This window comes from Buteo buteo, chromosome 2 (genome assembly GCF_964188355.1).
Source record: "Buteo buteo chromosome 2, bButBut1.hap1.1, whole genome shotgun sequence".
Taxonomy (NCBI): domain Eukaryota; kingdom Metazoa; phylum Chordata; class Aves; order Accipitriformes; family Accipitridae; genus Buteo; species Buteo buteo.
The window spans coordinates 41,663,352-41,807,530 of record NC_134172.1 but is presented as its reverse complement, the minus strand read 5'-3'; the positions used below and the strand labels follow the sequence as shown (position 1 = coordinate 41,807,530).

General features: G+C 40.1%; 4 protein-coding genes across 12 annotated transcripts; 2 read left to right on the top strand and 2 right to left on the bottom strand.

The window, feature by feature from the left end:
• The first annotated feature begins 50,042 nt into the window (after positions 1–50,042).
• SGO1 (shugoshin 1) lies at positions 50,043–55,331 on the top strand. The gene is made up of 9 exons (XM_075052134.1): positions 50,043–50,231; positions 50,630–50,772; positions 50,855–51,042; positions 51,404–51,508; positions 52,000–52,064; positions 52,226–52,377; positions 52,959–53,813; positions 54,307–54,478; positions 54,710–55,331. The coding sequence occupies exons 2-9, from the start codon at positions 50,637–50,639 to the stop codon at positions 54,849–54,851; spliced, it is 1,815 nt and encodes a 604-aa protein (XP_074908235.1). The 5' UTR covers positions 50,043–50,231; positions 50,630–50,636; the 3' UTR covers positions 54,852–55,331.
• A 1,684-nt stretch (positions 55,332–57,015) lies between these two features.
• On the bottom strand, positions 57,016–102,631 carry KAT2B (lysine acetyltransferase 2B). Of its 8 annotated transcripts, none has more exons than XM_075052066.1 (18): positions 102,341–102,630; positions 93,651–93,777; positions 88,363–88,508; positions 87,760–87,849; positions 85,227–85,408; positions 82,687–82,878; positions 80,009–80,115; positions 78,191–78,316; positions 75,716–75,852; positions 74,108–74,316; positions 71,225–71,351; positions 67,932–68,042; positions 66,218–66,361; positions 63,250–63,364; positions 62,457–62,493; positions 62,064–62,127; positions 61,882–61,992; positions 57,016–59,022 (listed from the first exon to the last, which is right to left on the bottom strand). In XM_075052066.1, exons 1-17 carry the CDS (start codon positions 102,566–102,568, stop codon positions 61,930–61,932), a joined length of 2,205 nt encoding a protein of 734 aa, XP_074908167.1. In that variant the 5' UTR covers positions 102,569–102,630; the 3' UTR covers positions 57,016–59,022; positions 61,882–61,929. The 8 variants fall into 8 exon arrangements, 7 of the variants coding, with proteins under 7 accessions (XP_074908167.1, XP_074908150.1, XP_074908159.1 ...); XM_075052049.1 differs by having other exon boundaries at positions 61,882–61,966; positions 102,341–102,629; XR_012653695.1 differs by having other exon boundaries at positions 58,877–59,022; positions 61,882–61,966; positions 62,064–62,123.
• A 90-nt stretch (positions 102,632–102,721) lies between these two features.
• Positions 102,722–119,251, top strand: PP2D1 (protein phosphatase 2C like domain containing 1). 2 transcript variants are annotated; one of them, XM_075052112.1, is made up of 6 exons: positions 102,722–103,367; positions 104,295–104,477; positions 104,577–104,640; positions 104,989–105,139; positions 113,492–114,516; positions 117,972–119,251. In XM_075052112.1, the coding sequence occupies exons 4-6, from the start codon at positions 105,072–105,074 to the stop codon at positions 119,249–119,251; spliced, it is 2,373 nt and encodes a 790-aa protein (XP_074908213.1). In that variant the 5' UTR covers positions 102,722–103,367; positions 104,295–104,477; positions 104,577–104,640; positions 104,989–105,071. The 2 variants fall into 2 exon arrangements, with proteins under 2 accessions (XP_074908213.1, XP_074908219.1); XM_075052118.1 differs by lacking the exon at positions 104,295–104,477.
• Positions 119,252–120,059: 808 nt separating this feature from the next.
• On the bottom strand, positions 120,060–137,515 carry RAB5A (RAB5A, member RAS oncogene family). The gene is made up of 6 exons (XM_075052149.1): positions 137,245–137,515; positions 130,842–131,092; positions 127,013–127,164; positions 125,905–126,027; positions 123,948–124,041; positions 120,060–120,930 (listed from the first exon to the last, which is right to left on the bottom strand). Exons 2-6 carry the CDS (start codon positions 131,002–131,004, stop codon positions 120,815–120,817), a joined length of 648 nt encoding a protein of 215 aa, XP_074908250.1. The 5' UTR covers positions 131,005–131,092; positions 137,245–137,515; the 3' UTR covers positions 120,060–120,814.
• Between the last annotated feature and the right edge of the window lie 6,664 nt (positions 137,516–144,179).

The window sequence follows — 144,179 nt, the reverse complement described above, 5'->3', positions numbered from 1 at the left end:
CACAATGGGACATGTGTTTACATCTATAGAAATATTTACTCTTGTTAAACAAAGAAAGGCAGAATTTGCAAGCACAATAAATAAAGTTGTTAATTCAATAGACTGCTCTGAAAATCAAGACCTTAATTCTTTAGCACTCTTTATCAAGCACTCATCTAGTTACCTAGATGACACACATATATTAGCCCTAATTCCAAATGACGGTACCAATAAATATTGTTCCACACTAGACTCTTCCTGTGCCTTAAAACAAATAAGTTTTCTTTAATGAAAATTTAGGATCCCTTTATGGCTTGCTGTTGCATTTGTTCTCATAAAATAAGGGAGGTCTAAATTATTATTTTTTTTAAATTGAAACAAATTTCCAAATAAGTATTAAATTCAAATTTGTAAATAAATTTCCAAATTCATAATTTTACAAATAAAATTTGAGTTTGCTCTCATGGAAAGTTTTCTCAGATGTCCACAAAGGACTTAAATGTGCATTTTGGACAATCACTCTACAGAAGCACTGGAAGGAATAAAAGCTGGTTCCTCTTAATTTACAAGTTTGTTGTGTATAGAAAGACCTGCTGTAGGTCAATTCTTAAAATTAGAGAAATGTAGGTTTTTGGTTTGTTGTTCGTGAGTCCTTCTTAAATTGTTAGGAAGAAGAGACTTCTTAATTGTTAGGAAGAAGAGAATAAGATTTTCAGTGGGGTAACAAGAAGTGTTTAATTTAATTCCAATGTTTATATTACTTTGTTTTAAAAATTAAGCAAATTCCTTGTGCCTTGAGGCACCGTTTCAAAACCAAAATTCATAGAAAAAAAGTGAAAACTAAATATTTACATCATCCTTTTTTCTAGAAGATAAATCAGCAACCCCTTCACTGAAATCTTCGATAAATGCAGTTTTGTTCTTCAGTGGGAAAAAAGATTTTGGCTGAAAAATACCACCTGCATCTGCAGTTCTAGCTCTACTATATTTGTCCTCACTCCTGAGCACACAGCAGCAGTGTAAAAACCTATGTGCTGTGCATAAAGTGGCTTTATCAGGTTTGCTCAGACAAAGAGGGACCAAGGGGAAGTTCCAGAAAATCCCCATTGCACGGCTCCTTTCAGGGCACGTGCTTGCACCGAGAACTGGCTGCTGCCTTCTCCTCCTCCTGAAGCCACCAGCCGTGGTGACACAGCACAAGAACCCCACAGGATCCCCTGAGACCCAGCACCTTGGCTACATCTCTCTTACCACTTTCTGTTCCATTTAACACCACAGGCAACCAAGGAGGCCAGGGAACGGTTTTTAGTCACAGCCTAAATACAGGCAGCAGGTACTCAGAGCTAGGTGCACCTTGGAATAAGGTCACCTGAAGTCTGCCCCCACCCCCCCAAGTCACTCTGTAGAGACAAAAGGACATGCCAAACAACAGGAGAGTCTTAGTAAAAGACGATGTTCAAATAGGAAGTAAAACCAAAACTTTCTGCCCCACAAAAAAATTGGGAGGTAAAACTGTTAGGCAACCTTCTGTTGACCATTTGTTTATTACCTAAGACACAGCTCTAGCTGGTAATTGCTGCTAGATACATATTTTTTAAACAACAAAAATCTGCCTAAAAATAATAAAGCTAGCCTGGAGAGAAGTATTGATTTGATTATTTTATTCCTTTGGAAGTAACCTGGGTTTAATCTACCAATGCTCTGGTATAGATATTTTTAATGCATTTCTTTTTAGATATGTTAACACAGAACATATTGTTTTTAAGGTTATACCACTGTGGGAACTACAAGATGTCTAACAGAAAAGAAAACAACTATACAACATTCCCCTGAATAATTTTCAACCCTGTGAGGTAGAAATCTTCCTCCAAATTCAATGTCACAAGCAGACTGCAGAGGACACTAACAGTGAATTATCTCCAAGCCTAGAAGCAAAGGTCTACCCAAAGTAAGGGGTTAAATGTGAGAAGTCTGAAGAGACAGATGCTTATCTAAAAAACTCACTGAATAAATATGAGGCAAGCTGTAGCTTTCTGCTGACCTCCTAAGTGGTGGGGATTGGGAAAGAAAACAACAGGAAGAAATTCAAACAGAATTAACTCCTATAAAATAGTAAAATTATTCAGAAGGTGTGGAGGAATGCTAATGCTTTCAAAGGCATCCACCTTTCATGCTGCCCTTGAACAACTAAGGAAAGGTCATGCACCATATAGGCAAGCATCTGGAGTCTGCTTCTCTGAGCAGCCCCTGTCTGCTTGTCCCATACTAGGTGGAATCAATTCTCATGATCTTCTTGGTTGCAGTAAAGTGCTAATATCAAAAGCACCAAGTGACCTAAAAGGCACGGCAGTACCATCTCTAGTATGCCCCTGGGAATGAGACAGTCCTGGAGAGGAGACCCTCTAAAGCTACAGGCAACCCTAGAACAAAAGGGAGGGAAGCAGCCTGAAGGGTAAATTAGAAAAGCTCTGTAGATCAGAGCGCTGGGAAACTCATCTGCCTTTCTGTGCTAACCATAAGGAAAAATACCACGGAGGCTTAGCCCTCCGGAGCTGGGGAGTCAGCCCAATTTCAGTGAAGCGTCCTAATCCCAGCTTTGGAATCCTTCTTGAGAACCACCCATTGCAACTCACGTTGCTAAGCCTGGACACGCTCAGGTGTTGTGTAAAGGATGTTTTCGGTCCCACATGGATTGAATGGCAGCTCAGGGCAGCAAGCACTTAACATGGCAGGATCAGGGGAAGGTATTAGCTTGCAGAGCAACTGTACAATACATTAACAGCCTTTGTGGCAAATGCAGCTGGTCAGGTGAAAATATCCCACAGACTGGATTTGAATCACAGGGCCAGCTGAAGCACACTGTGTGGTCAGGCATACATGTATCTATAGGGACAGATAATATGAGGGGATAGGGGAAAAAAAGCTAATTTATAGCCACCTTCTCTGAATGACGTACAAAGGGCTCCACAACATCTTCCCATGAAGGGATGGGCGGAAATTTCTTTTCACAGGCAGCTCAAGAATTTCACAAATTCTCCCATAAGTGCTACAGCTAACTCACAGCTGTTCCAATATTAATTCCACATGTGGGATGAAGAAGACTAGGCTTACCTTCACCTCCCCTTTTATGTTTCTTTTTTAAAATAGGCTCTTACTGAAACATGCATTCACTATGGGAAGAGAAGCAGGGAAACCACAGCTGAATGGCAGATTGATTTATTTTCTTTGGGGGTTAGAAATTCATCATGGCCTATCATTAAAGGTGTTTTCCAGTCACGCTAACCTTCGGTTTCCAATATCATCCAAGACCCTGTCAGCATCTTAAGGGATGCTCTTAGCTAGATGTCTGATTGCTCTCTCCTTTCATCTTCCCTCAGCTTTTCTTTTAGTTGTGCAAGAAAGTGATGCCTCTATTGGCTTATGATAGAAGAAAAGCTTTTAGCTCTTTTCTTTATGAATTCCATTCTCAATTCCCTTTTAAATAAGCTAAACTAAGACAGCAAAGTGGTCAAGTGTTGCTTTAAGAAACTGTATTTTATGAGCAAGGAATACAGCTAAAAAAGACCTATGTAAGAATAGGTATGGATCTAAAATCTAGGTTCCTCTAACAGAATGGCTTACAAGAAATAGGCATGTTTCTAGCAGAAACTGAAGCAAACAGTGAGAGGGAGAAGAGCCTGGGATAGCATTAAGGTGTCCAAAGAGGCTGCACATCCTGATTTAGGCTGCAAGTGAAAAATCACCAGTGCTCTTCCATGTTAATAAATGTTTTGCAAGAGGACAAAGCCACACCATCAGGACACTGCAAGCAGAAGGTTCTGACTGACAGCCCAGCTGAGCAAGTACCAGGCTGGGCACCCGGAGCTGGCTGCTGCAACCCCCACTCCAAGGCCACCAGCGGGGTCTGCCCCCAAAGCTGCCCACCCCTCCGCCTCCGTGGGGGTACAGCCACTTGCTGCATGCCCACACTGCACCCTGGCACCCGCCCGGTACAAAGGAGAAATGCAGCAACACGTATGGGTTGGGAAAAAAAAAAAAAGTTAAAAACAAAAATCTCATGACCCTGAATATTTTGCCATTATGTCAGAACTAGTTAGTTTGTAGCTTCAAATCTTAATTTTTGCTGCATTCCACTCTGGACAGGCTGATAACAGCAGTCCCTTTCCAAAGAGTGAGCCTCTTAATAAAATTAGGAGGCAGCTCATTGTGTTCTGGCTTTTTGTAAAACTTCCCTGGTGTCTGTGTATATATATTTAAGTCCTTGACAAATTTGGACTCCACTGGAGCAGTAAGAAAGCTAAAGTCAAATTAATCAGAATAGATTCCCTAGATGAGACAGTCATTGCTGCTGAACAAACCTTTAGGGAGAAAAGTTGTCCTTGAAAAATATTTGATGAAGCTGCTGCACTAAGAAAGGGGCTAAATCTATGAATAAAACAGCCACAGAGAGCTCCAGGGGCCCCATAGGCTTAGTTTGTTAAGCAGAGAGAGGCTGGGGAGAAAAGGGAGAAAGGAAGAGGATGATATGGAGATTTTCATTATATACAGCAACTCAAAACACCTCCAAACACAGAGAAATCTAGACGTTTGTCCCACCAAGTCCAAGATTCAGAAACAATGCTTTGCCCCAAGGTATCCCCTGAGCTAGTCAAAGCACTGAGATCCCTTGGGTAGGTGACAAGGAAACAGAAGGGAAGTTTCTTCCTAATCATATTCTGAAACACTGGTTTACCTGGGGGCTCTGCCTCTACTCCACAGCCAGAAATAGCAGCAGAGGTGCTTTCCAGGTCAGGATCCAGCCTGGGGACACCCACTCCTCCCACTCTGACCATGACTTTTGCTGAAAGGCAGTTCAGTGTGGGAAGACTCTTGTGCCATCCATAATTCACATCAGATTCAGCTCACCTGTACTGAAGGCAGCACAAGGGGGCAGGATGCAGTTAGACCAGGATATCAAGAATCCCCCATCTTTCAATCTCCCTCTGTGAAGCATAGAAACAAATCATTTTTTTCCCCCCTTTACTTTTAACATTTCTGGAAAGCTCAAGCCCTGCGCTTCTTCATACAACATGCGCCTACAAATTTGACAGGCTGGAATGATTTGTCTGGGCAACCTGAAGTCCAGAAAGTGATGAACAATGCACTTGGCCACACCAAAGGTCCAGCTGGCCCGGTAACCTCTCTCCAGCTGACCAGCAGCAAAGTCAAGGGAAGAGGACAAGAACAGGGCAAGTTTGTAGTGACAGCCCTTCAGACTGCTCCCTCACCCCCCAGGTTATTTCTAGCTCAGGGACCTCATGAACCAAAGGCAGCATATCTTTGTATAGGGAGATGTATTTTTTTGTTGTCTTAATCCCATGAGCTTGCTCATTTACTTTAGGGACCCATATGAATTTTCAGTTTATGCAACAGCCTGTGGCAAGGAGTTCCACTACTTTATTCTCTATTTTTCTCTGTGCCACTTACAATTCTGTAGATGTGTATCTTCTCCCTTATCAGCCATCACTTTTCCAGAGTGAAGTCTTCCCCTTTTACACTTTCCTCATTATCAGTCATCCAGCCAAGTAACTGAAACAATCCCACACAACTCAGGGAACTAAACACACACCTCTCCTAATAAATATTTAGTTGAAGGCAGGGCTGGGGCGGGGGGGGGATGAGATTTCCAGGTGTTTCTTAAGTGAAATATGGTTTAAGTAAAGCATTGCTGAATAACTATAGATTACAGACATTTGTTTCTTCTTTGAGCAAACTAGTCATAAGAACTAAACATTTTATTACAAAGAGTTCCCTTGGTCCTAGAAGTAAAATATAAAATATTAGGAAAAAAGAAGGCACTTTATGACTGGGGAAGGGTTTGAGGTAACCTGCCATTTAAGCAGTCAGTTTGTTCTCAGCCTGTTATTACAACGTTTAGCACTTTAACAGTAACAATAATAGGCTTTATCAGGGCATTTTGTCAGCCCTCCTCTCACACAAGACAAATTATGTCCTCAGGGAAATATTATTTTTATACCATCGCTATGGGCATTAATAATTCCATTTTCTTCAGGATCAGCCCTTAAAGCTAGCTCTACCATCTACAGAATTCTTCAGCACGTAGCTCCCTGTGGAAATGTTGGTCCTTACCTTTATGAGTGCCATGACAAAGATGGCAGTGATGAATAATCACTGCTTGTGTGGCCTGTACAGCACTAAGTGTAGGTGAGGGTTAGCACCACCAAATCCTGCTGAGGCCAGTCAGACACTGTCACAGATGTCCTTGAGGACAGTGGGAGAAGAACCTCTCAGAGATGATCAGGATCTTCAAAAAGAGCTGTACTACTGCTAGTTTCACCAGGTGATGTAGGGTACGGGCCTTTTTCTGACTCAAGCCATATATTAACAATCTGCCTACTCCCTAATAAGAATTATATGTCCAGTGCTTAGGAAAAACAAACCTAATGGCATATTTGGTAGGCTACATTCACCTCCAAATTAAATTTTTCCTATGACTCAGTGAAAAAAAAAAAAAAAGTGTAACCCCACGCTCACCTTGGAAAGCACTAGGACAAGTTGAGATTGCTGAAAGCTTCCCTGTCACTGTATTCTTTGCGCTCTCACTGCTAGGCACTTCCAAAAGACAGTCTGGGGATGTATAGAACTTACTTTTCAGTAACTGAAGTGATTAATTTAGTCATGAGAACAACACATATATTTTTATCTAATTAAGTCAGTTCCACTTAACTGAATTTTCTCCATTTATTCTAAATCTTCTGGTAGATATCACTTTCATCTCATTTTGTGCTAATAAAGTACCTTCATCATTGCTCTCTAAGCAAGCAGAATGTGTAAAACTATACAAGTTTGGTTGTGGAGGTTTTTTGGAGAAGGCACTCTGTAACCAAAAAACTGAATACTAATATTGTCAGATTGAAGCAGGGACAGGTTCACCTGATATTTGGACAGGAATATTACCAGATATATTTACTACCAAGTATCTAACCCAAATATATATACTGATTCTGGATAGTGTGAACAATTAAGTATATGGATCTGTTCACCCTGAGCCAGTACAATAATGTGTTGTACTGTCAGAGGTGTCATCCTGCAGAAGCAGCAGAAAAACAAAACCCTGAGTACTAGTGATCCTGAAATTTTATTACAACTCTTTTTGTAGGGATAGTGCCCTCTCAAAGTCCATTCAAGCCACACTTTCTCCTACGCAATTTAACTCTGTTTTCCCTTCATCTACCAGCTTTGCCTGGTAAGAAACAACACCTTCCCAGTGCATTTCTCTAGGGGCTCTGTAGCAGTGCTGAACTGTATGCTGCCCCTCAGCTATCCCCCAGGCTGTGGGGTTTCAAGGGGGATTTTTCACTGTTCTTTCAGTGAAGTTATTCCCACATATGGTTTATAAAGCACTGTGAGATCCTAAGGGATGAAAGGTGCTATATAAATGTAAATTGTTGCTGTTGTTATGCATGAACCATAGCCAGGTTTTAAACTAGACTGACTATGAAAAATGTCATTCCTCCTGACCTTTCCTGATGAGAACCACTGTGAATAGAAAAATCTCTAAACTGTTTGGACAAAAAGACAAACTCCAGTTCAAATTCTCTGGAAGGTGTAGCTATACTCGAAGCGTGCAGATGAGTTAAGGGAATTAAAAAAAAAAAAAAAATACTGCCTGGCTTAAGGCAGCAGTGATAAGACACCAGCCTCCAGGCCAAGGAATTTGGGCTCTTATTTTGACCCTGTACTAGACTGTAGGACAACTGGGAGGAAATCTGTTCCCCATTCTGTGCTTCTGTTCCTAACTCTTCTCCTTCCTCACCCACCATCTGTTTTGTCTATCCATATGGTATGTGTCTATCTACATTGCAAATTGTCTCCAGCTCACTGTTTGTATAGTGCTTACCCAAACCTCATCCTCCCAGTTTCCAAGCGAACAAAGCCGGCTAAGTTGTTGCAACCCAGTCAGGTGCCCAGGCAAACACATGTAAATTGGATGGCGCTAGTGGGAGAAGAAAAGTGGAAAGTGGGGCCATGGCCTTTCATTCTACCAGCTTCTTCCTCCCAAGTAAATATTCAGAAGTTTTACAGTGCTATTTTGAGAAACGTGAGGTAGCTTAGAGTTAATTAGCTGGGGCAGAGCATTGCATTAATATAGCTGTATTGCCTCAGGTGTAAGCTAGATTGTGCAGAACCAGCCTGGGAATCATGGCATGACTGCACTGGGCTTTGAAGAGTTATCCTCAGTACTCACTAAGAAAAAAAATTATACAGAACAAAGAAGCTGAAGTAGTATCAGAAGTGATTGTCCCCCTGTACTCGACACCAGTGAGGCTGCACCTCAAATACCGTGTTCAGTTTTGGGCCCCTCACTGCAAGAAAGACACTGAGGTGCTGGAGCAGGTCCAAAGAAGAGCAACGAAGCTGGTGCAGGGTATAGAGAACAAGTTCTGTGAGGAGCGGCTGAGGGAACTGGGGTTGTTCAGCCTGGAGAAAAGGAAGGTCAGGGGAGACCTTATCACTCTCTACAACTACCTGAAAGGAGGCTGTAGTGAGGTGGGTGCTGGTCTCTTCTGCCAGGTGGCTGGAGATAGGATGAGAGGAAATGGCCTCAAGTTGTGGCAAGGGAGATTTAGGTTGGATATTAGGAAAAATTTCTTTGCTGAGAGGGTTGTCAGGCATTGGAACAGGCTGCCCAGGGAAGTGGTTCAGTCACCATACCTGTAGGTATTTAAAAGACATGTAGATGTGGTGCTTAGGGACATGGTTTAGTGGCAGACTTGACAGTGCTAGCTTAAGGGTTGGACTTGATCTTAAAGGTCTTTTCCAACCTAAATGATTCTATGATTCTAACTAAGGAAAAAGCTCAATATCTGCCTTCACTTATGATCTTGGAAGGGTCTTCTCTTCAGTCAGTCCTAAAAGTTCACAGCCTTTAACATGTCCTCTCCACTGGATGCTTATTGCTCTTCTACTCTATTACCCAGGCAAATATGGAATACCTGTGGATCTGACTGCCATTAGAGGAAGTTGAATATGGTCATCAAGAGACACCAGAGTAATTGTGTCATACCTGTTTGCCAACTATTGCCTGGTCTCTCACCATGATCAATCTTCTAACAGAAATCACAGCTTTAACCAGGTGTGATAGCTGTAAAAACCAGGGCAAAATGATGGCAGTCATAACTGGTAATAAAAGGAACGTAAATGTCTTTTATGCAGTTTTACTAGTGAAAGTACTTTTTTCCTGTATTAATGCACAAGGTATTACTAGGGGGTTTTAGTAGACATTTTATTTGAAATAAGGTGATGACTGAGCAGTTAATGCCAGGAGTTAAGAAGATGGACTTCTGCCCATTTTTTAAAATATGGGAAGATGCAAACCTTCTAAACAGAAACCCTGTAAGGGCCAGCTTCATTCCAATCTAATTTCATGGGGAGTTACACACACTGTTGTGGAAGTCAGCAAGACTACAGCAAAGCAGCTGTTGGTTCATTTTGGTCCAGAGTAAGAACAGAGTTCCTATTCAACCTAACAGCCTATTCCCACTGCATTGATTCAACCTTTTCTGGACAACTCCTCCACCAGAAATCATGAAGTGTGAAATTAATCTTGGAAAGACTGTAGAAACTAGTCACTCCATACTGGGCATAAATCCCTCTCTTTCACAGATCTGCTTTTTAGTATTGTCACAAAGTGTCTCAGTGTCCCAGACTTGCACAAAAATTGCAAGTCAGACACTGAGAAGACCAAACATATTGTGATCTTGTGATGCAACCAGTTTAAAATTAGGCTGAGATTATTTTTTTTTTAATGTTTTTTTTTTACCCAGAAAAACAGTCACTTACCTCTTTGGGCAGTCCATAAGTGCTACCTCACATACAGTGGTGATTACTCTCTGACTTACTGTAAGAACTATCAGCAAGCCTACTTCTAGCATGAAACACTGTCTGGTAAAATGATTTTCATTGGAAACTCAGAGGCATCAAGAAAAATACTGTGAGAACATGCACAGAACATTAATCAGAAACCACATCTTTTTGGAAAGTAACACAGAAAAGATACTTCTTCTGGACTCCAACCCTACAGATAGCCACCTACTCAGTCAGTCTTCCAGTGAGGTCACATTTTTACTAAAGAAAAAGTAGGAAAGAAGCAGTTAGGCCCCAGATGCTATCTGGAAAACCAGATCCACCTGACTTAAAAAGAAAGTAACTATAGAAAGTAGTTCTGGTAGAGTTCAGACTAGGATTAAAAGATTAAATTAGCTTTAATATTCAACTGGATAATGGTTAGAACTTTCTCATTTACAGAAGTGACCAACAACACAATTTCACACTGTTTTTACAAGCCTTTATCTAATTTCAAAGCAAGTCCAGTGACATTTGAAATTAACACCATTTCCAAATTAACAAGCATGTAAAAAAAAAGAAAAAAAAACAAAAATCAACCCTACTCCAAAGTGAAACATACTCAAAAATAAATTTGCTGCTTGTTTAGCTTCTGAATAACTCTCAGGTGATCAAGAAATTTTCCAATGCATTACAGATTTATGTATATTACCCATTGATACAGGCAAAAGACTACAATAAACTTTTAGGACACTTTGAGAAGAAAAAAATAGCCTTATCACCAAATCAGTTTCTTGCCTTTGTCCATCATGGGGAAAAAAAAATAAATATCAGGATTCTACCTGAAGACATGCCCTACACTTACTGGAGAGCATCTAAGATACTCTACTAACATCGCCTGAGAAAGTATACACAATTTACTCTCGTGATTTTTTTTTCCTAACATTGTCCCCTGAACGATGTCAGTCAAATTTCAGTATATACCAAGGTGATGCACTTCAACAGAATCAATGACAATATGAAACTAACTCTTAAGTTTCTTGCAATGTGTTACTACATCAACAGGTACATACCAGCATATCTCACCAGAAAACAGCAAGTTGCTTTACTCTTTTTTAAGAGGTTGAACACACACAGTTCTGTTGAGAACATAGTTCATACAGCCACAAAGTGCACACAGCTGAGCCAGAAAATTTTTTCTAGGAATTTTCAAAAATAAGCGTTTTTGATACATCATCTTTCTTTTTTCCTGTTTTTTCTCTTTCTCAATGCTATTTTATAGGATTACAAATTAAATGAAAATCTCACGTCATTAAAAGAAAAAAAAAGTATAAATCAGGAAAGTTGGAGGAAAAGATGAGCAAAACAGAGAATTGTGAGGAGACTTGCATTTCAGATGGTTAGCCCATCTGTAGGCCCTTAGTTTTCAAAGTGACAAATTAGAGTCTTGCCTTCCTGCATGTGACAGAAAAGGTGTAATAATCACAGCTTATTGCTGGCCTGATTCTGAAGACATAAGCACATTTTATATTGCCTTAAGTGGGATATGCAGAAATTATTGTCAGAAGTAAACCACTAAAGCATTATTTTTCTTTAGGCTGATATTAGAAAAAAATGTATTTGTCTAGTCTAGGTCAAAATTGCCTCTTTTATTCTTCACAGAATATGTGTTCCTTGTTTTCTTTACTGGCATAATATGGAGGACACTCTTGTTCAATGTATGAACACATAGCCAATGCTTCCACGTGCTGACTGTAGCATGCACCAAAGCTAGAGCTTAGCAAAAGCTTTCCTGATGGACAGGTTATTAATTTAAAACACAGTTTCAATTTGAGAGTCTCCAGTTCTGAATTCTAACCTAAAGAAAGGAGGATTTTTTATACTTCTTTATTGTTTCAACTTCTATTAAGTTAAATATTTCTACTTTTTTTATTGATTTGGTGGTTCAAGATCATATATAACAACTCCATTGTATTGTTAGAAAGAATCCTAAAAGCCAAATGAAGGATTTACCTCTCCAGTGCCAAAAGCCAACTGCATACATGTGACTAGCTACTGAAACTCAGCTGGTGCATGGGTACTGGTTAAGTCAAAGAATAACTCATACGTCTGTGCCCTCAAGCTCCTGCCTTCTTTATTCATTTTCCTGTATCATCTTCCTCATCTTTCACATGTAATTGCATAATTATTTTCACATCTACAAAAGAAGGCCCTCCTTTTTTATATACAGAAGCTTGACATGTGTGCCTTAAGCTAATGCCTGTCCTTTTAGCAAAGACAGATCCAGAAATAATAATGTATGATAATGGTTACTATAGCATGTATATGACCTAAGCAAAATCAGGAGCACACTGTGCTAAATCCTCTGCAAACGGCAGAAGATGGCCTCAGGTTTGAACTATATTAAGGGATGATCAAACAGCATGGCTGTAGACTTCTGAAAACAGAGAAATAAAAATGAGTTGCTGAAAGGTAAGGACTAAGTCAGGTGCAGAATCAAGGATAAAACCAGGTCTACAGAACTCTAACCCTAATACTGAAGGATGATTTATTTTCCATAGTGAAGAGACTCATGACAAATAGGGTTTGTACTTCTGTTATGTATAGGTTGCAGCTTGTGTTGTTAGCCATACAATGATATGCTGCTTCACAACTCAGAAGGTGGGGCAGGTTGGAAATACGTCATTTCTTCCTTTATGAGGAGCATTCTGACATCCTATGAAAATATTCTTCAATCCATGCTATAAAGATCACGGGAACATATTCTGCAAAAACATGTAATTATTCAACATCTGAAATGACTGAGAAATTTATTGGTATTTTTCTTCAACTGAGTATCTTTCTCTTTTACTCATGATCAGTGAACAGTTATTGCGAGTTGATGAATCTGATTGCATGAGCACTATTTAATTTCTTGAACTGTTCTAGCTGACAAACAGCTGTTTGTAATGTAGGATTTAGAGACAAGCTTATTCTATGACAGAATGTAAATTACTTAGATTTTCTTCCCCTTTCCCTAAATAACCTTTTCACTGCCACCCCCTTCACCATCGCACAATCTCTTCTAACAAAATGCCTTTAAGCAGAATGAAGATCTTGTAGCCCAGAACACTGGGTCTTTTTGCTCCAGTGCTGAGCAGATTTGTCATCTCTCTGTAAAGTTCTTAGCAGCAGCATCCATTCACATACTAAGAGAAAAATAATTTTTTTTCCCTCCCTAAATATCATAGTTTACAAGTTACTCCATACATCAGGTTGTGCAAATGTTATGTTATTGCCCTTAAAAGATTTATGTGTTTGTGGCAAGAAGTGTAAAAATTATGTATTTCTTCATTTTATTACTCATGCTGCGTAATCCTAGCTGAAAGATGCTGGCTATTACCGTGGTCTGTAACGTTATATGTGACTGATACACCCAGCTTGGTAAAGATTGATTGCAGATATTCAACTGCATGACCTGAGGACTTGCCTTACATGTTTTATTTAGGCTATGTAACACATGGAGCCACAGCTGGGTTTGCTGAAGCACCACAATACATTATGTTTTTTGACCTATAAAAAAATCCCTGCACAGAGGAAGTGGGGAAGAGCAAAAGACAAGTAAATGCTTGCTGAAAATTATAATATCCAGGAGGTAAGAGGCACAAAAAAAGAAAGGAGCTGCAAAGAGGAGAGTCAAGCTTCAAAGTCTGGTATATGAAATGGAAAGGATATCAATGTCAGTCAACAGCTGCCAGCCCAAATGAAGGAGGTAGTGGTGTTTGCATTTCCAAAATCTTCCCCCTCCCCCAAGATCTATTTTCTTTTGAGCCAGAAATAAAAATTCCTTTTACAATGCAGTTTGGATTTCACAGCTGAAACAGTTCTGCCTCCTAACTTAGACCACTGTTGGCCGCATCTTCCCTTAATTTATATTTGTCCATTTTGCCTTTGAGCGTGATGAGGCAGCCTATGCCATGCTAGTAATAACCTTTGGGATGGCAGCATGGTTAATACAATGTCTTATTTTACCAATTTTGAGAAATCTGGCTTCCGATTCTTTTTTTAAGATGAGTCCTTAGCAGGCGGAAGAAATATTAGAGGGAAAGTCAAGATCTCTAAGTATTCCCTGTAGTCAATTGGTATCTGCTGCAGGATTACCCAAAATAGTTCAACGGCCACATTACAGCCCTACTGTCAGAGATCACCTTCCATCCCATTTTGTTCCAGTTCTATGTAGCCATATCACAGCACAAAGATCTTACTATCTAGAAAGCATTCCAAAAATGAATTTTAATTAAAAAGAGATTCTTTTTGTTCTGTCATTTGGGTGTGTTTCTCATGGCTTGTCACACAAAAAAAAAAAAAAGAGAGAGAGACTGTGGAATTACAAATTGCAATTCAATTAATTTAATTGCATTTGTGTTTATAAGCACCAGGGAGGAGCAGGTGGCTTTGTTTTAAAACAGTATTTTTTTTGCACTCAGCTAACAAACAAAAGATATTTTTCAAAATTTAGGGTAAAGTCTTAATTTTATGTAGTATAAAAATTATTCACGAATTAAAATGGTAAAAAATGTTTTCACGTGAAGAGGAGTGCAAGTGCATGTGGTCTAATACACAGTAAGCATTTCTGCTGCTGCTTTGGAACTCAACAAGTGTGTTCATGAATCCATCAAAACCAGGGTTTATGGAAGAAGTTGTGTGTCTGGGCTTGATCTTAGAGCAAACTAGGACAGAACTACAGGTTGCACTAAAGAATGAATCTGCACTGCAGAGCAGGAGCAGCCATGGAGAGCTCTCTTCCAGAATATCTAAACAGAAAGCTCTCTACAGACACGCACCTCTGCCATAGTCTAGCTTCCCCAAAGTCAACAGTAAAAATCCATGACTTGTTGTTTAGCCAATACATATGTTCCAGATAATAAAAAAATTACTTGTGAATCACTTCAAATCTTTTCTTCTATTTGTATTTTGTAACAATAATTTTAACTTATTTTTATGTCATCTATTTGTTATATACCCTAAAGTCTAGGACACAATTCTTCTCCTACAGGGATAAAAGTGCACCTGACAGGACTGGGATCTGACACTGTAAACTATGACTGCAACACCATGTAAGACCCTGTGCTGTCACTTGCTGAGCATCCTTATCTCCTTACACAGCTGGAACTGGTCCAAGAGTTTGTACAGAGAATCCCAGGGTAAGGCATAGAAGCTCTGTTATGCATCATATCCAAGCGCTGGAGGCATTCCTGCTGATGGGGAGAGTGGGGATGAGAGACAAAAGTGGGAAACGAAGGCAGCTGCACAGTCCCATTGCTTTCTTGTGTCTTTCTACATTGGAATGAGGTATTGGAAAGCTGCAGACATCTGCAGTGCTGATGGAATTGGTACCTTCAGAGCAGGAAAGTGGGATTTCAGGTCTACACAGGGCAAGAAACGTGAGTGAAGGTCCCCTTACTAATTGCGTCCCCAGAACGACTGCTCCTGATCACTACTAAAAGAGCTTGTCAGTATAAATTCATAAAAATCTTTGTAACTATTTAAAGTAAATATTCCCAGGTCACCTTCAGGGAAAAAAAAAAAGAAAAAAAAAGGAAAACCAAACAAAACCCAGGCCACCATGTTTGGTTTTAAGCCACAGTTTCTTTCACTACATTTAAACAGAAAAGGTACAGTTTTTGACAAGTGTCTTACTTGACATTTTATATCACTCATGTCAGTCACTCTATATTTCCTAATGCAAAGTGACATGGGCAGCACTAAGCCAGAGTCACTTGTCACACTGTTGTGTCTGCAAGAAGAATTTATATGAACTAGAATTTGCTTAAGTTCAGAGATGGAGGTAAGGGTGCCTTACAATGAACTTTTCTTTTTCTTTCAGGAAAGCAGATGCGACAGTGGAGCACATCTTTCTGTCACCTGAGGTTTTACTCCCTGCCATAGGAAATGAATTATTCCCACAAATAGTAAAGGCAATACTGATTCTCCCCTTCATTTAATAGTTTTGGTTTTAGTAAGCATCACAATCATTAATAATCTGCTCTATTAAGATTATACTAAAATATGCCGGATGTTAAAACAAAATGTTAAAAAGCCAGCAGCTGAAATGGGACCAGAGCAGTACCAGTATAAATTAGCTTTCCAGTACCTAAGAGGTAGTTACAGAGAAGATGGAGGTACTGTCTCCAGAAGGAAGCACAGTGATAGGGCAAGAAGCAACACACAGAACCTGGGAAATTCCATAGAAGTTCTTTACTGTGAGAACAGTTAAACATTGGAAGAGGTTGTCCAGAGAAGTGGTGGAATCTCCCTTGCTGGAAACATTCAAGACTTGGCTTGACAGGGCCCTGGTTAGTCTGGTCCAATGCCCTGTGTTTTGGGTTTGTGTGGTGGGGTTTTGGTAGCAGGAGAGGGCTGCAGGGGTGGCTCCTTGTGAGAAGCTGCTGGAAGCTTCCCCGGCTCCAAGTCGGACCCACCTCTGGCCTGGGCTGAGCCCATCAGCGACAGTGGCAGCGCCTCTGGGAGAACAGGTTTAAGAAGGGGAACCTGCAGCAGAAAGGGGAGTGGGGTGCGAGAGAAACCCCTGTGCAGACAGCAAGGGCAGTGAGGAAGGAGGGGGAGGAGGGGATGCCCCTGCAGCCCGTGGTGAGACGGCAGGCTGTGTCCCCCCAGCCCATGGAGGGGAACAGGGGAGCAGATGCCCACCTGCAGCCTGGGAGGACCCCACGCCGGAGCAGGGGGGTGCCCCCCAAGATGGCCGTGGCTCCGTGGGAAAGCCTGTGCTGGAGCAGTCTGTGACTGAAGGACTGCAGCCCTTGGGAAGGACCCACACTGGAGCAGTTCATGAAGGACTGCAACCCTGTAGGAGGGACCTCATGCTGGAGCAGGGGAAGAGTGTGAGGATTCCTTCCCCTGAGGAGGAAGGAGCGGCAGAGACAAGGTGTGATGAACTGACCCCAACCCCCATTCCCCATCCCCCTGCACCACTGGCAGGATGGGGGGTAGGTAGAGAAATTGGGAGAGGAGTTGAGCTGGGAAGGAGGGAGAGGTAGGGGGAAGGTGTTCTAAGGTTTGGGTTTACTTTTCATTATCCTTGTTTTGATTTGATTGGTAGCAAATTAAATTGATTTTGTTTCTTCCCCAAGTTGAGTCTGTTTTTTGCCCGTGACCATAAGTGGTGAGTGATCCCTCCCAGTCCTTGTCTTGAGCCATGAGCTTTTCTCCTCCTCATCTCACCAGGGCCGGGGAGGGAGGAGTGAGTGAGCGGCTTCGTGGTGCTTTGTTACCAGCTGGTCTTAAACCACAACACCCTGCTTTCAACTGGAGCTTGCACCAGATGACCTTTAGAGGCCCTTTCCAACCTAAGCTTTTCCATCACTCCAAGATTCTAAATATTTAGTTATGAAAAAAATTATGTTAAAAAAAATATCACTGTATGCTACTACCTTCACCTGTTTCCTTTTCAAGCATAGCATGGCAATGTGTACTAGCATGTTTCAGACACCTTTAAAAATAAAGCTGAAGCTTAAAAGTCACACTTCTGTTGTGAGCTAGGGCAAAAACTATCACTCAGTAATGGTCTATATGGCACCTTGCACAATGCTGTCCAACTGTGCATAGCTATGGGCACAGTAACTAAACATTTTGTAAATCCTCCAAATCACTTAATGCACTTGGCAAGAGCACAACCATTTTTGCACAAATATCTTGCACACAAGTCCTTATCATTATCTACAAACAAAAACCAGTAATGAACCATATCCCAAAGGACTACTTAAAAACATAGCGGAGAAAACAGCAAGAGACCAAAGCTTCTGTTTAATTAATCCAACCTTTCCTGATGCTTTCTGATCTGCTTACTGACACTTAACTAAAAGCCCTAACATTTCGTGTTTAGTTGTAGAGCCACATCATGGGACATCAGTTGAGACTGTGGATATAAAACTGCTTAAGATTTTCTGGAAAGGCGACTTTATATATAGAATGGGACCAGTCTACTAACAGTGCTGTCAGCAAACTTGGTCTGTTTTGGATACCAGAGCAGCTGGGTTTTTTAGTAACTAATTTATTTCCCAAAAGTCCTTATTCAGTTGACCTGGCATTATTCATCGACATGCATAGGAACTGGCAAATACTTCCAGTTCAGTTAAAAAACATATTTACATAGAAAACACATCTACCCATTTCCATCCCCTTCCCCTTGCCCTTCTATTTTCTGGGAGATCCTGTAACTCAGTTTTCGGAATAGTTATTTCCTCAGAGATGAAACTAAATTCTTTTTTCCCAGCTGCCCAAATCATAGCAGGTATCCTATTCAAGACACCCATACCTACCAGTGGAGCAGCTTAATTACCAAACCATGAGAACAGTCTACCCCAGGATATCCATTCCTGTTGTAGGTGTTACACTTAATATTACTTAAAGTATGCAAATAGGACAGCAATACTTCTCTCTCCATTGAAAGAATATGCTACCCATCATCCCTATCCTCCCTGATACAGCAAATACTCAGTTCCCAAAGAAATTTAAGACTCAATCCCAAGTGTCAAACATAACAAGTTCTTTCTCTGTTTTGTGAATCTTTGATTTATTTTTGCATGTATTTCAAAAGTAAGACCATGTAAACACAAAGCAGAACAGAGCAGAAGATTCAGAGAGTGGGCATAAGATAATTTTATTCCTAAATAGAGCAGTTCAAGATCTGCATATTTTCGTATTGACCAAATTTATGTCAAATTATCTTCTGTGATTTTAACTTTGTTTCTGGTGGAAACCTGGTATTTGCTACCTCCTGACCTGTAAGAAAGACCACCAGCAGACCATACATAAATACCTAATTGTGTTTGCTCCAGGCCAAAGTCCCACCTGTCTGTTTAGCAGTTCAAGGACCTTTCTTAAGGAAACACCAAATCAGACAACAATGTTTATTTGTTTTCAGGTTTTAGGAAAACAAAACTCTTCAGGTTTGCTAAAACAGAAGGCAACGTTCAATAAAGCCAAAGGGATTCCTTCCCAGAATGGCATGTGTGTCTCCCCTAGGCTCACAAGAAAGACAGAATAATCTTAGGTATAAAGGAAGAGTTTTCTTGGAGGAATCAGTAGTTTCTATAAGGCAGAAATCAGCTGACTTCTGTTTCAACAACTTACTTTCAAGCAATTTCTTTTGAGATATTTTGTTTTAAGGATATTGAAGAAGTTATGATCCAAGCCTGCTAATGAAATCTAGCAGGTTTTCCCTAGGTCCTCTGGGACATTTTACCACATCTGGCTTCCCAAACAGTTGTTTTGCTAACTCTCAGGAAAAAAGAATATGCCCTTTGTGCATGTTACAGCTTTTCAGTTAGGAAATATGTATCTTTCATTTCCTTAGTATTCTTTTAGGTTCCTCCCCCTCACTCTTAACCATCTCTACTCAATAGATCCTCATTATTCAATGATTTTCTCTCTTTTTTTGTCAATTATTTTTGTGGTCATGTTAATATTCTAAGGACAGTTCTCAGAAAGCCTGAAACAATCGCAAGATTTCTGTAAGCAAACATTACTGCTCCAGTTAAGGTTGGGGGGGCTTGAGGGGGAGTTGTGGGGTTGTTTTTTTCAGCCATAACTCTCAGGAAATAACTAAGAATCCCATTCATGATGCTGGATTAGTCCTTGGCTATTTCCCTGGCTATAGCTCTTTCTTTGGACAATTGCACTACCAAATTAACAGGTTGAATAACCATGCTGTTGAATTAATTAACATGTTTAATTTATTAAACATATTGTTACAAATGTGTATAAATAGAGCAATTCAAGTGTTCAAGGAGGATTTAAAGGAAAGGAAATTGCAATTAGTTCCTGAAATTACAGGAGGAAAAACTGAGCTATTTGAGTATCAGGGTCACATTATTCTTTCTACAAGATGAACAGCCACATACGTTTATAAATTAAAGAACAGATGAGATTTAAGAATATCACAGTAAACATCTTCAATAGTCTTGCACAGAAGATCTTAACACTTTTGGCATTGGGATACATGGGTAGAACTGAAAACAGGTATGTCTAGAGACACATAAATTCAGGATAAGAAAGAAGGTTCAAGGTCAAGCTAGACATCAAAATTAGAATAAGGTCAAGCAGAGATTTTGTAGAATGATGGTAAAAAGGTCTTAGTCTGTTCTGGCCAGAGATCAGCTGTACTGACACGGAAACCCAAAGATAGTCCTGAGCCTGCAAACCAGCCTGTAACAACTATTTTGATATGGACAGATCCCAAACTGTACAAGATTAGCTCCAGTCCAGTCATTAATCATATTTTCTATACATTTCCAAAATGATTGCCTTGAAATGATAGATCAGGAAACCCATGATAGTTGTAAACCAGACTCCTGTGGCCACATCACAAATTCCTCATCACAAAAATACCATGGCTTGCTTTAAGTGTGCACAATACAAACACCCAACAGGTCCTTCTACAGAGATTACTGTATGTTGTCAGTAAGTGTAATGACCTTTAAATTTTACTCAGATATGTTAAACCAGAAGAGTGACTAGGCTCTCCAAACCTTTAAAGACCCCACTGGAATTATGGTCATATGTCACTCAACAAAAGCATTTGCATCACTCAGTCCTAGGCACCACATTTAATCAATGGATATCACATGTTTTCTACAAGTCAATGAGGACAGAGAAGCTCCTACAAAAGGAGCAATCCGCAACATCCAAAATGAACTCACGATTTGAATTACCCTTTGGTACAATCCTGTGGTCACCCTTTTTCACAGATGCAGAGGGTGCAGAGGAAGAGCAGCGAGGTACCTGTCCTGGCTGTCATCTTCCAGTGGCACTGGCTTCCCATCCCAGCCCTGAGCTGTGCCTTACAGGCCTAGCAGATCTAGACTTGCTTCAATTTATCATATGGTCATTTAGGACTCTGCTGCATGCCCCTAGCTTCTTATCACTGACAGGAAGAATTTTTTACAGCCCCAAAAGATATAAGAATGTCATTAAAATGAACATAGCATTAGATACTTTGTTAGAATAGCAGAGGGGAAAAATGAGCTCTTACTGTTTAATCAGCCCACTTAACAGTTTGGATTTGTTTTATTATTCTAATTTTACTACTCTAATTTTATGACCATTTACCCTAACCCTCAGCTTGTTCAGATTCCTCCTCAAGTCCCAATTCATAACTGTTTGCTTAATACTTGACGGATTAAGCCAGTGAGATTTAAACAATTTACTGCAGCTCTTTAAAAGGTTACTTTTCAGTTTTACTAATGCCTTACACGCTTGATACATCAGGAAGCACATGCTTCTAAAGCTTGCCCCAGGTCCTGACACATTACTGCAGCGGGCAAGTGAATTTATCCAAAAGAGGTCTTACTGAGCTCAAATCACAGGCTGCAGTGTTTGCAGGATCAAGGTTGAAGGTCTGCTACAATTTCAGTGTACTGACAGGTTGTCAAAGATCCTCTGTCACAGAGGACAAGAGTGGAACAGTTGGTCTGAAAGACACAAGAATGAAACTGTAAATTGAGGCTATGCAAACTGAAGAGAAATGTTTAAGTTCAGGTATCCTTTTTTAAAGTTTCCTCTGACCTGGTGGAGAATCTGGGCTGGAATAAAATGGTGATGGAGCAGACTGCACAAGGCTGCAACACACAGAGCACGCCTCTTGGGCCCAACTGTGTTAAAGTCTGCAAAGCCATTAATACCCATGAAATGGAAGTGTAAAATAAAATGGATATGATATCATGCCTTTGTGCATACTACGCTTTGATATAGGTAGCAATGCAAGATACAAATTAGTTGAGAACCAGAACTTCTGCATGATCACATACCATTCACTTACCAGAGCTCAACTAACTGAAGGTAATGGAAGTCAATCAGGTTAACTCCTACCCTGCATTCTCCTAACCTGTCAGTCATATAGACAGACAGAAATACAAACCTGTTAAATTGACTTAAACTGAAATTAAAAAAAAGTCAATGATGACACCAGAATATTTTGAACAAAACCTGAGACTTGCATTCTTTCTGTTTTCTCATTTTCCTGCATTTAAAAGTCTATGTTTTGCTTCACGTATGGGAAATGTAATAAAAGCAGTTAACAACATGTTAAGCTTCATTTGTGAACTGTTTGAGAAAAATCAGAATCTGTCCAGCCCATTAGTGAAATGAAAATTGTACAGGCAGAATTCCAGCACTTTTGAATAATTGAATCTAGATTTGTTCATTACAGTAACCTTCAGGGAACTCTAATGCAGCTCCATGACACCAGCAGTTTTAATAGGGACAAAAATGTGAATTTGACAGATATTCTCAGAATTTTTCAACGCTAAATTGCATTTTGCTTACAGACATTAAGTATACGCTCTTTATGTCTCCTTACACAGAAAGTCATTAGCTTTATCTCATGTTACATGTAAGCTGGAGAAAGTGACAAATATAAATACATCCATAAGTGGTTTTGCACGAGGGCAACAGCTGGGGTGGAAGACTCCTCTGTGCCATCTCCAGGTACAGGGTTCCGAAGAGGCAATGACCATGACAACAAAATGACTTAGTTACTCACTATACCTACCAAGTATCAGTCACACTTTGCTACTGTAGGACAGATTTCTCCTCTGCCTGAGCCTACCTTCACTTTCTGCTCAATCCTATACTAACGATATGTATGCCAAGGAAGAAAGGGAGCTCTGTTTTCCAGGCCTGTATGCTTGCAACAGACTTTTAAAATCTTGTTGTCAAGTTCTAACTCTCACCTTGCTTAAGCTGTTTCTAAAAATTTGGCACTAAGTTGGATGGAAAAAAAGTTTCCAGGTAGAAATATTTGGATCTCTCACTGTCCTACACCTTAGCCGAATGACTGCATATCTTAATCCCTCTCTATCTTGACTCCTTCCATACTTTCCTTCCAGGATGAAATCCGACCTCTTTGAAAGGGATAGTAACATTTCCTTTGATGTGGGAGGAGGGTGGCAGGGGAAGGACACAATTGACACCACATCTCCTCTATCCTCTCTTGCTTTTCTAGTCCATCATTAGGACAGAAAGAGAGATTTGAGAAATGGCTGTGGCTATGCTTTCTGTGGCCAGCCTAAAGCAGACCTTGAAAATGACAAAATAACACCCTACATTTGTAAGCAAGTGACACTACATTTGCGGGTAAATTTGGTCTTTTGGTAAATTTGGCAGATCATGCAATACTCCCCAACCAGAAAGCTGCCTGAGTTTCTGCACTTTGCAACTATTACATAATAGAAATGACAGAGCAATCAAATGCAAACATTTTTTACTGGTTACAGCTTTCCATTATTTATAGCATCGCGTCCCTTTTGGGAAATGCCATCCCAAAATTAAACTTAATTTTAGTCTCCAAAATTAGGCAAGTCCTATGACTCAGTAGAGAAGAGAATGTTACACATGCACACTTCTAAATGGGGCGGGCAGTTTAGTCTATTAGAATTCATTAGAGACTGAGTCATGATTGTGAAACTGAATTTACTTAGGACAATAACCTTGAAGTGAAAATAAGTATGACAGTGAGCCAGCTGTCATTTCAACAAGAAGTCAGGCAGCCTCCAAGCTTTCTTAACCGTGGTAATCCCTTCAAGTTCCTGCCTGGCAGGATTTAAGCTGCCTCCTCTACTTTCATATATAAGAACTTTACCACATACGATACCTGCAAAAAAATGTCACATGAAATTGGTATTTGGCCGCCTGGAGTGTTTAGTCTGTCTAACATCATCATCAAGACACTAAGAATTCATTCCCAATTTAGTTAAGGAATAAAATTAGAAAGGGACCGCATACAAAAATAACATGAATAAGTGGAAACAGCTGAAGTAATTCCCTCTACACACAGCAAACAAAGTCTAATAATAATTTATTAAAACAAAATGTTAAATGTCAGTTGAAGATCCAAGGCTAAAGTTAAATATTGGGAGTGCTATTTCAAGAATGAGAAGCCCTGAGTATATCGTTCTTGATCACAGATTATGCTGAAATGAAAAATAGCTCTTGAAGAATCAAATAGTTGCCTGTCAGCAGCTTCTCATTTTGGCAGGAGATAGCTGCACCCCACTATGCAAGGGCATGGTTGGAATACTTACTTCTCACAGGCTGAGCGCAATAGAGTTGGACTCTCTCAGTTCTGACTTTGGAAAGTACTGGGGGTAAATGATAACTTTAATGGTAGAGGATTTCCATCAATTTGGGTTCTCATATGGGGTCATAGAAGCAATGATGCTGAAGACAGGTTAGCTCAGTTTCAAACTTTGATAGTGATTGCAGAATGGCAAGCACTTGCTTTTAGTTCTTTCCTGGTTGACTGGTTGAGCAGTGTGCAGTATTCATGTACACTCAGGTGGCTCCAAATTTAATTTTGTCCCTAATGCGCATAATTAACAATTAATACTGATGCTTCACAATTCATTTAAGCATACAACAGTCCTCTGTTTTTCACAGTGGCAGTTGTGTTCCAACTCAATTGGGACCTTCCCTAAATCTATCCTTTAATAGCTTGCTTAATTTTATTTTTGTATTCCACAGTCCTTGATAACAGCAAACTAATTTCTATAACTCTGTTTGATGAAAATGTGCTGATGGAACTCATATTTCACTTCATTGACTGTAATGAGCTATTTCATCAAACTGTCCATGTGACACTATTATAGAGAAAATGATAAATTTACTAATTTATTCACTAGAAATTCCATTGGAAATTTAAAAAGGAAAAGAAAAGAGCCATGAAGTGAGTTCCATTAGACTTCCACCAAATGATATGTCAGGGTCTACATGAAACAAAAGCACTGACTACTGCTACACTTAATGGAGTGTAAACATTAAGTATGTGTTGATTAATCACTAGGTTGGCTGAAACTCAGTAGAACAAAAACACGCACCATGGTGCAGGTTTTCCCTTGTAAATATTTTCAAGCTTTACCTACTCATCACATGTGGCACTGCTACCATGAGAAATCAGAGTTTCATTCATACATTTCCTTCCCAGCTGTGAGACCTCTTACCCACGTTAGGCACACGGATTTGGATAAATTCAGCAGCTGACAACTAAGCTCTTGTGGCAAAGAAGTGACTCCTCCAAAGAGAATTTTTCTGAAGATTATTTGTATTTACCTCTTTTAAAAAGGAGGTATCTGCAACTGCACTGTTGTGTAGGATGAAACAGTATTTTGGGAGAACAGTAGGGAGTATGTAATTAGACTATTCATCTCATGTTAATATTAGGCCTGAAAATAGAGGCAGTATCACATGGCTTGCCTGACTTATTTTAATTAGATGTCCTCCACCTGCTATTACAGTTATGATCCATGTATTTGATTGCTCTGGCACGGACCATCCTGAAACCCAGGCATCAGCCTGGAGAGCATACCAAGGGGAAAACCACAAAACCAACTAGGGATAATTACTGACATTCTTCCTTGCTTCCCATTTTGTACCTAAGCAGGGGCTTTCTCCATCTGCATTTAAACCTGTAGCACACTCCACCTGCAATACTAACTTCTTGCACTTGTTTATTGTGGAAAGGGATTTTGTAGGAGGTTAAAAAATAATTTTAAAAAACACACAATTTTTATTACCTTCAAAGAAGTCTAAAAGCAATAACAAAGTTGGAAATAAAATAATACTTCATATCATGGAAGATCAATTTATTGGACCTTTCTGGTCCACATAGTTTAGGGGAAGCTATTTTACATAGGGAAGTGTGGTGGGGTTTGTTTTGGTTGGTTGGTTTGGTTTTTTAAATCTACTTAACTAAGATTGTCACTTTCAAAACCTGCTTTCTTTCCTAGTCTAGTCTGCTTGAAGGAGAAGATGTCTGGAAGACTAAAATGCAAAACAGACGATTGCATAAAGAGCCCAAACAACTATTTGCATGGCGTATCTTGTATTCACCTAAGGATGCGCCATTCACACATAAATAAAGAACTACCACAGGGAGACAGCAAGAGGCTTGCCTTTTTCCCCAGATCTTGAACATTTTAAGACACCCCACTCCCTGCTCAAAGTTGGCGACAGCCTGCTGAAGGCAGCAACTGAGGAGCAATCTCTTGCTGCTGTACGAGGGATGTATTCTTAGGGTGTGTTACAAGGTAAAACTGCTCAGTTTGCATGGTTTAAACCAAACCATGAACAAAGCAATCCAATGATTTAATAATGATGTAATTAACTGGCAATCAGTAAACTATACATTCAGGATCAGTATCAGGGATACAACACATAAACCACAATATTAGAACTGTTCCCAAAATGTTAATAAATACCTATAAATTTCTAAGCACACTATAATTAATCCCAAGAGTTACAGGCCCCCCCCCCCCATTCACAGATACACGTACACATCACCCTCTCACAGGGCTCAAAGGTAACAAGCCCTCACCACTCTCTTCTGGGAGTGCAGATTCTCCTACTCACACCCACATCTTGCTGGAGAGGTGGGTTCTCTTGCTTTGTGTGTACCCATGCTGCCTTCTACAATCCCCATGTGGCTGAGAAAACACCTCACGACTTCACATCCACAGGTCCTTACTTTTTGTACCCGGACCGCTCCGATGGGGAGGATGCTCTGTTAGGTCTGGGCAGAGGTCATCACGCCAGTGGGTGACTAGTGGCAGTATCAAAATCGGTTTTGACTGCTGCTCTGTTCCAACTTCTCTCTCCCCTCCTGTCACAAATTTACATGCTTCTTTTATACTTCAAGTTGACTTATTCATTTATTTCAAAAGTTTCTTGGTTAGAGGGAGGGCCATGTGGGTACCCCAATGAGGTTATACCAATAGGTCCAAGCAGGGAAGAAGGCAGTGAAGAAGCTCTTCCTGAGAGGAAGGATTTATCAGCTTGGACATATTTCTACCCTCATGCATCTAAACAGCACCTAGTAAGAAAGAGCTCACACTCCATCAGCGCAAAGTACAGAGCAAGCTCAGCACTGATGGTACCTGACCAAGAAGATGGTGGCTTATATTGCTACCAAACTGCCTGCTGTATTGCACTCTCCCTGCTTCGACCCAGCCCCTGGGGAAGTGTCATTTAACCTCCCACACCGGCTCCAGCTTTAAGCAGTCCTCAAATTGCCATAACATTAAGACATATGAGTGATCAGCACCTTGCTGTGCTAAGGTAGCTAGTCCTTAGGAACGTAACCTCCACAGATCCTCTAGAAGTACAAACTTTGCTTTAAAAGTAGGTAAACATTGAGGAATGGAAGCTGCTCTCTTTTTATGAGAGCAAGTATGCCACTTTCTAATTAAGATATATAATTATATAAGTCCTGAGCACATCAAGTGCCATCAGTCTTCCTAAGAGATTTCTGTGTAATAGGCCAATTAGTAGTCCCTAGATCCCTACCCTGGAATTTGAAAACAGTGAGAAGATCCAAGAAAGATCAATTTTGATGCTATTAGTAAAACAGACCACAAACTCAGCTTCATGTATGATCATCAGTAACCACTATACTGACAATACTTGTACAATATCTGTCTGAGGAGAAAAGTTCAGTTTCAGCAGGCTTTTCATAAAGTATAATTACATTAATTAAACTGTCCCTGGTAAATCTGCAGTCTCCAGAAAGCCACTGTATGGTCAATTTACATGTCTTTGTCCCAGTCCCATTTTAGTCTTTTTTCTACTATATGGATTGATGTAGCAATCATCTATAAACATGAATAGAGTCCCGGCATAATTGGGAAAGAAAAAAACAGTTCCCTCTGTCATGTAAAGGAATATCTTCAGCTCAGGCCAGATTGTCTGATAGCTCTTTGTTTGCAGAGCATGGAGGCAACTAGGAGAAGCAAGTGGCCTCTGAAAGTCACTTTTGTTCTCCACGCTGCAGCAGGGGAGCAGAAGACACAAACTAGTGGAAACATTAAAGACACTTTGGTCCTCTTCGTCAAAGATCTGAGACTGCAGGCTGTTACTATGAAATGCTACTTTAGGGGTTCTTTTGCCCTAGTGGAGCCACAGTCCTAATAATAGTAAACAGAGTGGGAACACAGCAGAAATATCATCAGCCTCCCAGCTCAATACGACCAATATTAAATATTCAACCAAGTCTATTAAAATGGGTATCAGTGCAAGTCTTCAAGGAAAACAAGATCAAAAGTCGTTTAACAGAAAAGACTTGTAAAATAGTTTTCAGAACCTGACTCTGGAAGCAGAGTAACCAATCACCGGAGACAACAGACTAGCTAAGCCTTTCCTCTTTCCCAGTCCCCCTACACATGTTCCAACCCATATTCAACCTTTCAGCAAGATGGGTATCACCTATCAATACCAATATGAAATCACCTATTTGTCACACTCTCAGGCTATGCTCTTCCCACAGTTCCTCAAGAATCAACCGTGGGCATTATCAAAATGCCTCTAATTTATGCCCTGTTTCTTACTGCAGTGAGGAGAGTGATCCCAGAATCACTTTGTGGAGCAATGGACTACCAATACAAGTAAAAATTGATCAAAGAAAAGCTCATATTAAAAAATAAACTACCCAGCTAGTCAATCAGCCATCTAAAACATATATTTACCATAATTAAAAAAGCATAAGACACTTGAAATTGAAGGACTGTATAAAGTAGAGGCATACCGAAGTGCAGAATTATTAACAAATCTCATGATGAAAACTACATGCAGATTTTGAATTGTCAAGCTGTTGCCAGTGGAACTGAAACAGCCATTCCTTGACTGAAGTGCCCTAATATCATACTGAATAAATACTGAATAAATACACTTAGGAAAGAAGTGACCAGCCAGAACAGAACGGTGTTTAAGAATCACCAGAGTACAGTTCAACCCCAGGGAAATTACCAGCATTCAATTCTACACTGAAATATCTTGCTTCACATCAGTTGGAACATAATTTACACAGCACAGAAATTATTTCAAGTTACAAGTCATCATAAAACGCATTCTTTCTATGAAGTGATGAATTCTACAAACACTAAGATCTGCCTATTTCTTGAACCATGTGATTCAGCTGGAATTTCAAACTTAAGCTCCAGTTTCTAATATGATGCCAAAAAATCTCCTGGCCAGCAATCTTGAGAATAAAACATGCTTATGCACTGATTCAATTGCACTCTTCCTTTGAGTTGGCACAAACCATTCATTGGGTAGTTCAGACAAAGTTTGCAAGCCTAACCAAACAGACTATTTCATCAGCTCAGAAGAAACTCTTGTTGACATGGCAGTCCATGTGGCAGTATAACTTAACTTCAGTCCTGTTTGCATAGACAGGATCAAAACACTCATTACAGTGCTTGGAAGCCAACTACAACTTACATGTTTGATATCTGTATGGAAAACATGAACAAATCAAGTTTTAAGAATGTTCCTAAAAATGCCAGGTTTTCTTTCAGAACAAAGAGGGAAATAGTTAAGCACTGTTTTGGACATCTAATCTGAGTCATATTAACAACTTTAACAACTTCTAGGGCTCAGAAAGAATAAAAATTAACAGCATTTAATAATAGCACAATTTCTTTGGCAATTTCTATCTTGCCAATATAACATTAACAACACGTGAGTTTCTAACCGGATTCAGGTGACACTTTACTGGTACAGAACGCAATTACTTGCACTCTACCCTTATTTGGCGATGGACACTTAACAACCTGGCTAATCTGAAGTGTATTAATGAGGCACTAAAACATTTTAAGGAATAAAGCAGGTATTAAAAATTCTTTGATACATTTTATTCATTTAAAGGCAATTCATTTAAAAGTTGCAGGTCTTCTTGATGGGCATATAAAAAGGTTTGTTATATAGAGATTTTTCTCATTATTCACTTTCTGAGTTCATTTACCTTTGATTCATTTATTAATTCAAGTAGGCTTCACTGTTCTCAGAAAAGGAAAAAACACACCATTTCATATACTTTGGCACATTTATGGTGGATTAGGAAAGAAAAAGACAGGATATAGAAGAATGATCTATAACCCAAAAAGAACAATATACTTTACCTATATTGCTCATTTCTCAGCCTCCTCTAACTTTTCTGTCTTGTAACAACGATATAGCTAAGGGCTGAATCCAGAAGGCCTCAGAAGAGACAGCTTCCACTCCATTCAGGGGCAAGGTAAACTCTCGTAGCTGGCCCTAACTATTCCAGTGATAATTATGTTTCAGTAAACACTGAACAGTTTTCAATGAATCTGTTCATTAATTGACATTTAGGGAGATTTTTTGCAATGCAAACCAACAAGAGTTTTGCTTTATTTCCTGTCCAAACAAGTAGAAGGTATGAAACTGAATTAACTGCTTTTAAAGAAGAAAGGAAAGAACTAAGCAAGGCTCTGAATATTTATCAGCTAGAAAAAGGAGGAACCAGTAGGGAATAGTAAGCAACAAAAATTGTCTGAGTTATAACTGGTTGCCTTACCTACACCTAGAGAAATACTACAAAAAGTTAGAGGTTTTCTGGACTGGATCCTTAAAGCCTACATGCTTAGACTCACAGGTAACACCACACAATTTCTTTTTTTCTGACCTAAGGAGCTCTACTTCAAGGCACCTGCAGAGTTTTGTTTACTCCACTGTCATAAGCACTCTGTTCTAAAACCTGCTTGTAACAATAGTGGAAGCCTTCCTAAAGTCTAAGCCTACTTTTCCTTGTGGTCAAGATTTTACTCATTTGCCTTTATATCGAGGTTAGCACTTAACCATTCCTTTTACTTCTTGGTTTTTTTCTCTGTCGTGTATCTGGACTCAGAAGCTTTGTCTCCACCTCTTGTCTGTTTTACTAAACTGTAACACCAGCTCATCTAAGATGCAGAAGTCATTATCTTGGCAGCAGCTGACCACAAACAATATAACTGCATCATGGTGGTATTACAGCTGAGGCAATTAGCCCTGCTGAGAAACATTGCTCATTAGCCCAGGAATTCACTTAACACACCTATGCTGCCTGAGACAGGCTCTGATCATTGGCAAAGTAGGCAGTTACTGAGAGCTGAAAAACAGGCATGATCCTCTACCTACTTTGTTTATGCCAGGCATCTGGAAAACCAAGCTGACTACTTTTTCTGAGGGAAAGGTTGGGATATGTAGACTATTGGTTGGGCCAACAAGTTAAATTAGTATGGCTGTTCCTCTGCCCTTCCCTCCCTTAGTTGGAATTTCTGTAGCAAAAGCAAGTTATCTTTATGCTCAGCCTTCCAGTGACAAAATAAATTCAGTTTACGATGATGAGAAGCCTTGAGCTAGCACTGACACTGCCTTTGGGATCAGGACTACTCTGAACACTGCTGCAATGGACCATTTTGCTCTGGCTGTTTCTGGCATCTGCCAACATGTCCCCAGTTGCCTTTTGTATGACATACTTTCCATAGAGTATGCCAAAGGTCTGATTTGGCTAACTGATCGAGCAGGAAAACCATCACATCTCTGTGAAACTGTATGAAGAACAGAACAAGAGCAGGCATTAAACCCAGATAAGCCAAAATACTTTTTAAAATTTGAGGTACTGATGTATTGGACTGTGTACTGTTTCAAGGAAGAGTTGCATAGCTGAATTCTGTCCAGAAATGAACCTCCTAAGGTCTTACTTGCTTTACTTCTACTGGTTGTAATTTTCTGTTTGTAGCTTACTACATGTTGGGACAAAAGGCAAAAGAGGACGAGCAGTGGTTAGTTTTTCATCATTACTTATTTTGGTAGGGATTGTCGGAGGGTTTTTTTCCCTAATTATAACTGTTGCTTTGAGAAGATAGTCAAATAATGATCCCCATAACCATGGCATAAATCTTTTTTGTTAGGCTATGTTTTACCATTAGCATTTTGCCTTGCTATGCAATTACAGTTCATCAAGCACAAAAAGTATTTGTCAGTCTATTAATTTTCCACTGGAATCCTCCATTATTGCTCACTTGAGTGTGCAGCCCAAGCTTCTTCAGGATCCAGCTGGTAGTGACCGCTGTCATTAAAGAGGAATTCCAACTGCTGCTCAGCTCTCCCCTTCGTCAGTGGTTCCTAACTTTCTCATGCAAAACCTATCAAGCCAAAAATGTCTGCGACTGTTCTCAGCTCAGTGCTGAATTATTTTGGAAAGCATGAGTAAAATCAATTCAGTCACTTGAGTTAAGCCAGCATGAAAAATAAACTGCGCTTTCGCCATATGTCCTGACTGAAATTTTCAAGCATGGAAATCTTAAAAATGGCTAATTCTCCACACGTCAGTCCAGGTTGTTTTATAAATCCTCACAGAGGAAGGAAAAATTATTCATGGCTAATGAAAAATGGTTCAGTAATTGTAAACTTATGAGCATTTAAAGTCACACATTTGTTTAAATTTTCCCTGAAAAAAGGGATGAGTTAATGCTGCTTGAGTTTAGAGCTAATCAATTACCAGTAATGCTCCTTGGTGAAGTCTGTTTTAGCATACAATTAAAGTATGGCTGCTTCACATATTTTAAGTACTTTTTCTTAAAAAAAGTACAATAAATAACACTGACACATTAATGAATCAAGATCTATGATTCTAAGATATCCCCAGAAATATGTTCTTCCCCCAGTATCAACTCTACCTTATTCAATACATTCAGTACTGTTTTGGGTTTGTGTGGCTGGGTTTTTGGTAGTGACTGGGCTTAAACCACGACAAGTAGTTACACTCACTTTCCTGCACTGTGTGAATCTCGATGTACTGTTTTCTCTGTTACTTAAAGTGTTATCTTGCATACAATATACAGAAAGAATACAGTGGCCAAAACAAAATTATGTTACTGATCAGGTACCAGGGGTAGGGATAGCCCCAGTCTTAATGGGGAGGGAGGAAGAAGGGCTGTGTAATCCACAGGACTGTATTACCTACAAGTCAGGGTACACCAAGCTTGTGAATAACTGATTGTGGAGAAAATGGGAGGAAGCTTTGAGCCTTTGGATCCCTCCCCAGTAAATTGGCATTTGCTCATACAACGCAGGAGCCAAAAATTCCTTGGGACTCCATAGAATCAATGGAAGGAGACAAATCCTGCTTTAAGAGCTTTCATCTTTGAAGATAATTGAGGGCAAGGGAAAGGGGAAAGAGATATCATGTAACTGGATCATTAAATGTATGACAGTGTCTGTCTTCTTGGATGTATTTTATTTGAAGGCTGAGGAGGTAAAGTCAGGAGTTATGGCAGGTATAGGGTTAAAACAGTCAAAGACATATAAAAAAGAAATTAGGGTAAAAATATTTAGATGAAAGAAATGAAAAGAGCTATGGTGCAAAGCATATGAGAAGACTGAGAGCTACAATCCTTTAAGGAAACACCACTACCTAAAATGCAAATCACTGTAGAGTATTGAGCTAAAGACCAATTTTCTCTCCCAAATTCCTAGCTGATCTCTGCTGAAAGCTTGATCCATCTAGAATCAAAATGAGCAAAAATTGCATAAAAATGAAATAAAGTTCTCATGATTTGGCCTCAAGTATTTTCACCTGATCTATTTTTCACATCATCACTAGAAAGCTACAGCTTTATGTTAGAAAGGTAAAGCATCTGTGTAGCAATACTCAATAGTGTTCTCCTTAAGAGTAACTAATGTTCTTGCAATTGTTTGGAACACTTTATTTGCCACAGCAGCAAGGTCAAAGACTTGCAGAAGTAAATTAATTGTAGCAGTGTTTGTCCTAGTTGAAAACACCTGCAACTACTCCTGAGACCCAACGGTCAATGTCACTCACCTAATCTGGGAAGCAATGATATGAAAGGCAATGATCTTGTCAGAGAAATAATCTTGTTGCTTTTAAAGATGAAGACTTAAAAAACAAGCAAACAACAAACAACACCACCCTACAATATCCTACAATAGTATTTTAGCATAATATCATTTAAACAACTATTAACTCACTGTAGAATCAGCATCATGGGATCGGTACCTCCAATGGTGCATTATCACCTACATTTATTCCTTTACATTTCCTTTGTTTACTGGAGTTGCATGTGTTCAACTGCACTAAACATCCAAATGTTTCACAGCTCCATGTTTACATTACATGCAATGCTCAATGACTTTTCCATACGGGTCTGTTCACAGGTCTATTGAATCTGACCCCAGCACAGGCTTTCTCCCCCAAACAGTGTCCAAATGCTTGTGCAACAATTCACGTAATAGTTGATCTTGGTTGTTATTTGAGTCTGTATGCTACAGAGCTAATACCTTGTTGTTAGTCAATCATGAAATGTTTCTCAATGAGAAAATGCTTGCTGCCTCAGGCTATGTTTCAGACAATTTAAAGTCAGATCAAGTATTAGGGGTTTATGATATTATATCTTTACTCTTTTCCTGAAAGTTCTTAGCACCAATATAAATAAGAGGGATTCATATTTTTAAACTTTTTGATATTTTGGCGTAATTTTGAAGTCATCATATCAAATAACTACTTCCTGTGAAAATCAATACCAAAAGAATTTTTCATCTTGTTAATACTGTGAACAGATGCCAATAATGGTGACTCCTTCTATCTCTAGCAGACCAGACATTACTGAAGATCCATCTGCTATGTGGGAAATGAGGGGCAGGACACCTGACACATAGCTTCCCCACGTGACTTGGTTTAGCAGGGATTCTCTGATTTGCACAGGATTTTGCACCAACACGCAGCAGCTGCCTCTTTTCAATTTAAGTGTTTTTGTTATGGCCCTATTCTTCTCTCAGTAATTGCTTGGTGGCTAGTATGCTCAAATAGTGTGAAAGACAGCAGAGGGAAACTTAATCACTTGGCTATAAGTTAAGGAGGAAGGAGATGCTCTGCATGCTGCTTAGTGTGGTTGTGCCACTGCGCAGCCAAGAGAACAAAGATTCCTTGAGACGCAATGTTTTAGCAAGACTCTGTTGCTAAGGGTTAAAGCTTCTCGCTTAGTTTGCCCAGTCAATTAGCCAGATTGCCAGTTCCCACACTGAGAATAAAGTAACTTTTTTTAAATTGCCTTTACTTCCCCACTGTGACTTTTACAAGCTGGCAACAAGCAGGCTTCCAGAATGGGCAAAAGCTGGCCGCACTCTGCTGCACTGGTGCATCATCCAGCAGTGTACGGATCACAACACTGGAGTAAGGACATGTTCATCATACAGCCACGTAGCACCCATGTCTGATAACCTGGTGTATCAAACCTCCTAGAATGTGACAGGGCTGTTAGCTGAAATGCAATTTGTTAATCTAAATTGGGATTTTAATTGGTGGAGCTATAAATATTGGAGGAATATTTACATCCTCAGCCAACACAAGGATAGGGTATTCTAAATATCCTCACTGAGGTGTCTTTTCACAAGTGTAAGGATGAAAATAGAAGACAAACATTGGGCCCTGAAGACCCTCAATTAAACATACAACATTTCCATCTGTTATCCTTTCAGTTAATTCAACCCTTAACTCCAACAGCTGCAACTCAGTGCCAAATCTATGAAGCAGTGCTGCCATCTTACAAATACATGTGTATGTCCTGAGAACAGAGCATATACTGTGTACCCAGATACCTTATATTTAGTAAATAACTTGTGTTTAACATTAAACCTCCTTGTGCTTCTAATCCAGTTGCCTAGTTGCAAATGCAATGTCAGGTATTTTTATCTTGCGCAAGACTATGCTTCCATGAGCAATTATAATCTAATTAAAGTCATTAATGTTTATGCCCTAGGGAAACATTCAGTTATTTGTAGGCATCTGAGTTTTTCCTGTCTTCCCATCCTTGTTGTAATTTATGCTTTATTGAGCACTTCCAAATATCCACAAGTTATTTCACTGCCACCCCAAAGCAGTGCCCCCCTGTAGCCTATGGCACTGTTTTCAGTGCTTCTACCTAGAGTTAAATTAAATAAAAATGAGTAATATATCTATCAAAGTTTCAGAACTCCACTTCAGCTACAGCTTGTGAAGCCAGATTTTTAAAGTTTTCCCTTATACCAAAGGATGTTCAAGATTTTCATATCATAAATTATACCTTAATCAGTGTTCAGAACTCTATGCCTTTTAAATGCAAGCAGATATCTAGGAGTGTCTGAAAGAATACACTGGTGATTTCAAAACCTAGAGGACTACTGTAATGCTCTATAATAGTTATTTTGAAGCTAGGAAGAGCACACAGCAAAGTATCAGTGAGGTAAAGATTTTAAGATAGTGCTGGAAATTTTCCTGTTATTTACCAATTATATAGCAAATCTTTTCATCGCTAAATGAGTAACATTTCATAAAGCACTAACATTTTCTTTTCATAGTTCTGCTAGGAGTTGATCCATAGACATTAAAGCCAGTGTAAATGATCCCACTGATTTAAGTAAGCTCTGGAGCAAACTTCTGTGTCTCTCTCAGAGCCAGGATACTCAGGCCGTGGCGCAGAAGAAGGAAGGGTGCCATCAGTACCAAAGAGTGTCTCTAATAGCTTCCTGGGTTCGGACCTTTCCTACTTGGGACTGAGAACGTTTGGGTGCAAGCTGAAACAGCCAGTGAAAGAGCACATGACTTCATTTCAAGCAATCTAATGCAATTACTGCAGAGGGTGTGGGAAGTGATCTGTGTGTATCATTGCTGTCAGCCCCAGGAAGGATCATTGCTGATGGCCTGTGACAAGTGATACATTTTCCCAGCTGTGTCTATACTAGCCTGTCACCAAAAATGTTCCCCATCACTACAAAGAGCAAGGTATTTCGACTACAGCTATGAAAGAATTATTTTCTCATCCAATGTAATTCCAGTTTTCAAGCATTTTTCATTTCCATGTTGGTGTGAACCCCAAACTTCTTGAAGGTTTTCACAAAAAGAAAGCATGCTTTGCCTGGAATTACCAGATCAAGTTCAACGTGTTGTACAACCTGGTCTAAACAACGGATGTAAGACTAAGCATTTTTCTAACATATCATGAGCACCAGGTTGTCTTGGGGTGGACTTTATTATCTACCATTGGAGCTGTTACATCTATATGCTATCTATAAACACTCAAACATTTTACTGCAGCCAGGACTTGATCCCAGTAGAGTTTATGAACTTGATTGTTGTGGTTTGGGACTATTGTCCATCTTTATCTTTCTTCAGCATGGGGTCAAGATAGCTGTCCCAAACTAAGCTAAACATACTCCAGTTTGACAACTAGTCATTTTATGATAAAAGTAATTTCAGTAAAATATTCCCAACCAGTGGCAGTAATGCTTCTTTTGGAACAGGTTCTAAATAGCAATCAGCACAGCCAGCCTGACCTTGTCTGAAATCTGCTTGGAACAGATTTAATTAACATGACTAGAAAGCTAGAATACAGCCTGATATGGCCTGTATTCTCCACAGACCATTTTTTTAGCTAAAGTGCTCTTTAGTAGGGGTCTGATGCCCACGTAGTACAGTCCCATGATCAGGGCAGCACTTAATTGTGTCATTAACATGAAATGAGTGGGACTTCAGCACATATTGTTACATACAAGTTGTCCCAAGTATGAATCAAGAAATCATTGTTCCTTGGGAATTATCCTTAACACATGCAGAATTAAGAAATGCAAGCAGACATTCTGTGGGCCTTTAGTCTCAATAGCATAAATACAACTTTATTTGCAATGTTTTTAAAGCTGACTTAAGAATATATACAGAAATAGCCTTCTTTCTACATGTTGTTCCATTCACCATCCTAGGAAAAAAAGCAAAAGCTAAAATTTTTTTTTCTATATTTTCAAACTAGGAATACATCAAGCAATTCTGAGCAGCTGAGTTGCTTGTATAACTAAGCAGAAGTGCTCATCAACATTTAAGCACACAAACCCAGTATATTTTAGGTTCCTTCAGCATACCTTGTTTAGTGTGCATGTCAGGACACCGTAAGTTTAAACGTTATTCTGAGAAAATTTAATTATCTGCTATTTCCATCACATATCTCCAGCCCACACTTCACTGTCCAAGCTATTAACTGAAAATTTGGAATACAACTACAGATGAAAATGGATTTATTTGATTAATGTGTGTATACAAGTGTGGGTTCTCTTGTGAACTATTCAAGTGTTGAGTTTAATTGAGCTACAGCTGGTGCTGACTGTGTTTTCAGAGAGTAGGGATTTACTGACTGATTGACTGTCTCTCCCTTTTAACCTGGATGAAGATGCGTTCAGTAAGAAATTTCTTGATGATACAAAACCACAGGGAGAATAGTAAAAAAGAGAAGAGCAATAAACTGAATAGAAAGAAGAGCACATAAAATCAAGTAGCTTATACAAAAGGAAGGAAACCAGGCATACCAGTTAGAAAATGCATTACATCAGGCATTTTATTTGTAAATGTCCAGTTCAACCAGGGGGGGGAAGGGGGAGGGAAAAAAAAAAAAACCAACAAGAGCTACTACTCCAATGACAATGCAAATCTCCTTTGGAGAGGCAGAATAAATTAAATTAATGGACTTTCAAAACCCTTCAGCTGAGAACTTCTCTCCCTTGTTGCCAGAGTTAGATACAGCTGTTCAAATGGTATCACAGAGGGAAAGCAGAAAATAGTAAAAAGAAAGAAACTAAAGAATTGTCTTCCCTGCTCAGGCAGGTCAAACATCCTGTGTGACCTGATGTAAGTACTGCTTAGCCTAAGAAAAAAGGGTGAAACCAAATGTGGATTGCCAGGGTGCCAACAAAAGTATTAAAAAAGCAATAAAGCTATGCAGTTCAAAACAAAACCCAACCAAAAACCCCACAAACCAAAAAAATCCCCCAAACCTTCATAGCCTTCATTATCTGGGAAAACACAGCAAAACTTAACCCTTTTTATCATTTTGGTGGAATAGAAGTTCTGGACTATCATTGAGAAAGAGGCCACTGCAAGGGCTCTTTCCAGCTACTCTGGGTTTGCAAAACCAATGCTCCATGTTCATCCTGCCCCCATGCCATCTTCCAGCATTACAGAGCCCTTCCTGCCCTTCTGTAGGTGGGAAAGTCACTTCTGTATTTCAGGTATTGTCTTCTGTTTGACCTTTGTTCTTTTTCACTAGTAATTTCCTTGCTGTCTTTCTATAAACTGTGATCTGTTCTTTACATGGAGGTTTAACATACTCTTTTTTTTTTTCTCTTGCAGGGGAATAATACTGTAGTTTTTAATTCTACATAAGACACAAGTCTTGCTGCTGCCCACAGTTATAAATTAAGATGTTCTAGAAATATGGTTTGTTTTCCTTCACTGGGAAAGAATGGTTTCTATGCAGAAATAATTGAGGAAATGTAATTATTTAGAAAATCTTAGTAGTTCTGAATAACGTCCCTAATATGATTTTGTATGTAAAATCTAGGAAGATGTAATACCAGAATTTCCTGCTCTTTCTCACTTTTTCATACTAGGATAGGAACAGTCACAAGACGACTCTGTGCCAGGTTTGCCAGTATCTCAAGGGCTTGAAAATCTCAACTGTCATCTGACTCAGTGGGTCATGGAAGAAAATGCACTTCTAAATATACATGAGAGAGCTGTGAGTGAAAACATGCAATGTGTGGGACGGGGATGCCATTATGCCACTGGGAATTTTGTCTTCTAACTTGTTTTTTAAAGCACAGACCCCTCTACCTGGCTAATCTTAAGCTCCACTCCCCCAGTGTTGTGGCTTGTCTCCTATTCTATAACCCTGGTTGCCAGATATATCTGTCAACAGCTGGCTGATTGGGACAACCGGCTTCTCCTGGCACATGGGGTCACCAACTAGGAAAAAGCCATGTGCTCAATATATTACAAAATAAAATACGAGGCTGGAGCTCAAATGATAGAGTCTATTCCCAGTAAATGAGATCTGACAAGTCTAATGAATATATTGAAAGTGTAAGACTTTATTCACACACTAGTCAGAACAACTCCTCAAGAAGTATCTATCCTTATCCATCTGTCTTGAGGGAATTCAATGCAAACAAACACTAAATAATGAGAAGAAAAAAACAAAAAAAAACCCAAACCACAAAAATGCCAGAAAATACACACGCTCCCAGTCGTAACCTCTGATCACTGAGTATCATGGTGGCAGAGTGCCCTAAATTCCACAAGTTTTGTTACAGCGTACACAGTAAATACAACGTGGAATGAGTAGGTGCTTCTACTGTTGACAGTTCTTTAGTGTCCCTTGCATATGGATAGAAAAGAAACAAATTGTGAGGAAAAGTTGCTGAGAGTTCTCTATACTCTGCTGAGTATAGAGAAGGTGTTTACAGTTTGGTATCCTCTCTTTTTTTGCCTCTAAGATTGCTCTATTCTCTACACCAGAAATAAATCAGGTGCCCTTCTGGATTTTATGAGGAATATTTAAGAGAGAGATACAAAAATGGCATAAATCTAAAATATTAGCAGTAAAATTAAAAAAATACATGTGTAAACTTTTAATAAGCTTAGCATTAACAACTTGAATTTCTTTAAATTGTACCAAGAGTGACAGCTATCGCTTCATCCTCACAGGTTTGCATGTACATTACCAAATATAGCCTTTGCTTCAGCCAGCAAGTCCTTTACTTCTCCTGTGCTAGAGTAATTAAAAGCAAAGCTATAAAACTTATAATTCCTCCAAGGATTTATTGAAATCCGACAATTTTTTTATTATCTTTCTCCAATGTACTATTTATAAATCCTCCCTTTGAGACCTTTTATGCAAGCTATTTGTAAAGCACGTTCAATTTGCAGAGTAATCTGGCTCCACCAAGTGACGATTGCTGTGATTGTTAGTCTACACCTGGACCTAAGATAACAGAAAGGGGTACTAAATATTAAACTGATTTGGTAACATTGGCATTTTGTTGGAGGTCTTTGAACTTCAGTAATTCATACATTTTAAATAGGTTATTTTGTTGTAGTGTAGATGGTAAGTGAAAACACTGAAGCATTGTAAGGAACTTATTTGTCCCACTTCTCCTGGATGATGCTGAAATTTTGTCTTACAAAAGTACCCATACTGTTAGTAACTCCAACAATAATATCTATAAGAATAATTGTAGTAGGGTAGAAGGGAGGCAGGAGAGCAAATTATTTCCCCTAAATTCATTCCACAGCTTCCAGATGCTGTGCAGGTAGATAACTAGAGAAAGTCTGCTGAAACACAAGGAATGTGTGTGAATGAACTTACTATGCAGTCTTCAATTTAAGGTCTGAAAGAACATGCTTTGGAAGGCTCAAAAAGAAGTGGATGAAAATCACAGGCGTGAGGAAGGCTATTCTGGTTTTCTGCAATATTATTTTTGAATGACAGCATATTCTGAAAGGAAAGGTTTTTAAAGCGCTCCAGAGTGAGAAGGCTGAAGGCCAGGGAGATACCATGCAAAGCCAGACAGTGAAACTGAGATTGCTTTGGGTTGCCTGCATCAGTTTTGGGAACCCACTCAAAGATCCTGGGCTTAGCTTTTGCAAGCTCGCAGGGACACGGAAAGGTATATCTGCTGAAACTTGAAACTACCATGAGGCAGTTGGCATGTTTTAGACAGCTGTAAATTTTACCATAAACTGTAGGATTTATTTTATTATCATTATTACTTGCAGTTTTGTTATTTTTGGTGAGGAAGACGGTGGAAAGGCTGAGCAAACTGTCTTTTGTTAGCTCAGAGTTCTACTTCAACTACTTATTAGCAGAGCAACCAATACAATGGGCCAGCAGCTATTGGAAAGTATCAGAAACCCATGCACACAGATATGCATGTGCGCACACACATACATGAGGCGTACAGACTATCAGAAATTGTTAATGTCTTTAGCATTATAGTTCTCTCTGCCATTGTCCCTAGCTATAGAGGAGTATATAAGCTATACAATAACACAGACAGTACTTTTTTCACTTGTGTGTTCTCAGTTACATGTTCTGTTCCTTTGAAAAGACTGGATGAGGAGGAAGCCTGCTCAAGACAATCGAGATAACTCAGTATGCTTAAGGGAGAGAAAGTCAGAGGGACCACAAGAAGAAATAGACAGGAGATTCACAACAAAGAACAGCCTGTCTCTAGAAAGACTGGAAAGAACTTCCTGAACAGGACTACACAGAAACTGTGGGCACTCGGCAGCTGAAATCCAGGATCTGTCTGCAAGGTGATGGTGGGCAAAAAGAGTACAGTGCATAAATGTTAACTTCTGTTCTGTAGCCTCAAGTTGCCTTAAGTTTTCTTCACATAAAAAAAAGTAGAAATGCAACTTTTTATTTAAATTAAGTGTGGCTTCTTTTTAGTTTATAATTTTTTTGGTCTTTTGGGGGATCTCATTATAAGATGAAAGTCTGAGGCATTTCCACATCAAAGCTGTACTCTACTCTGCATCTTGTCACAGGAGGGAACAAACAACCTTGCAGACCAATAGACGCTGCTAGTGTCCTAGATCCCTGTGTTATTCTGAGGAAGAGCGGGGGGGTGTGAATAATATAACAGGGAAAATCACCTTTGGATCTGAACTGATTCCTTTTGAAGAACATATTGAGGTGCTTCTTAAAGCCAGATTTTTGCTTAGATTCTCTGTTATCTTGTGTTAATCTGTCACTGTACATAAATTAAAAAAAAAAAAGGATGAGTCTTACTCTCCTTGCTGACTATCAGGGGCAGGGGGGAAGATCTTGGTTTTTTCCTGGATTTAGACCAGGATTCTGTCCTTTATTCTGGGACTTTATTCCTTTGGAGTTATAAACTCTCTATGATTTATGGACTTAAATATCAATTAGTGAGAAAAGCAATCCTTGGAATCTTGAACAATTAGTGTTAGTGTTATTGTCTCTAACAAACACTAGCAACACCAAATTCCACTGGCCCATAAGAAGACCCCCATTCTAGGGTTAAAATCATATTTACGTCAAACCGTAAGCTGACTGTCCAGCAAATAGCGGCTTAATCAGGGAGCAGAAAGGAAGGGAATAGGTAGGTAGAATACAACAAAAATAAAAAGAAGAAAGTGTAGATCGTGGTAAAAATCTGTGCTGAAGGCTGCACTTTAGGAAAGAAATACTCAGTTTAAATGTCTGGGCAGTAAGCTGGTAATTTTGCATTCAAGTTGTACTTTGGTGCAAGATTTCAGGACAAAAAAAAGCCAAAGTGAGTTTTCATGAGGCAACACAGAAGCTACAATAAGCCAATACCAAGGCAGACACATCAAAACATCATCTTTAGCAAAAGGATTACGGCAAATGCAGACTTCCCCACTACTTCCTCACTAGTAAGTACTTTCTGGTTGACTATAGAAGACCATGGACTAAGACATGAGCCTTTTTACCATCAAATAATGTACAGTCTGATAAATACCAGAATTAAAATGGGTTGGCAACTGGATAAGATGTGGTTGTTCAGCCTACAGGCAATCAGATATGATGGGCACATTGAGGTTCTATTTTATGTGTAGCAGTACCTTTCTCCTATTTCTAGGACTTCTGTGTTTCTACATGTATTTTACAAAAAAAAAAGCTCAGGTTAGCTATCATTTCTTAGCTGGCCTAAGCTGACCGAGAGTGTGTGTGTGTCTATTTCCTTTTCTGGTTGGGGCAGCAGCCAGCATACCTGATGGATGTGAGACAATATCTGTAGGAATGAAACTAGGAAAGCCAGAAATAAGTTGCTTTATCTGAACGTACATAACAGGAACCTAGACAGACTCTCCTGTGACAGTCTGCATCTACTCTTTCCAAAACAAAACTGGTAGGAGAGATGTGTAGGAAGGTGACTGAATGTTGAGTGGGCTCAGTGTCTGCAATTTCATTTTCTCTACATCACAGGGACAGAAAACTGTCATTTGAGCAACTTTGTTTAGATTTGTGCTAATTTCTTGGCAAATAATTACTTCAATCTAATTTATCTCATGAAATTTCTACAAAATTGCTTTGTAGTAAAGCACTGATTTTGAAAATTGTCCATTAGATCTTCTCCCAACCTGTTTATATCAGAAATTATTGGCTTAACTACAGTGAAAAACTTTCTGGGAACATATTGATTATATTAAAATTTGTGACATAATAGCTTAATTACTTTTTCAGTAATATGCAAGCATTTCACAATGATTTTATCATGACAAATGCTATGCTCTGTTTCTATTGATTTAAATATTGTTAAGATTGAAGGAAATTTGGTCACAGTATCTCATTTTTCAAATATTCTTAAATTTTAAAATACTCGAATCACACAAAATAAACTAAAAGAACCATGGAACATCCATTAAAACAGCCTTTTTCAACATACTGCTTCTGCACTTCCTCCCTCTTAATACAATCTCTAGTTCTTATCATACCTATTGTATCTGCATACATACCAATATTGGTATCTTTTTATTCTGATTTCTCCAATAAAATTGAGGGGAAATATTCTGAAAGGAGAGAAAAACAGATGAAATTGTGGGAATGAAAAGCTGTAACACTGGCCACTATAATACAGTTGCAAACTAAGATAATAGAATGATAAAAGGTAGCAAGATACAGAGAAGCAGAAGTAGAGAAAAGTTTAAAGATAACAGAGCTCGGAGAATTCTGCCACTGTTCCGCTTTTCTGTCAGTCAAAAATCTTGTCATGTTTGAAGTTCACATCAGCAGCAGTTCGGTTGCCTTTCCATATCTCTTTACCACTGCCACGTGACTTACAGCTTTCACTGGTGACAGATTTGCTTCAACTGTTCAATTAAACATCAGAATGTTAGTGGCAGGCTAAGCTATAGAAACAAAACAACCCCAACCCTTACAAGCCATCTTAATGTCAAATGTTATAATGTCATTTTGACCATACAGTTACTACTTTTTTTGATCCTCATGAGTGCTAGTCTTTCAAGTCACTCACTTCTTACAAAGAAACAGCAGCCTTAGCGTGAGCTGAGATACATTATCAACAGAGGCACTGAATGACAGTTGGGGTGTATTGCTTTGTTATAGCACTGACCACTCTTTTTTGCACCTCTATTTTCTGTCAGATATCACCCACAGCATTTCCCACAAGTGTTTAAGTAATAAAATGACCCTGCTTATTTTAATATGGGCAGTGTACCTAGAGCAGAACCAAATGGACTACTACTGGGTAACAATGTTTGCTTCTTTGTATATCCTTGGTTATAAATTATACCCTACCTTCTCTCCATTGTTCACTGTGGTGGACTGAAGTCATTAAAAAGTGCTTGCGCAGGACCTGTTGTGAGAGAACAAAGTGTCAATCTACATCTATGTCTTCTACCTATGAACAATGATTAGCTCTTTGAAAGTCATTCACCCATGACCCAAACCTCTGAGAGCTGACTGCAGCAATACAACCCCAGCACGAAAGAAAATTGCTTTTCCACACTTCATAAAAATCCCCCTTAAAAGAATATTCTGATCGAGATGCAGAGCTGGTTGGCTAGACATTTTTTTTCCTGCCCAGTGCCAGTGTGCTCTAGCCAATGTGCATGCAGAATACTGCTATTAATTTCTTCTGTCCTTCATTGTGTTTTACCAGAGGCTTTAGGAGCCAGTAAGGGTTGTACAGTACCTACTGCTATAAGGCCTCAAATAAAAACTTGTATTTAATGTGTACATACAGAGTACTTGTGTTTAAAGAGAAAGGTAAAAGAAAAGAGATCAGTTCTAATCCCAGGTTTGCCCATACAAACCAAGACCCTCTCCATTGACATCACAGTTCCTATAGAGAGAAGGTATATAAGAGTAGGAAGCTAGTGTCACTCTGCTCCATTGGGATCCGAAGTTTCTGCACATATCGTTATAAGGTTAATATTCACCTCTCAGATTGTGATAGATGTATTAGCAGTAAAAAAGCTGCATTAAGATATGATCTTTTATCCATGAATGAGTTTCTTTCCATTACATCAGATAGTATCATCATCATCAAGATCCACTATGCAGACAAGAGAGCACATTTTTGCCTTTGTCTCTTTATGCCACTATTCTACTAGTGTGTCTCTGAGCTATTTATTCATCAGGAAAAAAATAGGTTATACTTAGTGGAAAGCCACATATTTATACAAACATTATAAGGAAAAAAAACCAGTTTTGTCTGTAAATGTTTATTCAACAGTTAAACTTTAAAGCTTTAAAAAAAAATTTACTTAAAACTACGTATGTGGTTTCAGTTGTAAGTAGGACAAAGTACTTTTGAGAAAGAAAAATATAAAAATTGTAATTAGAAAGTGGTTATGGATAACTTAGAATAGAGAATGCACTACTAATAACATATTCCAAAATACAAGTGGTCTGAACTTATGGGTCTAATTGGATAAATCTTTCTGAAATGTGAAAGAAAAAGCACATATGGGCATACATAAAAAATAATGACACCTAGAGGACGCTCACAATTCTTTTTAACCTTGCTGAACGACAAATATCAATTGTCTGGTTGTCAAAATCTTTTCAGCTCATTATTTCTACAAGATTTTCAGCCAAACTTGGTCAAGTTAATACAAGACCTTTTTGCTCAGATAAGTCTGTGCCAGCTTCTTAAACAAATGTTTGCTGCTTTTCTGTTTTCAGGGAGGCAGTGGGTGCATCAGCATCTTACAGTCCCCACAGCTCTCGCGTACCAAATATTCTTAGACTCCTGATATGACACTTCCAAGCTGATGACAGCTACACACGTCCTACTCAAAACTGATTAGAACTGAACAGTTTGAAGGCAGCTCACAAACGAGCCATCTGATGACGGTCAAGGGGGAAAGCACAGCAAGGCAGCACGAGCATGCAAATCACAAGAAATGAGAACAAAGCTGACTCAGCAAGCCATAGGAGCGTAAATGATCTTCCCCAACTCCAAAGGTAACAGAAAGCCTGACAGTCCTACATACCACTAACCAGTCTCACTCCCCAGCTGAAGGAAGGAAACACTGGTAGTGCATAAGAGCCACTTCTAAGGATGTCCTGTAACAGAGAACACTTTGCAGTAGTAATTAATTTGGTATTACACATAATAGTATATTGTATATACTTTTTCTTTTGCCCTCACAGTATGCACGGCATTGCATACATTGTAGTTTCTGCCTTCTGTATCTTGTTTTGATAGAGATAGTGAAATATGAGTCATATCTACTACCCCAACCTAACTGAGCTACTCTGATGGTTAAAACCAGATGGTGTAAACATCAGCACTGTGGTTGCCTGATGTAGGGCTGGACACGGGGCAGCTAAAAAGATGGGTGGGGTATTTAAGTTGGGTATCTGGAGGTTATGCAGCTGCCTGCATCAACAAAAGCTTGCCACCGGTCACCATATCATGGCTGTTCTTCTGTCCACTACTGGTGATCACCAAAAATGAGTGAAAAAGTAGATACAGCGAGTCTAATCATCTATCCTTACAGAGCCATACAAATTTATCCTGTTATTGAAACCAATAGGATTTTTAAAAACACCTTCCACCAAAGACTGGATTATCAATACCTCTCATAAGTATCCACTAAAAAAAGTTAAAATTCCATTTATTTGAAAACTTTGATGTTGGTAGCAATAGAAGTAGCTAATTACCATTCCATAGGATATTTCATATCTGATTGCTTGCTCTAGCTGGAAAAACAACAACTTTCTAACTTTGAGCCCATCACATAGGCCACTAACAGAATGCATTGGACATCAGCATGTAACACCACACTCAGACTTGAACTCTGATGAGAAGTATCTAGAATGCCCCCAGAATCACAGCTCTGAGTCCTATAATTTGCTGTAATTATATGAAGCAACCCTCTCCTCATAATACAAATCAGTAAATCTAAGATGTGCGCAAATCTTTTAATACTCCAGCTCCAGTCACAGTAGCAGCTGTTCTGCCACAAGTACACCTGCCAGAAATAAACTAATAATCTAGAGAACCTCTGGCATCAATCACAGCCTCAATCTTCACAGAGGAAAATGCAAAACTGCTTACAGCAAAGAGTCAGTTGAGCTAGAAAAATTCACTACTAAGAATCCCACACTATAAATAAACATAATAATACAGAGGGTGTAACCTGCAAATAACCTAATAGAAATACAACTGTCTTGAGATGAGAAGAATGCAGAAATGAGCACACCTTGATAACAGTGAAAATGTGATTATCAGGATATAGAAATTCAACATTAAAAACCAAAAGATAATCTGCAGAAAGATCCCAAAGTCTTTCTGAAAGAGGTGGAACTAAATTGATGGGCAATATTAAATACAATAGAAAGAAAAAGGGGGAAGAGAGTTTTTTTAATCTTGATATAGGTATACTCAGGGGAAAAAAAAAGTAATTAAGTGTAGCACTTAAGACAGCAATGAGGAAAGCATTCTTTTTCAATCAAAGCATGGTTCATTTAATCGCAATCAGTGTATTCATGTCAAGCAAATGAATGACTAATGGCTAAAAGACCTTACCAGCATTGCTGGAAACTACCAATTGTTACTTGGCCAAATGCAAAACACCTGCTAGTTTCAAGTGAGACAGTTTGTAGAGAAAGGTATTACTTTTGGTTAGAATAGCTGGTGCTTAGCTGAAAAAAACCAAACCAAAACAAAACCAACAACCCCCCCAAGCCCCCAGAAGTTGAGTTCAATGAAATAATTTCATCTAATGTTTAGAAAGAGCTGTTTGCAAGGATGCAGATGAGACTGTTAGCTGCTGTTGAGTGGAGAAGTGTGCCCAATTAGTGCCTGTAAAACAGTGAGAGGCCTGTAGGAAGTGGATGTGAGTTTACAATATCACATAACTGGTATTTCTACTGGGTATGTGATTTTTAGTATCAAGTACTTCTTTCTTTTTCTTTTTTTTTTTTTTTTCTTTTTTTTCCCCCAGGCCTGTGGGATCTTTTGTTTGGGTTTGGGAGGGTTGTTTGGGGCCTGGTAGGATGGGTTAGTAGGTGTTTAGTAGGCTCAGCAAGCAGACAGAAAGAAGCAAAAAGATGTAAAGAGAGAACAAAATTGTGTTGCTCTGGTTTTGTGTGACACTAACCAAGTAAGAGGTTCCATTTGCTCATAACTTTTCATTCTGAATCCTAAAGAAATTGTGATTCTTTTTGACGTGATCTCACGTCTCGTCACATCACACTGCATAAGAAGCTGTGTTTGCAGGGCAACTTATTTGCTTACAGGAAATGCAACCCCCACTTTATCAGGATGTACTGACGAAGTAAAAGGATGAGTTAAATTATATTTATTTCCACTACTGTAAAAATTACATAGATGAGGCCAGCTATTCTGAGCTGGAGAAACAAAAAATACATTATCTTCCAAGGAGTGGGAAAGGATAAATGCATACATACCACAGACCACGGTTTCTCTCATGATCTATGAGAATTTTTCAAGTTTGAAATCAGCTTGCCACACCACATCCAAGCTGTAATGAATAAAATCAAGTAGGCAGGAGTAGCTGTTAGGAAAGAAAAAAATGTAGTAGCTACAAAATGCTAATTTCTCAGATACAAGAATACCATTCATTCTACTGTTAATAAGATATCGCCTAGCTGGTTTTTTTCCTTCTCCCATCATAAAGCGGTGTTTAATCAAAGTTCAGCATTCCATGCTCAAATGCATAGATATTAGCATATAGTAATCAGTTACAGTTGTTATAAGAATGACATAATCAAAGAAAACGCTTGTGGGGTGGTAGTGAGGCGGACGGCAGGCTGAAGTCCTCGCGGCCAGGCAGCGAGCCTAACCACAGCCGCGCGTCTCCTACGCTTCACGGCCTGGCCACACATAAACCTCACCGGGCGGCAGTTGCCGTCACCCTATCGATGGGATTTTGAAACAGCTTCTCTCGTAAAATAAGTGTTTGAGAACAGGCTTAACTCCGCAGCTTTTACAGTGTTTTCGTTTCACGCTACAAGGGCAGGAGTTAGGAGCGTTCCGCAAGAAGCATGGTCCAGGAAGAGCGGGAACGGCTCACCTTGCTGCGGCTGCAACGAGCAATTGCTGCCAAGTGAAATACCTAAGATTAATGATTTTTACCGCCTGGTTTTGCTGTTCCATAAACAGCTCAGCTCTTCTGCCTCCCCGCCGGCAGCTGAGGGGACGCAGGCCAACGCAAGACCCGGGGCGAGGGTCGGGCCGCGGCGGGGCCCACCCGGCCTCGGCCACAGACCCGGGGTGGGGGCGGGGGGGAGGGCACCGCGCGCGGCCCCAACCGCCTCCAGAGCCCGAGACCGGCCCAGCGCTGGAAGGTGCCGCCCCCGGGGGCGGGGCCAGCTTGGGCCGGGCTGGAGCGCCGGGGGGCGGAGCCTCCGGTGCGGCTCGGAGGGGCGGGGCCAGCCGCGAGGCCCCGGATGAGCGCGGCGCCCGCGCTGTGACGCCCGGGGCCGGACCCACCAATGCGAGGGCGCGGCGGTGGTTTTTGAACGGCGGGGAGCGGCGCTAACGGCCTGGTCGCGCGCGGGGACGCCCTGCCGCCTCCCGTGAAGGCCCAGCGCGCGGGCAGCGGTTGCCGCCGCCGCCGTCGTCGTCAGGCGTAGCCGGGGCTCTGCGGCGGGGGCCAGGCGGGAGCCCGGCTGCGGCCGCTGGTGGTGGGCTAACGGCCGCTGAGGCTTGGGCGGCCGCGGCCGTGCGTGGGAGGTGCCCGGCGGCGTATACGCCCTTCTGAGGAGGTACGGCGGGTCGGTGGGTGGATGGATGTCCTGAAGGCCTTCCTTCAGCGTTAGGGTAGCTGGGGGCCCGCTTCCGATGCCTCGGGGACACCCCACACCCCCCCACTACCCGCCGCGATGCGAGTGTTTAGAGGCCTCGGCCTAGTCTTCGCCCCGGACGCCGTGGGTTTTGCAGTTCAGATAATCGGCAACAGTGACAGTAGCTGTACTGCAAAAATTGTTTGGGAAATGGCCGCAGCTGTGTGGCTTTTCGTATTTGTGGGTCTCTCCTACGTGCGTATATGCAAGTTAAAAATACCATGAGCTTTACTCTTGTTTCTCTGTTCCTTTTCTTTCGGCGTTGGGGAGCGTTGTGCAACGCCAGCTTACTGAGTTCTTCACCCTTTGTATTTCTAAAGGTAGAAAATGGCCGAGTACTTGAAAAAATCCTTCAAAGACAGTCTGGACAGCATAAAAGAACGAATGAAAGAGAAAAGAAATCAGAAATGGACAAAGATGGGTAAAAATAGCCATATAGCCACTGTAAGGTGCAAAATAGCAAGTAAGTTGCTTAAATATCTTAATAGTTTTCAGAATTTATTTTTTTTTTAAACTGAGTTGAAGTACTCACTGTTCTGTTGCAGCCAACAGTTCCAAGCAAATGAAGAGCCTCCAAGCGAACAACAGAGACCTAGTTCAGGCTTTGCAAGAAGAAAAGCTCAAACTGAGGGATGCCCAGGCTACCATTCTTCATTTGAGGAAAGAGTATCACGATCTGAAGGTTCAGATGTTTGACTTGCAAAGGTTCAAGCAAGCACAAGGACTTATTGAGGTATTTTTAGTAATAACTTTATGATTTAGTGAAGCTGAACACCAGCATCTGCACCAATCCACTGATGTATTTATGATCTTAAATGTTTTATAAAAAATTAACTCGACATACAGAGCAAGGTTTTTCATATTTTCACCTAATCTGGCAATTAACTAATTTTTTTTTTCTGGCTACTCTTTCTTCTTTAATTAAAATTTGTCTTCTGTGATTTTATTATTTTTTTTTAAGCACAGTTGAAGGTACCTGACACAGGTACCTTCAGGATTTAGTCATCTCATAATACTGATAAGAAGTTATTACATTGGTAGTTGATATTTGAGTATGACAATAACAGTGTTACTTTACTTCTTTTGTCCATTAGAATCGACTGTCAGCCTTGAATGAGATAATTTCAAGAGTTTCTCAGAATTTACTAAACTCAATTGATCTCCTTGGCCCAGCAGAGAATTTGTGTTCCATAAGTGTAGTAAGTACCTTTTTCTCTTGAGGGGCAGGATTCCTGTTAATTATTTTCCCTTACTCCTTCCAGCATAGATGCACATAGCTTTTGAGATTTGAGCCTTAGTTGGGAGGTATGACTTGTCCCACAGTTCCCAGTATGGCATGGGAAACCAGGACAGGCCCACATGTGTGTAGCAGGTTGTCAGTGGGACTGAGGCTCTGCTATGAGGTGGTAGGGGCACCCTGATTTTCTATGGTTTTGTGTCTTGTTCCCTGTACCATCCTCACAGTTCCTTCCCCTGTCTACTATCTGTATGATTGGGCTGGTGATGAATGTGCTGACTTGCAGGAGCTGAGTATGTGATATCCCACAGCACTTTGTGTTAGCCAGCCAGAAGGAAAAAGTCAAGGGCCTCTTTGGCCCTTTTGTGGGTAACTTGGCTGTTGTCTAAAATTTGTATATGATGCAAGCTTGTTTCAGCTTTTTAGTTACCGTAAGATTTATTTTGTTGACAGAATCAGAGAGTGCTTTCTTCAGTTCCTGAAAATAGTTCCAGTGCTGTAGGACAAATACATTCAGTGTAAGTATCTTTTATTAATACCTACTTATATTTGAAAATTCTGTTGCAGTAAGCTGAATTTTCTGCCTGGAAAAAGGGAAGAAATCCAAATGCAATGAAGTAGCTCATTGTCATAAAATAGATTGCTGTTGAGTAAATACCACCTTTGGTATTTTTTCTAGAGGACCTCTGCAGTGTGCTGATGAAGATGATCGAGTACTTCCAAGTGGAATGGAGGCTGATAGTGATAGAAATGGGCTGGCTCATTCTGTGTCAGAGACCTGTGAGAAATCAGAGAATGCCATTTCCTTAATCAAAATAGTTCCAACCAAAGGTAAATAAATCTTAAGTATCAGTCATTGCTTTATTCTGAATCGGGGAAAAAAATGTGTGAGTATAAGTTTTGAATGTAATTACTGCTTTTGAAGTAACTGTCAAGTAATTTCCCACTTACTGTCAGAAAGATGAGATACTAATATTGGCAACTGGTAAACTTTTGAAGGAAGATGCCTAGCAAAAGGGGGAGGAATGTGAAAATGCTTTGTCTTCTATGTACCTGCAATCTAGTTTCATTATCTACCAAACAGTTCAACAGAGTAAAGTCATCTTTAGTCATGCATTCATTTATGAAATCAACAATTGTTAACAAAGCAAAATACTCAGAAAAATAAATGACCTGTAGATAACCTTTCCAAACAGAACAGTTTAGAAGAAAATCCTAATGTAGTAGACTTAACTGCTTTCTGTCTGGAAGGTGTATTAAACAGAGCTTATCTTGATTGCCAAATACTGGTTTAAATCTGTGAAGACAATTCTAAGAACAGTCTTAATTTTTGACAGGTTCAGAATTTGCACAAAACCTTAACAGGTCGTTACTATTTAGCTTTAATATGACTTTTTTTCTTCAATTATAAGGGCGAACATCTGATTTTCATCTGGACACCATAAGGTCAGAGCTAGAAAATGTTTCTTCAGGTGGAAAGGATGGATTTGGTGATGTGTTACCAAAAAGTGTGTCCACCAGGCGTCGCTATTCAAAGATGAGAAATCACGAAGACCTTCGCATTGGTGTCTTGAACTGTTCAGAAGCACCTGATTCAACAAAAGAGCTTTCTAAACAGGATGAAATTAGGCTTGAAGAAAGTCTAGAAAAGTATACTGTAGAAAACATAAATTCAGCTATTTCTCAGTTGAATGAAAACAAGGTAGGCTCAGAGCTGGTGTTGAGGCAGATAGATTCTGAAACTGCGCAGTTCAACTTAAACAATAATTCTGGTCTTAAACAACGTGTGTGTAAAAGCAGAGAAGACTCTCAAGTAAGGAAAGAGAAGCATCAGAAGAGAAAAACGGAATGGCCTAAAAATACTTCCAGACAAAGACCAAAAAAAAGACAGAGTGAAGTGCCTTCCAAAGAAAAGTCTGATTTCTTGGGTGGTTCCAGTGATGCTTATGACTTTCACTTTGAAGAGTGTGTCCATGTTACACCTTTTCGACAAAATAAGGTGAATGACACAGATACCGGTGTGGATGACAAAGAAGACTTATCCCAAACTAATACCATAGAGTCGAGTGATATTGAAGAAGGTTCAGATGATAGCCTCTATGAGCCTTACAAGACTAAATCGAAAAAAAGGAGAAGTTCAGTGGAGAAGAAAGATACATTGCCAGTCTATGCAAGGCCAAGGTCTAAAAGATGTTTGGCACAGCGTGAGCAGAGACTCCATAATGAAAAAGAGACTGAAAGCAATAAGTCAAGGGACAAGTCTATTAGTAAGTGTAGAAAGTGTTCTGTAATTGGTTTTGTTTCCTTGAGAGATAACATTGTTTAAGGGATTTAGGCTTTTATTTTAGGTTTTTAACAAATACAAACAGAATATTATAAAAATCATTAGATTTGTTCTGTCTGCCCTTTTTTTATCCCTCAGCAGAAATTGGAATTCAAGATATGCTTTGTTTAAAAAATTGGTCAACAGTGAATTAATACTGTATTTTAGATGTGTTTAATGATGTATTAAAGCTGAGGAAAAAAAGAGTATAAATTGAGACAGAAGTGGAATAACAAATCACACTTTGCCTGGCACTACTTAATTTATTTTTCAAAATTAAAATCCTGAATATTTGTTGATCCTCTTATGTATTCTTAAGTGGAGAGATGAAGATAATAGTTATAGCTGAAAGTTACTTCATGTCTAGGATGTTCATTGACATTCTCTTTTAAGCTAGCTTGCCTGAATGGTCTTAAGTGTGCCTAATTTCTTCCCAGGGCAGCCTTCTGAGCCATCTCGTGGTCATCTTTGTGATGTTACCAATACCACTCCATTGCTCCCCAGCACTGACAATGCAGCTATTGCCCCAGGAGGTGAAGGACCACGATCTCCAAAACGCAAGCGAAGCTGTACTCTTACTGTGAGCTATAAAGAACCAAGTATTGCAGGGTAGGTGTCTTATTTCCAGTTTGATATAAAGTTCATGATGTTCCATCAAATGGAGGACTTGAGGGGATTATTTAAATATTGGAAATAAGTTCTTACCAAAACATTCAAAGAGAGGTCTGATGTTAATAATATGAAATAGTTCACATGAAATTGAACTTACTAGCTGTAAGTTAATGTTTTAAGTGATGTGGGGAACAAAACTCAATTTTGCCTATTTTTTTTGTTTGTCAGGAAACTCAGGAGAGGAGATCCATTTACAGACATAAATTTTCTGCATTCTCCAATTTTCAAGCAGAAAAAAGATGCTAAACAGTGTTCTCTTAAGAAAGAATCTCTGTCAAAATACAATGAGAAATTTGTTGGTTGTCGTTGATATGTCCAGTCATGATAGCAAAACTATGCTTGCTCCATGAAGAAAGGAAATCTTTCGTCCAGGAAATTATTGTTGCACAATATCTTACACAAATATACAATTATTTGTGTCTTAATATTGAGGATATAAAATTGAGGTGGTTTGGTTTTAATCTAGTGACTCATTGATAAAGAAGATAGAAGACTACTTTTATAACTACAGTGATTCCATTCAAATGCTTTTGAGAGGAAGTATCCGTACATCATGCATCTGTGAGTATATCAGAAATATCTGATGCAAAAGACAGTGAATGTAATTTCATGACTTACTTATACCCTGCTTGATCTCACAGTGGTTAGCAAAGGTAAACTTTAGGCATGTAAGATCAAATGTTTTTGTGTTTTGTTTTTTTTAATAGCTGTATATATTTTTAATAGCTGATCTTGTTTATGTAATAGTTGTAGTTTCATACTGAAGCTCATAATAAATGTCTTTATGTTCGGAAACAGCTCAGAGCTGGTGGGTGTTCTTTTTGTGCATTTTCCGTATTTGCTTCAAGGGTAGCAATGTCAGCACTAGGCATACTGTACTGGCATAAGCATTGTTTAGAAGCAAGATTGCCAGTTGTAATTTATGTAGCTGGAGCCCTCAAAAGTAGCAATTTAGGGTTGGTTGGTACTGCTATGAATGCAAGTTATAACCAACCAGATAGATAGGAACAAAGCAAATTTATCTGTGAAGGTTGGTGAACAGTGCTCTGCTTTGGTGGAGGGTAAAGTAAACTGCTATTATAGGACTTTGATAATTTTGGTTCTGGTTTGCCAAGTGCCTTTACCAGAGGAAGATCTGCCACATCTGAACTGGTACCATTTGGTACCACAATAGGCAGTATGCTAAGAACAACACTTATAAACTGTCCAGCAAAATTTTGAGGTTGCAGAGCTCTCAAACTACATATTCTTTGCTGAAGAAGTATTAATAGATACATGAATACAAAGAGGAAAGCTACATTCAAAATAAATAATGGGAAAGTACAAAAATACAGGTTCTTCATTTGTCTTGCAAGATTGCCTGTCTCACCAGTCCCACTTCAACAGGTGTAAGATCTCTCCCTTTCTATAATAAAAATGTATATACGGTTTTACTGGTAACTTCTTACATAAGTCTCTCAACAGTAATAATAGTTGCAGCTATTGAGTGTTTGAAAATATTTGTTCACAACAGCCTTTGGATGTTGGAACTGAAACTTAAACTTCCATTTGTATCCTAAAATTCTAGCTCTGGGTCTTACCATCTTCATTCTGAAACTCTTTGGTACTATAGGAACTTAAGCAGAATGATTTAACTTCAGGTGTTCTCTTCTTTCAGCAAACAAATCTAACAGCTGTTTATCAGGGACAGAAAGAACAATGTGATAGAGCAGCCCAAGGTGCAGGTGTGGTGGGTCTGGGGCTTTTCTGAATAAGAAATTTGAAGAATTACTGCAGGAAGAACGGTAGTCTAGCTCACCTAATCTCAACTGATATTCCTTGAAGCGTCAAGGAAAACAGCTCAGCCTCTTTTGACTACTATTTGCTACTCTCCAAACAGTACGCTTTTACATGATGTGGCACGGGACTAAATCTTAGTGGATGGAGTGGGGGGAGAATCTCTTCATACTCTCTAATTATCTGTCAGGTATTGGACAGGTGCAAGGTTTATGGTACACAAAGTAAGTGTATCATCTGAGTAACATCATGGTGAGAGTAGGTAAGTACAAGCTCAACATGGACTGTAGTTTGCTCCCATATATATTGTGTGTTATGAATAAAGGACTTCAGTAGACACAAATGAGAAAACAGCATAAGCATGCTTTAAGGTGAAAAATCGAAACTTTTGAACAGCTAAGTCAAAGACTTGTTTAAGATGTCGAGGAGACAGGAGTAACAGCACTGTAGCTCAGTAGTTGGTATGGAGCTGGGAATGCTACTTGGAATGGTCACAGCTTTCTATACTGAATTCTCAGCTCAGCTTAGTACACTGTGCTCCCAGTGAACCTGGGAGGCTTTTTTGCATATTTTCTAGTGTACCTGGAAGATGCACTTTACTGCACTCTTGTAAGTTCACTATGCTCAGTTGCAAAATTGCTTCAGTGTGTGTATTTGTAGTGCAAGAATTAATTAATCAAAAAAGAGACCAAAATAAGTAGGGTTTTGTACATATATAATTTAAAACTAATCTGTACCAGTACAATATATTAATTTTACAAATGTAAAGTTCATCAGCTGTTAAAGCATTTGCAAAACCACATATCCTACTGTAACTTTATTGCACAGTATCTATGAAAATATTAATTCTTAAATTAGAAAACAAATGTTTCAATATAGAAGAGACAATCTGATTGAAAGACGATAAGAAAATCTACTCTGAAAATAACAAAATTTCACAGGATACCAAGCTTAACAGGTGCATCTGTAGTCCCAATCTACAAAACGGGATTATAGCATCCAGTACTGGCTATTTAAAAAAAAAATAAAAAAAAATACTCACTGTACCTTTGTTATAGATCCAAACGTAGGTCAGACTAATCTCATACAAAACACTATGCCAAGTCTAGTGTTAACATTTTGAATACTTTGTGTACCACATTTACTACTTCCAGGTAGCTCCGGACATCTACTTGCTGAATCAACTTGTGATTTAACATTGCACAGGCATTTTGCAGGAATATAGTCTTTGACACAGCACAGGATTGGGGTTTTTTTCAGTCTTACAACTACTGAATTTTACCAGTGTAACATCTGTAAATATAAAACACCAAGAATGAAAGTTAAATCTGTTTTTCACAAAAGCAATTATAATTTACAGGTACAAACTCTAATTAGAAAATGTCAAGTGATAACTTTTTGGCCTGCACTGATCTCATTAGGAAGTTAGGTGTACCTCTTAAATGTAGTGTAAGCAGCAAAATATATATATTTTATATATATAAGTGCTCAATTTGAAGATATACTAACACAAATTTTAAAATGTTAATATGTTCCTGGGTCTAAATAATCACAGTTAATAAGCATTTACAATAAAGCTTGGTAGAAAATCCAGTTTACCACAGAACCAAGTGTACAAGCTAGAAGCTGTCATATGTTGAATTCTTTTGTGTACGATAGTCTTATCTCTGCTAAATAATCTAAATAATTTCTCAGTGAAGAGTAGTAAATAGGGTGGATCATGAAGTGCATCAAAACCTTAACTCTACTAAGCCAATTGAAATTGTCTAGTATATGCGAACGAGATTCTCTGGAGTTATTTTGGGTACTTATGTCCTGCATAAGCCAAGTCACTATGACATTACACATCTAGCCAGATTTATTTTTTTTTTAATAGTGGTTATGAGATTACAATTTGCAGGTAAAATATTTATCAAAACCCAAAATGAATAGAAAAACTTGCATCTATCAAATATTACAGGCAGTTGTTTTTCAGAACTGGCTGTTCTCTCACAGCTTCTCAACCAGCTGAGTGTTTCTTTTAAAAAATAACATCTTATAAAAAGATTCTACAAAGAAACAAGTGTTTCAGACACCCCCCCCAACTGTTGTTTTCCCTTACTATTTTCTTTTTTACTGGAAAAAAAATAATAAAACTTTATCAAATAGGTACTGCATTAGGTAAGCTATAACATCTGTTGTCTGGGAATTTTCTTCATATTCCCAAACATGTGCAATTTCCCACATGTTTTGTGGGGTTTCTGAGGCTGTAGCTGATAAACTTAGTATGAACATATGGTAATGGGCACACAAAAGAAATTTTCCATAATTAAATACATTATAAAGCATTTTAATAAAATAATTTTTGTAACTTCAGTATAATACATGTTTGCAAAACTAAAAGGGTTTTTAAAAGTGCTAAGTATTAAACAGAAGTTTCTTGAAACCTTGAAGTCCCACAACTCAGGTGATACATAACGGCTTCCCCTGCCCATGAAGTAGGCACACTATTTGGTTGTAAAAAAGACAGTGTCACTTGTCAATTAATCCAGCTTCTTTAATTTTTGTGTAGAAGAATTTCTCCAGTATATTGGCACATTTGTAGTATTCACTCTCAGGGGGGTTGTACTCTCTGCAATTTGTAAAGACTCGCTGCAAGTCTGCCATGAATAATTTCTTAGACACGTAGTACCTATTCTTGAGTCGCTCACTCATTGTTTTGAGATCTGTACAGAAGAAAAATAGATTAACAGCATTTGATTTAAATACATTTTGTATGCAATATCCCTTTAGACTGATTTGCCATTTAACATGAACTGGCAAAGCTAGGATTTGGAATTCCTAATTGCCTTCATCTAAGGCGCAGTCCCTTTTTTAGCTTCAACAGCAACTGAGCCCCTGGAACTAAGCAATATTTCACTGTAAGAATGACTTTGTGTAGAGTTTATTTTTTCTTCTTTAAAAGATTAAAGCATCATTGTTTTGTTTTGTCATCCTTCTCTGAGTTTTCAGTGGGTATTAGGTGTCCCTAACTCTCCTCTAACTGTTCTGTGAGGCAAAGCTGCTGTCAGCTCTGCTGGAGGAGGCCTTAGGAGTATATAAGCAAGGAGTGCAAACATCAAAAAACATGTACATTAACCTAAAATCCTCACTTCTTTGTGAACACAGCAGAAACGAGACATCTGTCTATACCACATGCAGTACATGCAGCTTTGAAAAAAAAATTTTGTTCCACGCTCTACTTATATTTTAATAATATCTTCAAAGTTCAGTTATATGTATCCCTTTTTAAGAGTCATGTGAGAACAGATCTCTCCTGCTTTCAATGCATCATACAAAACCTTTACTTATAAAACATTCTTTAAGAAATGCTTTCCTTTATACTAAAATCAGTCATCCATTAAATAATGTAAATCATCCGTGTTCTCCACACAGTCACTGTCCCAGTAATTCTTACCAGGCATTTGAAAACTTTGTCTACATTACAAGTGTTCTAGGAGTGAGTACAAGAATAGAAGTAGTGGGAGGTGTGCTGGATGCCTTGGCTTTTCTCACCTGAGATGCTCTAACAACTATTTTTTTAGCAATGCTTGAACCAGGCTTCAGCAGCACCTTTGTGAAACCGTAACAGAAACAAACAGCTGAAACAGAGAAGACTTACTGCCAACAAGTACTGCAAGGAAAGCAGAGACCAAAGACCTCCAATGCAAAGCAATTAAACCCTAAAACTTAAGATTTAAAAATACAGTCGTGGGTATTTTTGTTTTGGTTTGGGGTTTTTTTTTTTGTTTAGTTGGTTTGGTTTTTTTAAGGGAGATTTGACTTTAGTAAAATAGAGAAAAACCCTGTTCTCCTCTAACTACAGTGAGAGTTTGGCTCCATCTGTCACTCAGCCATAGAGCTTTTGTGTTGCAGATGAAAAGGAAATAAAACAAACAGTATTTCTTGAAAATAAGCAGGGGAAAGAGCACTTAAAACAGGGGAAGAAAGTGTTTAGACATGAGAACTGACGTTAGGACGTAGTCAAAAAAATCTACAGCCATACCTCTCAAATATTGTACAATTTAGTCTGTATGCAAATGTAATGACAAATGTATCTTGTATGTGATAGCATAAGAAAAGACAATGCTGTTTGTTTCTTTTTAATTGAAATTATGTCTGAGTGACTTTTGTACAGTATCATCACACTGACAGTGAGAGCAGAAAGAAAGCAGAAGTTGATCATGAATCAAAACATGGTTTAGTTGTGCTGGGTACCTTAGCTGAAAAAACAAAGCAACACTAAACCGAAGACCTCAGTTTAATCTTAAAACAAGAGCTGCTGCCCCTACCTCCAGTGTAATACATCTGAATAAGGAAAGTACAGACAACATTCCTACTTTGGGCTTGCCAACCCAGGCAGTAAGTTCTTTGTAACCACTCTTCAGATCAAACAGCCGTCTAGATCTAGCCTCTGCTCAGGAAAGCATACGGGGAAACCTCTGCCATGGGAGGGTGTCAACATTCTTTTTCTTCATTGCTAGAAAATACATTTGTGTCAGGGAAACAGGATGCCGGCTGCTGTTTTATAAAGTACACATGTATTTGCTATTTGGAAATGATGAGTTGAATATAAAAAAATCATTAAGCCAAATTGGTATACACAGGCTAGGAGCCTATGCAAAACAGCATGAACAAACACTTTCATTCTCTGAGAAACTGATTGATAGTAGCTTGCAATGAACTTGTATTTCATTCTCTAATAACATAAAAGGTACAGAAACTGTAATCAGAAAGATGAAGGTGAGTACTGCATAAACAATGAAGGAGGAGCAGGATTCTGTTTTAAATCTGCTGCAATACAAATCAAAATAAACACCTACTTAGAACAGCACTGAATCATCATTGAAATTATACAATGCAGCAGTCAAAAGCACAGAAAAATGTTACTAGCAGTTGTGTACTTCCCTTGGCAAGTAATCCTGCATGATTTAAAAATAAAAATAAATAAACAAACAAACCACCTCGGACAACTTTGGCAGATCTAAGATATAAAGATAGTTATCTTACAGTCAGTGGCATGAAGCATTTTCCTAAACTTAAATTGTAGCAAACTGCTAAGACTTAATAGGAAAACCCAGGTACTTTTGAAAAGGTTTTCTCTATGTGATGTGGAAAGCTTAAATCTGTTTTTCAAAGCAATTCAAATGCTCAGATGTTCCTGAAAGTTTGCCTTGAGATTTTTTAACATACCAGTAGGATCTGCAATGACCAGTTACCACACATAAGAACATATTTGTACAACTCACACAAACCTGCTCAGTCCAAAAGTTTCTAGCTGACTGCACCGTTAAAAAGCTTGATAGGGCTCTCTGGGGCATACTAAGATTTCGCTAGTATACACTATAGATGCTTCACAAAGGTCACAAAGCAGTAATAGATTTCAAATAACAGCATCATACTCTTGGCACTTCAGAGCTGCGAGCTATTCAGCTGCAAGTAATATATATCTTTTAACATAAAACAACCAGATTACAATTTATCTGCCATGTCTCCAGCTATCAAGATTTTTAAACTCTATACTTAAAAAATGTTAATGGCATTACCCATGGGAAACCTTATAACTTCATAATATCCAGGAGCTTCTGTTCTCTTCACAGGTTCCATGAAGGGCCAAGCGCTTTGATGGCTCTTTGGTAAAGAAAAAAGTAAGGTATCTAATATGGAAACTCTATATTGGAAATCATTTAAAAATCTTTACAGAAGGTAAACTATAACTAGCACTCACCTTCACCTGCTGCAGGATGGTTTTTAATGTGCTGTAAAGTTGATCCGGATCCTTGGGCTCCTTACTTGAAAGAAAATATGAATACCAAAAGATTAGCTTGAATCCCTTATCTTCATTCCTATGACATGCCTCTTACCTAAATGCAACTCCAAAGTTTCAAGCATTTTATGAAAGAAATAAAATTAAAACAAAACAAAACAAAACAACCCCCCCATCCCCCAACCCTACTCCCCCCCCCCAAAACCTCAAACCCACTTAAGAACTCATCCCTTACAGATTATTTATCTATTTTCCACTGGATAGAAGGAAATAGCAAATTACATTATTTAGAGACTTTACTCAAAGGAATCTCCAAACAGCTTCATCATTTTACTTTGTGCAGCACTTACTTACCCTCTTTCTTTTCCACTTGGTTTCCAGCCAGTCTCTCCTGTACACCAACAACATGAGAGATTACATGGGAACTACAGTAGGTCAAAACATTAACTGAGTTATTGCAACTCTAAAAAGATAAGCCATTTCAGCACTGCTGCAGTAAAATGGGTTTGTTTTCATAAAAGCTACTCCTACTAACACACACAACCATCTAGCCTACAGACCCATTCGATTTCTGACATGCCTCTTCCTCCAGACTGCTGAAAAGATTCTAAAATATTCCTACATGAAACACACATTTTTTCAATAATTCAATCCATATTTTACCGCAACCTCTGTAAGGAATAATGATGTCAGTGTTATCCAATTTGATTCCCTAGGGACAGAGAATAAATTGCAGAAAAGCACAGTTGAAAAAAATCCCCCAAAAGATGATACTTAAATATTCTAATTCTGTTTTGCCCTCTAAGTCCATGTTTAGCACAGAACTCATCCTTGTACAGGAATGCAGTGTGTAACAGTGGTGCCAGAGGGAAACTGCTGACTACACTGCGATACAAATCAAAGAGGGATCATGTATAAATAAAATTACACACATACATAAAAGAAGATCAGCCTGGGATGCCTTGGGGAAGTCTCAAAGACAGCAGTTGTAATGGAAACACAACAATCTTCACAGAAATCAAATCAGCAGACAAAAACAATTACATTTTAATAAAAAAGAAATGCATAACTACATTAGTATTTCTAGTCTTAGACCTTTCTTGGGCTGTTCTGCTTCTGTTCTACATTAAAAGAGGTTGATACATACTAATGCCAGGAATGCTTTCTATAGGAATCTGCCGTACTCCATCTTTGAAGCAAGAAAGGCCAGGATAAACTTTTCGTATCTGAGCTTGCTTCCTTTCTATGAGCTTTTTAATGATCTGTAATAAAGCAGGAGAGAAAAAAAAATTTGCTGAAAGTAACCCAGAGGATTAATGCAGAACTGTGATGAACAGAAACACTCTTGCTTCCTAATCATACGGTCCTTATAGATCCCCTGAAGTTGCTAAGAGGGGTGAGCTACCTGGCCAAACACTGATTCTGCAGATGAGGCTACCAAGTCTCTCAGCTGCCCATTTAGGCACAAATCTGGAAGAAAAGGAGTCATTGCTTGCTGTATTGATCACAAGCTGCACAGCTCCTGGGACGGTGGCAGCAGAGGTAGGGAAGGAAATTTCCTGGAAGCAGGTTTTGGAACTGGCTCTAATTCTAATAGCTGTGCTTCTGAACTGCTTCAGCACAGCTGGTCAGAAATTTCAAGGCACATATTGTATGCACATATTTCAATGCATTTATACGTTCATATTCCAAAATTTTAGAAATAGCTGTTCACTTCAAAGTCTCCATATAACTGTAGGAGTGCTTAGATATCAGTCAGATATACTCTTATTGAAGATTTTTTTCTCAAGGAAGTCAGAATGATGCCACTCTTTGGAACCGAAATTCTACTCTGCTTGTAAATGCCAGGAAAGTCTTTTCCAGTTCTGGGGTACACTCTGTTCTACTTTGCAATTTCATTACCTCAATTCTAAGTAATTTGCTTTCGTGCTTTTGATACACACTTAAGACTCTTACCTAAGCTTTTTGTGTCCTGAATATGTCACTTTCAAAATGGCTTACTTCATAACTGGGAGTAAACAAATGCACAACCATTCAGACAACCACAGTTTGAGAGACTATTTTCTTTGGAAATAATAAAGATGGACATATGTTTAAGGACCTTCACTCTCCCACACGTAGTATTTTCTCTCAAAGAAGAGCAAAAGAAAAAAAATCAGACTTTCAATAGAGATTACAAATGTTAAGAAAAATACAGTATACAAGAGCACCATGGCCAGATTCCAGCGTAACGTCAAAATACTTTCAAACTAATTGTTAAATCCACCTTAAACCCTTCTTGCAATTTAGGAACTAGTGGCTCTTCCTGATTAAAACAAGCTATTCAATCAGTAACACTGATTACTCACAAGTCAGCAGGTCACAAAGCTTTGCACAAAGGGATTTTTCATATTTTTCAGAATGACTGTAAATGAGCTACAAATCAAACAGTGCAAACTCACAAATGGTGGTCTGTGACTGGTACCCAGTGTCGGGTGACGTGGTCTTAGCAGCCATAGGCATATACTCTAATTCTTTGAATAAAAGCTTAGATCCCACGAAAAGCTTCTCTTCTAAAAGGACAGGACTAGAAAACTCTGTTGTCCAGTAATGGCCAATACCAGCAGCAAACCAAATCAGTATGTAATCCATTCTGTCGACATTCAAAACTCTACTTATGTTCAGCTATCCTCTTCCTTGCTTTTGATTTGAACAGACAAGCGAACATTCTTCATAAAGCTGCAGACTGTGAGGGCTATTTCTAAATTTCCTTGGAACAGGGAGAATAAAAAGCCTGGTCTGTGTTTTGAGTGTCAAACAGGCAATCCTAAGATGCACTTCCAAAGGTGTATGTATTTATTCTCAGAGAAGATACAACAGTATAGATCAGTGTATAATAACAGCTTTATTTCTAATAATGGTAGACATGAGATGTCTGGAGGACCAAGGCACTTCATCTCCAAGTGGAGTGTCTCCAAGTGCTCTGGAACAATATGGACATCCCACCAAATGAGAGAGTGAAGAATGCAAAATAACATATGCTAATAAAGCAGTCCCAGAGCCAAAATCTTGAAAACTAACTTAAGTTTTTGGAAGTGACATGTCGATGGTTTGGGCCTAGAAGTGTATTACTGCAGTTAAACAGGCCTGAGATGTAACAGGCTACAAGAGACACGTCCACTATCGGCCCACCCTGACGACAACCCATCCCTAAGGGGAAGGTGACGTGTCCAGCAGTAGACTAGGATCTGAAAAGTAACCCAACCAAGCAGAAATGGAAGGGGAAAAAATTATCTATGTTGTATGGACATATGAGAACTTTCCCAATGAGTGAAGTTAAGAAACCTTGTAAACTAAATGTATAGCACTCAGATATTGTCTTTCTTTCTACAAGCATGGGCCAAATAGTTCTATTGGAAGGAAGAGAATTGTTCCATGAAGAAGCATTTTAACAAAATAAAAAGTCATGAGATTTGACCAAACTTGTAAGAACAACTATCCTTGTAATTTGTATTTCTTTAAAAAACAAGGAAGGTATTTAAACATTAAGATGGAAACATCTTAATTATTTGCTAATAAACTGCCTTATTGTATGGAATATTATTACGGACTAAATAAAGAACATCCCACATAAACTCCAAAGAGGGACAGCCTGGAATTTAATACAGCCCACCCTTGATTTGTATATTAAAACAGTGGCAGAAAAAATAATCCTCTTTCTTTCAAATAAAATACAGGACATGCAGTACAAACACTCCATTCAAAAGTCACTCTAATGAATGCTACTGTCATTGGGGGTAAAAAAAAAAACACAAAAACCTAGCAAAGGTGCAGAACAAATCACTCTAACAATATTTTGCTTAGTTATCATCTAAGACAAAATTTAGCTATGAAATACTTCTCAAAAAATCAGTACTTTTCAACACTTCTGTTATCCTAAATTTAGTAAGGTAGAATTTAATGCTTCAGCTGAAAAATTATGCCACTGGAACTTGAATGAAAATTCTAACTAATAAAAGTATATATTCTGATGTTTTAAGCACCAAAGCAATGAAGAGAGCTAACCTGGCACTGACTGAATTGTTTCTAAACATCTGAATAGATTATAATGTTCAGTGTTTCATTTCAGCCTTTACCTCTTTTTGTTTTTTAATGATGACAGAAAATTCTGTGTAGGGGATCCTTGGATTTAATTCACATCCCATTAATGTGGCACCCTCGTAATCCTTGATGTAGCCAACGTATTTTGCTTTTGGTACTTTAATATCTTTGGAGAAACCCTGAAGAATTAAAAAACTCAAGTTGTCATGATGCCATTTTCCTTTTACATTTGTTTTAACTGAAATGCTATGATGGTTTAGAACCAAATTCATCATAATGTTAAAATACAGACAATACAACAGAAAGAGTTACAGACAATGGTTCATAGTGTTGCAAACACCTCATGGGAGTCACTTGATACAAGAATAGTTAGTTGTTTATATGTATAGGAAATGAAGGGAGATGGAGGAGATAAAGAGATGGAGGAAAAGATTTTTACTGTGCACAAGTTTCCTGGATTTTTCAAAAAATTTGCTATTTAATATTTAAAGGATGCCAGTAGTTAGTCAAGGAAAGTTGCTGTTGAAATTGATGAGATGACAGTAATTTTATAGCCAGAAAATTGATGATTTTTTTGTCTTTTACTTTTGTATTTGAAGTGAAAAAATAAGATAACAAATGCTATTAAAAGTTCCAAAGTTATACTACAGTCTTCATACAGTTCAAAAGTTAATTGAAAAACAAACCCACAAAAGAATTAACCAAGACAATAAAAAGCAGTGTAGGACTCTCAATCTGGCTGCATTTTATTCTTCGTTACAGTGGTATCTATGAAAACTCAGTAAAAATCAGGAACCCAACCAGGACTTCTGCCTCACAATTTACCATCAAAGGCTTCAGACTCACATGGAGACTGAGCATCTTCAAATTGGGGAAGGGACATTTTAAAGGTGAAAAGGGTTGGTCTGCACAGATCTGAAAGCTGTATCACAAGCCCAGCTTTTATTAATTGTGAATGTGTGAGAGCAAATTGTATCAGTTTTATATACTGAGCCACAGAACAGCTGAGGTTGGAAGGGACTTAAGTAGCATCTAGCCCCATCCCTGCTCAGAGCAGGTCTCATCAGATCTGGTTGCTCAAGGCCACATCCAGTCTTGAAGACTGCCAAGGACAGAGATTCCACAACCTCTCTGGGCAACATTTTCCAGTGTTTCACCACCCTTAGGACTGGAAGGAAAAAAAAAAAATTCCTTCTTACTAGTTGCAATTTTCCATGATCCAACTTGTGTCCATTGCCTCTAGTCCTATTGCTGTACATCTCCAAGAACAGTCTGACTGCATCATCGCTCTGTCGTCTGACCAGACAGTTGACACCTGTTTAATCTATCAAATCTATTTGACAGATTAAACATTGCAATCCTTCCTGAACTTGAACCTCATGCTTCAAATCAGGAGGAGCTGGTCAGGTAAATTCTAGTCTGCCACAGGTTCTTCCTTACACTTCTTATAGAATCAGTGAAGGAACTGAATGAATACAGAAGCAGCCAACCCATATTTGACTGGTTTTTAGACTTGGCAAATTATAGGCTATACTGTACACCTATATTCAGATGATTCCATCAAAGTAAAACGCGTTATAAGCCAATATCATTACAGAAGATGAACACAGAGCACATTTTGTAAATAAAAAATATACACATAAAATTGCACTATGCATTTTCTCTGACTACTTTGTCACGTCTAGTTGTTTAGTACAACACTGCTAGATGTTAACTTCTTGAACCAAGTAATTTCTTACATTGACTTACTTGTTTTTTGAAGTAGCCGATAGCATATTCATCTGCATACGTGAGAAAGTTGAGAATGTTGTGTTTGATGTGGTATTCCTTCAGATGGTTCATTAGGTGAGTCCCATAGCCCTGTGTGAAACATATGAGGAAAAAGCCGTTACAAAGCCTTTGGGGACTGCACATATGAGAAACTGTGGACCGAAGGATCTTAGAGACTGTTTTTCAAAATGCAGTCTTTCCTCTAGATCCTGTTTTAAAGAGTTTCCCGTAACTAACATGGTGAGGCGTACTCAAGATCAAACTGTTTTCAGCCTTGTAAGGGTATCTTTGTGACCCAACAGGGAACACAAAATATCACAGCTTCTAGTGTCTGATTCACTTTTAATCTAAAAGAGACCAAAAACTAGACTCTCTCTAGGGGTAGCTCTAAAGAGGTACATTGTCCTGGAAGCTGTAATTCAAGGTGCACACATCATTTTTTTTCCTTTTAAGTTAGATACCAACTATTAATAGTCACATATTTCACCCATAACAGAACTACATATATTGTAATAATAGGGCAACCTTTCTTAGCCATATCACTTCAAAACTACAAAGCAGTCAGAATACCGAAATGACTCCTTCTAGAAGAGCCCATTCTGAGACGAGATCTCTGTTTTACTGTGTTCTGTGCACCTGCAGCAGAAAAAGCCTCTGCCTCAAAGGTTTTATAAACTGAACTTATCATAGGGCATAAAAGGGAATAGTGAAACAGTTTTTACCATTATAAGCAGCAGAGAATTTTTGAGTCCACAATCAGATAAATAGCTATGCCTTCTGACTGCACAGAAGAATAATTTCCATTTTCATTCAACCCCAAAGTAAACAAAAGGTTCCATTTATTCACATTTCCAAGTAAGCTATAGCCTTCCCCTTCCACTGTGAGATGAAGAAATGTAAAATGGACAGGAAAGCCCATAATAATGTGTTGTTCCTGCATATGTTCCAATTTTAACATCATGGAGACTAACTGGACACTTACAGAAATATACATGGAATTGTCTTGGGTACTCTGTTGTTGAAAACTGGGGAAATTTTCACTTATGTACATAAGCTAGAAAAATGAATTAGAAAATATATACTTCTGGTTTAATTCACAATTTAATAGCCCCAAACATGGAAATACCCAGTTAAAAGCAAGTTAGATAAGTGCTGAAGCTCAGTACAAAAAATTTAATAGTGACACATTTTCTTTAAAATCCTACAAATCTAGGTACAAAATTTTTGCATGAATCCTTCCTTTCCAGCTAGTGTTTGGAGCATCTGGTATTCAGACCTCATATTCGAAATTAAGACCTCATACGCGTTGAAGTAAGTACCACTGAATCTGAGGAAGCTGTTAAAGCCATATGCTCACTTGTTAAAGTGGCACACATCATGCATGGCATCAAATACAAAGAAGTGGTTTGACAACTGACAACATGTTAAGTGGTACAGCATTTCTTAGAACTCAGAAGTGCTCAAGATAATGAAGAGACTTTCTAATTACAAATTTGAGTTCTCAAATTCTTTGGAGAGGACAAAAACTCTGAATGAAAATTTTTAATAAAAAATATTTTCCTTAAATGCAAGATAGCAGTACATGAGCTAGCCAAGCTCCTCACTTCCCTTCTCACCAGCAGGGTGAAAGGAACAGCGTATGAGAGGCCAACATTTTATTTACACCTGAAACACTGCAATTCATTCCAGTAATTCTAAAGCATCTAATCTCTGACAAAAAATGTCAACTTTGTGTCTCAGAGAAATTCCAGCAATTATGATGACAATTACTTCAAACATTTTCTGCTGACTTATTATTTTTATAATCTTCACAGGATTTATTTGTTCTCACAAAAACTTGCCGAAGTCTAGCAATCCTAAAAAGAAACTAAGCTGTGTGCAGTAAAATTTAAACTAATTTTGTAACATGGGATCAAACTACCTCAAAACCAATCCAACTTTTAAATATCACATATAAATGAAAACAGTACCCATATTTCTTACTCCAGCCTCAAATTGAATTAAAATAGGAATTTATTTTTCCCAAGAGTAGGCAGCTCACCCATGTGTGAACATTCAGTTTTTCTCAGTTACCTGCTGGTAGGAGTCACCTTACTCATACAGGAATGGGGGAAGGCCAATTTTCAGAAACAGTCAATGGATCTTCACATACAGCGAGGTGCCCAAAGGGTAACAGCAGATATTGTGCATTATGTGTGCATATGCAACCTAGGCAAACTCTCTGAGGGGTGAGATTTATTTGTTCTATTATATTCTGAAAGGTTATTCCTAGAGGATTGCAACACACCTTTGGCAGCTTAACTTGTGTAGTGCCGTTGGTTGTTTTAGTAGAATGAAAACACCTTTTACAAATTATCCAAACTTAGGATAGACGTACCTAAAGCATGTTGTTATTGTTTGAATTTGCTAAAACACTTGGATACTTTTATGACAGGCCTCTTTATAGGCCTCTCTGTATGACATGCTCTCTAACACCAGAGTTGAATATAATCAAATATAACCCAAGTACTAAAAACTGTCACAGGCTTTCAACCCCACTGTGTTACCCTTCCACACTCAGAGCTCTTCCCTTCAAAGCAGGGCACACAATTTCTGCATGTTTAACTGCTACAAACTCTAAATTAATCCACATCTCTGCTCTTAACAGTTTCAACTGAAAAACATAAAGCTATAGCACCATCTAACGGCAAAATCCTGAATCGAGCATTCATAGATCAACACCTGTAGCCCCTGGGAAAGCAGGAGGAATTTCCTGTGTTCATAGGGCTCCACGCTCTCTCAACATAGCAGCTAATTCTCAACACTCTGAGAACATTTTGTGAAATGAAAGACCTTATAGAACAAAAAAGACCTTATAGAACAGCGCGTGTGCTTATTTTGAGATGCAAAACTAAACCTAAATTTTGGACATACCTCATTTTCATTCAAATCATGTATCATCAGAATGTGATTGAACACAAATTACTGTCACACACAAGCAATACTTATTTCAGAGGAGTGAATAGTCCAAGAATGGGAGACAGCTGACCCCTATTTTTGTGTTGAGGAAGATTTAGTATTATTATTATTGTTGTTGTTATTAATCCTACTAGTATGCTGAAGATTCTAAATCTGCACATGAGCTTTTGTGTAGTATATTCTGAATCACTGTATCTTTCAAACTCTGTTCAGCAACTCTGCAACATATTCAACGTGACTAATAAGATTAGGAGCATATGCAGTGGTGGGGACTCAAATATATTTAATGAACACTAGTAGAGACTTATTTTTACCTTGACTTGCTCATTGGAAGTCACAGCACAGAAAACAATCTCCGTAAATCCCTGAGAGGGGAACATCCGGAAGCAGATACCACCAATAACACGACCATCTTTTATTAATGCAAGGGTCTTGTGTTTCCTGAGTAGACAAAAATAACAGTCATTTTAATTCATGTACATAGTATATAATGTGCCAATACCCTTTTTCAGAAACTTGATTCACTTCTTTCCATGATGCTAATGCAATTGTATATGCCTCTGTTAAGTTAGCTGCTTGTATCTACAGAAGAGTTGCTATTTTAACATCATGCTTTGAATTTACCATAAAATTCATCATTCATGCAGCAAGGTCCTGGCCTTGCCAAGTACTCCTAGATACTATGGTAATGCCAAATAAATAAAAAGCTGTATTGCTTTCATTGATTCTACTGCTGACAGTTATGCCATTGCACAGTTCTCAGGATGATTTTACCCTGACTAAATTAGAAATTAATGGAGTTACAGGACAGTAAGTCCTTTCTAAGGGATTCCTGTTTCCTTGCATGCACTCTATAAAGCTAGGGTATCAGTTTTAGATGCAGCTGATGAAGCAAGAAATGATATTTCATATTTAGTGGAATGAAGACCAGAATAAATATCCATTTCTGTTGCATTTACATTGACTGCCGGGAAAGATATTACAAGGGTGCAACCTGAACTCTTGTGTTAAGGATTAAGAATTTCAGTGTCATCCTCAAGGTCTGTAAAGATTTACACTGCACCTGTTCTCTAGATTATTCAATATATAGTATCACATGAATTGTATAAATAATACAGTAAATTTACAGAAGATATCTTTTAGGGGGGGGAGTTGGTGCTGAAAGTGAGCCCCTTCCAAAAAAAGGTAGTCTGCAGAGTAGTTATATTTTATGTGCTACTGTTGAAGGAGATTTTATACATTTTATATATTCTTATTTTTCTTTTACTCATTTTGGTGCTTTTTATTTGTGGAATGACAGCAGCAATGTAGTAGCTTGAGCTTTTAATTTTGTTTCTTCATGTTTGAGTTGTTTAAGCAACAAGATTCAGTAAGGATGGCCATTTCAGAAATAAGAACACCAAAGACGATAATAAGTAAGGGAACACCTGCAAGAAATTTGGGAAGTGAACTGGACTCCAGCATCTCCTACTTGATGTAGGTTTGTGTGTAGCCACTACTCAGCCGAGGTCCCCACTGTGTGTCCCGGAGATTCATGGCAGATGCTGGGGTTCTCTGAGCTGTCCAGATGACATGTTCCACCTCCTTTGGATCAACTGTTTGCCACAGGCACATAAAGGAGAGCATTTTCTTGCTGTAGCAATATCCATACCTCTTTCTCAAGCACAGACCACTCTCCAGACAAGATATCTATACCGAAGAGCACTTAAACTACCAGCAGTTCCTCTCAGCCTACTAGAAGAGTCTTTCCCAATAAGGGAGGACCTTGAGAAATATGGGAGAAGGCCATGGCTCAGCATCACTACTTCAAAATTTTGCTTTGATGTTTGGTTATGAGGGAACCTGGCTTCTTAACCAGTAGCCTCTGCTTGAGATCACAGTGCTGCTAAATTCAGACAAGATCCCAGTGCTGCTTCTCTCTCCCAACCAAGCAGTGCTTACACCAACATAGGAGAGGTGAAAGAGTCTGGACTGGTGCTGGCCCTCAAGACAACAGTGCTGTTCACCTCTGAAGAATGCAGGAGAAGGCCCCAACATCAGTCTCCTGTGCCTGGACACCTAAGTCCTGTCCAACAGTCCCCAGCAGCAGGCTGTTTGTGCGTCAGGAACCGCACGGACCCAACAGCAGCTGTGGTTGCTGGCACCGAGAGCATTGCCGAGGGGAATGCTAGTGAGCCTAAAAGCAGAGGAAATGGTTCCAGAATTGTTTTCATAACTGCTGCAGCTACAATACTGGGCACAAAGACAGAGGCTGACATCACCAGTGGTGGAGGAAGGCTCTTCCACGAACCACGCTGGGCAGTTGGCTGCAGTCAGCTCAATCGAAGCTCCTTGAGGTCTCTGCCGACGAACAGCAATGAGCCCATAGGCATCCTCCACTGTGAAGTGCTGTGGTTAGTACAGGGGACCCCTAGGCTATTCTTGGGCATGGATCATTCAGAGGCACAAGCTTTGGGAGAACATACTGGTCGAGAGGAAGCAGGCTCTGCCGGGAACACAATGGTGGAAAAGCCGACACTTCTGAGGAGAACCTCCCTTTCTGCTTGAGCAGCTGAGGCTCAATTCAGCCAGGACACTAGGTTAGGTGGAGGACCATGTGCAGCCTGCGCACGCTGCTACGCTCCTTTCAAGTGCCTGTGATGGCTGCTTTGCACCCAAAGCAAGACTTGCACTGATAAAACAAGGAAACCTGCACTGACAGAGGAAAAGCAATGTGCTTGGGTGGGTAGTGATTTCTCCCACACCGACTTAAATGCTGCTTTCTTCATAAATCCCACAAGTTCTCATTGAAAAACTTCAGTCTCTGCTGCTATTTGGTTCATGATCTCCACAGAGGATGGAGCAGCCTGCAGGTTGGTATGGGCCTGGAAACCACTAATAAGCACCACAATTACTTTCTGACTTTCAGTTCTAACATTCGAAAGTACAAGATAGGTAGGAGCCTTCCCTGCAGGCCCACGTCCCACAACAAGAAGCCGCTGGTCATTAACACAGCCACCGAGATGGTATTTAGGTACAATCCACTTAGGCTGGCCAGGATTTACAGCTGGGGGGGGCTTGAAAAGATGGGAAAAGAGTAGCACGGTCAGAGCTGCCCTCCAGGCCACCTGGGCTGGCCTCTTCCTTACACCACCGCCGGCAACCAGCGCCGGGCTTGCCCGGTCGCACCCGCCAAACCCCTCTCCAGCAGCACTCACGGGTCAAAGACCAAGCGCGTGATGTACTCCTTCGGCATTCGAGGAAGCTGGTGGGAGAACACGTTCTGCAAACCGACCAGCCACATCATGATCTTCTTGTTGGGCTTCTGGTTCAGGGAGTTGCCGACCACGTGGAATTCGATCACCCCCCTGCGCTCCTCCAGCCGCGCTGCCTCGTCCCGCGCCGAGTGCGCCGAGAGGAAGTTGGTCTGTGCCGCACAAAAAAGGAATAAAACAACATTCTGGAGATTTCACATCCTCTGATGGAGCAGCCTTAAGTAACAAACAAGTGAAACCCTCTCTTTTTTCAAAAATAGAGCCAGCAACGATTATTTTTATTTTTTTTTTAGCAGAAGTGACACTGTCAAATAAGCTGGATAGAAGTCTACACTACAGCGTACAAAGGCTTATTCAAACTTCTTTTGCTAAAGATTAGGTAACAACAGTGGTGGTTATGACTCAACAAGTTCCAACATCTCTCGGGGGGGCAGCACTCATCCAGCTGAAGCCTATGCCACTAAATCTTCGTATTTTCCTTAGTCTAGCCAGCTTGGACAAAAGTAGTGGATTCACCTACGCATACTGCAAATCACATATTTTAATGGCAGTGCAAGCAAAGTCATATTTTTTCATTTTACTAGTGCCTTCCACCAGCTACGCCGCTATCCTAACAGCCTAAAAAGAACATTTTAATTTCTACTGATTTTGCTGTTACACCTCTAGCAATGGCATCCATATATTTGAATGGAGATGAAATCAATACAGACAATTTATTTCACTTTTGTTCAAGATCATTTCACAACACCAAAACATCTCTGCATGCATGTACTGTTTACTTTTTAGAGCAAAGTTTGGCTGCTGGGTTTCTAGTCACTGCCAGCCCCAACAGCCAGACGGGCACAGCATTTGTAATATGCAGAGACATCAGTCACAGTATATAGTTTGAGTAAGAAATGTAGGTGGTTCCAAATCTTCAGCAGTCTCTAGCTAAACCTTGGCAAACAAGAGCTGCTGGCAAAACATAGCCTGGCGAAGGGAACAGAAGGAGGAAAAGCCAGCCAAAAAAAAAAAAAAGTGTGCAATTCTGTACATGGCACAATTCTGCAATTCTGTTTGTTTTTCTCTTCCAGCAGAAAAAAGAGCAACTGTGGAAGACAGAGCAAATAACTGTTTAGATCAGCCCTTCTGCACTAGGCAGAGGTTTTAACTTTGGATCGTTCATTTCGCTGCAATATTTGAACCCCATTTACCTTGTCTTATCAGATACATCTATGACTAACAATAAAAAGCATACTCTGGAACTGTTCTGTAACAAAAGTACCTTGCAAAATAACCTGGGATCTACATTTTTACTATCACTAGTTTCCAAGTCTCTTTGCAAACAGTACGCAATGTGTTAAAAAAAAAAATTAGATCTATTTTTCATGTTAATGATGCATTTCATCAATATTTTTTGCTCACCTAATCATACTCTTTGAAAGTCTCTATTTTTTTTACTGACAGCATGGTAAGTTTTGTGGACTCGTAGCTTATCATACTCTATCCATGTGGAACATTTATTGAAAACAGACCGTTTGCAAGCAGACCAGGTCTACATATATTTCTCACCTCTGGCCCAAGCATTGCTGCAGGATCTGTAATTGTTGACATTACTTCATTGATTAATTCAATAGGAATATCTCCTACAACCCTTGGTCTTTTTGAATCCTCCAGAGAATAAGGTTCATTATTTTTTCTCTTCTCCCCTATAAAACAAAACCAGAACAAATTAGAACAACCAAACTGTCAGAGACTAACACCATGAAGTCTAGCACTTCTGTTATATTCTTTAATTTGTATGCCAAGTTTGGGGACTTTTTTTTTTTTTTTAATCCCTATAGAAAGGGAGAAAGAGAAAGAAGTGCAATCCGAACAATACTTATTACTGCTGCAATTTTGTCTTTGTGCTGGAAGGACAAATATACCTCTCCTTCTCCTATACCTCTGTAAATTCACAGTGAAACTATTTGCTTTTCTTTTTCCTTCAGCATCCTCTGCAGTGAACCTCTGTGCTGCTGTCTTGGAAGGTCAGTGCTCAAAACACAAATTATAGCGCATACTTTTGGATAACATGAAATCCCCTTTTGGGATTCACTGGAATTAAGTATCCATTATAGATTTCTTTCACCCTTTTTTGTAAACCAAGTGGCACGTACAGTCTGACACATCATACATATTTGACTTAGAAAAGCCACATAAAGTTTCCAAATCAAAATATACCATGTTAATTATTAACTGCCCTACTCACTGTAGACCAACATGTAATATAGCAAAAGGAATTATTTAAATTCATGAAAGAAAAGTCCACCAAGGACTAGTAGAGGTACAATAATACTGATAGAGCCAGCTTCTAGCTCAGGATTTATCCAAGCAGCAAATTGCTAAATACTAGGAAAGCATACAAACAGGAATATCACTCCACGGTCAAATTGTTTCTGTATTTTTTCCCTAAAGATCTGCTAAAGGTCAGAGACAGGATGCAGAATTGTGCCTTGTGATCAGCACTTAGCAGTGACATAAGTTAGTTTGGTTTTGTTTGAGTTGATTTTGATTTTTTTCCCCCTAAGGAAAATCCACAATAGCTTTAAGATCTTTTTTTTTTCCTGAAACAAACAGGTAGTTTAGGACCCACTATGCCCACTATTTTACACACGTGGCACAGATTGTTTTCCCACAGTTACAGCGCTCTAAATACATAAGGATCAAACTGTTCATTCCCCTTTTCAGCCTTTCAAGCAGTACAATTGTTTTCTTAAAAACATAATTTTATTGTTAACCTCCCTTCACTGTGGAAACTTTTATTCCTATTCTTTATTTCTTACTTTTTAAACAGTTATTCATATGTGAATGGACCTTCCTTCTTCTTTTCCAAGGGATTATTTTCTTGTTTTAAAACAGAATTTTTTGAAGCAATTTGTCAAAAGCTTTCTGGAAATCCAGGTACACAAAACCCTTCCCAAATGCTCAGCAGTTCCTTCACAGATATGTACAAGTCATGAGTTCCACAAAAGGCACACTAAATATCCACACATCAGATTACTCACACATTTATTCATTCCATTTTTAATCAGTTTATTATTTTTTCTTCTAATTGTCTGAAATAGGAGACTTAAAATTGACAGTTTCCTGAATTCTCTTCAAACCCCTTTAAAAACTAGTTTTGCATCTGTGGTGTTTCAACTCTGTAGTTCCAAGAGCAATTCCAATGACAGCTCAGATGCACAACTTAATAATTAGTTTCAAACTCTCAAAAAAATATAATTTTTCTAGTGACTACTTACTACTAATTTTGCTGATCTGTAACAAAAAAGTCTTCTACTCATTCCCACTTTTAAGACCATTTCCCAACTTGTCCCTCACAGAAAGCTGCCGTTTAGGAGCCACCTTAAGTTCCTCTGTAGCAAACACCGAGGCTAAGAATTCATTTAGCTTTTTCTACTTCCTAGAGGACTTTACACGAGCTTGTGATCATCTCTCTGACCTACAAACTCTCTTGACAGGCTCATTAATCCTGAGGTGTTTGAAAAGGGATTTATTAGGAGAATTTATGCATTCAACAACTTTTTTCCCCCACAATTTATTTTTTTTAACCTGACCTCATTCAGGTTTTAAATTTAACGTGGTTGGTGTGCTTGTGCTTTTCTTTATTGCTTAAATGTATGCAATTTCAGTACCTTGAAAGAGTAAAAAAAAATAAAAATGCTATGGCCCCTTCTACTCTGTCTTTATTTAAACAAAACCTTTTTTCATGGCTCATAATACATGTACTCCAAGTAAAGTGTTTTTCAACAACCTCTGACACCAGCAGACCTTTCTCCATTTTAATTGAATTTAAACAAACCTTTTTTTTTTTTTTTTTCCCAAATACAGTAGCCATTTCTGCTAGTTAAACATTACCATAGTGGAGAAAAAAATATGTGTGTGTATGTCCTTTAGCAAAAACACCTCAAGGTCGCTATTGCAGAGTGAAGGCAATGGTCACCATATACTGCAACTACTGATAACATCGACAGAAGCCCAAAAGCAAGTCTCCCTCTTTGCTACCTAGGTTTGGGTCAAGGGCAGAAGAAACTTTGCAAGCAGGACTCATATTCCCACTGTTGGGTTGCTCCAGAGACGAAGGACTTGCACTGTATGAAACGGTTCTTGCCACAGGAGGAGGACTGATAACTGCAATGGCATAAAAGACAAACACAAAAAATATCAGGACATGGAACCCGTTAGGGTGCTAAGAGAAGGACTGCCACAACGAGGGACCCAACTTCACACCCACCACCTGCCATGTCACAGCTAATGTTGTGCAACAGAGCAATGCCACCAGTTCACAAGCAGAGACATTACAGCTTTATCTCAACATATTCTTCTAAACTTTTACCTAACGAGGGACTGTATTACTGCTGAATGACAGAGTTAGCTTTACTTCATTGCAAATATCAGGCTTTATTTTTCTGCAGTGCTGAGCACAACTAAGAAAACAAACTTCCTTCACATACCTGCCAAGCCTGCTAGCATTTAGCTTCATGAAAAGGCTTTTCGTAGGGGTCTATTGAAAAGAAAAATCTCAACATTCAGCTTCAGCTGTCCACTTTAACAGTGTTCAAAGACTGGTTGGACAAATCAAACTCAATAAAGGGAGAAGTTGTTACATCAGTTAAGAGGATGAAACTATTACTTCAAAAGGCCACAGACCATCATCTCTCTTTCTTATATTAAAAAAAAAAAAAAAAAAACCAAAAAAAACAAACCAAAAACCCCACTCATCCCAAATCATCCAGGTTTCATTTGTGTCAAGACTTTCGGCATTTGTTGAGGTGACAGCTCAGTAGTCTGGACACCTGCAGTCTTTCTCTTTGCATACATTTATCCTGGTGTCATCACCAGCAATGGCTCTTTTGTGCCATATTCATTCCAAGAATCCAGTGCTTAAGAGGTGCACATTAAAATGAAGCACTGCAGAAATGTACATGATAGAATGAACTCTGAGAGCAACATGATTTTAGAGTTGCAATGAACTTGTGCCCAAGACATAATTCACCAGTTCATGGTGCAGACCAGGAATTTCTCACAAAAAAAAAAGGCTGTATCTGTCACAGTGGAATTCCCCTACTACTCTAGGAAGTTCAATATCAGATAAAGTACTAACAAGATGGTTTTGTCAACTGATAATCAACAACTGTTTCAAAATACTGAATTGTTACAAAATATTGAATTAAATACCTGAAAATTGAAGTCAACCCCTGAGCTGCATAAATGGATTTTAAATACTTTTGAGCAGGAAGGAAGAGGAGAAGGGGAAAGTAAAAGAAAACCATTATCAGTGTCTCCTTGCAATTTTAAGGATGACTTACACCCCAGTACACTAACTGAGGAAAGGTAAATAAAGCTGCAGAATAGCCGATGAGGCATATGAATAAGAAACAAAGCAACGAAAAGCTATAAAAAAACTGAAGAAAATCAAAGGCATGTATGCAAAGGCAATGGGACATCTGATGTGGAAGGCCCCTACCTCCCTACTGCTAGGGAGTCGGAGGACTGGCATGGGTCCTCATGCGAGGACCTGACCTTTCTCACTTGCCCACATTGAGTGCACTTGTGCCGCTTGAATACTCGGACAATTTGCCTCTGCACTCAGCCTGCTCCATTGGCACCTTCAATTAGCTGAATTTCATCATCAAAATGGGATCTTTATATGAGGAAGCACCAGAAAGTCAGACATTTGTGCTTACTCAAGGCAGCCTGATTTCCGTATAGGCTCCTATTTATAAAGCTGCATATCTAAGTCTCATTCCTTAGAATTCATCACTTGTACAGGTTTATCTTTATATTCAGGTGCTCCCTAACCCATCACTAAATGCAAATTACCTGTCTGGATTCCCAGCTGGCCAGTTCGGGAACTAGACACCATGAAATCCTGATCCCAAATAGGAGAATTCTGGCTGTACACTTCTTCTTCCAGCATCGACAGAAACCTAGGCACAAAACCAGGTGAAAACTTAATAAGATCATTCAAAACAGGTCCTTTTTCAGAATAAGAATTTGCAACTTTTTTTAATTTAAAAATATTTACTGGTTCAGCAAGAAAATGCTGTTGGCCAATTCCTTTTTAAAAAAGAAAAAAAACGAAAAAAACCAAAAAAACCCACACACAAAATCACAAGCCAGAGCAGATATAAAGTATCTTAATTCAGGAGAGTGCTTTCACCTATGAAAATTTATCTTTGATTCTAAGCAGTATTTATCTAATTTGCAAATGCAGAAAGAAACAAGCTACAAACTACTTTTACGGAACAAAACTGTGCACTAATAAGAAAGCTATGAGTTGACAGATGCCAAGGAACTCAATGTTATACAATGATGACAAAATATGTCTATTTTGATAAACCAGTGTTTTGCAAATGCACTTGCTTTCCGCCTCTTACAGATTAATAAAATCCCAGTGTTACTTATTAAAAATGCTCTTAGGAAGATATTTTCATTCCTTTAAGTGTATTGTAACATTTAATTGCATGTTTGTGCTTGCATAACAGTATTTTTAATCTTACTTTGGTAGACTTACAGAAACAGCATGATTTTAAACCTCCCTTAGTATTATTATATGTGAGAGAAATTCCACAGATCAGACTATGCAGCACGCTTGCCTTCACAGGGCTAATACATCAGTTCCCTCTCAGAAGCAAGACAGCTGCTTATCCTACGTTGCACAAAAGGGGTTTTCAGACCAGAAGTTGACATGGCACATTTTTACTCTCTAGAGTCATCTACATGTATAGAAACTGTCTAGCCGAAACCAACAGGACTGTTGAGTAAGACTTTCTTGAACAGGATAATGATTTTCAGGATCAGATCCTACTCTTGTATTTCATATATAGGACGTTTATACCTAAGCACAGCAACGTGTGATGTTCCCTGCTATCTACACAGCTGATAATGGCTAAAAAGTTTGTAACAGCTACTTGACCATCCTTGATGGAGCAGAAGCACAAACTAAACTTTAGCCAAGGCTGCATTTACAGGCAGCGCAGAGGCTCCGCGTTCAGACCCCTTGGTGACTGTTTCCTAGGCACATACAGACACAACCTGTGGGTGCTCCCTTTGCCCAGGAAGGCGCAGCCGGGAGTCCCGCACTGAAGCCAGGCACCGGCACCGTGCTCTGAGCCACAGCTCCTCTGCAGGGTTCACTTGCGTAACGCCAGCAGAGAGACAAATGCTTCAGACAAGTACAGCCCATAAAAGATTTAAAATGTTATTCATATTTCCCGCAGATCATCAGCAAACAGTGCTTGCCTTTCTTTTTTTCCCCAGCAGAATATGAAAAGGAACTGCAGTGAATAATAATGCTTTTCAAACTACTTATCTGGGCTGTAAAAGGCAGTAGAAACATAGGGGCGTATGCACGCCTTTTTCCTCTGCAAATTTGCTCCTTGTGTCAATGTGGTGTTAAACCTATTTTTATACCTATTTCAGGGCCAGATCATGATCGTACTCCCAGATACACACAAACGTTCCTGTATCCATAACAGTCTACCCCAGAGACAGTTTACATTCTTCAAAGTGGTGAAAGGCACTATTCATAATAGTAGGAGCAACAAATCCTGGTTCTATCCAGCTTTGGAGAGCTCATGTATTTATCGTTCCCCTGAGCACTACCCCAGCTCTAGCCCCAGACAGTAGCTTGCCTAGCATCAGTGCCACCAGGCCTCCTGTAGGTTCAGTTCCTTTGTTGTTAGGAGGGACAGACTTTTAAAATAGGGGCTAGAGAGCCAAGCCACCCTCACAAAATAAGGATATTTTTTAAGTGACACACTATTTCAACAGGAAGCATACAATGAATGATCTTGTCACCACCACCCTTAACCACCAGTAAAATGTTTAATATTAAAGACTGTCAAAGTTGAGCATGTTTTGAGACAAGTCATTCTCCCACATAGCCCAACATGTAATTATTGTTGTTTCATTGTGAGAGATCATCGTCAATATTCCAGTACTGGAACAGGTACTCAATATGAAATTAATGAGTTTAGGATTCACTGATGCAGCTTTATACTGACTATTCTCTTCTTTGTCAAATGAACACATCTCTTCTGGGGGTGGGATGACTACTTTGTTCCCTATTACAATGTTGAATTAAACTGAAATTCTTAGGTATATATAAACTCCAGTACAACACTCCCTCTTCTACTGCTCCACCATAAAAGCAGAAGAGAGCATATGTTTTTGGAGATCTGGACCTATGTTGCTTCCACAGACTGCAGAAAAAGAAAGTAAGTGACCAACAATACCTGCTAATAGGCAATAAGTACCATCCCCCCAGCAAGATGAATAATCCTTTTTATGAAGTAAAGCCCTAGGACAAAACAAAACAAGCTGTTGTGTACATAAAATACACTAGTTCAAGCTATGGCAGAAAAGAAAGCTGCAGTATCTACTTGTTACTGAATAAAAGGAGAAATTATTTTAAGCTGCAGGTAATTTTTCCATTTCTATGCCAAAGTTGCTCACTACTAGTTAACCTTGAATGCAGGCACAATGCGACCCCTTACTTTGGAAAATGGGTGAGGATTAGTGTTCGTTTCTCTTGAGGAAGCTTGTCTTTTTCTTGCCTGGCCTGCTCCAGCAGTTGCCGTCTCATTACAGTAAAAACGGAGCGAAGCAATGTCCTACCGAAAACCTGGGTGGTTTCATACCGAGGTAGACTGTCACAGAACTGAGGGACATTGCAATAACAAAGCCACCTGTAAAGGGGAAAAAAGCCAGATAATTATCACCATCTAACATATGAATTAATGCAATAAAACCACTACCCACATCATTTATAACGCAGCTGAGAGGTATATGAACATATAAATCAGTCCCACATCAACTCTGGACAGAGTTAAACAGCGTTTATATTGCCCAGTTTTTTAAAGAAATGACAGCCAAGTACTTTTAAGTCTCCATATATTCTTTTTCTCTGCAGTCTAGCTTCAACAAAGTGCTCTTGTTCCAGACGATAATCATAGATCACATAAAATTCATGTCGATGTCAGGGATTCCCTCCACAGCTCATTCATTCAGCCACCCACATCTCCTGCCTGCGACTCCAAAGACCCTTAGCCTGGTCCATTTTCCCCTGTTTAAACTTCTACATTCCCCCACATAGACACAAAAAGGGTGACACCTTTAACTAGCTCCACCCCAATCCAACTGGACTCCCACCCTGGTTTCCCATCAGCTGGCTTCTTCCCATTACACCCTGTCTTGATACTCTTTCATTTACCAGTAACTCCCTCCGCAATGAGTTTTGCATTAAGAAATACATATGAAAATATAGCATGTCGTGTTACTCATCTTGGAAAAGGGATCATGGTACTGAAGAGGTCAATCAGGAGTACACTGACTACGTAGGTCATGAAATCTGTTAATTTTATAAACAAGATTTCAGTATCTGCTTGTAAGTGAACAGTCAATGGTATCTGTAGCTTTAGCAGAATCAGACCACAACCATTATGAAAGCTTCAACAATGAAAACAAAATGTTAAGAATTAGATGCAAACAGACTGTGCTGGATCCTGCACGTGTTTTCTCATCCAGACCCAAAGTACAGCCTGTCTAAATTCCTCCCCCAAACTCTTGTGTCTTAATCCTTGCAAACACAAGTGTTGCAAAAGGGTTGTGAGATACAGTTGTTCGCAGGCCTCCACTCCCTGTTCTTGGCTGACAAAGCACACCTCTCAAAACACAAGGATGCGCGTGGAACTGATACGGTTTCACTCAGATCACCAGGTTTTCAAACGAAGTCGGTGACTGGAAGAATTCAGGAGGTGCACCATGGCGCACAGCGGCTTCCTCAGCACCCCAAGCAGTGCCTCCAACACCGCGGAGGGGAGAAGCTCACAACAGGTTAGACCAGATGGAGAGGCGGCACTTTGGGTCGGAGGGAACCTTAGGGACTGCCGGCAGGGAGGTTTGAGAAGCCACAAGTGACAAAATGATTAATGGCAAAAGGCACCAACCAGAGCCAATGCTAGCTATCGATTCCTAATAAAAATTGACTCCAGTCAACCCTGACATCAGTATCACAAACAACTGGAGGTCAAAGAGCCACCAAACATGGTGTTAGGAGCCCCATGGATTATCAACAACTGTCCTTTACGCCAGGTGGTTCTTTGGGGTGGCAGCTCATCCGAGAGCATCCTGGTCGGACACAGGCGCACCACAGTCTGCTGCGTCACCAGCCACGGTCTCGACTCACACCAAGGTTTGCTGTTCTCCCTTCACAGAGCCGAGGTTTGCCAGGGGAAAGGTCCCCAGGAAAGCGGGCAGAAGGCGGGGATCACCCTCAGCCAGGAGGAGCGTCCCTGGCAGCTCCCGGGAACAGGGGCGCTGACGGAGAGAGACAGGCTAACCGCTGCCTGCGCTCACCAGCCGCACGTTAACTGCTGCCCGCGCCAGCAGGAACCTTAACCCTGCTAACTGACAAAGGCGTTGCACTATGTTAGAAAAGCAAAATTAAAAGGGACACGGCTTTTTATCCCAGCTCTTCTTCCCCCAGTGACTAAGTTATTCCTTTGAATTCTGACAACGTATTAAAAGGTCATAACGAAAACTATTATTTTAAGGAACCTAATAATATCTATTCACCATTTAGCATTCAAACACTTACAAAATTATTTTAATTTTTCAAACCTTCTGATTTTTTTTCAAACTGTGACGCTTTACAATGGTTAATGTTATCTTCTTTCTAAGTTAAATAACAAATTGCTTAAATTTTTAGTAGATTAAATAAGGATCTTACATGAGGCTCATATCTTAAGAAGACTGAGAGCAACTTTGCAAACACAGGACGTGCACAAGCATTGTTAGAGACAGATGTTCACAACCTCTACTCCCCGTTCTTGGCTGATAAAGCACACCTCTCAAAACACAGGGATGCATGCGAAACTCTGATATAATCTCACTAAAATCCTCAGGTTTTCATATAAACTCTATGACTGCAAAAATTCACGAGGTCCACCTACAGCGTACAGGTACTGGTGTATTCCTCAAGCGTGTACCTGCCACATTTGTAAGCAAGACTTGTAACAAGCAAAAACAGCATTACCTGGTATAATTCACTTTATACCCCGCAATATCGTCATTGGGTGATCTTAGTCTGCGCTGAGAAGGTGTCTCCAGGTGCCAGTAGTTAATGCGGTTCAGAAACATTTTAGCCAGTTCCACTATTGTTTGCCTTTCCTTTGAGGGTAAGTGGCTAAATTTGTACTGCACAAAATTATTCACACCCTTGAAACAGAAGAAAATTATGTTTAATTATTTTGCCATAATTTTTGTCAGAGTGTCCTCGAACATTCCTCATTTTATGTTTATTAACCCTGAACTTGCATTACATGGGAAAGAAAACAAAAACCAGAGACCATTAACTCCTTGCTCAGTTACTCATGTAGCTGCCATAAGCTGGTTCCCCTGTACACAGGAGCAGATACATCCAGATGTTTTTATTCTATCCACCTCCAACAGCTGACTTAAAGGGACAGATGGAAAATTCTTTATTTTTCCTTGCTTCTCAAAGTGAAAAACTTTGGCAGGGAACAGAGAAAGACCCAGTAGGCTTTATTCTATATGCTCACATACGCACAATTTTGCTGACAACCATGCTGCATGATTTATTTCCTCTGTACATCAAGTATCACCTCTCCAGCTGCTTTTCAATAGTTGTCCTGATTTCGGCTGGGATAGAGTTAATTTTCTTTCTGGTAGCTGCTATAGTGTTATGTTTTGGATTCAGTACCAGAAGAATGTTGATAACACACTCATGTTTTCAGTTGTTGCTAAGTAGTGTTTAGACTAAGTCCAGGATTTTTCAGCTTCTTATGCCCAGCCAGCGAGAAAGCTGGAGGGGCACAAGAAGTTGGGAGGGGACACAGCCAGGGCAGCTGACCCAGACTGGCCAAAGGGGTATTCCATACCGTGTGACGTCATGCCCAGTATATAAACTGGGGGGAGTTGGCCTGTGGCGCAGATCGCTGCTCGGGAACTGACTGGGCATTGGTCAGCGGGTGGTGAGCCATTGCACTGTGCATCACTTGTTTTGTATATTCCAATCCTTTTATTATTATTATTGTCATTTTATTATTGTTATTATTATCATTATCATTATTAGTTTCTTCCTTTCTGTTCTATTAAACTGTTCTTATCTCATCCCATGAGTTTTACTTATTTTTTTCCCTGATTCTCTCCCCCATCCCACTGAGTGGGAGGGAAGTGAGTGAGTGGCTGCGTGGTGCTCAGTTGCTGGCTGACGCTAAACCATGACAATAGTAGACTAGGGCTTGTGCGCTTCCAATTAAGTTTGTGTCTACACATCACATTATTTCTTCAAGAAGTGCCAATATTTCAGAAGTACATCCCCTCATTGCACTTTGTATACTGTCCACTTTAAAAAAACCTACTGAAGACAGTCAAAGTGTGTGACTAAAAGTGCTGCAATACATATCTATTTTAAATCAATTATAATACTTCTTTATTTTTACAATAATAGTTTTGTGTGATTGAGTTACTGAACTGCTAAAAACAGAATTGAAAATATCAGTCTATTTTAAGGGAAAATTATTTTAAAACAAACTGTAAGAAGAATTACTGTTTCATCTCTACGATTTAGTTTCTTCAGCAAATTGAACAGTATGAAGAATGTGACAAAAAATTATATTGTACAAAACCTTTTTAGTATGGAGGTTACATACACTTATTCTTTGTTTATACTCAAACTAAAGGAGAACTTAAGGTGAAGACTTCCCAGAAATTCAGCAAGAAAGTGTTTTGATTTTCCTAAATTGTAAGAAGTGAGAGTTGCAAGGAAATAATTACTACACATAACAGTCTTCATATTTAAAATATCCTGTTTAACAGTAGAGCATCCATTCATCCACTGATGGGAAAACATTGAGCTCCTGTTTCAGGGAGGTATGTGAGCCTCTGCATAGTCTCACTGGAGCTAATGGGCCCACTTGTGTGCCAAAAGTGCATTCTCAGGAGCTTGCTTAATCAAAATCTGAATTTGTCATATGTTCTTTATCCATTGAGGGTTACAAAAGCCTCAGTTATTCTTTGGTTTTGGCTTTGTTTTTTGTTGTGTACCCTTTGAAAGAAAAGGCTATGATCTCACTGAATTGGATTGTAACATTTTCACTGATTTACAGAAGACAAATGTCATTTTAATATTGGATTTCAAAACTTCAACAGCATTTTTCATCACTTCAAACAAAGAAAGATTAGAACTGCCACACATAAAAGTAGTATTTTAAGTTAATTCTCTAAAACCACAATAAAAGTCAGTTTCATTAAAGCCTAAGATGAATGATGAGAGAAGTCAAATAATGTAACTATTGTACCAACACTAAAGGAGAAGCAGCAGCAAAAGTCTCCTACAGTCCCCTACTTTGTCCTAAGTAATACAGAGGAACATCTGCAAACTGCCTAAAATGCCATGTTTTCAAAACCAGTGCCTATATTTACAAAATACAAAAAAAAAGAAAAAGAAAAAAAACAAAACCCAAAACAAACAAACCAAACCCCCAAAACCCTACCAAATAAAAGAAAACAAACACACCAACCAAACCCATGTGTTGACTGTTTACCTGTTCAATGCTAGGTGTCTCAAATGGGGGACTTTCCAAAGATCCTTCTACTACAGGTTTTCCCATCTGTAAAATGCACTTCCTCAAAAGCTGTTAAAAATACACAAATTTTTTTAAATTAGCATATTTGCATACATAGGGTCAATGAAAGTCACAGGTGCACAACACACTGCAGTGTTGAAAATCTCCTGGCTATATATCGGTTTGTTTAGTCATCTAAATTTATAGCTACTAAACTTCACTGTGAATTCACCTTCTTTGAAATGCATGTAAGAGGCTTCTCTGAGCAAATGCAGGCAGCTAAATTAGCATTTATGTCAACTGACTCTTCCCAATGTGTAAGTGAAGAGGTTAAGGCTTGCAAGTTGCGCAGTTTTTAGATGGGACCCGCGGTCAATTCCTCAATCAGCTGGATGACTTTTGGAGTAAGACACGGTACATTGCAAGTACCAGAACGTCTAGTCCATAGTTAGCCACTAAAGCATCACACTAGAGAAAAAAAGTCTCACCAGATGAAGCCAATACATGCATGAGGGGCAGTGGAATTGGCTTATGTGTGAGAGAGTGAAAAACCTGAGAAGATACCACACAAGTTCAGCTTACTTTGAATAGGTAGAAATAAACTTGCTTGGTGTCTGCATCTTCTTCTTTGTGGACGCAGGTGAACAGATACTCCACATCCAACACAATCCCCAGGAGCCTATTCATTTCTTCTTCAGACACATTCTCCAGGTGAGAAACATGAGCAGCTAAACGAAATAAAAACCCAAACCTGTAAAAAGCCTACTGAGAGAGCCAACAGCACTAGTATTCCCCAGGATATCTCAAACTAAGCCGTAATAGTAAAGGCACTGATCCTGTAATAACCTATTTAACAGAATATCTTATCAGAGGTAACTGAAATATGTGTCACATCAGAGCAATTTGTAAAGGTAGTCCAGGGGTAGTAATTCCCACAGCAGACAAACAACGGCTGGTTGGAATCACAGCGTCTGTTAACATTACAACAGACCACACAAGTCCTGTCTGTATTAATAAGTTGCAATATAAAACTAACTATGTACATTTTTATCAAAGACCTATGCTTTTGAGACAAGGTTTCTTGACTAAAGAAAATAAATCCGTAATTCCCATAAATTAGGTAATCCAGGTGTTGATGGAAGTACCACCTTATCCTGTGAAGAGAAAAAAAAAACTAAAAAAACCAGCGCCATAAATAGGCTTTTTGTTTTAAACTGGGCATTATTGGCTAAGTCTCTTACTTTCACATCATCTAAGGTCAAACTGTGCTTTGTGCACACTATATTAACAAAGCTTTGGCAGATTGTACATGCTTATTTGTTCAGAAGTTTACAAAAAAGCATCTTTCAACGTATCCTAATTTCCAAGTGAAAAACTCCCTTTTATCATCTCCAAAGGTAAATACAGTTCCACATCTGTAATTTTCAAAAGCTTGAGGTTTGTATGCATGAAGCGGGACATTCATTTCAAGCTGGTTTGAACAACTGGCCCCGGGAAGAGAGAAGGCAATTTAAAACGGTCAATTCCCAGAAAGAAGGTATTTGCATTACAAAAAGCAATGATCTTCGCTGACTCCATCCCAATGTAAATGGCAAGCATATCTTTTCCACTGAAAGGACAGAAAATACCCATTAAAAGAAAAGGAAGAGTATTTAAAAGGTTAGGCATATTAATTTTTCTATATTTTAATAACATTTATCAATATTTACTTCTTAGATAAGTATTATGTTATCTTAGATATGCCAATGTGATTAGGACTGGTGAGAAATTTTCAACATAAATCTGATTCCTTAGTGGGGGAGGACGTGGGGAGAAATAACACTTGACTTGAAAATGATCATATTTATCAGCCAGCCAGCAAAGATGGTTTGTTTTGGGAAGTTTGGTATGACACCTGCCAAAACATTTAAATTCAATAAATTTGTGCAGCTTCAAGTAAAAAGGACACCGTAGCTCAGAACATTAAAAAGATGCCAGCAACTGTTTCCACTTAAATGAACATTTATAATATAGTGTCTTAAGTTCTGAGCATATGCTCAGAACTGAAAGGGGAATGGCCATCATGAGCTTTCTTTAAGAACAAATACTCAGCTTTCTGGGCAGAATAAAACTGTTTCATTTCTGTCCTTAAGCCAGATATGAAGGTTTAATATTCCCAGCTGTCTGTTCTGATCCTGTAAAAGTAATAAATACACTCCTAGATGAGCATTTCATTAAAAATTGATAAAATGCTAAAGAAACCTTGCACTCAACTAACAAATGACTAAAACATCAGCATAAGAAGCCATTTCCACACAGTTTCCATAACAATACTGAAAGTTACCTTGACTACTTAGTGGCCATCTTTAAACATTATATTAAACTAGAGAATTATTACCCATACAGTGAATCTAAAAGTAACATAAGTGTATTACCAGCATGTATTTACTACCAGTTACCATTTACTGTAGAGTCACCAATGTTTGTACACCAGGCCAACAAACTATCTTTCTTCAGATAATCACAGCCCATTCCCAAATTCTTGTAGTCATTAGTAAGCCTTTTATTAAAATCAAAGCTTTAGTACACTGACATCAAATACTGCGTTACTCTTGACTAGAGTTACACAGTCCCATTCGTCCGCATTGCCCAACTGGTACACCCTTCCTCAGCTGCTGTTACACTTGCAAAAAAGTAATTGAAAAAAAAAAAAAATCACAAGTATAGGTTGCTACAGCGTGCAGAAGAAAGCAAACAGAAAGAGCAAGGCCAATTCAGTGACATGAAGACCTGAAAAATAGCAAGTTAATTATTTTAGTTGTGCAACTTCAATAAGCAAGTACCTTCATGTATGAATTAGGAACAGTGAGAAAACGGATTAATGAGGAACGTGTCCACAGTCTATCCCAAAGTCAGTCTGTACATAAAAACACTAGTAATGCATGTAGGACAGGCAAACCAAGAAATACCCAAATACGCTACATGAAGGTATGTAGCAGGAACTGAAGACAGTGCTGGGAAAAAAAGAGAGACTGAGTGTGTATATAGTGTACTGACACATTAATTAACTAGTTTTAAAAGTGACTCAAAACTGAAAGTGTTTACCAACAGGAAAATGCACCCTGTGAAACCAATACAATATAAAATAGAAAAGAGCCTCTGACTACATAACACCTGGTCTTGAGGCTGGTGGATAACGAATTCTCCCAGCACCCAATTCGGTCACCACTTCACACTGTTATGATAGTGACCCAATACACCACCCAAATAAAAGAAATATTCATTAAAAACCCAGTACTGAGCCTCGCTGTGGGGCTGAGCCACAAATAGAAGAACAGAAGTTGTAGGTAAGTAGACAGAAATAAGCTAGATAAGCTAATATGCACCACCAGACAGATTTATGCACCAAAAATGCACTGGCTGGAAGATTGAACCACACCCCCAGAAAGAGACATCTCAAGCAAGACTAATGTCTAGGATTACCTTTGGAAGAAAATAATAAATAAAAAAAGGCAAAACTCTCTAATATCCTCCATTTTACATCAGGTCTGGCTTTAACCAGTACAGGAATTTCTACATAGCTATTTCAGCAGCTCTCCGAGGAAGAGAAAATGCAGCGCAGGTGATGACCTGAAGCCTGCACAACTTGTGGTCAGTCTGGTTTTAAAGGCATTCAGCACGAACATACTAATTTAGAGGAGATGAATAGGAAAATTATCTTGGAAAACAGTGCTGAAAGACTTTTTTTTGCCAGTAGTATGAGGAAGCAGACAGCAACTCATTTCAGTCATTAGCTGCAGCCATCAGAATAGGAAACTTTACCTTTTCTAAAAACAGCAATAAATAAAAATACAGTTTGCCCCATAAGGTACAATTTCACTGGTACTGGTTTTACAGCACTGGTTTTTCTTGGTTCCCTAGCTAACGAGTGATTTTAGATTTTTAATAGACCAAAAACAGTCTCAGCCTTTAGAAGAGCAGAGTTTTTCTACAAAATACATAGCCATGTACAAATTCTGCTGAAGAACAGGGAACTGACAGACACATCTCATAAGATCAAAAAGAGAAAAAAAAACCCAAAAAACAACCAAACTGCCCCCCCAAAAAAACTCTTTCTTCAAAGGCCAGGAATGAAAGGGATGGGTAATACAAGCTACCCTAACTGCATAACCAAAAGCAGCACAGAGAAGCTGCGTGATGAAAGGTTGAAACTACCTTGGCTAAAGCGACCAAACTTTCTGTGATACTATGTACTTGTTAATCTTCTGCAAGCAAACCCAGAGATTTGGGCTATCAGGAAAGGAAAGTAATCTGCTGAGAAGCCCAGAAATAGATCAAATGTAATGACAGCATAAAAAGAAAAGAGAGCAGAAATGAAAATAAATCCCAATTTAAAAAAAAAAAGCATTCCACACAAAGTACAGTATTATTCTCAAAAGTAAAAAAAATAAATGATCTGTTGTGAAGGTTTTAGATTTCCTTTCTCTTATTTCACTGTCCTAAGTTTTGGACATCGACAAAAAATAGCAACTGCTTCTTTTCAACTAGTTCTGAATTTTATTTTAGCTCAATTTTTATTCAATATTTGCTAACTTATACAGAAAAAGTCATCAGCTTTTATTTTGGATAAGCATAAATTCTTAAAAAAATAATACAGTGATTCACCACTCTTTCAGGCTATGTGGGTGTTCTGGTTTTGGCTGGGATAGAGTTAATTTTCTTTCTGGTAGCTGGTATAGTGTTATGTTTTGGATTCAGTACCACAAGAATGTTGATAACACACTCATGTTTTCAGTTGTTGCTAAGTAGTGTTTAGACTAAGTCCAGGATTTTTCAGCTTCTCATGCCCAGCCAGCGAGAAAGCTGGAGGGGCACAAGAAGTTGGGAGGGGACACAGCCAGGGCACCTGACCCAAACTGGCCAAAGGGGTATTCCATACCATGTGACGTCATGCCCAGTATATAAACCGGGGGGAGTTGGCCTGTGGTGCGGATCGCTGCTCGGGAACTGACTGGGCATCGGTCAGCGGGTGGTGAGCCATTGCACTGTGCATCACTTGTTTTGTATATTCCGATCCTTTTATTATTATTATTGTCATTTTATTATTGTTATTATTATCATTATTAGTTTCTTCCTATCTGTTCTATTAAACTGTTCTTATCTCATCCCACGAGTTTTACTTTTTTTCCTCGATTCTCTCCCCCATCCCGCTGAGTGGGAGGGGAGTGAGTGAGCAGCTGCGTGGTGCTTAGCTGCTGGCTGGGGTTAAATCACAACAGTGGGTAACAAATCATTATTTATTATTAGTATGAAAAAAAAACAAAAACCAAAACAAACCCCACAACAGTATTTAAAGTGGATTTTGGGATGTTGCTTCCAAGATATGCAAGCTGTCTGTACAATAACTTAGATAATACTAAGATGTACAACCCCAGTATTATTTTCTGTGACACAGAAAAGGCCAGGTTCTTTTGGTAGGGAAGAGTACCTGCTTTAGCAATGTTCAAGAATATTTTATTCTATAGTAAGAAAACATAACACAGCCTACAGGAGAGAGTCCTTCACGTTGTAACTAAGGCAGCCTACAGATAAACCCATGTGAGGTTAATGCATATGTTACACAAAGTATTAAAATTGTTATGGGTAGCTTAACAGCACTTTTGCATTTTACCAACTTAGAACGTCTGGATTGTTAGAAGTTGTACCTCAGTTCGATTTCTCCAAAACTCATTTCAGGATATTTCAACATATTTTAATCTAAGTTACTGACATCTACGTCCAATCGTAACCCCCATTTCTGGGTCTTGGCGTGGCACCTTGACTTCCGTCGGGCAAGAGCAGAGATTTCTGGGCACGGGCACGCGGACTGCAGGAGAAAGGCAAAAGCTTACCCAGCGCGTGGCTGCAGCTGCGGCAGGGCTCAGCGAGGCTGACGGCCGCCTGCTGCAGCTCTGCCCGCGGCGGCGTGGGAGGCGGGTTTGGGTTCTTCCAGCCATTGCATTTACAGGATTCCTCGGCCTGAAACCAAAGCAAAGGGATATCGATCAACACTGGAAAACACAGGAACTTGCTGAAACCACGCTACTTCAAAAGTGGTAAGAAGTAATATTATTAATTACAAGTTGGGGGTTTGGTTTGTTTCGATGTTGTGGGGGGCATTTTGGGGGTGTTTTGTCACTGTTGCTTTGTTTGGTTTTGCCTTTTTATCTACCACACAGCTAGACTTTATTTTCTAGGAATAATCAGAAATAGAGCACTACCCCAACCAGAGAGACTAACACAGTTCTGGTAAGCAAACTGTGCTCAGAAAAATACATACACAAACTCCAGCTAATTCCTTTACAGAAAGCCCTCACTCTACAGAAACAAGTATTCAAACATTTACTGGTATATCAACACGTACAGATCCTGCCACCAACACCGTTTTAACAATTTAAACAGGTTATCTAACAGGCAACACACTTATCACTGCCTTAGCAGCTATACCGGCAACAAGGAATCATGCAACTAAAACCAAGCCTATGACAACCCGAGCAGGGTTAACTAAATACTGAAATAAGTGAACAATAACTGCACTATTGGAGAAAGCTGTCCAAAGCAAAGCTTGGCCACAAAAGCAACGGATGCCAAAGACAGCAACACAGTGACATTACCAATGCAACCCGCTGCTTACCCTGGCAAGTTTATTTATGCTTACTGAGTGTGAAACACCACCAATAGACTGCAGCTACAACGGGTGACCATGAAGGGAGAAGTTGTGACTTTGGTAATCGTGTCTCAAATTGCTCAGATGTTCAAGGTCCCAATTCTAGTTATCCAAAGAGCAGCTTTACAGAAGGGGGTTTTCTTCTGCATATGCAAAAGATCTTAGTCATTTTGATGGTAAAGTACTTCCAACACCATTCATACTCCTATTTGAAGATCTAATCGGAAGGAAAGCGTGCTTTTCTACTGTTCAGAGATATCTGTGCACTGAGCTGTAACAAGATATTCATGAATTTGCAGTGCCAAGACCTCAGTGAGGAAACGCTGCCAACTGCTGCATAATATTTATGACTGAAACAACCTTAGTAGGAAAAATTGTGATGTTAATATATCCAGCACTAATGTGTCATTTTTCAAAACCAATTCTGAATATACTTAATGCAGTCTATTTCAGGAACCTATTTCATTTTCCTTTTATATTTCAAAATCCCATCTTACCTAAGGAAGAAGCACCCAGGAGAAGCAGAAAGGCTCACAGCTTGACAGCTCCTAAGACTGACAGCTTTGTAGATTGATGGTAAATTGTTCTTCCAAACTAATTTCAATATTCAGCAACCTGAGCACCAAGAAAACCACAGCCTGCAGTTTACTGAGCACCACATGATGTTTTTACCCTCTCTAACACTTAAGTATTTATCCGGCTGGGCTGCTGGCCCCAGGTGCCACGGCCTCTGCCTGCGCCCAGGGCAGTCTGGCAGGCACCAGGTACGAGTTGCATTTTCAGCAGCTGGAGCCACCACCAAGATGACTCAGAAATCCACCTGCGAGTGCCCAGCAAAAGCACTTCCACAGGCTTCTCTTGGAAAGGGGACAACCCGTGCCGCCCGAACCCCCTGGCTCTCCAAACTGACCGCGTGGGCGCAGGCTGCCTGCCGCCCCATGTATTTATCATGTGGCATCGGGGAGGCTTCAGCATGAAACAGGGGGAAGATTAAAACATTTTTTTTTTTTTTCCAAGTCTCATAAAATGCAGTCTGGATGGGTTTATGGTGAATTTTATGTTATTTCTCTATCATGTTTTCTATGAGTAATATGATTGGCAGAGAAGTGAAGAAAGCCTAATGTTATTTTACAGCAGAAACCACCTCTTACAGTTTCACAGGCGTTGAGCCAGTTTTACTTTTGTTTGTTATCCAGACCTACAGCACCTCTTAAAGTTTAATGACTAGAAAGAGAGATCAGTGATTGAGTGACACCCACGAACGAAGGATTGCTCTGGTGCGGGGACTTTGAACATCTGTGAGATGATGTGAAACCCCACTGTCAATTAGCGTCTTGAGCGAGACGAAACCAATGCCAAATAAGCTATCCACACTTGCTTTGTGGGAGAGGCAACGTTGCCATGAAAGTTTTTGCAGTTAAGACAAGGATAGGGAAACTGTCATGGAAAAAACTGTCAGAAAATGAGATTATTGCCAAAGAAAATTCAAGAGACAATTGTAAAAAAGTTCTCAAACAAAAATTGATTGAATGTTATTTTAGGGAAGTAAGATTTGATCCTTCCCATGCAGCTGTCCAGACAAATGTTCAACACTGTAAATTACTGACATAATATCATGCTTATTATTAATTGCCTTAAATCATACCACAATGACACGTCCAAAAAAAAACCCTCAAACTAGGCACAAGCTTTTTGAGAATTTTTTCTCTGAGTGGAAGCACTATTTCACAGAAGCTCACCACATAGTGTTTACTATCAAGCCTAAAAACTATAAACAGTGAGTAACTACACAAACTTTAGTGTCACACAATAATTAACAGCAAAGATGCAAACAAACAGATGTACGGATCGTGATAACAACTCAGTTAAACTGCCAAAAATAAGTATCAACCCACCCACAGAAGAATAAAAACAGCATGCTAAACGGCAGATTTTTTCTGCCCTCAGTAGTATTTCCTTGCTCGATCTTTTTGAAGCAGCTGTTAATTTGTATTGTTCAAATTATTCCAGAGACCCTTCTCAAACAACTAGTCGGGTGGGTTTTTTTGTTAATCTCTCTACAAAACACCAGAATCTCCATAAATGTTCTGTTAACCAAGGGGAAGCCCAACCCGAAAAGGTCCTCTTTAAAACTAAGCTTTCATTGTAGATGTTGACAGTGCATGTATTTTGCAGTGAATACGCAATGTGCATTCCTCAGTGGCTTAAATTGCTGAGTTGTTTTAAGTCTTCCACAGCGTTTTGTTCATTCAATCCTTTCTTTCTTCCTTTTTTTTTAATGTCACTCATCTGCTTTTCATTAGAAAATAAAGTATGACTTCACCTCTGCAAAAACTTAATTTAAGATCAAAACAGTTTTCAGGGGAGGAAGGAAAAGAAGCATTTGTACTAGTACATCCAGCCCTTGAAGTCCTGTTTTCTGGGACATCTGCAGAGCTTTGATAAAGCCACTGGAGAAAGTTGGGGACGTACTGAAGCCTGCAAAGTAATGACTATCATCTTTGCAGGCCCAGGGACCACAAACACTGCATCTTCATTGCGGTTTTTAATAAAACTGGATGAGTGCAATATAATAAAACCCAACAATTACACACTGTTGCCTACCCCCCCCAAAAAAAAAAAAAACAGTGCAGAAATAATGTCCATTTTGCATTGTACATATAACATATAATTTCAATCTTTTTTTTGACCCTTTCCATGTTAGGTGGAGCGTTACAACGTGGGAAATCAACTGTCTGGTAGCTCTGGGCAGTGAAAACTGCAACTCTGGACAAACTCAAGTTACTGTTTCCTTTAAAATACTGAATATACTGATAGCTGGTCAAAAATGGACAGTGAAAAAACACAGCACGTTTTAATACAGGGTGGTAGCATTTTTAATTAAAAAGGAAGCACCTGAAAGTTACAACATTGCACATCTCGGCCCCTTTTAAGCGTGTTTCAGGTGTGTGTCTAAATAATAATGCAAAAATGAAGAATTTTACAGTAACTTATGGACTGAAACATTCCTCCCCTTTTCGGATAGTGAAATGAGCATAGGAACCCGCAAACTTCAAGCAAGCTTAATTACAAAGTAAAAGACCCCAACAGTCTTAAAACTGAGTTTCAAAACAGCTGTTGTGCTGGGCTCTATTTCCAACTCAAAATCATACAGGTTGCCCTGCCTGGTAACTGAGGTGCAAAGCAGACTCAACAGATTATATATACACAACATTACAGATGTTTCTATTTCCAGCAAGTATAATTACTCTAGAAAAAATATTCTTCCTCCCAACACAAAAGCCGTGTAAAATACCCTATAAGTTTTTTCCTGCAAGCAATAATCTCAAATTGATGCTTTTAACAGAGAACATCACACAAACCATAACAAATACATTGATTAATTTAAAATACATATTTTTCCTACTCAGATGTCTAGTACCCAGCAACCAGACAGTTGGACACTGCTTGGAGAGCCACTCATACGTATCAGGAAATTAGCTGACCCATTTACCTTTAACGATACAAAATAAGCAATTCTATGTTCAGCTCTAAGGACATGTTCTTCCTTTATTAATCCATCCAAATATTTTATTCCCTGTACTTTCCAGTGTCACGTACAGAATAGACGTAGGCTACCATATAAAGCTTTTATTAACAATAGGGGCCCAATTCCCACCTTGTAAAGTTAATGGTGGATTTCCTATTTAAAGGAAGATGATTTAATTGGGCCTGTAAGACATTGTAAAACAGACTCACCCCACTATGAAAATGATCGTAAGAAAGCTTTAGATGTCTTGTATGTCTCCTATCTACTTCTGCAGAAAACAACTTTAATACATTTCCAGTTGAGCTTCAAGGAGCTGTACTCACACTATACAGAATCCAGCAGTAATACAGCCAAGTCTGCCTCATCCTAATCTGTCTTACAAAAGTCAGGAAAAAAAAAATTTTTCATTACGGAAACAGTGGTACATATTTACCCTATGAACTCTTTTTTTATGTGTAGGAGCAGGAAAACTGCATAGAGGTCACTCTAGGATGAAAAGTGGGAAGAAGTGCCTCTACCAAGGGTCAGCAGCTTGTCTGGAGCCTGGGACCCAGATTTTATTTCAACCTCTGCCACTCACTCACCTGCTGCAGGGCCTTGGCCAAGTCATCTCATCATAACCCTTCTCACTCTCTGTCCATTTTGTTTATCTCAAGCACAAAGTCCTTCTTCAAGGAGGCATTATTCCCTGCTACTTGTGCAAATGCCTCAGGCTATTGGGCTCTAATTATAAGCATCCAGGCTTTACTGTAAGATATATATAATGAGAAATAAACAATTTTACAGAAAACAGTGTACTAAAATAGTACATATTTCAACTTGTTTACAAGAAAAACTCCCAGTGGGACTGGAGAGAGTTGTATTTTCACATACTGTAGACCAATAGGGAAAAAAATGCCGAGACTCCCTCCTACATCTTCATTAAATATATTTATGTGTGTAAGTCACACAGTGCTGCTTTTATATAAAAGTGCTGCAAGCTCGCATGCCTCACGCTCAATTTCACACTGGGCAAAACCAAAACGATGTATGCAGCCATTCATACATGCACAGAGATAGCAAGTGCCAAATACAAAACCCCACACAGCATACAGCACTTCTGTGCACTTCCAAAAGTCGTGAAAACCGTGCCAACTCTTAATATATATCTCATTGTTCAGAATGCACTTTCTTCCCCCCCCAAACGTGGGCATTTAAGAAGGGGTTTTTTACACAGAAGAGCCTGTTCTCTCCCTTCCACCCCGACCTTTTCTCGCAGGGGAAAAAGTCAAGCAGAGCAGCTCAACAGCTACAACCCTCCTGTCCCAATTCTTTATCAGGAAAAAGAAACAAACTCCACATTCCTCTAGCCTGGGCAGCAGCTCCCTAAACTTCACTTGCGTTCTGCTCAGAATATGTGCACGCTGAAGATGTCTTTGCCAGCAGCCTTCGTCTGTGTTTCCCGTGAAGAAAAGGGATCGCTGAAGAAAGACCAGGAGGTCCCTCTTGGGGACTGAGCACCCTACCCCAGAGCAGTGCCTTTCCACCCTTTTCTGCTTGGCATTTCTGCTGTCGCCAGTGAGACTCACCCTCTGCACGGCCACCAACCTCTCCATCTTCTTGTGTTGCTGCTCTTCATCCCCAGCGAACACACACTCCCTGCTTCTGCTGTTCCCAGCATCTCTGAGGTTAAGTTCCTAATCAATTCTGTGTGTGGAATTTTGCAATGAATTGTACGTGGGAGAAGGCAATCGATGCTAAGGGTGCCATCACGTATTTTCTGCACTCCAACTTGTACAGCTCTACGTAGATTTACACAAGATTCAGGTATGGCCACTACTCGAACGAACACAGATGTCCCCCTCAGAGACGGCGTGAGCGTTTGCCTTCTCTCACTCTTTTGCACTCACACACAGAAACGCAAAATAAATGGAAGAGTAGCTGCAACCCAAAGTAGGAAAAAGTTCAGAGTTACACTCTGCACGCAGTCTCTTGCAAATGACTGATGTTGCAAGCCAAGCAGTGTCGTTTTGGAGGACCTGCCAGGTGTTCAGGAAGAAAAATAATGCATTCTTCCACCCTGCGCCATCCTTCCCCCTTTATCCCACAGGAGAAGCCACTTGATTAGTTTACACAGACCTTCCTGTCTGTCTACCTGCTTCTGTTTTGAGACCTGAAAGCAAGCTGCCTGCCACCGAATTACTGAAGAGAAGTAAAATAGCAAAAGTAGGCTACGCATTTTAATCTGAACACAGAGCAGCGCTGAGTGCTGTGGCCGTGCCTAGGTCCTGGCGGGAGGAAGAGGCCCTGGGGTGCCCCTGGCCATGGGTCCTTCTCCATCCATCACCGGTGTGCCAACCCAGGACTTCTCACGGGAGAGGGCCAGGAAGAACACCCCAGCAGAGCACCACCAGTACGAGCTGTCACCGCGCCGTACCCCACCACCGGAGCCCTGTGAGAGGGAAAGAAGGGCAGGCGCCAGGCCGCGGCGCGCTCTCCTCCCCTCTCAAATGGCACTCGCCTCCCTTCCAACAACGCACCTGCGGCAGTGCCCGTGTGGGGCTGCTGAGTCCCCGAACAAGCAAAAGGTTTGGGAGGAGACAAGGCTGCCTGCACATTCTCACAGCACAGCTACATCTGTGGGGCAAAGCACCTCAGGAGAAGGCTTTTGCCCTCGCAAAGATCATCTGGAGGTACGTCAGGGGAAGAAAAAAGAACTGACCAGGGAAGAAGAAAGCAACTCACATGTGCTCCTAACAGCCAGTAAAAATCTTACCCACCCTACGACCAGCTTCATTGAACAGCAAGTCTTGGTAACATTAAAATATGGGGGTGCAAAGGGGACTCAGCACTGGGAAAGCTTCAAACCACGCCACCCAGCCTGCAGCAAGGGCAGCAAGTTTCAAGTATGCTAGCTGGTCTTTTAACTTACTGACACCAGCATAATCTTGCAATGTCCCACGCACGCACCAAAGCTGAAGTGGAGGTGCCTGTGCATTTGGAAGCAGCTACGGAATTGAAATGCGCGTGGCTTCCTTAATTTGCCCTCACATGACAACATTGCGCCATGCCTTCAGCACACAGTTACAGCTCCTCACACCACCAGACAGGAGGACTACAGAGCCATACCACGATGCTTCCTCAAGTCCGTTAGCATTTAGTTTGCCCTTTCACTTAACATTTGCCCTTTTGAGGCTCCAAAGGGAACGGAGAAAACAAGATGCACGCTTCTCACAAAGACCCATTTCCAACGCTGACAGCATTACGAGAGGATTTGCCATCGGCACCGCCAATGCGAACATGTCAGACCTGCTGTGCATCCGGCAATTGCCCTGACAGCAGCAGCGGAGCCGGCGGCCCGTGCTCCGAGCACACCGGTCCGCCTCTGCCCGCGCAGAGGACAGACGACGGTGCCGGTCGCCACAGGCCTCCGACGGCGGCAGCGACAGCTCTGACCGAGCTCCCTCCGTCCCCAGCCAACAGCCGAGTCCTGCTTCTCCCACCACCAAGAGAACCGCAGGCGGAGGGGAAGTGCTGGCGGAGGGGAAACCAGGGCAGCTCTCCCGCACAGGAGAGGCGACCGCCGGGCAGGCGCTGGAGAAGAGAGCCCGGCTGGGGCGGGGTGCAGGTGGGCGGCGGTGCCCGCCTCCCGCCCGGGCAGCGGGCCGGCGCTCCGTGACCGGCGGGGACACAACTTTCCCAAACCCGCAGGCCGCGCCCCTCCGCTTCTCTGCCAAAGGGGCTGGCGACGGTGCCCGCTCGGGGCAGCGGCTTTTGCGGTATCAACAGCTCCGCGCTGCGAGGCCGCCGCTGCCGCGCCCCGGCCCGGAGGCGGCCCCCGCCCGGGGCCGGGGGTGCGCTCGCCGGGGTCGGGGCCGGGGTCGGGGCCGGGGCCGGGGCCTCGGCCTCCCCCCACCGCCCCCGGGCAGGCGGGCGTCCCCGCTCCCCGCCGGGATGTTTACGCGGCGGGCAGCTGCGGCAGCGCTGCTAACCCAGCGCTGACCGCCGGCACCAGGAGCCGCCCCGCCCGCCGCCTCCCGCGGAAGGACGGACGGACGGACGCCGGGGACGGGCACCTCCGCGGCCGCCCGGCTCGGGCAGGAGGAGGGCGGCGCTGCCCCCGCGGTCCCCTCTTCGGGGCCGTTCGGGGTTTATTTTCGCGACCGCCGGCCGGAAAGCTCCGGGGGAAGCAGGATCCGCCGGCACCGCCAGAGCCGCCACTTCCGCGGGGAGCGCCGGGCTGCAGCCGGGCCGCCTCCCCCGCCCGGCACGGCCCTTCCCCACCGCCTGCCTCCCTCCCTCCCTCCCTCCCGTCAATCCCCACCCTCCGTGGGCGGGTGGGCGCCCGCGGCCGGGCGGCCGGGTACCTTGCAAGCGGAGTAGACGCCCAGCTTCTCCAGCTTCTTGGCCCGCGGCGCGGCGCGCAGCTGCGCCTTCTTCCCCGCGGTGCGCGCCGAGCCGGGCCCCCCGGCGCTCTCGGCGGCGCTGCGGGCCGGCCCCCCGGCGGCCACCCCACCGGCGGCCGGGGAGCCCTGCTGCGGCCCGCCGCCGCCGCCCGCCGCCCCGGCCCCGCCGCCGCCGCCCGGCTCCGCCATGCCCGCGGCGCGGCGGCAGCCGCCCGTCCGGCCGGCCGGCGCGGTGCGGTGCGCCCGGCCCTAGACCCTCCCCTTCGCCGCGCCGCCGCCGGCTGCTCCCCGGGGGGGGGGGGGGGGGGGGGGCGGGAGGAGGGACCCGCCGCTCCGCGGGCGGCTCCTGCCCCGCCGGGCGGGGGGGGGGAAATGGCCGGCACCCGCCTCCCGCCGCTGCGCACCGCGGGGGCGGGTGGCGGCGGCGGCACCCGCTGCGTGCGGGAAGCTGCCACGGAGCCAGCCCGCCCCCCGGGAGGCTGCGGGGAAAGCCGCCCGTGAAAGAGGCGACATCGCTGGCTGCGCGCACCGCGCGGGGCCCGGGCCGGCGGCGGAGCGGGGCGGCCGCGCTCCCGGAGCCCGCGGTGCCGCCGCAGCCTCCGTTTCCCCGCGTCGCGTCGCGTCGCGCCGCTACTTTGCTTGACTTAACCGCTGTGTTTCCCCACTGCGCGCTTGCGGCCGCTCTTGAAGGATGCCTTTTTCCCCCGGCTGATTTCTAATTCCGTAGATAAATGCCGGTCGCTTGGACGTGCAGGAGAATTCAGAAACTCCCTGCTCAGTTCCTCGCGTCGTGTTTTTGGGGCTTGCTTCTCTTTTTTTTTTTTTTTTTTTTTTGTCCAGGAACAAGCGTTGACAGCAGCAACTTATGTCTTAAAGGGATCACCTTTTAATTGAAAGCTAAAATTAAGTAAATGATCCCGCCACAGAAACTGAGCTCTCTGCACAGAAGCAAGTGCTTCGGGTTGGAGGCGGTTACGCTCCACTGCATGTATGTAAAAAACGCGGTTGAGCCGTGAGAAACCACAAATGGCAATTCTGTACTACAGCACTACCGTGTAAAAAGCTGAGGCTGGGCGTTTGCGTGGGATCTAGGGCTCTTTGATGTGTAAACCTGAAGCAGCAATATTAGTTTGGAAGGGAATCCCAGCATATAAAGAGCTCTCACAGGCGCAGGGCCTTGCCACCTTGCACGGGGCAAGCAAAGATGAGTCCAGACTTCTGCAAAGTTAGGAGTAGTATTGGGGGGGGAGAAAACACTTTTCCCTGTGGTCTCGCCCCATCCCTCACCTTCTCAGCTCCTGGGGATGTTTTCAAGCCTAAGGTTATACGGCGAGTTAGCATATTCATCAAATGATGGGGAAAAAAAGAAAGGAATACAGGAAAACACTCTAGTATTTTCATGAAAAAGGGGGTCTGGGTTTGTTTGTTTTTTTTTTTTTGCTGAGGTTTTAAAATCGATGGAGGGGGGGTCGGGATCTGCCCTCCCGGCCTCCGCCGGGGGGTCCCTGTCCCCGGGGACGCCGGGGCTGGCTTCGGGCTTCCCAGCAGCTGTGACAGCGACCCGTAAGATGGCTGCTGCCCTCCCCCGTGCTTTAAGACGGACTCTTAAGGTGGAGGAGCCGCTGCGCTCGGCGGCGGCTGCCCCAAGCTTCGCAGCAAATTAAAAGGGAAAAAAATAAAATAAAAAAAAAAATCCGGTTTCGCTTAAATTGAAGAGAGAATGATTTTTTTAAACTTTTTTTTTAAGCGTCTGAATCATGTTTTAGGATATCAAATAGGTGCTGCGTGGTAACAGTCACCTAAGAACCTCTTTGCATTTTTTTATGCCGGTTCGGTTTCTACTCTCCTCTCGGTCTTGAAAATGAAACTGTTACTGCTTAGTTTCACTTTCAGCTTTCCCACTCTTCTTCGGTAGCAAATGTTACGAGCAAAGAGCCCGTCTGGAACAACATATTGGCTCCTATGAACCGCTTGATGTCCATGCCTGAACATCGACTCACAGTTTTTCTGGGAGCTGCTGTAGCCTTTACATCCCCCAATATGTTTTTCTTTCTTTTTTTTTTTTTTCTCTCCAAATCACCAGCTTCTCCTTTAAGCGGTAAGCTAATGATATTTAACCCAGCATTAGGTTTGCACACCCGCATATAAATTAATTACAAGTTTCAATTCTGAAAATATGTTTACTATTTTCACACAGGTGAGTAACTCCACTGATATTTATTAAGGCCACTCAGCGTGCATTTATGTCTGAAGCTGCACAGGTGAGTGTTCACAGGATCACAGCCTAGGCAAATGACCTTATTCTTTCACCTTATTCTTAAAGGTCCTTAAAAGCCTGACAAGTTTTTACTTCCATTAAAGTAAAATCAAAGATGAAAGTTGTTAGGAAGCAGATACTGACTTTGGTTAAAAGCCTGAATATTTGTTTACATTTCATGGTGTGTTTATGAGGTGCTAATGGGAAAAACACTGCTGTATTGCATGCAACAAGGCACTGGTTAGTATAAAGGCAAAAAACACTTTTACTGCCATTCCTTCTTGAATCCTCAAGTGCATGGCTGTCTTACAACACTGTCTCTTTTTTTCCTTTTTACCTTGCTTCTCACTAGATAACCAGAACACTAAGTCTACCAGCCTGTGGCTACGGATACAGTTGCTATAGTAACATTTATAAACACTAATTTCACTACACATGCAGAACTACTGCCTGCTGCTGCAGAGGAGCAGCTTAGAAAGAAATCACTCTTTAACTGCAAATAGGTAAGCCTTTTTTTTTTTAACTTTAAGCATGATTTAAGTCATTGCTCTCATTCTAACTTTGTGCAAATATATTGTTTAAAAAAAAAGAAAAAAGCTTTACTTTGTCTTAAACTGCTACAGTGACAAGTAAAATATTACATTCACAATTTTGGCAAGAATAAGGAATGAAAAGATCATTTGCTGGCTGGAGAAATGGGACTATAACTTGGGCTGTGTTGACTTGTGGTGGCTTCAGTGAATGTAATTTGGCCAAGACAGGTTACAGTACATTAGGAAAAAAACAAAAAATTTGTCCTTTGACATATGAGTGTATACACGTCATTCCCGATTTCATATACCCAAGCTGGCTTTTTCTGTTGACTGAATTTACAAGCAAGTCCATATTAATTTTCTAATTGTAATGCATGCATAACTCTGAGCACAACAGAGCCACTCTGGTGTTTATTTTTCATCATTAAACATGCACTATGAAGACATTAAATTAGATTCAAACTCAAAGCATTGTCTGAAAAACCCTCGCCACATTTTTCAGTTTCTGTCCTTCGGGGCATGTCAGTGGGTTTGCACAAGTCGAACTGACTATGAAACCTGCGTTGAGCAAGGAAGCGCTGGTGGGAGCAGAGCTACCTGCTGCCTGCCTGTGCTGCTCAGCTCACAAACTCAGGTGAGTAGCCGGGTGACTTCAGGAAGACTACTCATCTGCATCAAATTAAGCAAGCCAGGAGCTGGATGAGACCCGGTGCCAGCTCCTGTGATTCTCAGGTCTCTCTCGGGCTGCTGATAACCCCAAGGAGGAGCCTGCTCAGAGCCTGTGCTCCCAGCAGATGTGCATCTCGCATTTGTCACTCTTACCCAAATTCACTGTGAGCACCTGACAGGCTTAAATGCGAGAGCATGCGGGTTGTTCCAGCAAAGGAGGCGGTTGCATTCTTGATGCCAAGTCACAAAAGAGGAAATTAAAATGCAGTTTAGGGTGTGCCTGACGCCTGGTTATTACCTAGCTGTCATTTTGGGCTTTTGGGGCCTACCTCGGTCATGTAAGTTAAAGAATGACTCAACTGAGAGCCTAATGATGAATGCTACCTCTCTGAGAGGGTCCTCGCAGCCTGCAGCCGTGCCCTGGGAGCCCACCCGTACCCCTCATCCCCGTCTCCCAGCCGAGACAAGCGAGTGTGCCCAACCCAGCCCTCTCTCCCTCCTTTTGTTCAAGATGGAACTTTCTTCCTGCTCTCCCACCTGTTTTTATTCTTGCCATTGAATGCAAATGTGAAAAGCGGAGCTCTTGCCCCTCCAGGGAATTTCTTCGAGTATAAAATCCTATTGTATCCTTTCATTAGCGCATTCCTTGTGGGTGAAGTGGCCTCCCTCTTGGCCACCACACATTCAGGACTGCTATCAATATTTTATGAATCACTGGAAGTATTAACAGTACAAAAGTTTTGTTCATTGTGCTGTCTCTATTATCTTGTCGGCTTCCCATGGTGCTTACATGTGACTTTAATAATGCAGATGGCAGACATTCCCACTAGGCCTTTGTCTGTTATAGAGAACCTCACACCGCAATTACCCAGTTTTTAAAGGAAAAAAATGTGAAAAAAAAAAAAGGAGAAAATGTCATTGTCACACTCATGACTGTTTTAGTAACACAAATTTCTTGTTAGTGATGGAGCACTTAGCAGTTTTTATTCACTTCTTACCCAGAGGATGCCCTTCTTGACTGCAGTCAGTTTTGATTTAACACAAGCCAAGTGAGAAAACTAAAGGCTGGGCTTATGGAGCACAGGACATTTACTGCCTTTGCCAGTACAGTGTGAAGCGTGTGTGTGAATTTCAGAGGCTGCTTGTTAAAGTTATTTAGCCATCTGCAGTCACTCCATAGGTTTACACTGTTCTTTCGTGGTAGCGAGAGCTCTGGATTGCTTCATGCGAACCTGGGACATACTGTCTATTTTCCCCTTACCTTTTTTTTCTTTTGCCTCCACACAAGTTGGTTTTTTTGTTTCATTTATTCCTTTCTCTAAAATCCTTTTCTCTTCTTCCTGCCACTTAATACGTGGCAGAGATCACCACCATTCTCTGGCACCCTGGTCAAGGTACTTTGTGCTTTGACAGTTTTCCTGACTAACCATCCCGTGCCTGCATAGGGCAGGTCAGTCAGTGCTGGCAGCCTTACAGACCCCTGGGCGACTGGCACAGGCTCAGCTGGCAGGAGGTGGGAAGGAAGCAGCCTCTTTTCTGCTACCTGCACCCTTTTATTTCTGTAAGATAAAGTTACACTGGCCTAAGCACATTTGACTGTGAAGCCCCCTCCTGAGTCTTCCCCCTATCTGTGTGGGAGAGCACCTGGAAGTCCTAAGAACTATGGACAAAACTGCAAGCACCTCAGTTAAACCACAGATATTAAACAGGTTAAAAGTCTCTGTTTAGACCAACCATAATCATGGTGTGTACAGCTGGGAAAAGCAGAGGAACCCCGGGAGTACAGCAGTAACCCCAGACTTGGGTTTGTGGGGTGAGGGAGACAGGGTGTCACTGGCAGGAGAGTGCAGGAGGCATCGTGACATTATCTTCATCCATCTGCTGCTCCTGCCACCACTTTCCTCTTGCGGATCCCCAAAACCTCACGTGCCTCCCCTGCCATGCTGAGGTCAGCGGGCTTGCAGCCTCTCTGCCCCACGCAGGCCCTCCGTGGGTTACAAACTGCTGCGCTGCCCGGCCAAGACAGACCTAGCTACTGAGAACAGGTGCAAAATATCTGGAGTGTAGAAAGAGCTGGTTTTGCCATTGTTTTGCTACTCCCATTTCCCAGTTCGATGCTTCCTCCCAGCTGAGGAGTTGCACCTCTGCCTAAGCAGACAGTGTCACAAATTATAATTCTCATCCAAGAAGACCTAATGATGGGGACCCTTTCCACTTTATAGGATGACATAAAACCAGTTGGCCTGGAATCCTAGGATTCCAGTTTTGGACAACACTTAAGAAGATAAATAAGGGGACTATCTTAATTTATCCCATAATTATTTTAATTATTAATCACTTCCTCCTTTCATGCCTATTATCAGGCCTAGGGGTGGGAGTGTTCCCAGGTCCCCAAGGCAGGCTCTGCTCCTGGCATGATCCTGTGACTCACCAGGTTCATCTTTATCTCTTCCCACACCTTTCATAACAAGACTTCCTTGAAGCTGCATCGTTGCTTCTGGGGATACAGTAAGCAGGGTTCTACGCACACCTGAGTTGACTCACTCGGGAGAAGATGTCTTGTTCCTTCTGCAGCATTCCCTTTGCAGATAGTTTTGGAGACTGAGAGGGCCAGCCCTGCTAAAAGGGGTGGAAGGTGTAGGGCATGGCTGCTGGGTTATCAAATGAGTTTGTCTTTTCAGATGGAGAGCTTTTCAGAGGTCTTGTATGCAGTTAATAAAGGCTACTTAAGGTTTTTCAAATAAGATGTAAGATCTTTGCTGCTTTGGCCAACGGTGACCATGTGAAACTGGGACCTGGTAAGGCAGCCCCTGCACAGGTGACAGTGCTTGCCTGTACCCTGGCTCGGGCTGTGCCGCGGGGCACGCACTGCACAGCACCGTCAACCTGCACCACGGCAAATGCTGCAGCCCCACCGGCCCCCCGTGGTGGCTCCTTGGCAGGGGCCAGTCCCCTTGATGCCGAGAGTCCCCACCATGGCTTCTGTAAGCGGGTACGATGCATTCGCCAGCAGTTTTCCAGGGGAGGTGCCGCTACCGAACTGTGCGACGGGCAGAGGGAAGGGAAATCCGTCAGGAGGAGAGGAGCAGGGCTGAAGGCAGGGAGGCAACGGGAGCCATACCGTGGCATCACGGGCACGTGAGAAAGGGGCGACCGGGAGGAGCAGAGGAAGGGCAGGGCAGGAAGTAAAGCAGGGAAGAAGGAAGAGACAGGCAAGGAAGCTGGTGCTGATTCAGCAAGAATTTGCAGCAGTGAGGCCTGTTTATACATATTAACTGATAATAGCAGCGAGGCCTGTTTATACATACTAACTGATAATAGCATGACCTCCATTTTACATCATCCAGCCCTCCTCCGCCTCCTTCTGTGACCCGCAGGCAGGCAGGCAGGCATCTTCCCAGTGCTGGTTTCAGCATCAATAATAGTCACTGTTTTCTAAGGCTACAAGTATGTAGCAAATAATAACAATAATAAAAACAAGCACCACAGAGGAAGGAGTTCAGGACTAGAGATTGTGTAAATGAAGTGCTGACTGTGACAAAGGTAAGCAAGGAAGAAGCACGCTCTGGGTGGAAACTGGAAGGATGTGCCAGAGGGAGATGACTGCATCTGGGACTCTTCTGTTTGGATACAAATCAGGTCCTGGGTCCTCAATTAGCAACATCTTCACTAATTAAAAAATGAGATTGTAGTGCCAAACTGCAGAAACGGAAAATAATCTCACCTTGCTATACGAACAGCAAGCAACTCCAAGTGCCACAGCTAGAGAGGGTTGCCAGAAATACGAGGTTTACTGGGATGATGGTATCCTCTGCCATACAAGTCCCTGGCCTGCAGCCTTGTGCTCTGCCTCAGTTCTGCCCCTCTTACAGACAGGGCAGTGTGTGGCAGAGAGGTGAAGCAGCCTCCCTCTCCTAGCAGCAGGACTAAGCACTGACCAAAAGTCTCTTTGTTGTGACACAAACAGTAAATAGGATTTTTGCCCTTGAAAACACATACGATCTCAAACTGTGGTTCACCCTCCATTCTTCTACATCTTCTAATTTTTTATTTTTTTTACTGCTTCTATTTTTAGCTCAGAACATTAAACAGTGCTGGGGTTTGGCTCCCTAAATAGGCACAGGGAAACTGCAGTGAGCTAGAAAGCTGAATTTTTTCTTTTGCTCTCTGAGGCTGAGAGCACTTTAGCTTCATCTATTGTGTTGTCACCATCTCACTGTTATCCTTTAACCTGACAGCAAAAAACTTGCAAGTCTGTATCTGTTCCTGATGAGGGAAATACAAGGAAGGAGAGAAGGAAATACAGACTAATCTTTTTACTTCATAAGAGATCAACAAAGGAAATGTTTCCTTTTTTTATTTTATTTTTACAAGTTTTTCAGCTATTAACATAAGCAGTGTATGCATGCTATAAAAATTAACATCAGGGCTGTCCTTTTAATAATTATGAGCAAAATGATTGCAACTGAAGAGTTGTAGTGTATCTTGTTGTTCTACATGAATTATTACCTACATTATCCTGGTTATTTACACATTGTAATAAAGTGGGACCGTTTTGGTGCTCTGAAATTGTGATTTGTTAACACTTACACCCATTTACAGAGATAAAAACATCTACAAAGTATGTTTGCTACAAATTAAGTTTACTGAGATCAAACTAGCATTTTGTTGAAAGTTTTCAATTTCCTGTCTCTAATCCAAGGGGCTTTTATGTACACTAAATGTAAAATGGGTTCATATTTAAAAGGCTGACAAAAAGCAGCTTACCAGATTTTCTGTATATATTAGTCCTATTTTTTCTCACGCCTGAATGCATCATCACGATGACAGCAGTGAAAAGGCTTGTGCGATCTCCCAGTCTCAAATTCAAACTATGCAGAATAAAGGAAAAGGGATCTGTGCAAGCATATCTTTCTCTGCTATTTTAATCATGTGCCTCCTTATCTGGCCCTATTAAAGTGGTGCAGCATTTCTAGAAGAGGCTGATGCTCACCTCTTGTGGAGAGATGGACTTTCCCATAAACTGGTCCCACAGCAGATTGAGAGCTGTAGCCACCTGCAAGCTCGCCTCTGCAAGGACAAGGTATACTACAGTGTCATAAGGGGTTTTTAAGTGGCACCACCCTCTACTAAAGAGCCCAATTATAAAATTATAAGAAGAAAATATATCTCAGCTAATCGGAGGCATTTGATTCTTTAAGATGTATTGACATTAATTGAAGTTGGAGGAGGTTGGGGCTTCATCTTTTAATGCTCCAGTAATTCTCAAACAGTTGAAGGAATTTCGTCAAACAACCATTACCACAGGAAAAAAGTGCATGCCTTGAAAAACAAATAATGGAAATGCTTATAACCCAGAGGTGATGAACAGAAATAATGAGAGAGAAGAAACTTTACTTCCCAGCTGAAATCCTGGAAGAGACAACAGTTCCAAAATAGTTACTTTAAGGTGTGGCTGTATCAAGTTTAAGGAGAGAGCCCCAGAGAATGGATGAGGTTGAAGCAGGATGAAATTACACTTGCAATGATGCTGTGGGATATTACCGCTGCTAAACCACTGTTGTTTGCCCTGGTGGTGGATTAACAGCAGCTAACAATGGTCAGTGAAAGTCAGAAATCTCAGAACAGAGAATACATTAAAACCCTGTAATATGTGTATTTCTGTCTGATATTTCTCATCCATACACACATAAATACTAAATGCTAAATAAACACACCAAACTTAATTGACTAAATAAACACACTATGCTTTCATGCCTAGTAGTCAGATGATGTATAGGCTGGCAAGCTGAGCTTCTCACAGTGTCAGGATTTTGTGTTATTATGGCGTCTGTACACGTATGTTATGTGCTGATCTACGGGGAGAGGATGTTATCCAAGCAGCTGTAAGGCTTAGCTGCACATCATCTTATAGGTCACAGCAGCCATTCAAACAATTTTAACTTCATCTGCTGCTTAAGCAATATTGATATTTCCTCCGTATGTTATATACATATTTTCTTACCCATTTCAAATTACAGGCAGAATTCTTAGTGCTGCTACCAATAGGGTCACTTCATGTTTCCAGTAACTTAAAACTCCGCCAGATATTAACAGTTCATACTTAGATTTACCAAGCCTGAAGCAGAATCATTTGAAAAAGTTCCAGGTAATATGGTTTAGCTCTTTCCGAGAATGTGATTTGAAAAATATGTAGTTTTGCTTGTATTAAACCAAAATTCTAATAACTATTTTATAGAGAAGCTCCAAGACTGTCAGGTTTTAAACTAGGGCTTGGAAATTTGGCTGAGGTGGCATCAGTGGCACACCTTTTGTCTTCCTTGTAAATTTACCCAAATCAGAGCAAGTTACAATAAAAGACGCATTGGTTTGCCGGTGCCGAGTAGAGAGATGCCCACGTGTAGGTCCCCTCTGTGCCGGCTGGCCTCTTATTAGGGAGTGCCTCCCTAGGACTCACTCTACAGCTCTGACTCGTGGGTTTGTGGCACCAGGTTCCAGACCTAAGAATAGTAAGACAGCATCAAGGAAGGAGACTGAGGAGAGAGAGAGACCGAGGTGGCAAGGAAGGGGAGACTGGAGCAAGGAGCTGCAGTGGGAGAAAGGAGGTGCATGGGGACAGGAGGAAGATAATCAGCTCTGGCTGGAGACTGGGCAGAGAGGCTTGTGCGGGCTAGACCTTACGGTGTCCTGCAGTACCTGGCCTCGATTCCACATTTTCAGCCTCGTTGCTCTTCTGCGAGCTCTGTTGCAAAGCATGTCTCTCCTTCCATCCTGATGGCTGGAGAATACAGAGGGCATACGCTGCTGCTCGCAGGTTCTTGCAGCTCAACGAGCAGGGGTGTTTCCCGCAGACCTAAAAGCTCAAACATTGCTTGCCCATTTGATACTTTTGTTCTTTATTTTGCTTGATTGATTTAGAAACTGACACATTCAAAATCCATTCTACATTAAAGGAACATGAACATTGCAAAATCTAGCACTTGTAAGCAAGGAAAAGCAATAGAACATTGTCCACATAGATGTAATTTACCTTCTGTGTACCTAAATACGATGGTGTAAAGTAATTTTTTTCCAGTTGACGTCTGAAGTCCTCACAACTAAAACTGATGGCAATGAGAGAGATTTGATTAAAGAGATACATCAATGCTTCTGGCCATTTCATATTTTGCACTCAAGATTGGTAGATTTTTATCTTAATCTTGAATATGCCTTTTTTTTTTCCAAGTAGGAATTACACTCCACTACCATGTCTGGAAAGTAATGCATAGATACAGAAAAGCTGATGAGGAACTACGTCATATTTACAGTTCCGACAGCGTGAAGACACAGGGCTATGTATTGAATCACAAGCAGGAAACAACTGACTGAAACCTCACTAGGTACAGGAATAATCTAAATTGTGTCATGAACTCTGTATTTCCAAACATTTCACTTCTTGAATTTGCTGTATTAATGATTTTTAACATAGTTACTACTTACAATTTTTATACAATCTCACATGGGTTTCCCAGTTTCTTGACCATGTATGCATTAGTATGCAATGATGCAATTCAGTTTACAAGAGAGTGAGAACAAAGCTTAGGTACATGTAGTGTTACCTAATATTAAAACGTTGAAATACGAAAACTCTTAACATATTCAACTCCTTTATAGAATGACATGGGAGGAAAAATCTCAGGACAAACCAAACCCACCTGATTTTGAACTTTCCAGAGATCATGAAGATCACCTGGAGAAGGTCACAATTGCACCTGAGAACAATGATTCCAAGCACATTTCAATTTTTTGCTCTGCATGTCAACAAACAATATATCCAGACCACCTTCTTTATCATAAAAAAACCCACAAAGCCCTAGCTTTGCTGGGCTTTGATAGCCCACAAACAAAAACTGACAACAAAACACTTTTGGCTCAGAGACAGCAACTAATTTCAAAATTGATCAAGATTCCTAAATATTCTGAGACACATAGGCAGAAGATTGATTATTCATTTGAATTCCTTATGGATAACCACACTCCGACATCATATCGTGATCCTGCTAATATTAACACTCCTAGTACTTTCAAGAAAGTAAATAATTCTTTAATAAAAGCATTATCAATTTGCCAAGATAAAAATTCCACATGGCAGGGAGACATGGAAGACAGATTTATTGTGCTCAACAACTACGGAAATAGGTCAGATACATGTTTTCTAGGGATAGTTGATGGGTCTCACGGTGTAACAGCTGCAGAAACAGTTGCAGCAGAACTTCCACTTTTATTTCTTGACCAGCTTGCTCAAACGGATTCCTCCTACAAAAAGAGTAAGGATGAACAGCAAATTCTAGATTCTTTTACCACGGTAATCAAGGCAGATTACAGGGAAAAAGAGAAGATTTTCTCTGATAAACCAGGCAATGGCAAGACCAACAAGACCAATATTTACGAATGGATTCACAAAGCATACGCCAAGTCCTTTTGGAGAATGGATAGACTTTTACGACTGGGAAGGAATGAGGTTTCCAAAGTTCGCTGGAGTGGCTGTTCAGTGGTTACCTGTTTGGTGGAAAGAATACCCAGCAAAGAGACAGATGGCAATGAGGAAGAAGGAAGAAAACATTCTGAAAACAATACACATAGTCCATTAACCAGACAAGCCAAAGGTGCTGCTGGGTTACTGCACGTTGCCAATACAGGTATGTACATTCCACACCAGGATTTTTTTTTGCCTAATAAAGAGTGAAAAAAATAAGCTAATCTAGAGATTTGTTGGCAGTAGATATTTGGAGATAAAAAGCTGCAATTGCTTTAACTTGACAATGTGAAGGAGACATGATAAATTCCCTTGCAACTGATACTTGTCTCAGGCAATAAGTATTAAGCTTATCTAATAAGTACCTTCAATATATTTGAGTTAAAGCAGTGAAGTCAATTTACTAATGCAAAAGACACAGTTAATAAACATTCCGTAATACTACTCTTACAGAGGTCACTTGTGTAAGGACAATTTTTTTTTTTAAAATCAAGATGAAGTTTAAGGTGTCATCATTTTAGAGCAGACAATCATAACTCTTCTGATTTTACATCTGATAAATTCCTTGTGTCAATGACACATGCTCAGGATATTCCTTTTATTCATTTGTTTCACTAAGCGACACCACATTTTGCTACCAGCAAACTGAAAACATGATCTGGTGGAGATCATCTGAATTATTAATTTCTGAACTAGGAATTGGTTGTTTACTGTTGTTACACAAGATCTATTCAGACCTGTTTCCTCATGAAGTAGAGACATGCTTTGCCTTTCTATAGTGTAGAAAATCAGTTACTAATTACAATCAGAAATACTGATACATTCATAATGCTTCTCCACCCAGCCCTGCTGCAGGAAACACTAGACAAAGCTCTTGCAGTTCTTAGCAACTCCAGTCTTTGTATCTTCCCACTTGGTGATTTTTGTTACCAGTTAAGTTCTCTTGTGTACAGAAGACAGGTGTAAGATTACAAGCAAGATACTTGCTTTCCCATGAAGGAGTACACAAGCAGAATTACATAAAAAAAGCCATTGGGTGAATAGTCTCAAATGGATTTGTGTCTATGGTTATGTTCTCTGGTGTCTTCCAGTCTCTGCTTGAACCACGTGCCCAGCATTGTAACACTTTTCTATCACTCTCCCTAGCAGGAGTAACGAGCATGCTAACACTGCAACTTTCCATCACCAGGGGCACTCATTCCTCCTCACATGAGTGTATTCACAAAACTTTTAAGACTTCTTCATATTTCTTCACATAAAATTTGACTGAAATTAATCAAGAGGGTCAAAGTTCAGTAAAGAGAAAACCACTTGAAAAGCTTCATTTTTTTCAGGAGGCAAGAACCCCCAACCCCTAAAAACATATTCCACACTTGGAAAAACTAAAAAAGTATTTTTGCTTAATAATTCTCTGCCAGTCTGAGGAACACTATAAACAAACTTGAATATGCACTGATGCTGAAATAAGTAATTGTGGTCTACCCCCTCCCTTTCCTCCATCTTCCCAGTGCTTGTTGCTATATCCATACTTCCTCTACCTCCAACAAGCATTTCTGCTGCGACCAGAACTTTACTGTTACTGGTATCAAAATTGGTAGTTTAGCACTAGCACAGATATTCTTGCAGGTGATGCAGTCACACCTTTAACTGAATACAGGAGTACTCACGTAAAGGTTGTAATGTTTTCAGAACTAACAAATGCATTTGTTTTCACCTTATTGGGTAGAAACCAACTTTTATTATGATGAGCTTGAGAGGTAGGATGAAGGTAAGAAAATTTGCTAGAGAATTCACCCAACCTAAGTTTTCTGGTTCTAGTTACCTGCCTCCATCCTTCCCTCCCAGATGAGATTTTCTGCTGGCTGCAATTAAAGATACTGTAAACTCAAGCTCTGCTAATGAGTTAAGGCTTGAAGTTCATCAGAGATACTTCAAGCCTTTTATGATTAAAGTCCACATTTTTGAACCACTTCTAAATACACATTTATTTAATCTAATACACTTAATTTTCCACCAATTGTATCACATAAAAGAAAAAGATTTGCACAACAAGCTTCATTTTCCCTCCAGGAATGTGTTCTTACAGAAGTATAGACATGTTCCTTCAGCACCAGGTAAGCAACTGAAGAGGATGGTCAGATACGAGGAGCAGGAGATGGTGGCATTGGCCAGCTTTGTCTTCTTCATTAGTCCCACATTGATAAGTCAGCTAGTTTTTGTCGATTCTTTTGCCCTGTCTCTGGTTTGCAGACAAGCAACTTGCATCCAAAAGCGACTAGATTTTATTCTTTCTTGCAGTCAAATTGTTCCACTTGGGTTATATTATGCCCTTTGTTATGCTTACAGCTGGTGGTCTTACTCAGAGGGTTCAAAGGAAATTTTCGACAATCTTCTAGCTGTCCATGGAAATCAGACGAAGGAGGGAGCAAGCACAAGGAAACATTCACACAACATAACTTAAGGCATCTACATTCTATAATCAATAGAACAGGTGTATCCTTCAGTTTGATATTCTGAATCACATTCTAAAGAAACCTGCCTTCACACAGACTACACTTAGCTGCCTCCTACACTAGACAATGCCAATACTTTCCAAGAAATACAACTACTGTATAAGCAGTGCCTACTTATAAACACCTTCCAGACATCCGTGCCCTAGTCTAGCCAGATGGTACTAAAATTACAATATAAATGAACATACTGCAGCCAGATTAGCACCTGGAAAGCTACCATCCAATTCAAGTTCCTTCTGTAAGACACCACTTTTGCCCTTGTACCAACACATGGGAGCAGACCAGTCACCCCCCCAACAGAAAAAATGGTCTTCTCCCACTGTAGCCATAAAGGATCTCAAACAATACATCACTTTGTTTCAGAGCTGCTTGCCTTTACACTCTACATTCAAGTCTGACAAGACTAGACACCCAGAGTGCTGCAATTTCTAACACTTTTCATTCTCAGCCTGCAGATTTCAAAAGTGTTGAGGGAAAGGTAAAGTACCTAAAGGAAAGAAGTTAGTCATTGACTCCTTGTGATGACTGTGAGAACTCTTGCTCCGTTGGGTCCCTTAACTGAGGACAAGATTTAAGGCATCACGTTAGTAAACTGTAAATTCTACACGATGTCCAAATTATTTTCAGGTGCTAAAAATTTTATACTGCTAAAAATAGTCTGAACCTGAAACTTCTTGATGAGTTCATTCAGCCATAATAATTTGAAAGCATACACACTACTAGGAAAAAAAAAAGAGTATTTGAGAAAAATATGCACTCTTGCTTAAAAAACAGTCAAGGTGCAACATTTCGATCAGACTGCACTTTAAGCAGAATGAAATGTCACTTAAGAGTCCTCATAAGAGTTTAGTTGCAGTCAGAAGAATGAGGTTCTGAAATAGTCTTCTGAATAATGGGAGGGGAAAAAACCCACAGGAAACTGCTGCAAAATAGAACCAGATTCACTGATGGACATATTGTTGCCTGTGGCAGTAGATAATTGAACTATGACCTGAGTTTTTTTCCCAGTCCCTAGCAAAAGGCTAACTGCTGGTGTAACAGCAGTATCTTAAAAAAAAAAAATCAGTATGCTATAATACAAAATATTACCTTATTTCATTTTTAGGTAATGCACATGCAGTCTTATGTAAGAATGGAAAGAGTCACTGCCTCTCAAAAGAGCACAGCACTTCTAATGTAAGCGAGAGAAAACGCATATTTCAGAATGGTGGAAACATCAGCACTAATGAACCAGACGGATTAGTAGAGGGGTACCTGAGAACTACAAGGGGTCTTGGACATCACGGCAATCCAGTACTGAAAAGATCTGTTATACCTGTACCTCATACCATATCTGTCCCTATTGATGATAATTGTCAGTTTCTTATTTTAGCTTCTAATGGGCTTTGGGAGGTTTTGGATTACAATGAAGTACTTGCATTAATTCTTACAACATTCACTCATTATTTGAGAATGTATGAATGTGTTCAACAAAACGCACCTTCTCCGTCTAAGTGTCAGTATTTGATGCCCCTCACTGAAGACAACTTAAATGACTCAGAGGCTGTTAAAGATCTGCAACATGGAATAGAGGTACTGTATTCCAATAAAGATATTCTTCTCACTGACTCAAAAGGTAACCTGCAACAAAATAAGCCAAAATGTTCTAGGAGGAACTATTCGCCAAGTGAAGATGGTGTTCTTAAGGAAACCGATGACCACAAAAATCAAGCTGATCCAGAACTGTCTCTTTTCAGTAATAATGAAGTAAATTCACAGAACAGAGAGATAAAACAGCTTGATTCTACCACACAAGGTGGCTCTGAAAAACTGAAACAGTTTGAGGAAAGAACAGTTTATGTATGTAACACCTTTCAGCCACAGCCACAGACTGCAGAGCAAGAAGAAACAGACACTGACACCTTCTGTGCAACAGGTCCAAGTCGCACCCATAAACAGCTGCAAGAGAATGTACTGGCAATAGGGTTTAAAGACATGAAACAGCCCCCAAAAGATAGAAAAGCATGCCTATCTCCAAAAGATAGAAAAGCATGCCTATCTAATTATGACTCAGGTCCACAACTGGCACAAAAAATGGACTCCAAGATATTTTGTGACAAACCTGCAAGTTACACTGGTCAAGAACTGCTAAAGACTCTATCACCAGCGGGTTCTAAACCAGCACCACAGTTTGAAGAGGACACAGAAACATACCTGTCCAATTGCAAATCACAAACTGCAGGAAGAGGCAGAGTCACCTCTGAGACACTCTATGATAATGCAGCAAGCTACATTAGCGAACAACTGGTAAAGACTGCATTAGCTGCAGGTTCAAGAGATAATATTACTATTTTGATTGTACTTCTAAATGGATGCGATGAGATACCCAATTACCTCAACATTTAAAAGTTTATCATAGGATAACTGGAGTGCCACAGTACATATAGTACAAGCTTATGTTTAGCTGTGTCATGTATTTACTTGTAATCATCTTAAATGCTGACCCATACAGTAAATCAGACATCTTGTCTGGAACTGTGCAAATGCAATAAAACCTTCTGAAACTTTCAAAAAGAAAGAGTAATCAAAAATCTTCTTTTCTTTTTTTTAAACCACTTTATTCAAACCTGAGCACCTCAATATAAAACTAAACACTGGTGAACTGTCATTTTCCTTGCTAAACCCAGATTACTGCAAATTTAAAATCTGCATGAGTAAGTTTCTGCTATCAGTTCAACATTTAAATAGACTAATTCATCTCTTCTGACACACTTGGTAGATTTCATATAATGAAAATAACTAAAAGAATTAGTGCAATATACTGGACAGATCAAAATAAAATGTACTTTGGAAAACAAAGTTGCAAAGTTCATTACTGACAGACAGCAGTACTTATGTTACAGATACAGGAGCATCATTTATTACTGTTCTAGCCGTAAAGGAAGAACTTAGAACCCCCTTTGATTAGACAGGAAAAAAAGTTAGCTTTAAGTAACTGTACATTCTGTATACCTTTAAGCAACTCTTAAATATTACAGAAAGTATTAAACAAATGTAGACTACAATGCAGAGTACCTATTTACAGTACATTAATATCCAAATTTAAAATCAAGTTGGATGTACATAATCGTTAGTGCACTATTTTTTTCCTTAGGGGAAAAACATAAACTGTAATGGCCAGCAATGATCAAAAACAAGAAAGAAGTCACAGACACCAAGTTTGTTGTGGTTTTACTTGAAGAGCTCTTACAGTTTGTAGAGGAAAAAAAAAAGATCCTAAGTTGTAAAGTTGTATTTACTGGTCTGTACCCTCTGAACAGATTAGAAATGAAGTTAAACTTGATTTATCTCTAATTCCTTTAGATAACTGACTGGGTTGATATAATTTACATACAGTGTACCAACTAAAACTCCACTTTCCTGCAAGCATAGGGGTCTTAAAATTGTTAATGTAAGTATTATTTGTAATTAAATTATTAACTATGGAATGTATAACTAAACAGTAGATACCTGCAGCAACAACTGGTTGCATCAATACTGTGAATAAGTTTAAGTAATTTTTAGACCCTGTTTCTAAAAAGGTTTTAAAGCACAATTGAGAATTATGAAAAGTCCCAACTCTATTTATTATAACAGTAATCAGTATTGAGGCTACAGGAACTGGCCAATTAGGTCCACGGAAAGTAGTTCTTCTACAGCCCTAATGGTAAGTGATTTTTAAAACCTTTCAACTGAAGGAAGTTTATTCCGATTCCATCTCTCCTCTACTGCTGAAACATTATAGCCAGTGGTGGATACATGCATGTTAAAATTTTAGGTCAAAAGAAAAATCTGTATCATGAACTTGACTATTGTAAGTCTCTTCGCTGTTTGGAAGCTGTACTGGGCCAGGTTAAGCACTCCAATTCCATGGTTATTAACAGTTAGGAAGCAGAAGAATATTCAGAACAGTTTAAAGCAATTGATGTTTTAGTTACTACAACATTGACTCTTGGGTGGTTGCGTGGGTTCAGTAAGGTCTACTCCTCTTCCTCTGGCAGAGTTTGCTCCTGCATTCTGTGGTTCATTCTTGGGCAATTTTTTTGCTATAAAATCAACAAGAAATAAGAGTTAAAACTGAGATTGTACTAAGATTAAATCACCTGAGTACACAAACAGTCAACACTTTATTACTCTATAAGCATATCAATATAATCACTATAAAATCTGATTTGATTCAGTGCGTTGGTAATAAAAGAAGTTAAGACACTTAACTTCTTAATGATTAACTACCTTATCTATGATTTTCAAGAGTGAAATGCATTAGCAACTTGAGCAGTAAAATCTATCTGCACTGGTATGCCATGCCAGTAAATGATGGCTCTTGTAGGAATCCACCTACACAGAACAGGCTTTAAGATCAGGATGTTAGTGCTAAAAGATACAGAAAGACTGAAAAGGCACAAAACACAGAAAGAAATGGGTCAAACTACTGCCCAGCTATCTAGCCAGAGTAAGTTTTTGCGTACAACATATAAAGTAGCCTTCAGCACTAGATCAAGTCTCCTCTTTTTTGCAAGTTCTCTCTTCTCTCCAGCTCTTATGAGTCAATTGACAGTGATAATTTCTTTGTTGTCCTTATAGCTCCAGGGTAGCTCCTCAGCCCTGACATGAAAGATAAGGGTAACAAATGTTACCCTTCTGAGCAGTAGCTCATCTTAGCAATATTCTGATGGAGAGAATGCTAATTTCTATGTAAAAGGACTTCCATGGGGCCATCTTGCCCATGTTACCAGGACCCAACAACCATCCCTATTCTACAGTTTGGCTGCATGCTTCAACTTCAAAGTAATTACTTTGACCAGCTTTTTTCCTAAAAGGAATGAAATGCAAGTATAACAGCCAGAAACCCAGCAGAGTACACATCAACAAGATGTGTTATGATGCTAGATAATCTCAGGGTGCTAGGTAATCTCGTCTAGGCTCCCTTTCCCACAAAAGGTTAGACCAGACCATCTATTGAGGTCCTTTCCAACTTGGGCTGTTCTACGATCCTGTGATAGAACCCAAGAGTTGACATGGTATTAAGCTGCTGAGACAGTACAAAGGGACAAAGCACCAGTTGAAAAATGCTGTCTGAGCACTGTTGTTTTGGATTCTAGATACATTCTAGAACTGGAAATTAATATGATTTTTTGTAACTGGAAGCTCTGAATGAGCTCTGAAGCAGTCAGTTTACAAGCAGCTGTAGTTTGCATCCCTCAATTCTGTCCATGTTCTCATTTTTCTTTTTCTCCCGTTTTTGATGTCCATATTTACACATGGTCCTAAGAGCTGCATCCGTGTCTTGCAAAAGGCCATTCCAAGTTCCATGCAATACTTATAGCCTCATCAAGATTTCCTTTCAGGGTCCACTGCTGCACAGATCTTGTTCTGATGCACTGACAAAGCTGAATTTCACTCATCATTGTGAAAGAATACTCACATGGACAACCAATCTTGCAGACAAAATACCTAGGTACTGACTGGGCATTGTTTTCTCAAGTTTACTTTGTATACTTCATTAAAATATGGAGAGGTAAGAACTATTGTTGATATAACAAATTACCCCCAAAATTATCAGATTTGGGGGGTTAATTTTCTTTTTTTTTTTTTTTTTTAAACAACATGCAAACTGCATCTTTAAACAAATTAATTTTAAAATTTCACCAGAACAGTGTAATTGAGCATTTCTGTACCATTAAATGCAGGCCTATCTAGAGCATTTATGAGAAAAATATACTTTCTACTCATACAGTTATGTGTTGTACCCCCCCTTCCCAAGTATTTATAGTTAATATGAAGCAAGTACTTGTTATAAAGTGTTGCTATAGTGACAATTTAACTTGCATCTGCTCAAAGTTTGAACCACCCCACAAATTACTTTCTGCTTTACTGATCTGAAAAGCAGAAGATAAGAGCTCTTTAGAAACATTTAATTTTGATAGCAATGCTTTTTTCACAAAAAGAAGTGGGATGGAGAGGTCACTGTAGTGCAAAACATGAAACAGATTTAATAAGGTTATTTGACAGTATACATTACTATACCCCAGTAGCAGAGCCACTACTGTGATTAAGGTTATTACTAAATAGGTTGGTGACCAGCCTAAAAACGCATGCTTTCTTTTTCCTTCACTTTCAAAACTTTATTAACAATGAAATACAATTTTGTGTCTATCAATGGAATTCACAAAATTTCTTAGTAATTTATACTTACTATTACATGTTAGCATCTTTACAGAAATCCCTAAGATAATGTTAGGCCTAATAATGTATCAGTAAATTTACTTGTCACATGAAGTGTCCTTTATTTATACTTGGACATTGCATTTAAGTGCACATTGTCACCTTAGGCACAACTTTCGGATTTCAGATAGCTGCATCTGGAATTCAAGCAAAATTTTAACACAAAAGTGTATTTAGCAAATAATTTGCTTAGACTAAAATGAATACTTGACTTTTTTTTTTAAGCAAGCCTATTATCATTCTCCCATTTTGAAATGTTTCCAGCTTCAACTACAGCTGTCTCATAAGAGGTACGTTATTCCAGGTTCTGCACCTATCCAAGGCAGTGTGGAATCTGCTGCAAACATACCATCAAAAAGCACACATGTATACACTTTCACTTACATTCTTACACTAATTTGATTAAAAAATGTCAAGTACATCTTACAATTAAGGAAAGCTGTGTAAAGCTTTTCATAGTTACCTATACCATGGGAAAGGTGGGTTTTTTGTATATAACAACTAAAGCTTAATTTTGCTTGAACTTAAAGAAGTGCAGTTTTCATCATGGAATCAAAACAGGCACACGGAGCTTGCTGACAGAGTTCAAAAGTGACCTAGCTTAGCTATTCCAAGTTAACCCAAGTGTTTTGGTGCTTGACAGAAGGCCTGCGCAACTGTGCTTCAAGTAAGTTTATCTGACTTCTGAACATCAAAAAGGATCTGAAAGGGCCTAAGGAAACTTCACTGCCAGAAATAATTCAGGTGAAAACCAAAAGATCTTGGGTTCGGAAGATTGTGATGGTATCTATCTCATGAAAACAACTCCCTTAAATTCTCAGTTTGTTCATAAACTCACCAATTGCCATGAATATTTCATTTACATTCATAGATGTTTTGGCAGACGTCTCCATGAACAATAAGCTGTTGTCATCTGCATAAGCCTGTGCTTCCTGAAAGTTAACATAAGAATGCATTACTTGGTTAAAAAAAAAATATCACATAATCATTACACATTGTACTTTTATTGCTACTAAGGAACAATTTCTATACCATTTTGAAAGAAAGAAAGTTTGTTTAGACAGCCATGTGACAATGTGTTATTCATCAGCTATGAAGAAGTCACAATTCCATCATGCAGTTAAACATTTAGAACTGCAATCTTAAAAATCTCTACTCATCTTAAAAATATCCAGATGGAAAAATCTCAGACAAAACTAAATAATAAATAAAAGTATTTATTACAAAGTCAACCCTGATCCAGAACACTAGCTGCGATAGCAAGAACGAATAAGCTCCAGGAAGTGCCATCAAATGTCAGAAAGTCTATTATTACCCTGGAAAGAAGGTAATTTGTGAACTATCTTGAATCTTTCATTGAGGCAGATGTATCAGAACAGTTTCATTATCCTCACAGAAACTCAAAATTATAAAACAAATACAGTATTAAGTATCTTGCCACATTATCTCCTTTTTCAGGCTGAATTTTGATCTGAATACACTGTTTGTAAGAAGTTTCCTATTTTTGCCACTTCCTGTTAGCCAATTCAGCTGACAATCCCCAGCTTATGCTTGTGTAACTGCCATTGCATTCAATAGGAAATCTGCAAAAAGCCAAACTACAGAATACCTATGATGAAAAAAATAATTTACAGCATTCTACATTCATTTAAGTGACATCTGCTAGTATCTATGTATCTATACCTGAAATAACACATGAACAAATACCTAGACATCTAAAACGTACTTTGCCATGAGAAAGGATTGTCAAGCCTGTGAGGAGCCCATAAATCCACATTAACAAAAGAACGAACATTTGAAAAATATTAAGATTGTAATTGTACAAAAAATAGTAATGGTAGTTCTACTTTGGTAATTAAATTTGATTAAGTTTTTGATTGCACACATGTATGAAATTTTTGTGAAATACCACGATTTTTTACAAAGCACAAAGATCTTCTGTTACACAGCTTTATGTTACCATTGACACCTAAGTACAAAATTAGAAAATCGCATTGTTGAATTCTGGCAGAAAAATACCTAAAACACACTGCTAACCTTCATAGTCTGACTCCTACAGTTATAAAAGGATTCATTACTATACATAGCAGTATCTCACACAGTGACACCAAATACCAATTAAAACCATTAAGAGAATTAATGACTAATAAATACGATCTTAATTCAAATTCAATCAATCATGAATGGACCAGAACCACCTGCAGTAAGTTTTACATGCTTTGGCAGCTATTTTCTAATGACTCCTTTAAATGACTGGGTTAAACTTTCTAGAAGATAAAATGTATCAGTGAGAGCACAGATACATCCACTAAACTAAAAAGAATGCCATGAAAACCACAGTTAAACTTGCACACTGCTTCAACAGTATGGCCTAAGCAAGTTAAGCACATCAATCAGCTTTGTATCATATGATAATCAAAATTCTCCTGCTGACAAGTCAGAGACAATGGTTTGCACTGAGAGCTACTACTAGCTCACCCATTGAAACTCTAGTTGCTGGTAATTTTGGGTAGAAGACAAGAGGCCACACCAAAGAACAGAACTGCAATTAGCCTTAAAAATATGCAAATAAATTAGTTATTCCTCAAAGTCAAACTTAATTCTTCAAAAAAGTCTATTGCTACATATCACTTGTACAGAAATAGATTTTTTCAGTAGCATGTATAATTTAGTCTCAGGTGATGTTTATATTTAACAGCATGACCTCTATAACAACTAGCTAGGCTATGCATATAAGCTCCTCCTACGTTTATTTACTTTCTATTTAAAGAAATATACAGAAATTATGTACATACCTGGAAATCCACAGCTCTTTTGTTAGCTAGATCAGCTTTGTTTCCTGCTAAAGCTATTACAATGTTAGGACTTGCTTGTCGCTGAAGTTCTTTGACCCAATTTTTCGCTCTGGCAAAGGATTCCTGTTAATGATTGCAAAATGATGCAACTGAGTTTTGTCATCCTTTTGCACTCACCTATTATCCCAATCTCTGTTATCTATACTTCAAGCAAAAGACCAATGCAAGGCTGCTACCTTTGTCCAAAGGCACACTCCAACTTAACAACTGAGCTTTTTAAAATGAAACATTCCTACCTTAGTTCTCAAATGTGCTTAGTTGGGATAATGCTGAAAAAGTAAGTAAAGATAGGAAGATCTTTGTGTTGACAGAGTAAGGAAAGAGAAGTGATTGAGAGAGAAAACAGGAATTTAAATTTCTCTTCTAGAAGAATCAAGTTTATCAACAGCTACATTGAAAGGGTCTCGAAACACTTTCTAATTACTGAGCACTGTTCATTATGGTACAGGGCTTCTGTTTTTTTTGAGGGTTTCGGTTTTTAAGTCTCATTTTAACAAAACCAAGTGAAGCTTATCTGATCTAAGTTCAAATAAAAAGAAATCACATAACCTTAGGGTTTGGTCTCAATGGCTTGTGCTGCCTTTCCAATCCCTACCTGTAACTTGCAATAATACAATACTAAAAATAATGTCTTTCACAATCAGAAATAAAGTGCCACCACGAATGTGGTGAGAGTAACACCTCAATTCTGATGAACTAATTTAAAGGTGGGTTTGAAACACTTCCACAACAGAATTTGCTTTCTTTCTCTCTTTAATACAATAAAAAACCCTAGAAATGGTCTTTTGGCAAGAAAAGTTTACAGACACAATTTAACATTACATAGTCCAACATGAAATAAGCAACCTGATCCAGTGAAAGATGTCACTGCCCATGGCAGGGGGGTTGGACTAGATGACCTTTAAAGGCCCCTTCCAACGCAAACCATTCTCTGATTCTATGGAACAATGAATTCATTCACACAAATCAGTGAGAAAAATTAAGGAAAGATTGATGCAAGACCGCTAACTTCCAAATCCCCCTCGTGCCTCCCTAATATAGTACTTACCTCATTTGTGATGTCGTATACCACTATAGCTGCTTGCGCTCCTCTGTAGTACATGGGTGCTAAACTGTGGTACCGCTCTTGCCCAGCAGTATCCCAGATTTCAAATTTTACCGTTGTATCGTCAAGACATACAGTCTGGGTTAGAAAAGCAGCTACAAAAAAGATAGAGGTGCTGAAACCAGAAATCTGCTTGTATCTCTATATTCTTATAAAATTATGTTCACAGAGATGCAAATATTTCCATAAACAATTCAAGCCTATTATTAAAATATAGCAGGTTTGAAGCAAGCATTAGCTGATAGACCATAACTCTGATCAACACAGAACAGTTATTTAAACAACCAGTCTTTCCTCAAGTTAAGGACATAACAAAGCAATAATTGGAAAGAAACCCCCCCACCTTCTTTTTTAGTAGTGAATCTGAGTAACCACAAGCCTTCTCTTAAGACTTCTAGAAGCACTTCTTCCTGCTTCAACAGACTATACAGAGTACCAGTAACAGCATCCCATCATGCTATAATCCAACAGTTGAGATATTTACAGTTTTACACATTTACATTACTCGAATAGTATTTTAAAGCCTTGATTTTCAGCTCCTGACAACTCCACATTAGCTAATGGGTATGGAAGAAAGAATCACTTCTCGAAAGTTCTTGTTCTTAAAGCAGCCGTATTTTTGACTTTGCAAGTTATCTCAAGAATTGATTTCAGCATAATTTTGACAGCCCGCAGTTTCAGGGAAACTTGCATCCATTGCCACTACAGCTGAATGCATTACCATAAACCATGGTCTTCTAATTACAGAAAACAGTAAGTCACTTATTCCAAGACTTCAAACAGTTATTCCTAGTAAAGATTTTCCATTCAGATTAAGGTACATATTAGAAATAGGGAGGTAAGTACCCACACAATATAGAAACCCATATTACAAAACTAAGCTAGAATCTCAAGAATTTCTTGGGGAAAATAAACACTGAAAAGCAAGATTTCCTTGTACTGGGTTCCCTTAACCCTTTGAGTTTTAACTCAGCCATCTTTTTTACCTTAGCTTTAGAAGTTTAAAAATAAGCACACGGCTATTACAGTGGTCTGACAGGCTGTCTTGATTACCTGCTCTGTTTGCCCAGTTATAGTACATACACAACACAATTCCAAGAATTTAGATGAAAGTTTGAGCAATCCAGCATAAATGCTTGGAGTTGTTTTTCCAGCCATACAGTGAAATACTGTGGACTGGCTTGCCCTTGCTCCTTCCACAAACAAACAACAACAAAAATATTTTAAGACCTTCTGCTTGATGAAACACTAAGGGAAGCCCCCTAGTTGGCTGAACTGGGGTCTCTCATCACTAAGCATACTGCCAGACTGTGGCTGATTTAAATCAATGTCTGAAGAGGCACTGACCCATAACGCTTGCATAGCTGGGATGTTACCCTGTCCCACATACTCCCAAGACATCATAGCTTATGAATCATTCCCAAACTGCTGCAACTTTCAACTCAACTTATTACAGTAAACCAAAAGCAAGTCAATCTTGCTTTATAAAGGACACCATAACTACCATACAGAAGCTGACTAGTTAAGTGGACAAGTGTTCCTGTTTCAGGGGTATTAGCATCCATCACAGGTGAGCAGGCAGGTTGGAGAAGGTAAAGGCTTTGATGTTCCAATGTTAAAGCACCATAAAGCTCTCTAAATGCTAAATATCCAAGCGCTGGTAAAACAGGCTCCTCTTGGTAGCTCCCTAAGCAGCCCAGAACCAAAATAAAAAAAACCAAAACATACATCCTGCATCAGACTAAGGGCTGCATCCTCAGAACCAGCTCAACATTCTATTTCTCCAAGGCAGAGACAAGATGTTAAACAAGTGGAATTTGAAGTTCTTACAGACATTATTCTCTTCAACAGAAGAATGTACCTACACTCCATAAATGAAGGGATGTACTCAGGAAGAGAATTAAAACAAAGGTTTTATTCTATGACATCCTCTTGTGTTTTTTGAAAGGAACATTTCAACCACCACAAAGTGCCTGTGGCATTTTGCTTCTGCAAACATGGTAACTTTCTTCTATCTTGCAAGGCCATAGTAATTGACAATTAATCAGCTGTGTTAATTATCTGAAAGCCTATCATCCTTAACAGCCATACTTTTGTCTTAAGCAAATAACAGGCATTGCTACACTAGTCTGAAGTGGCAAAGTCTAGTTATCAAACACACCACCACCATCCAACATGTCTGCCTTTAAACTGCACTGTCTTTCAGATGTTTTTATTCAGATTCACAATGCACATAAACCCCTCTTTGTTAAAAGGCCCTTCTGTATACAAAGAAAATTACGCTTTAGACAACTACAAGCTACAGAGTTAGACAGCTTTCTCTATAGAAAACTTTTTCTGAATCCCAGCATTGATATGTTTCATATCTCCCAGTTGTACTATATGGCATTTCCTTGTTTCTATTTTATAGAGAAGAGATGCAAGTTAATACAGAGATTACATTAAACTCTATATATCAGAACTTGAACTTAAGCTCTTGTTTAACCTTTGTATAGATTTTAAACAGTGTAACAGGGTGTGGGTTATCCCTAGTTCTACCCAGACACTAAAACAAGAAAAAACAAAAAGGTTAAATGAATTGGAGATCACTGAAATTGAACAATGAATTTCGCTTCATTTTAACAGTGTTTTTTTAACTAAAAACCACGTTGATATTGGGAAGTTAATTCACTATAGATCATATTACCACATAGCTGTACGAGATAATACAGAAACCTTTCACACTAACACTTATCCTAAAGCCATTATAAAACACACAAAGCCAAAAGCAAGCATTAGTAAGACTGCTAAAGGAGGAAAAAAAGTGGTTCTCCATTTATGCTGACAGATACACAAAATAAATACATGTAACAGCTAGAAATAGGGTAAAAAAAATGATGCAATGAAATTCAGCTTGTATTGATTTCTGTAAGCTTTGTAGATTGTTTACATTTCAACAACTGTTCATGTGTAAAGACACACACAGACCACAGAAAGAGCTTCACATAAATACTACAATGAAACAGACCGATTCATGCAAGCAGCAACAGGGACTATTGGAGAATATTTATCAATCCCTATATTTGTTTAAGTTTGTATGCTGTTGGGTAGTTTTAGGATAAGTCTAAATTTATCCAAGGACAAACACAGCTCAAAGAACAAGCAACTTCAACATACAATATAACAGAAGAAATCTGTCAGGGGGTTGGGGGTGGGATAAAAATCTGTTCACAGTTAAACATTTATTTTTTTTAATTCTAGTAGCCAGCACCTGTTCTGTTCGAAGTCACAAAATGTAAAACCAGCACATTAAATTCTGTGATTACTAACAAAGAAAGGTATATCCAGAAATGTAGCAAGTTCTCCCAAATCAAAAGCAAAGCCAGGATGCATAATTGACAACACAACCTTTTCTGATAATGCAGCACTTTGTTTTCATAGAAACTAAGTTCTTAATTCTTATTAAGCAGTTATTTTGTGCATTAAGCACACAGCACAATTAAAATAGCCACACATCCACCCACAAACAAAATGTAACATCAAGCCCAGTTTTCAAAACTAAGCAGTTCAAGCACACATTTGCTTTCTCCACTTGACATGGATGTTTGCTACAGCCTTGTGCCAACTACAACTTCTAGCTTAGAAAGTTATAGTTCTCCATTAGAGACATAGGGCTCAGATTTGATCCTTGCTGTCAATAACCCATTCTAGAAGTGCCATTACCTTCAAGGTTGTCAAGGGCAAGGACAACATAAACTCAACGTGAAACAAATTAACAGGATAATTTTCTCACCTCCAATCGTACTTTCTTGAAACTCATGAAACTGTCCTTTTACAAAACGAAGCACCAAACTTGATTTGCCAACTGCAGACTCTCCTAGAAGTACTAGTTTGAACTGGCAAATTTTATTTCCAGCATTTGGCCCATTGGGTCTTGTTGCTCCTCGATTAGCCATGCCCAAATTAGAAAGAAGTCCTTTTTTTCAAGCTCTTGAAAGCAAGTTCCAGGATTCAGATCTCAATGGTGCTTCTGCCAGTAACAACCTGTTTGTGAAAGACAGTGGGTGGTATTAGATTTACAAAACAAGAAAAATCTTATTCACTAATGCAACATGGATTACATGTAACTTGTCCTAATATTTACTAAAGTCAATAGTCCAGAGTACAGCTACCATCACTGTTAAGATGTCAACTATAGACAAAATCTATGACAAATGAACCAGTTATCTTCTTCAGTACCTATTCTTCCTATTAAAGCTTCAAATTTGGACATCAAAACCCAATTATGTTTCTTCTTGCAAGACTTCAGTCTCTTATTTCTTAACATATCAAGACTGAAGTACAACACAATGGATTCAGAGTTTCACATTATTGGTAAAATATCAAATTACAAGAAATAATATTTTTTCCATAATTTTGCTATTGCTAAGCAATATTCCAAAGTCAGCACCACTAAAGGATGCTAAAAAATTGAGCAAATTGGGAAAACTCAATCACCGCATCAAGTTCTTTGCAAGTATACTTCATCAATTCACTTCTATCATGTATATCAAATGCAATTTCCTTAAATAAAAGTACAGAAGATCTTGACATACAAATCATTAATACATTCTCCAGTTAACAATTGTACTTTAAGAAGGAAACCCACAAAGCTTTCCATATGTAGAAAAATGGATTGTCTTGACCAGTAAGAATTCCAGATCCCTTTGGACAAGACACCAGAAAACTATCATATGATGATAAATTGCTACTTCCAATACTAACACATGTGCTAGCAGATCAATATTCACAACAGAGATCTTTGTTAACAAGTATGAACAGCGTATTCCTTAGTCTACCTACTCTTCTTCCAAATTCCTTAAAAAAAAAATCACAATATTTATTCATATGGACAGGGAAGCCTTTAGACTCTGCTGGTATCACTTCTGAGCCCAAAATTTATGTTTTTACACACTTAACAGTAGAGAGTAAATCTTTTTGCAGATAGGCATTGCTGTATGAAAGACTGGCATTATAATTTTCTGTATTCTCTTTCCTCCCAGTTCCCAAAACAAAATTCCAAGTAAGCCCATCGGAAATACGCCTAAGTAATGGTCACTCAGCTCTCAGCGAGAGAAACACCTGCTTCTGTATTTCTGCTACCAAAAAACCCCAAACCAAAACAAAACCCAGTCTATAAATTTGTCCTACTCCAGTTGATTACTTGAATTGTGCACACTGTGGGGATACAGCTTTCCTAGCATCTAGAATGCAAGCAAGTTAGTTTAGAGCATGTTCTCCTACTGGAGAAAATGGCTTTAATACATATGTTGCAAAAAGGTAAGCAAACTTACTACTTTCAAATGATTTCTTGCTCCTTCTTCCTTATGGTAAAGCAACAACATTTTAAACCAAGCAGTAGTCTTTAGCCATCTTCCCATTTCAAACCACTTAGCACATATCAGGCACTTGAGCATTCCAGTTTGCTACACACCTAGCTCAGACACTAATCCTTCATTCTCCTTCCTAACTCTCCCTTTTGTAAACTCAACACAAGTCCCGAAGAATCTTCTTTTCTGGAATGTGCTTCTAGCACTCTAGCAGAATCCCATCCTCCACTAAGATACTCCCTTACAAACTAATTTCTATGCAATAAATGAGAAAGAAATCTTAGCATTATTTATTCACTAACGTAACAGTTGAAAAACTGGTATATTATTTCTCAGTATAAACAGAACTTGAATATAGGTCTTAGAAAAAAACATTTTCAACGTCTTAAAGGCACTCCTATCTGCTCATGTTGCTCATTTTCCCATACCTCTCAAAATAATTTAGCTTCTTCCAGGCAGGATATTCCAAGCTTGTATTCATCCCTGTCTGTCCTGAGTTTGTGTCCTGTTTGACTATTATGATATTCTTAAATCAACAGATTTTTTTTTAATTGCACATGATCTAATCAATATCAAATTTTAGACATATGTTCTTACAAATATGTGAAAGTGTACTACAGTGAAAGAATGTTTCTCTGAAGCAAAAAAGCCCCTGCATATCCAACCACCATTATTATCAAGTACCATGATAACTACGTACTAAAATTCTTTGTCATTAAATTAATTTTGGTTGAATATTTTAGAATACAGTAATGGATCCAGTTATTTTAAAAGAACGAGACGTTTCATCCTTACAGCATAAAACAACTCATGCCCAGCTGGTGTATCGATTCTCAGGCAAGACTCTTCCCCCCCACATGTGCTGCTGAAATATGCTTCAGAAGTTGTGGAGCAATTTGGATAAAAATGGATCAGTGACAACAGTTAATCTCTCCCTAATTATACTATAAGAGAGAAAGCAGCAAGGCATAGCCAAAATATAGGTAGCTCAAAATACGGTTAGCCATTTGTTTATGTTTTCCTTTGCAAAATTAATGAAGACAATTAAGTTATTTCTGTTTTAAAATGAATACACCTGTTTGCTATAGCATTCTAGTGTGTTTGGATAACCATGATATAATTTAAAACCTTTTAATCTTAATTCCTCCCATGTTTTTCTGCACTCTGCAGCATCAACAAAGACTCAAGGACTACACCTAATGACCATGTGAGTTAGTACTCTTTGAAGCAAGCGACTTCTAGATGACACACAGTAAGGAAATCAACCCATGACACTGGTTACTAGCTATGACTACTTTTTCACTTGCTGTTTCCCATATTGAGAGCAAAAGGAGGCATGACAGAAAAACAGGCAAGACTGATTTAACTCACATAATATCTTATTTGTTTCAACCGGCCATTTACAGCTTTTAGTTATTCAGATTTATATCACCTACAAAACAGTAATTACTATCACTTGAAAAGCTCCTTCAGAACCCAAAGCTGAAACAGGCTGTCAAGAAAAATAGCTACCTAATTCAATTTTTGTAGATGCCCAAGCTACAGAAGCTGTAAAACTACAGCTGTAGTGTAAACACACACTTAAAACATCCCCCCCTCCCCAAATCATTCTAGACACTCAGATACCACGTACAAAAGTAACTAGCTGTCAAGATGACAGAGATCACACTACCTGAGAGGAAGGCCAGCAAGTCCCAGAAACATACCTCAAACATCATTCATTCAATAGTCACATCAATATATCTAATAACTTAATAATAAAACCTACTACAGTCATACCGCCCACTTTTTAACAGCTCAGGATAAAAAAAACATGCAAGACTGAAAAACCTGATAGAGTGTTTTCATGTATTAAAAAAGTCACTAACACCTCCTATAAGTGTATATTGAAATGACAACCTTTTGAAGTTTCAGATGACATTGAAACTATTCAGCAGGTTCACAACATGGCAGCATACAAACATGAAAAACAAGGAACAGATTTTCGTAATCTGAAGAGAAGCAGTACTACAGTTTGACATAGCCATTACAGAATGTTTTTGGCCTGTTCTTTTCACATTTGTGTGCTGAACGTGGGGCCTCACAAGGATTTAAAAGTAGATTTCAATGCTACAGACCCCGTGCATTTTCCAAGTGTCAGGTCACATTCATTCTCCAGTTCCTTAAGTCACCTGTAAAATACTAGCCTTGAGAACTAAAAAAAACCACACCACACAAGAGCGGAATACTACATTCAGTACCCTACACACACACCACAAATTCAAGTCTTTTCTGGCAAATCACTTTCAAGACAATTCCAAACACTTATTTCAAGTGCTTAGCAGCCATACCTATTTTTTACCCTTAGCTTTGGTGAAAATTTCTAGGAAAAGACCTGCTAACATGCCCCCCCTCCATTTTTGTATGCTAAGCAGACTTTGTATTCAATATGTTTGTAACGTGTGAAGAAAGAAAACCTTGGTAAGACGTTTTCATTCATCTACACAAAAGCAAGTACACAACTGTTGGACTTGAACCAAGCTCTTAAACTGATACGTATGGAAGTTATGTAATAGAATTACTTATATAAAAATCTTCTGAGGAAAATACTACAGAAGTTTCTTAGATGGATGGCTTCACATGGATAATAATGAGGGAGATTTTCTTACTTTTATAGAGTTTAATGTGAGAACTCCATCATGTATTAAAAAGCAAGGCCCATTTTGCAGTCATGGGCACTACAGATACATAGGTCCTTCTAGTAAGTAGGAACTTTCACTGTTCTTGTGAAGACCCCCAAAGGCACAGCAGCTCCATGCTGAGAAGCCAGAACAACAAAGTTTGGAGCACATGATTAGGAAAGTACTCCAGTTAAACCTACCAAGTAATTTACCAGATGTTGGGTATTCTCATCACTCTAGAAGAGAAATTCATATGCTGCTAAATAGTCTTTGTTAATGAGTTTTATTTATGAAAGAGTCATAAGTATTTTAATAGGTCACCACACAAATTTTACTACATTTGAGTCTGCATACAAAATACCAACAGTCCTAGCCAATACCTACAAAATCACTATTTAACGGCATAGTTCACAGTCACGTAAGCATTCAGATCAGTGCCTATTTTAAACTACAAGAAAGCTAATACAGAAGTATCAAAATAACACTAGTGACAAAAGCCAGCCTACTGAAGAGATTAAGACAGCTAACACTGTTCCTACAGTGAATGTGATTAGAGTGCATTATCAAAAACAAAGACCACAACAAAAATTCATGATATATTTAAAACTCGAACATTCCACCACTTTTACATTTCAGGGCAAATGACAGCGTTTCCTACCATGAACACGCTTACTACTGTAGTAATTTCTAATAAACTTTTTCACACTCCATGAACAGAGACAGATTATACAACGCTGAGGTTGCAACCATTATCTACTTTAAATTTGTTTATACTGGACTATCTTGAAAGTTTTAAAAAGCCTTATTTATTAGGCACTCCTGCTAACCATTTTTTTGTTTTTTTCCCTTCCAGGTTTGGCAGAGTTAGCGTGGCATCTTACTGCAGCTTTCAAGACAGTTATATGTACAACTGTCAAAACACTTGTCACATATAAGCCAGTTTATATTGAAACATAATGAGACAGTAAGTTAAACAAGTGAATCAACACAGTCACTGCAAAAAAATCATATCCTTCCAATTAAAGATAATAATCTCATAAGATCACATGAATGATGTACAGTACCAATTGCTTTCAGATAAACTGATTTATCATACAGGAAACTTAAGTAATGATGACTGTACTGCCATTGTCTCTAGCCACCTCACTTCAGTCAACATCTACCTTTTTCCTGACATTTCTTATTACAGAGTAACAACACACACATGCAATCTAGCCTGCCTGCAACTCTGAAAAGTCACTACCACATTGGAAAAAACAAAAATGCCATGCTTTTTACTCAGAATGAAGTTTACATGGAAGAAGCTGATTAGTTTCAGCTGCTTAATTAGCTGTTCAGCCTCTCTTTTCCACCCCCAGGCTGTGAAAGAGGCATAAAATAGAAAAAAAAAAAAATTAAAAAATCAAAAATGCCGAGAGAGTAGCCTTTCATGACCCATTGTTTGGAACATTTTGATAGTTTTTAAACAATTCAGCTCTCCTCTGAAACATAAGAGGGCATAGGTTTATTCCTCCACCACACTAGCTTTATGTCTAGTTCCAATTAAGTCTTACATAGAGCGTAGCCAGTGTACTAGGTCCGTCGTGATCCCCCGGATGGCGACGTGTTGTCAGAGTATTTTACTTCCCACCTTATTCAGCGTCCCTCCTCCAGCCGCAAGTGAAAGGGAAAGCGAGGGACCCATCACCCAGCCTCCCCCTCCACACCTCACAAGCAACTCGAAGGGAGCAACCCTGCCCTTGTAGCTGGACCCAGAGAGCAGTAACTCACTGCAGGAGAGCCCGCAGGCAGGGAAGGATCCCCACTCTCTCCTTCTCGCCGCAGTCCCGGGCCCAGCCCCTCCAACCCCCGCCGCCGCCGTCACCACCACCTCCCCTCCCCCGCGGCTCCCTTCCAGGCACAGGAATAAGGGGAAGTGGGAAAATCGGGGGCGCCATTTTGAGACGGGAAGGGAGAGACCAGCCTCCCCGCCCCGCACGCCGAGCTGCCCACCTCGGCAGCCCGCACCACGGCCCAGTGTTTCCGCAGGCCGCGGCGGCGGCGGCGCCCCCCAGAGCGGCGGCCGCCGGCAGGAGCCCGAAGAGACGCCCCCCTCCCTTTACCCCCCCCGCCGCCGGGCCCCCCCGCCCCGCGAGCGCGGCCCCCCGCCCCGCCTCCGCCTCCTCACCTGGCCGGGCCGCGGCGGCCGCGCGCGGGGGAAGGGGAGTAGGGGGAGCCGCGGGAGCCGGGCGGCGGCGGCGCAGCGACGTCCGTCCGTCCGTCTGTCCGTCCGTCGGGGCTGGCGGGTGAGCCGGGGCAGGGTGGGCGGAGGAGGGGGAAGAGGGGAGGCGGCTCCTCAGCGGGGCGCGGGAGAGGGGTGGGGGCGAGGGGCGGGGGCGCAGCCGTGCCTCACCCAGCCCACCGCCGACTTCCGCCGCCGCCGCCTCTGCCCCGACCAAAACACACACAGACACACGGACGCACGTACTTCCGCCGCCGCCACGTCACGGTCCGCACGCGGCATGCGCTTCCGGTTCGCCCGCGCGTCACGTGACTCCCTTTCTTCCCCTCCTCCTCCTCCTTTTGTTACCCCTTCCTGCCCCCCCCCCGGGGGGGGGGAGCGCGGCCGTTACCATGGCAACACGGGGGGCCTAGAAACCCTTCCATACCTTCTCCCCCCACCCCCCCCGCAACAATCGCCACGTGCCAGCCCGCGCGGAGGCTTCTGGGAGAGGCGCGAGGCGGGCTGGGCGTCCCGGCCGCACCGCGGCACCCTGAGGGAGGGAGGGGTGGGTGGGTGTGTTCCCCCCGCCGGGTTCGCTGCCTGTGTTTTGTAGCCAGGCAAGTCCCGAGGAGGGAGTAGTCTCTGCAGAGGTGGCTGGTCAGCGGGGTGGGAGCTTCGTCCGTTTGACCTGCAGGGTGTCCCGTACCTCCCGCTTCTCCTCGATGCCCAGGAGAAGGGTCTCTGGGAGCCACCGAGCATCTCCCGTGCCTGTCCTCTGGGGACTGCGGGTGCAGCGCTGCCTGAGGAGGCCGCGGAGGTGCCAGGGATGGGAGCTGGGTGCCATACAGAAAAGGCCTGGTTTAATCCTTTAAAAGAACCAGATTCCAAAGCCATTAGTCAAATGAGTTGAAAGAAGGAACTACGCAGGAAAATCTGAATTACAGTTGGGAATTTGCCTAGCCTTTTTTGGAAATTGAACGACCACTGAAAAAGCCTTAGAGACGGGCTCATTATTGGGAGAGTGCTAAAACTTAAGAGAACAGGTTGCTAACACAGAACAAGTCTTGAAGGCTTAGTAGGTGGTTACAAACAATCTGACTTAATACATGCAAATACTAAGTAACACCTTGCTCTAGAGATTGTTGGACAAACATCATGCATTTTCTGTATTATGGGTGCATTTTATGAAGTCTTTGTGATCCTGTGTGTCTGGTTTTATGTCGATAACTGAGGAAGAATGCTGAAAAATTTGAAGATAATTCAGGGATGGCCTTTAAGAATGGCGAAAAGACTAGAAAACTTGCCTCATGCTGGAAGGTGCGATCATCTGCTGACCTTGTAACAGTAGGGTAAGGATCACTTGGTCACAGAGTGTAAGAGGGCTGTATAGGAAACTAAACAGTGATGTTTTGTCTGTCTTCAATCTAGCAGATTTAACGAGGTCTAATAGTTGGCATTTGAAGGAAATAACAGAACTGGTAAGACATTTAATAAGTTTATCAATACTGGTGCTTAATCATTGGTACAATTTAATGGAGATTGTTTAGATACTCCATCACTGGAAATACTGAATCAAGATTCAGTGTTGCTGCCTTCTCAAAACATGCTTTAGTTCAACCACATGTATTTAACTGAAGCAAAAACTAAGGTAGGGAAAGCCAATGGCCAGTGTTATACCAGAGCGGAGGCTCCATTATGGCATTCATTCATAAAATATATGACTTTAGTGTTAGTTGTCCAGTCAGTCCTCTTGCCAATGCAGGTTTATCTTTGCCTGTTGCTGCTACTTTAGGAATATGCCAAGAACAGAAACAAAGGTATAATCAATCATGTCACAGCCCTTTTTTTTTTTATAGTCTCCACTCTTTAGTGCTGCTTTAGAAATATCTCACTATTTGTAAAATACTACAGCTGATGGCCTTGTAGAATGAGAGGGAAATCAACAAATTTCATATTTGTCTCCTTTTGTGTTTTCCTTTTTTTGGGTCTTTTTTCCCCTTCCCTAGTAGGGACATATCAATACTTTAAAAATTACTGAAGTGAATGGAATAAAATCCAACTGTTCTTTTTCTTTTCATCTTCTTCAGTTCTTCTTTTCCATAAACTTTTCCCTTGTTAGCAGATTGGTCTCACCATTCTGCTTTACTAAATAAAAGTTAATCACATACATAAATGCTTTTTGTAAGGCCAATATATAACTTTAAAAAAGTGAAAAAGACTTTGAGTTCACCAGTGATGTGGAATGCCAGATTAGCTGCAGAGAAATGTGTTTGAAAGTATGCAAGTTTTCCGAGCTGTGAGTTTGCTGAAGCTTACAGTAAAAATTTCTTTTGAGAATATTTGTAGGAGTTGCCCCTTAAATCAGGTAATCCTGCCCTAATGCACTGCTTATTTGCCATAACCCTCTGACTGTTTTCAGTATGTTCAGCTGGACTGCAGGATTTGCTGAGCAACACATCAGAATCCTGATAAACAGGTGTTTTTTACTATATGCATGATGAGCATACATCCAAGCACCAGCCAGCATCCAACCAACCTGGCAGCTGCTCACTTGCTCGCTCTCTTACTCACTCACCTCCCTGCCACGGGACAGAGAATAGAATAGGAAGAAAAAAAGCAAGAAAACTTGTGGGTCAAGATAAAGACAGTTTAATAGATGAAGGAAAGAGGAGGGGGGAAAGGCAATATGAAGGAAATCACTCACTACCTCCCACAAACAGACCAATGTCCAACCAGTCTCCAAGCAGCAGCTGTCTTGGAAGCCAGCTCCTTCTTCCTCTACCTCCAATTTTTATTGCTGAGTATGATGCTATGTGATATGGGATATCCCTTTTATCAATTTGGCTCAGCTGTCCTGGCTGTGTTCCCCTCCCAAGTTTCTTGCCCACTCCCAGCATACCCTCTGGGTGGGGAGAATGACAAAGTGAGGAAAATGAGAAAGCCTTGACCCTGTGCAAGCACTGTTCAGCAGTAGCTAAAGTATTGCTGCATTATCAACACTGTTTTAGTCACAAATCCAAACGACATCACCATACAGGCTGCTATGAAGAAAATTAACTCTATCCTAGCCAGACCCAGTACATACATGGACAGTTTTCGATAAAAAAAAAAATACTACACTGTGAAGCTTTAGAATGACTTGAACTTAAATTCAATTTAGAGATTAAATGCTCATGTCATACCTGGCATTTGATGTTTCACTTGATCTACTCAAATAAAGAGCCACTGATGGAAGGTATGATCCTAGTCCATTTCTGTTTCCAACTGCAAGCTTATATCTCTTGAGTAGGTTGTGATACCCTACAGCTGCAGGGTGAGTTGGATCAACCACTGATGTCATGCAAAAATTATTCACTAAAAGACATGGGTTTGCAGTGGCTCAGCTGACTGAGCCAGCTCATCTGTGGCTGCAGACTGACTAGATCTGTTGCAGATGAAAGTAAAGCAGTATGAGTTTAGAGAAGACAAAGACCCAAGAACGACCGACCTGTTTGGCAGTGAAATTTGGTTAGGTGTAACGTGAAACCACACACTCAGTTTACACAAGAAGGAGAGAAAATACAAAACACAATGCAGCAACGTTCAGAAAAGAAGAACCGTAACATTCCATATGTAGGGATCAGATATTCTATACTTCTAAAATAAATAAATAAATAAATAAATACTTTCTAAAATCAGAGTAATCTTTCAGATTAGCAAATGTATCTGAAATTCAAGGCTGAATGGGATTTTTGATGCAGGAATTATATTCATGTGATATAGTTGCACTAATAAAAAGGGGACAAAAGTGATAAAGAATGTATTACTTTCACATGAGAGATTAGAGAATTTTTCTCTTCAAAATCCTTTGAGCAGACTTAAGATATGCTGCAGTAGGCCATTTTGCTGAAACTGCTAGCAATGCAGTTTTGCTAGAATGCAAATCTCACATGCTTTTTGTCTGACAAGGATATAGACATTCCATGTTTTGGATTGTGTGATGGATGCATGCTGAGACTCGGATACTACAACAGCAGAGCTACAATGCTGGTGTGTGACTAGAAAGTGTGTGTTACGGCCATGAGGTTCCTACTGGCTAAATAACCCCCTGGCTGCCACACAGAGCTATAGTATGTCTCTCTTGCTTTGCGAAACTCCCAAATTGTTCATAGCTGGTTGATGCTGACATACGAGGTTAGCAGACAGCAAAGATCCACTGTGAATGTGCAAAATAGAGGCAGGAGAGTGTGCAGCAGTAATCAAATGACTGAGTTCCAGTTATTGTATTTTGGGCATGACAGGTCTCTCTGAATGTTAGTAGTGAAGATGAGTTTCTTCTGTTGTAGTCTGGACAAATAGCTGTTTTAAGAAAAGCTCTGAAATCACCCGGATAGCCCTGTCAGTGATCATGTTTTCATATTTTATGTCATCTTGGGTCATACATCAAATACCAAAAGTGAAATTGTGTTGGATGACATTAACAAAAAAAATTTATCTTAGTGGATCATGATTTCACCAGATGGATTTCTATGTATTCTAGCATTTCCCTGTAGAGTTTAATAATATGGCCTCTTCAGTCTTTTTGTGTTTAAATCTGACTCTAGATGTATAATAATAAATGGAAGTTGTCTTTAGAGGATGTGCAGAATCTCTTTATTCTGTTTGAACTTCCCAGATCTGTTTTTATGCGTCCATCTGCTATAATATCCTTTTTTCTGTCTTTCTTCTATCTCTGCTTGTGTATATTTTCTCTGTATGTCCATTGGTTGGGTCATATCATAGCATATAGAATATGTGCAGCACATAGAAAGCAGTCATTTTCCATCCGTGAATGAGTTGAATAAAACCATGAAAGTAGCCAGGGAGTAACAACAGCAAAGTGTATCAGCATAGCTAACGTCCTTCAACAGTTTCACAAAATTTGCAGCATTTTACATTAGGTTCTCTGGCCTTCAGAGACCTTAAGGAATATACAAACTTAGTGCGTTGACTGCCATCTATGCCAGCACCGTAGTCAGAATGAGAACTGTGTTGCAGAACATGGGGTCTTTGTGCTTAATAAAGTAAAATGCAGGGTTTTAGTCAGTTTCCATTCCTCTGTTTTAGCCTGAACAAGACAGAAAAAGGCACTATATTGTGGGAATTGGATGTCAGCAAATAGTGGTAACTTTCAAATGACGAGTACTGTTAAGTAAAAAAGTACTGCTGTAGAATGGAATGTTTTGTTCAACTTTTTCTCAAACACATTTCTCTAGACATCTGATTTTTTAACGTAGGGGATGACAAATTCATGCTGAATTCAAGAAAGTTTTGACCTTTTTTTCTAAAATAGAGTTCAATTTTTTTTTTGTTAATTCATCAGCTTATCTTTAAAATTTACAGATCCTTCCTACCCTAGAAATATTCTTCCTGCAAACCAACTAACTTTCAATCTGTGAATGACTATGACACTGATTCCTAGAATGAGCAGAGTTATAGGGAGAAGGGGCAGCTCTTTTGTTGGAGACATCTACATGGAACTTTGAGTTCATATTTTGTATCTCCACCATGAACTTAGGAAAACACCTAGAAAATAGAGGTAAGAAACTCTAGCTTTTTACTACTGTTGTGGTTTAACCCCAGCTGGTAACTAAGCACCACACAGCTGCTCACTCACTCCCCCCCCCTCAGTGGGATGGGGGAGACAATCGAGGAAAAAGAAAGTAAACCTTGTGGGTTGAGATAAGAACGGTTTAATAGAACAGAAAGGAAGAAAATAATGATAGTAATAACAATACTAAAATGACAATAATAATAAAAGAATTGGAATATACAAAACAAGTGATGCACAATGCAATTGCTCACCACCCACCGACCGATGCCCAGTCAGTTCCTGAGCAGCAACCCTTCCTCGCCCAACTCCCCCCAGTTTATATACTAGACATGACATCACATGGTATGGAATACCCTGTTGGCCAGTTTGGGTCAGCTGCCCCGGCTGTGTCCCCTCCCAACTTCTTGTGCCCCTCCAGCCTTCTTGCTGGCTGGGCATGAGAAGCTGAAAAATCCTGGACTTAGTCTAAAACAGTACTTAGCAACAACTGAAAACATCAGTGTGTTATCAACATTCTTCTCATACTGAACCCAAGAGATAACACTATACCAGCTACCAGAAAGAAAATTTATTCTATCCCAGCTGAAACCAGGACAACTACCCTTTCTCATATTGTATATCCAGCCATAATATACTGAGAATGCACTTAGCCTGGCTTTTACCAGACTGAATCCTATCTACTTTTAATGCAATGTATATGAAGCAAAAATCTTTCCAAATACATCCACTACTATTTGAGTTTCATTTCTGTGACTTCAAGATTCACATTTTTAAGAATGTGGTTTTTTTCTGATAGGAGGTGAAAATATGGTTGCATTTTTTACAGCTTAATAGTAGAGCTTTTTCTGTATAGGAGGTGAAGGAGATGTATTTTTCTCTACCTTGTTACTACTAGTTTTCTACAGTATCCACAGTAATTTATAATAGAAGCAGCTCCTGCAGATAAAAATGTTTTCCTGCTTTCTCTGGCACCTGGATGCATCTCTTCTGGAAAGCAGCCAAAGAGGCATCTCCCTCTTCCACAAAGAGGCTAGCAAATGAGAGCATTTCTAAGAGCAGGTTTTTGGTCTGAGGGGGTTTAGGATCTGCTTCCAAGAGATGTGTGCAAGATAGCTAAGAGAAGCATGTCTATCATTAGTAGGTTTCAAATTGATTTATAAGGACCTGCATTTCTGCTGAAGCAAACAGAGGTGCAAAACAGAGAAGGCTGAGGACTTCTGCTTTACTTGTTTCTGCAATAGGCATTCTTTTTTCATGGCCAGGTCCTATTTTCCTACCTTTGACACAACCCACTCCATCGGGGCTGAGTGGATTCTTTAAATTAGCA

Excerpts from the sequence above, each read along its gene's own strand:
- SGO1 (XM_075052134.1), top strand. The coding sequence starts at position 50,637 with ATGGCCGAGTACTTGAAAAAATCCTTCAAAGACAGTCTGGACAGCATA. Across the intron at positions 52,065-52,225 it reads GTAGGACAAATACATTCAGT|AGGACCTCTGCAGTGTGCTG; the intron begins GTAAGTATCTTT and ends TATTTTTTCTAG. Across the intron at positions 52,378-52,958 it reads CAAAATAGTTCCAACCAAAG|GGCGAACATCTGATTTTCAT; the intron begins GTAAATAAATCT and ends TTCAATTATAAG.
- KAT2B (XM_075052049.1), bottom strand. The coding sequence starts at position 102,568 with ATGGCGGAGCCGGGCGGCGGCGGCGGGGCCGGGGCGGCGGGCGGCGGC. Across the intron at positions 82,879-85,226 it reads TATAAAGTGAATTATACCAG|GTGGCTTTGTTATTGCAATG; the intron begins GTAATGCTGTTT and ends TCCCCTTTACAG. Across the intron at positions 59,023-61,881 it reads AGTTATAAGGTTTCCCATGG|ATCTCAAAACAATGAGTGAG; the intron begins GTAATGCCATTA and ends TCTTCTGTACAG.
- PP2D1 (XM_075052118.1), top strand. The coding sequence starts at position 105,072 with ATGCAGAACTACTGCCTGCTGCTGCAGAGGAGCAGCTTAGAAAGAAAT. Across the intron at positions 105,140-113,491 it reads CACTCTTTAACTGCAAATAG|AATGACATGGGAGGAAAAAT; the intron begins GTAAGCCTTTTT and ends ACTCCTTTATAG. Across the intron at positions 114,517-117,971 it reads ACTGCACGTTGCCAATACAG|GTAATGCACATGCAGTCTTA; the intron begins GTATGTACATTC and ends TTTCATTTTTAG.
- RAB5A (XM_075052149.1), bottom strand. The coding sequence starts at position 131,004 with ATGGCTAATCGAGGAGCAACAAGACCCAATGGGCCAAATGCTGGAAAT. Across the intron at positions 127,165-130,841 it reads TCAAGAAAGTACGATTGGAG|CTGCTTTTCTAACCCAGACT; the intron begins GTGAGAAAATTA and ends TCTTTTTTGTAG. Across the intron at positions 126,028-127,012 it reads TATACGACATCACAAATGAG|GAATCCTTTGCCAGAGCGAA; the intron begins GTAAGTACTATA and ends AATCATTAACAG.